The sequence below is a fragment of the Rattus norvegicus genome, chromosome 5 (genome assembly GCF_021556685.1).
Source record: "Rattus norvegicus strain SHRSP/BbbUtx chromosome 5, alternate assembly SHRSP_T2T, whole genome shotgun sequence".
NCBI classification, from domain to species: domain Eukaryota; kingdom Metazoa; phylum Chordata; class Mammalia; order Rodentia; family Muridae; genus Rattus; species Rattus norvegicus.
In genome coordinates, this window is record NC_141538.1 from 148,026,473 (window position 1) to 148,138,130 (window position 111,658).

General features: G+C 45.3%; 3 protein-coding genes and 2 long non-coding RNA genes across 12 annotated transcripts in view; 1 reads left to right on the forward strand and 4 right to left on the reverse strand.

The window, feature by feature from the left end:
* Positions 1 to 6,190, reverse strand: part of Kpna6 (karyopherin subunit alpha 6) — a 33,057-nt gene extending 26,867 nt beyond the window's left edge. For 2 of the 3 annotated variants that reach the window (XR_015619890.1, NM_001443946.1), the window contains 1 exon segment: positions 6,116 to 6,190. Coding sequence is in view for 1 of the 3 variants with exons in the window: in NM_001443946.1 (NP_001430875.1) it covers positions 6,116 to 6,119 (4 nt within the window). In the remaining 2 variants the exon portion in view is untranslated. 3 annotated transcript variants of the gene reach the window in all.
* Positions 6,191 to 9,419: 3,229 nt separating this feature from the next.
* Positions 9,420 to 31,704, reverse strand: Tmem39b (transmembrane protein 39b). Of its 4 annotated transcripts, none has more exons than XM_087549997.1 (10): positions 31,595 to 31,704; positions 28,191 to 28,317; positions 27,524 to 27,743; positions 27,047 to 27,129; positions 26,845 to 26,928; positions 26,379 to 26,533; positions 20,915 to 21,251; positions 18,415 to 18,602; positions 11,432 to 11,552; positions 9,420 to 9,875 (listed from the first exon to the last, which is right to left on the reverse strand). In XM_087549997.1, the coding sequence occupies exons 4-10, from the start codon at positions 27,050 to 27,052 to the stop codon at positions 9,633 to 9,635; spliced, it is 1,134 nt and encodes a 377-aa protein (XP_087406123.1). In that variant the 5' UTR covers positions 27,053 to 27,129; positions 27,524 to 27,743; positions 28,191 to 28,317; positions 31,595 to 31,704; the 3' UTR covers positions 9,420 to 9,632.
* A 6,140-nt stretch (positions 31,705 to 37,844) lies between these two features.
* Positions 37,845 to 75,191, reverse strand: Khdrbs1 (KH RNA binding domain containing, signal transduction associated 1). Of its 3 annotated transcripts, XR_015687478.1 has the most exons (13): positions 74,672 to 75,191; positions 62,870 to 62,994; positions 60,774 to 60,890; positions 58,144 to 58,290; positions 56,605 to 56,738; positions 54,851 to 55,052; positions 54,391 to 54,458; positions 53,172 to 53,230; positions 49,757 to 49,947; positions 47,701 to 47,760; positions 47,130 to 47,189; positions 45,944 to 46,019; positions 37,845 to 38,727 (listed from the first exon to the last, which is right to left on the reverse strand). XR_015687478.1 is itself a non-coding variant. In NM_130405.2 (9 exon segments), coding segments are annotated over 9 exon segments (1,332 nt in total). In that variant the 5' UTR covers positions 75,054 to 75,131; the 3' UTR covers positions 48,628 to 49,849.
* Positions 67,627 to 75,143, forward strand: LOC148006062 (uncharacterized). The gene is made up of 2 exons (XR_015621152.1): positions 67,627 to 68,590; positions 72,963 to 75,143. It is a non-coding gene; the product is annotated as an uncharacterized LOC148006062 (long non-coding RNA).
* Positions 75,192 to 81,489: 6,298 nt separating the features above from the next.
* LOC148006063 (uncharacterized) lies at positions 81,490 to 86,930 on the reverse strand. The gene is made up of 3 exons (XR_015621153.1): positions 86,802 to 86,930; positions 82,575 to 82,724; positions 81,490 to 81,721 (listed from the first exon to the last, which is right to left on the reverse strand). It is a non-coding gene; the product is annotated as an uncharacterized LOC148006063 (long non-coding RNA).
* Between the last annotated feature and the right edge of the window lie 24,728 nt (positions 86,931 to 111,658).

Consider the following 111,658-nt stretch of genomic DNA (forward strand, 5'->3'; position numbering starts at 1 on the left):
AAAAATAAAAATAGTACGAAAAAAAATAATGCATTAAAGAAAAGGCGCACGGTATGGGACACTTAGTCTGGCTGGAGTGCAGTGCTAAGTCACTTCAGGAGAATTAATAGTCAGCAGTGTACCAAAGTGTGAAGGCCTCCCTCCTCAGGCAACCAACACTGCACCTAAACTCACGACTTTTCTTTCCCGGGGCTGCAGAGCTTGTTGGGTGGCTCGAGCACTCACTGCTCTTGTGGAAGACCCATGTCTATCTATTCCCTGGACCTGCACATACTTGGCGGCTCACGAATGCCTGTAACCCAGTTCCAGGGGACCTGATGCACTTCTCTGCTCTCACAGGCACATGCCCACACAGAAACATATCTACGTACACATAAGAAAAAGTATTTATTTTTTTTAAGAATTCTTCATTTCAGGGGTTGGGGATTTAGCTCAGCGGTAGAGCACTTGCCTAGCGAGCGCAAGGCCCTGGGTTCGGTCCCCAGCTCCGAAAAAAAAAAAAAGAAAAAAAAAAAAAAGAATTCTTCATTTCATATATATATGAGTACACTGTGGCTGTCTTCAGACACACCAGAAGAGGGCCTCAGATCCCATTACAGATGGTTGTGAGCCACCATGTGGGTGCTGGGATTTGAACTCAGGACCTCTGGAAGAGCAGTCAGTGCTCTTAACCACTGAGCCATCGCTTCAGCCCAGAAAAATAATTTAAAAAAACATTTCTTTTATTTTCATGTGCATGAATATTTTGCCTATGTAAGGGAACTATATGTATGCCAGGTGCCCTCAGAGGTCAGAAGGCGTTGGATCCCCTGGAACTGAAGTTATAAATGGCTGTGAGCTGCCATGTGGGTGCTGGAAATTGAATGTGGGTCCTGTGCAGAAACAAGTGATCTAAACCAGAGCCACCTCTTCAGACTGAAAATAAATTAAAAAAAAAAAAAAATCAATGACCTTTTCCTTCATTTTCACGTTTAAACTTTGAAAATCTTAACAACTTTTTGACTGTTTTATACAGTATACAACTGTATAAAAGTGTCTTCTTTCTTTCTAACCTCACTTTTTGTTTTTGCGATATGGTCTCACTGCATAAATCCAAGCCAGCTTTGAACTCCTGACAATCCTTCCTCAGCCTTTCAGTACTGGGACTGTGAAAACCAACCATATAGCACCATGGCCCACTTCATTTTCTTAAACAAACAAAACAAAACCTCTAAATTTTTTTTTATTTTTATGTGTCTGTACCTATATGTACATGTATGTGGGTGATTACGGATGCCTACAGATGTAATGCAGTTATAGGCTATTGTGAGCTGCTTGATGTGGATGCTGGGAACTGAACTTGGATCCTGTACAATAAATGCTCTTAACTCCTGAGCCTTCTCTTTAGCCCCAAAAATGTTTTTGTTTTTCAGCCAAGTATGATGGAGCGTGCCTGTAATTCTAGCATAGGGGAAGCTGAGGTAGAAAGTTCCAGGCCAGGGTTAAGGTCCTGTTTCAAAAAAGCCCAAGATACCTAAGGAAAAAAGAAAAGAAAAAGACAGAAACAAAAAGGAAAGAAAAGGTCTATTTTCTCATCTTTTTCAGCTGGAGAGACAACTCAGTGCTTAGAGCATTTGCACAGGAGGCAGTTCAGTTCCCAACAACTACCTCATCTCCAGCTCCAGAGCATCTGACACCTTCCTCTGGCCTCCACAGACAGCAAGCACACATGGTACACAGCCATGTATACAGGCACTCCCATATAAACATAACATGAATAAACCTGGGCTGGAGAGATGGCTCAGTGGTTAAGAGCACTGTCTGCTCTTCCAGAGGTCCTGAGTTCAATTCCCGGCAACCACATGGTGGCTCACAACCATCTGTAATGAGATCTGATGCCCTCTTCTGGTGTGTCTGCAGACAGCTACAGTGTACTTATATATAATAAATAAATAAATCTTTTTTAAAAAATGAACAAACCTTCTAGTTGTTGTAGAGATGGCTTAGTGGTTTAGAAATAACTTGAGAAGGTTTGCTTCTAAATACATACATGGCTGCTCAGAACGACCAATAACTTCAGGTCTAGGAGAGGAGCTGGTGTCCCCTTCTGGCCTCTGCTGTCATTGGTCACACCCACTGCACACACATGTACACACAGGCAAAGCATTCATTTTTTTAAAAAAAGGATTTTTGTTTATTTCTTTCTTTTTCAAGACAGGGTTTCTCTTTGTAGTCTTGGTGATTCTGAATGAAACTTACTGTGTAGACCAGGAGGTCCTGGAACTCAGAGATCCACCTGCTTCTGCCTCTGAGTACTGGTATTAAAAGTGTCAGACACCCTAGGTCTGCAGTTACAGAAAATTGTGAATCAAACCCCAGTTAAAGAGCAGCTGGTGGTCTTAATGCTGAGCCATATCTCTAGTCCAATATATATTCTATGTTCTCAAGGAGGTGCATGCATGGTGGTAAGAAACAATTTGTGGCTTCCAGGGATTAAACTCAAGACATCAGGCTTGGCAGCAATCACCTTTGACCTCTGAGCCATTTCAGCCGCCCAGCTCAAACTTCTTTGAGACAGGGTCTTGTTATGATGCCCAGGCTCTTTCAACTACTGGGCTCAAAATGTCCCTGCTTCAGCTTTCTTAGTAGTTGGGACAAACGGAGCAAGCCAGCGTCCGGGGCTAATAATCTCAGGCTCTTAAAGAACTCACTAAGACTGACGAGAGGTTTTTCAGTTCTACGTTCTCTAGACAAGTAGAAGGCGTTAGCGTTACAACCATGTGGATTTTAATTATAACTGCAACGTGCTCTTCACACAAAAGCTGTGTAGTGCATGACTGTTCACAACCATTCTGACTTTGCCTGGGTTCAATACCCAGACTACTGAAAAACAAGAAGAAAACAAAAACCAAACCAACCATCTCCCCGCCAGAAAATAAACAAAACCCAGAAGGCATAGATGCAGAGCACAGTAGAGGAATTCCTATGCTTCAGTTTCTTCAACTAAAACATAGGGACCTGAGAACTAAATGAATTGATCTGTAAAGTGTCTGAAAGGCTGCGGACCACTTAGCACGCTCCATCTACGCATGCACCAGCTGTCAGTGATACGGCTTCCAGGTAAATGTCATTTCTACAACATTTAAAATACAAACTGGCAAACAATAATCTTCTTTTAAAAAGCCAGAAAGTAGGGGCTCAGTGGTTAAGAGCACTGGCTGCGGGGCTGGAGATTTAGCTCAGTGGTAGAGCGCTTACCTAGGAAGCGCAAGGCCCTGTGTTCGGTCCCCAGCTCCGAAAAAAAAGAACCAAAAAAAAAAAAAAAAAAAGAGCACTGGCTGCTCTTCCAGAGGTCCTGAGTTCAATTCCCAGCAACCACATGGTGGCTCACAACTGGATGGAATCCGATGCCCTTTTCTGACGTGTCTGAAGACAGTTACAGGGTACTCATATAACTAAAATAAAAAGAAAGCCAGGCAGTCAGCTCTAAAGAAAAGTTATTCCAGAAGCTCCAGAACCTTCAGGTCCTAGGTAGCCTAAAATCAACTATTGCCTAGGACAACAGAATCACAGCAAGGACTGGTTTGGAGTTTACACTAATCAAGCCTCTTTGGATTTGGGGAGAGAATGTCAAACGCCCAGTCAGTAAAATAGTGGAAATGGTGATAAAATAGCCAGCACCCACTAGAACTCATCAGGTTGGGGTCTTTGCTAGGGATGGGCAAGGACAGTTGCATTACCAACACAGGCAAACAGCATAAAGACAGGCCCTGGGAGGGTGCACATAGGAGACAGTGTGATACACCAGCCTCTGGGTGAAGGCTGGCTGTCTTATAACCAGTATCCAGGGGCCTGGATTGCTAGCCCTGCACTAGTTACCTATCTTCTCAAGGCATCAATTTACTGTGGCTAAAGGGAATACCAAGGACTGCATATTGTGATTAAATATATACTTATAGATCACTGAAGTTGAGCTGGAAGTCACCTCACTCTACATACTAAAAATTCCTTCTGGGACTTTAGTCAAGTCTCATTCTTTTTTTTTTTTTTTTCTTTTTCTTTTTTCTTTTTTTCGGAGCTGGGGACTGAACCCAGGGCCTTGCGCCTGCTAGGCAAGCACTCTACCACTGAGCTAAATCCCCAAGTCTCATTCTTGCACTGAAAAACTTTTACATTCTAACAGGAAAAAAAAAAAGGTAACTTTTTTTTTTTTTTTTGAGACAGGGCTTCTGTGTGTAGCCCTGGCTATCCTGGAGCTCTGTTTATAGACCAGGCTGGCCTGGAACTCAGATATCTGCCTGCCTCTGCCTCCTGAGTGCTAGGATTAAAGGTATGTGACACCACCCAACTAATACCTTAAATCTTTTTTTTTTTTTTTTTTTGGTTCTTTTTTTCGGAGCTGGGGACCGAACCCAGGGCCTTGCGCTTCCTAGGTAAGCGCTCTACCACTGAGCTAAATCCCCAGCCCCCTGATACCTTAAATCTTAAGAGGTTGATATGAAGTAAAATGTGGAAGGATCTCATTCGTGGCTAATGCTTACTAGCTATACTAGTTTCTTTGAGACTGTGACTCTATAAGAGTCTCACAGATTACTCCTTTCCCTCCAGGGCACCAGTTAAGCTAAGTCAATCTTATACTCTCTGGAAACTATAAGAGTGATAGAGAAAGAACTGCTGTACTGAAGGTGGGAAGAATGCTATGTTGTTTGCAGATCTCTTACCAGGTTACACATACTCCCTTCCTAGAGATGTGAAAGCTCAAACAGAGGAACATAGGGTTTCTGCTAGACATCTTCTCTATGCACAATTTTGTTTGAAAATTAAGTAACTGGATGAGAGGTAGGAAGTAGCCAGCCAGATTTGATTCTGAAATCACTGGCAGAGAAAGTAATTTATGTTCCCTCAAAATCAGAGATTTATACCAAACTCCAGAAATGCTTTATAACTCCAGAAACTCTTACAATAGGTGGAGGTCAGCAATTCACTCTGAACTTTTTTCAGTTTCATTCAGACTGAAGATTTCAAACTAGACCCACAACAAAACAAAACTTCACAACTTTATGCAGGGTTAAAACTGTCACCTCTTTCTTTTATCCCACCACTAGAGGGCCTGGCCATAAAAGGCACCAGTTAATTCCTAGGGCTCAGGAGTGATCACCCTGGTTTAATCACTGTGTGACCTTGGATAAGTTAGTTTACAACTCTAAGCCTCAGTTTCCCCATCTGTAAAACAGGAATAACAGCAGCACCTATCCCACTAGGTTGCAATTAGGCTAAACAAGACACGTTAAGCACTGACAACGATGCCTGCACGTACAGAGTAGCAAATTTAAAGTTTTTAACTTTACTGATGCCAGTAAATTATCAATGTTGGTTTTGTTTCTGAATTCGAAGACCACCACCATATTCTTTTGGGCAACGGCCTTCGTATCCTGAATCCTCTTTTAAAAAGATCAACAGGTCTCTCTTTTTTCTCCTAACCAGAATTGGCCCAGAAACCTTAAGTCTCTGACCTGTCTATGACAAGAAGTCTTGGCTTTGGTCTTTCCAACACTATGAGGGCTGTCACTGAGTCTAGCCGAACCACCCCATTTCTGCGCCGACTGGGGCATTTTCCTGGCCTTCAAAGGCCCAAGCTCTGCTAGACCCGGCCTGCCCTAGGTTACTGGTCCGGAGCTGGCCTGTCCTGCATCTCCTCCCCACAGGACTCTACCCTTTACGTAGGCAGGTAGGACTTCACCTCGTTCGGAAGCGCGTCGGCCAAATGCCCACGGAAGCAGGCTCTCGGCGGCGGCGTCCAGGCCTGCCGCCCGGAGCCCGGCCCCCAGTTCCACAGCAGGCACAGGTCGAGAGGGCAGGGCTCTGCTGTTTACCCCGGGAAGCGCGAGCTCCGACCCAAGGCCACCACGTGGGGAGACCCGAGGCGCTAGCTGTCCGGAACCAGCCCCGGAGACTGCTCCCCGTGCGGCCCTACGCCGGCCCTAAACTGGCCTGAGGGGCACTCCCGATCAGATTTCTCCTCCCATACCTATCTGGATGCTTCAGACATCTGCTTCAGACTAGAGACAGGCCCTCGCCAGACCCCGCTCCCCAACACCTCAGCCCGAACACCCATCGGCTGAGCCGCCTCACTCACCCATCGCGGCTCCGCTCGCTCAGACTTGGCGGCGGCCGCAGCGGTAGCTTCAGCGGCAGCTTCGGCAGACAATATGGCGGACCTGCAGGACGGCGGCCTGACGGGGACAAACGTTTCAAACCGTGCTAAACGCGTTCTTAACCCTCACGCCCCCTTCCCTCCAAGAGATGATAGGATAGGCATGGTTTAAAGAGAACGCATCCACTAAAGATGGCAATTCGGGACGGAATAGGCAGACAAGGCTGGAGGGAGACTAGAAGGGATATGTACTGAACAAAGTGTACCAAGCTCTCAACTGTTTCTCTTTATTTCTTCTTTATTTATTTTTTCTGAGGCCCTCTTTCCCAAAAATTCTTTATAATTAAGCCTGTATAGACCCTTAACTAAAAAAAGAATTATTTAGAGCGAGGAAGTGATTCGTTCAAGGCTGTAGAGATAAGGAAAATAAGTGAAGGTTATTCTTGTTTTTGTTCATTTGAGACAAGATCTTAACTATGTATCTGTGGCTGGCCTGGACCTCTAGAAATCAGGCAGACTTCAAACTCACAGAGATTCACTCATCTGCCTCTCAAGCGCTGGGATAAAAGGCTCCCAAACCTGTTGTTTGTTTACAGGGGCAGGGTTTCAGCTATCCCAAACTTGAACTCTAGATTCTCCTGCTGAGATTACAGGTGTGCGCTATCACACCAAGCAGAGTTTGTAATGATTCTCCAGCAAAAGGGTGTGTCAGGGTAGGGGCAGAGTATGATAACCTTTTAACAGTTTTATATTGCTGAACAGTATGACTACAACCTTCCAGTGTCTGAATTATAGCTATTGAATACACAAACAAACAAATAACAGGTTAGTGATTTGGACCTTTTTCAGTGATGAGGACCTTGAAGCATGTGCCTTTTGAATCAAGGAATTTGGGGCTGATGCTTATTATAGCTCCTTCCTCCCCCCGACCCCCGTGATAGTACTCCAGTCTTCCATATCAATACACAGAGCTGAGGTTCTTTCCAGTCTTGCCAACTCCACCCAAATGTCTGGCCGATAAAGGAAAGCAACTCAGAAGTCAAATTCTATGACTTGAGGAAAAGGAATACTGTTTAAATTCCTCAGCTATCACAGTAATCTACCTCCTTATCTCACAGGCCCAATTGTTCTGCCCCACCTGCCTTTAAAACCACAGATGGTAAGGACCGGAGGCTCAGCAGGTAAAGGTGCTTGGAGCACTTTTGGATCCGTGGAATCTCTGGTGTCCAGAGATTTCCAGCTTCTGAAATTGCATGCTACCTAACCCGATATATAGATGTTCTCTCTCTCTCTCTCTCTCTCTCACACACACACACACACACACACACACTTAAAAAATAAAATAGTGTTTGGGTTGGGTTAGGGGTTTAGCTCAGTGGTAGAGTACTTGCCTAGTAAACACAGGCCCTGGAAATAGAAAAAAAAACATGAAAAAAACCAATACAAAAAGATAAAAAACAAAACAGAAAGGTAACTAAGTACATTGTGTCCCTCTTAGCAATTTCCCACTGGCTGCTCCTAGGAATCCGCAAACTTTTCAGTCTTTCCCACACACTGGTAGTTGGGCCACTCAGCGACAGGAAATTCAGACTTCAACCCTGCCTGAGGAACCCTTTCCTAAGCAGACCATCTTCTCTGTATCTGCATAAGTAATTCCCTCTCCTCAGAATGAATGCAGTTCCGTCCCTTGTCTTGTTTGACCATGTGGTAAGCCTTTCTTTCAAAATCCAGTTCAATTATTAGCTCTACTGAGAACTGTCTTCCCTGACAGGGTCTTCATCCTGCTCCGTGGGTTTTGTTTTGGTTTTGAGACAGGGTTTCTCTGTGTGGCCCTGGCTGTGTGTTCTTTAGCATTTCCCACTGGTTTGGTTCCAAGGTGTGTTCTTATCTTCCCATCATCTAAGAGAAGGAAGAGAGAGATCTTCCCCATCTTTGTTACCCCAATGTGCTGCACAGTACCTGCTTAACAGAGACACCAAACGGTCAAGCCTGCAGCCCATCCTCGCCAACTCATCTCCATAGCGGGAGCAGAAAGGCTCAGGTGTGTACGCCTTCTCCTCAGAACGCTCTAACGATGCTTGGAAGAGCCAGCTGACCCTTTCCACGACTCTTTTTTCCCCTCTTCTAGGACACAGCCTGCCTGTAATCACATCTCCCCTCCATCCAGCCCTCCAGAGACCTTCCATTTTCTTCACTGTTATGTGTTGGAACCACATTCTGCTAGCTGGCTCCTGACGCACTGGAGTCAAGCATCCCTTTGATACTTCATTTTCACTGAGGTGGCTTTCTTCCTTTTGATCCCAGCAAACATAACGATCACCTCAGAAGCACTGAGAGCTCCAACGGGCTCCTCATGGGGCTGCCTCTTTTTTTTTTTTTTTTTTTTCAAGAAATACAAATTTAAAAATTACCTTTTGGGGGCTGGAGAGCTGGCTCAGCGATTCAGAGCACCTGCTGCTCTTTCAGAGAACCAGGGTTTGTTTCCCAACAGATGGGAATCGCAAACCACCTGCAATCCCAGCAGGTTCAATACACTCTTCTAACCCCCAAGGGCACCAGACACACACACGGAACATATACATATGTAGGCAAAGCACTCATATACATAAAATAATAAATCTGAAGGTATGTAAAAGTTACATTTATTTAATGTGTGTGTGTGTGTTGAGAGAGGCTAAAGGACAACTTAGAGGAGTCAGTTCTCCCCTTCCATCATATTCCCAGGGTTGGTACAAAGCGCCTTGACCCTCTGACCCATCTTTCTAGCATTCCCTCCCCAGTGCAGCAGTGACTACATGCTGGGAGAATCAAGTCATATCTAGGACAATAGTGTCACCACCTTTCGGAGGATTTTTTTTTTATTTTTATTCTTTTATTTTTATTTATTTATTTATTTTTCTTTTCCTTTTTTCGGAGCTGGGGACCGAACCCAGGGCCTTGCGCTTCCTAGGCAAGCGCTCTACCACTGAGCTAAATCCCCAACCCGAGGATTTTTTTTTTAATGCTGGCTCTGCCACCATGCTACCATGAGCAATCAGTAGAGTTCGGACTTTCAGTTCACCTGTGGGAGAGAACACAACAGCACACATCTTCTCAGCCGGCAAGAGCTGAGGTAGAACACACAGCAGCATCTGTCCACAACCTGCATTCAGTTAGCAGCAGCCACCATGGCCTCTGGGGTCTCCCAGCCACTGGAGCAGGGGAGTCACAGAAGCCACTGACTCACACGCCCATACTTCTGACTGACAGGCAGGAATAAGAGAAAGAATCACAGGACACAGGCTTGTTCAGAGTATAAAAATAAGACATTTTTCTTATCACATCAATTATCAAAGAAAGAAACAGTACGTAACAAAAATACAAAGCTCTGGTGGGTTAATTTTTTTGTTTGTTTTTTGTTTTGTTTTTTGCACCCCTCCCCCCAATCCCAAGAGCCCTTGGCCAGGAAGCCCCTGGGTGATGCCCGGATGTTGTCTCCTCTGGAGGATCACCCTGGGACTCAGGAGAACCGGTGGTCCAGGTCCCTCTGGGGGCTGGCTGAGTAAGAGTAGGCTTTGCCCAATACCAGGCGGTCCCGGAGCAGCTTGAAGAAGGCATAGTAGTTGCTGAAGAGAATGAGGGCCAGGGAGATGGTCTGGTGCCACTTCTCGGAGGACATTAAGGAGTATAGCTGGTAGACAATGACAGCGCCCTCTAGCAGCAAAAGGATGTTGAGGATCCTCAGAGGGTTGCTGAAAAAGAACTACCCAAGAGAGGGTAGGCAGAGGCCAGAGGACATGCTCCAGAAACCTGTTCTCTTAGATGAAGAGGTCTTGAAATACAGTGAAGAGGACAAGCTCTTGGGGCCCCGTGTGTATGTGAGTGGGGGAAGACATCTGTCTTTGCTACACCGCTGTACTCACAAGGATGAGCACACCTTTGCCTCCTGAATGCTGGGATTAAAATCACGCACCACCAAACACAACCCAGTGTTTTTTTAAAAATGTCAGAGTATTGTTGGGCCTGAACAAATCTTTTGCTTTTCTTTCCTTTTTTTTTTTTTTTTTTTTTTTTTTTTTGATGCTAGGGATTGAACCTAGGTGTTCTCTGTGCAGCAGACTTTAGCTCAGCAAATCTTCCATCAGCAACATGGAAAGCCATTTATTTACTTCTAGTTGCCAGGCATCAAAAGCATGGAGAGATTATATTCTATAGCCTGGGTACCCAGTGCCTCCTCCCTCCTCTGAGGTATCCCTTCCTCCACTGGAAGCCTAGGGGACAGGGCAACACTTCAGTCTTGTAAGGTGTTTCTAAGGAAAACAGGATGCAGAACTTTTTTCTCCCGCTGGCAGTGGCAATGAACACCTTTAATCCCAGCACTTGGGAAACAGGCAGGTGGATCCCTGTGAGTTCAAGGCCAGCCTGGTATACAGAGTGAGTTCTAGGATAGCCAGAGCTATACTGAGAAACTCCGTCTTGAAAAACAAAAAAAGGGAAAAAGAAAACACTGTTTCTGCTAAGTTCAGGAGCACTCCATGTCTAGGGATCAGTTCACAAGAAAAGCAACTTCAGCTTAAGAACTGTTTACAGGGTGGGGAAGAGGCGACAGGAGTGGAGCGAACGACCAGGATGCTGGCCTCAGGCCTGTGCTAAAAGGCTGTGAGTGCTGTGAGTATGGGAGCAAATCTCGTCACTTGCTGAGAAATGAAGATAACTGCCCTGGTAACAGCTCCCAGACTGTGGCCCTAAGTACCCCGCTCCACACAGACCACAGCTTCAGTGGAGGCTACTAGGAAGTAAGAGAATTTGAGCTCCTCAGAGTAGTGCCATGAGGTCTCTGTTCCAAAAGGGGACTGGAGGCCAGCAGCCTTGTGATTCAGAGCAACCCCTTCCCCTGTGCTGACTTGGGCCATCTGCAGGAGCTCCCAAGTTTCTCAATATGGCACCTTTGAATAAGTTAAAAATGCATGGCACCCAGCACTGAATCATGCCTACTTCTACTGCTAAGATCTGTGTGTCTGTGTGTCTGTCTGTGTCTCCGAGTGCTAGGTTTAATGGTGTGAGCCATCAGAACCTTCAGAACCCATTTTCTTATTGTAAGATCACCTCTCCCTCTATCCCGTACTCTGGAAGATCTGCGACCAGAGGGAGCTGCAGCTATGCTCATCCGTGCGGACATCCTTGGGCTGCACGTGTGCACCGTCTTCCTGAGTTCTGGCAGTGTAGTGAAAACAGCTATAATTGTCCTCGCGGCTAAGGCCACCCACTTCCTGCCTTGGCGATCAGGCCCCGCCCTCCTGCCCAGAACAGAACACTCACGTGGAAGCGGAAGTGGGAGACGTCAGAGGGGATGGCCACGTTGTAGTGGCCCAGCGCTTTGTAGACATTCTTGCTGTGCTTCACCAGCACACCCTGTGGCCACATGCACTCTTCCGTCCACCTGGAAGCACAGTCCAAGAGGACATTTGTCCCCAGCCCACCCATCAAGACCCGTACTAACGCACTGGGCGCAGGGCAGTCACTGGCTTTACTTCTATTTCCAGTACGTGGACACTGCAACTCCTTTTCTGGGTCTCAGCTGCCTCCTCTATAAAATAGGGTAACAATCACAAGCAATTCGCTGCCTGGGACACCTACAGGTGAGGGACTATGAAGAAAAACCTTTTCCCTGCCTATGTGCCTCACTTGTAATTCCTATGGGTTCACCATGCCGCTCCCTAGGTGAACCAGGGCTGACTGTGCTGATGAATGCTGAGATGCACAGAAGCCTATGCCGTATCTTTGTGCAGTCTGACATGGCCTCTTGAGATCCTATAGGGCACCCCTTGACCTCCACTGCACTGCTCATATCCCTGCATGAGACACACCCTCCAAACAGATCTTCCTGATGTCTTATACCCTGGCAGACTTTCTTTCTTTTTTTTTTTTTTTTTGAAGATGGGGACCCTATAGTGCCTAAAGCTATTTTTTTTTTAAAGATTTATTTATTTATTTTATGTGAGTACACTGTAGCTGTCTTCACCAGAAGAGAGAATTGGATTCATTATAGATGGTTGTGAGTCACCATGTGGTTGCTGGGATTTGAACTCAGGACCTCTGGAAGAGCAGTCGGTGCTCTAACCGCTGAGCCATCTCTCCAGCCCTGGCAGACTCTTTCTTACCACTCATTACCACTCAAAACCTAAGAACCTCCAGAAGACCTTTCTCAAATTCTTTAAAGAACTGAGCATTTTTTTTTTTTTTTTGTCCCCTGAAGCTCTTGCCACTTACTGGTCTACATTCCCCAGTGTTTACCACTTGTTTGGTCCTTATCTGTATCCATCCCTTGAGGAACCAGTGGACATTATCTACTTCCTGCCTGTGCCCTCAGAGTAGGCCACAAAGCCTGGCATTGAGAATGAAGCCAGGAGGGGGAGGCGCATGCCTTTAACTGTCACACTTGGGAGGAAGGGGCAGGTGGAGCTCTGAGTTTGAGGCCTGCCTGGTCTATAATAGTGAGTTTCAAGACAGCCAGGATTACCCTGTCTTGGAACAATAAGAACAAAGTGAGGGAGGGGCAAATAAGCAGAGTTTCCTTCCAAAGCCCAGTGAGATTCCAGGGTCCTCAAGGTCTTTACTGGTTCATTCACTTAAAAACATACAAACCACAGGATAACCTTCACAGATATAAGAGCGAATGAAAGAAGCTGGGCACATGAGTGTCTATTTATGATTTCATTTATATCAAGTTCTAGAAAAGGAAAAACTAAGCTATGGTGAAATAAAGAATGTGTGTGTGTGGTGGTGGTGGTGGTGGGGGGGCTGGAGAGATGGCTCAGCGGTTAAGAGCACCTGACTGCTCTTCCAGAGGTCCTGAGTTCAATCCCAGCAGCCACATGGTGGCTCACAACCATCTGTAAAGAGATCCGATGCCCTCTTCTGATGTATCTGAAGACAGCTACAGTATACTTATATATAATAAATGAATAAATCTTTAAAAAAAAAAAGAATGTATGTGTGTGTGTGTGTGTGTGTGTGTGTGTGTGTGTGTGTGTGTGTTAGTGCATGCATGTGTCTGGAGAGTGGCTGATGGAGGCTGACCTAGCTGGGCAGAAGGAGGGCGAGGCTAGCAGGAGCTGCCAGCTGCCTGTGAGAGCCCTGAGTCAGTAGATGGGGCTGCATAGCAACCACAGCTGAGGAGAGAAGTGGGGGTGTGCAGAAAGCCAAAATCTGTATCGGGGAGTGATCCCCAGCTGAGGCCCTCAGAACCTGTAATGTTTGCTCAGAACGGGCAATCCCTAAAGGACAAAGTTTAGAAGTGTAAAGTACTGAGGTAAATATAAGTTGGGAAGGGGTAAAAGAGAAATAGGTAGAAATATTTTGTAAGCGTGCACAGACACTGAAGAAAGGAGAGAAACCGAGTATAAACAGTCATAGAAATATTAAGGGCTGGAGAGAGGTCCTGAGTTCAAATCCCAGCAACCACATGGTGGCTCACGACCATCTGTAATGAGACCTGATGCCCTCTTCTGGTGTGCCTGAAGACAGTACAGTGTACTCATCATATATAAAATATATAAATCTAAAAAAAAAGGAAAACACCATGGCAGAGGGCATTGGGCCCCTGTATAGTTTTGTTTAATTATCAGCATGGAAACAACTGTAATAGATTCGGAAATGGTTATAGTTTTTCTAAGTAGAGTAGACTCAGATAAGGACAGGACTGAGAGATGGAATGCTAAATTGCAAACAACACAACAAAACTTAGAGAAACTTTTAAATCAGAATTCTACCATTTATACAGGTGCTAATAAACTAGGAATGGCAGGATATAAGTCAGGAGATAGAAGTAATTCAAAGCCTATATGCTTCAGTTTTAAATCAGAACTATAGGGATTAGAGAGATGGCTCAGTGGTTAAGAGCACTGACTGCTCTTTCAGAGGATTCAGTTCCGAGGACCCAGGTTCACTTCCGAGCACCCACATGACAGTTCACACCTCTCTGTAACTCCAAGACCCGAGACCCTCACACAGACATAATACATGTAGACAAAACACCAATGCACATTAAAAAAAAAAAATCAGAGCTTTTTTCTATTCTCATGTGTTAATACAGAAATGTCCCTACAATGTCACCTTCTAAAGTTTGTTTAAAGGGAAAAAGACCAGACACCAGTGAGGATAAAGCAGGTAGCCTCATATGGTCCGGCCTCACAGACTGCTTCAGGCAGGACTACAGTTAAGCCCTGCATTTCTGTAGCCTCAAGTGACCCCACAGATCCTGGACAGCCAGCTGTCCCAGGCCTTGGCAATTTTCAAATTTTCCTAGGGTCCCCAAAAGATGCCTTTAGCAGGAAGCAATTTAAAGAACACAACACCCTCATCACAAGAGGGGGGTGGGTGGCTTTGGTCCTTCCATGGGTTATGGATGTTTGATGTCATTTTGGGGGGTTGGCTGCAAGTTGTTATAGGAAGCTGCTTGCTTGGTATTTCCTGTTTCCTTGGGCAACATTTATCCTTCTCATGTCTCTGATGGAGTTGAGGAATAGACAGTTAATAGTTTTACAGTTTTGTTGTTAAAGATTAAAGACATAAAAGCTTAAGTTATTTAGGATCTAAGAAGATGTTTTGAGGTTGGTAAATGCAAGTTATAAAGGTTAGAGGGTATGAAAGCTTAAGTGGTGAAGGGAGAGTGATTCTCTGGACTCACCAAGAGAAGCTAGATAGTGAAACACTGTCTGTAAGGTTGTTAGATACAAATGGACTAGACACTGCAAATGTCCATCTCACCGGAGAGGTCCCATGATTAGTCTTATTGAGTATAGTTTATTGGTGTTAGAGATGAAGCTATTTCTTGAACTAGAAGGGGGAGATGTTGGGGTGACCTTCCTCAGTTCTATTAAGGTGTGTTTCTGTATTTCAGTTTTTAATTCTGTACTAGCAGAGAGCAAGGCATAGCAGGAATTGTATTGTTTTCTATTTTGTTTTTTTTTTTCTTTTTTTTCGGAGCTGGGGACCGAACCCAGGGCCTTGCGCTTGCTAGGCAAGCGCTCTACCACTGAGTTAAATCCCCAACCCCCGATTTTGTATTTTTTATTTTGTGTTTTCTATCTGGTAAATGTTTGTCCTTCCTCATCTGCCTAGATGTAATCTAAGAGATGCACCAGCTGTTGTCTCAATGCCGATTGCTTATAATAAAAAGCTGATGGCACAGCGACACAGAGGATGCAAGCAGAGGGGAGAATCAAAAGTGGATGGGAGTGAGGGGTGGGGGTTGTACTGGAGAGATGGCCCAGTGGTTAAGAGCACAGGCTGGGGGTTGGGGATTTAGCTCAGTGGTAGAGCGCTTACCTAGGAAGCGCAAGGCCCTGGGTTCGGTCCCCAGCTCCGAAAAAAAGAACCAAAAAAAAAAAAAAAAAGCACAGGCTGATTTTCCAGAGGTCCTGAGTTTAATCCCCAGCAATCACATGGTGGCTCACAACCATCTGTAATGGGATCTGATGTCCTCTTCTGGTATGCATGGACAGCATACACACACACACAGACACAGACACAGACACAGACACGCGCGTGCGCGCACACACACGCACACACACACACACACACACACACACACACACACAAGTGGACACATAAGGGAACATACATGGACTGGACCAGAGCGGATCAGGGAGGTAAAGAACTAACCCCATGGTGGGTCACAGGCTAGTCTGGTTAAATTTAAACGGTAGCTGGAAGACTGACTCAGCAAAAGGCCTGAGCTTTAAACTGTATTTGGAGTCTCCATGTCACTATTTATCTTCTGGCAGAAAGCCCAGTGATAGAACTGGGCATGGTGAATGCGCATCCCTTTAATCTCAGCCCTTGGGAGGTAGAGGCAGGCAGATCTCTGAATTTGAGGTCAACTTATCTACAGAAAGGGTTCTAGGAAAACTAGGGCTATACAGAGGAACCCTGTCTTAAAAAACCAAACACTGAAAAAAAACAATAAACCACAAAACCCTAAAGAATTATAAAATTTGTAGTTTGTATAGTATATTTTACTTTATGTAAATTTTACCTAAAAAAAAAAAAAAGAAAGACAGGGCTAGAGAAATGGCTCGGCACTTAAGAACACTGTTGCTTTTTGCACAGGGCCTGGGTTCAATTCCCAGCACCTATGAGGTGGCTCACAACCATCTGTAACTCCAGTTCTAGCCTCTCTTGACCTCTGTGGTCACCAGGCATGCAATCAAAACACTCAGAACCATAAAATAAGCCAATTTAAACAACTTTTTTTTTGGTTCTTTTTTTTTTTTTTTTTTCGGAGCTGGGGACCGAACCCAGGGCCTTGCGCTTCCTAGGCAAGCGCTCTAACCACTGAGCTAAATCCCCAACCTCCAATTTAAACAACTTAAAAGGGGCTGGAGAGGGGTTGGGGATTTAGCTCAGTGGTAGAGCGCTTGCCTAGCAAACGAAAGGCCCTGGGTTCGGTCCCCAGCTCCGGAAAAAAGAAAAAGAAAAAGAAAAGGGGCTGGAGAGATGGCTCAGTGGTTAAGAGCACTGGCTGCTCTTCCAGAGGTCCTGAGTTCAAATCCCAGCAACCACATAGTGACACACGACCATCTGTAATGAGATCTGATGCCCTCTTCTGGTGTGTCTGAAGATAGCTACAGTGTACTTCTATAAATAAAATAAATAAATCTTAAAAAAATTTAAAAAAAATAAAACAAAACAATTAAAAAACAATGTCCACAAAACCCAGCCAGGCACTCTGATGGAAGACGTGAGAGAGCTGAGTGCTACAGGGGCAAGCGCCATGGTTTCCAGAGGCTGTTAGTCCTGGGAGGAGCAGCAGGAGACAAAGCGACAGAAGGTAGCTAGGGAAGAAAATGTCGTGTGGCGGGCATTGAATGGAAAGGTCTGTTACCGCGGAGGGCACCTGGCTCTTCCGGGTGGTCAGGAAATTAGAGAGGCTAGAAAGAACATTCCAGTGCATTGTGGAGGAAGGCCAGAGGTGGAAGTGCATAAGGCATATGAGAACCCAGAGACTCACTCTGGCTAGAGGCAATGTGTTAGGGTGCATGGCCCCCAATCAGTCTGGACGCTCGGCAAAAGGCCGTGATCTTAGTCAAGGGCCTGAGTGAGGTAAAGACAGGCGGCATCCCTTCTTTTTGTATGTGTGTTTGTGAGGCAGGATTTCTCTGTGTAGCCATGGCTATCTTGGAACTCACTCTGTAGACCAGGCTGGCCTTGAACTCAGAGACCCACCTTCCTCGGCCTCCCACGTTGGGATTAAAGGTGTGTCCTACCTCATCCAGCTAAATTCTATCTTTGTATTCTCCCCCCATCCCAGGGCCGGAGGCTGAGCAGAGCCAATCCAGTCAGGTCAGTTGTTTCTCCCTAAATCTCCCCAAGAGCGTGGGAAGGACCGGGATTGACAGTAGCATCAACCCATGGGCTCAGAGGGCTGCACTCTAGTTGGCCTCCCTCTACAAGGCTCTCTGCCAGAAAGGCCTCCTCTTGGCTGGCTTCTGACTCAGATATGATGAGAACTTTCAATGAGGGATAATTGGCATAATCAGGAAAAGGATTCTGCTGAAGAGTTGGACAAGTGTTAGGCACTGACCAGCAAAGAATGAGGAGGCTAAAGGAGGCTCAGCCCAGCACCTCAGGGCTCCTGTGCAGGGGAGGTGTGAACTTCTGCTCTGGCCACAGTGTTAGCCTGTAGCTAGGCCTTCTGCCTCACTCGTCTGAACTTTTACGTGGCTATCTTCTTTGATCACTATGAGAACCTGTTAAAGAGTTTACATCTGTAGCTCTACCTCCCTGGACAGGGTCTACCATGAGCCAACAGAGAACCACTCTTGCTCTGACTGAGGTCTTGAGAGGCATACACTGGAAGGTTCTTTCTACTGTTTCAGGTCCTCTATAGTTTATAGGTCAAAGAGCAAGTCCTGGTGCCTGACACAGCCCCAGGCTGAGCAGAATGGCTCCTGAAGGCGTGGGAAATGTAAAGGTTGAGGAACTCTGTGAGCACCTGACCGGACTGAGCGATGACTGCATGTATAAACAGTCAGTCAGTCAGACAGTGGACGACAGAGAGCTAACGAGTCGGGAGCATCGCTGGGCACAATCACCGGACCCTCTCCCACAGCTGGTACCCAGGCAAGCTCCCCAAGGACAAGCACAGGTCTACCTAGAGCTCCAGCATACACACTAGACATGTGTCCGACTGTGCGGGACAAGTTTGCTGGCCAACTGAATGAGGTAAGGAGCAAGAGGGCAAGTGACGCCATACCCTGCCCAGGGTTGGTTAGGCAGAGCAGGGTTGGGGAACTCACGGGTGTTGCAGCACATTGGAGCACAGAGCTGGGTCCACCTTCTGCCAGCAGCCCAGGTGAGCAGCGGCCTTGTGCAGCAGGTCACAGTAGCTGGCAGGAAGTAGGTGCTGCATGAGGATCACCGAGGTACTGATGGACACCAGCAGGAAGAGCTCACAGGACCAGCGCTTGTCATAATAATGTGTATTCTGGGGAGAGCAGGAAGTGGGTCAGACTCAGGACAGCCACCATGGCCTACTCCCACTCCCCTCCTTGATTCTACCTAGAAGCTGGGATTGTTCTGTGAGGATTTCAAGACCACCTGAAACCGACAATTGCACACGGCAAAGTACAGCTTGGACTTGTGCCCTCCGGTCAATTTCCTACGGTGGAATCTGCTCTACTGTCTGCTATTCCAGGCCAGAGCATGTGTGAGCAGACAGAGGAGTGGCTCAGTCCTGTGTCTGCTGCACATTAACCATGAACTATGTGACTTCTGGCAAATCATTTAACTTGTCTGTCCTTTCCTTTCCGCATCAGTTAGATGAGGGTGAGAGGAACCACACACAACCTAAGCATAAAGACATCTGAATACATATCAAAGCTCTCTGCACAGAGTCCTCTCAACATCCATTTTTTTTTTAAATTATTTTTGTGGGGCTTGAGATGTGGCTCAAGGGTTAAGAGCACTGGTGGTTGCTCTTCCAGAGGCCCTGGGTTCAAGTCTCAGCACTGATATGGTGACCTACACCTAACTATAAATTTAGCTCTGAGGAATCTAATACCCTTTTCTAGCCTCCCAGGGCACTAGGCACAGATATGGTGCACAGACCAATAAATGTAGCCAAAAACACCCACATTAAACAAAAAACATTTTATGTGATGTGAATGAGTGTTTTGCCTACATGTATGTCTGTGTACCATGTGCACACAGTGCCTACAGAGACCAGAAGACATGGGCCCCTTGGAACTAGAGTGATGGACAGTTAGTTGTGAGTTGCCGTGTGGGTGCTAGAAACTGGGCCTCTGAAAAAGCAGCCAGTGCTCTTAACTACTGAGCCATCTCTCCAGCCTCTAACCCCCATCTTTAAAGTTTATCCTGGGGCCAGAGATGGTTCAGGCAGTAAAGGCACCTGCTTCCAGACCTGACAACATGACTTCAAGCTCCAGGACCCAAACTGTGGAAGGGGCAAAGCATCTCCCACAAGGGGTCCACTGATTTCCACATACACACCACAGCATATACATGCCTACCTACGCGCGCGTGCGCACACGCACACACACGCATCCACACACAGGGTGGGGGTTGGGGGGGGAGCTGGCAGACAGACAGACAGGGAGACAGACAGAGTAGTGTATCCCGGAGCAAGGTTTCAAGTTTATTGCAGCTAAAGAAAGTTAAAGGAGTGAATAGTTTCAAGGTCTCTCAGATGCAATGACTTCTGGCTTCTTTCTTTCAAGATTTCTTTCACATATGAATATTCTGCCTGCATGTGTGTATATATGTATATGTATGTGTATGTGTGTGTTTGTGTACCACATGCAGCAGTATCTACAGAGGCCAGAAGAGGGCGGCAGAACCTCTGGAAGTTCCACACCATGTGGGTGCTGGGACCCTGCTTTACTCCAGGAACAACCAATGCTCTTAACTCTGAGCCATCTCTCCTGCCCCAGTTACTGGTTTCTTTATTTAGTGGCAAAATAGGACACTCCTGGACCTGTGCCAAAGTAGCCCCTGACATACAGAGTCACCTCCTTGGATAGGTCACTGGTCCTCTGTATTCCCGATCTCCAGAGATCGCCAGGAGAACTCCTATCCCAACGGGCACATGAAGCGGCGGAGATGATGCAGATGGGAGAGTGCTTCATGCACAAGCACGAGGACCTGAGCTCTGCTGCTCAGAGCATGCGGAACAGAGCGGGGTGGGGGTGCAGCACTGGGAAGGCAGACAGGGAGATCTGGGTCTGTCCAAGTCAGCAAGATCAGGACTCAGTGACAGAAGTAAGGTGGAGAGCAGCTGAGGAAGACACTCAATGACAATCTCTGGCTTCCATATTTATGTACACACACAGACACATAGAATCACACACACACTCACACACACACAGACACACACTCACAGACACACACATACATACAAACAGACACACACACAGACACACATATGCACACACAGACACACACAGACACATAGGATCACACACAGACTCACAAATATACTTGGAGACACACTCATACACACATACACACTCACAGACACATTCACACACACTCACAGACACACAGATAAACACACATACACAGATACACATACATATACACATATACACAGACACACACATACACACACTCACAGACACACACACACACACACACACACACACACACACACACGCACACCTAGAAAACAAAGAAATAACAGTAATAAAGAACCAAAACCCCAGGAAAGTTACTTATACAAGCAGAAGGGCTGGAGGACAGGGGGAGCAGCCAGACGCTTGGCTGGCGTTGACTATGTACCTTCACAAACCAAACAGGTACAAAGGCCACATAATAGGCACTCAGCATGGAGCTGACAAGGACTTCCTTCATGCGCCAGTTGAAGTCCATTTTGAGGAACTCCACTTCATTGCGAATGAGGCTGGGTGACAAGCAGCAGGCGTGGGTGGGCATGGCCTCTGGGCCATAGAGCTGTCGTGTGTGCTGCTTCCAAGTCTCCCGCAGGGTCAGGAAGTAGTCCCGACTCCTTGCCAGGCCGCTGACTGCCTCTCGGGGTCCCATGGAAGCCACGTGGCTGAAGAGGTTCGTCTTGCGAAGATCATAGTTCAGCTGCAGGAACGGAATGTACATCCCAAACCTGCTGTGGAAAGCAGAGGTGAGAGGCCAGGCCTGTCCTTGGGTCAGAATCCGACCCCCAGCCCAGGGGGCGGGGGACAAGTATGATTTCCTTTCTGGGCTTCGACCCTCCCTTCCCACCCTTCTGTCCTTTCACCTCTCCATCCAAGTCAATGGTTCAAAACCCGTCTTAGTATCGAGAGCATGCTGGAACTGAGGATGGATACAGTAGGAAGCAAGAGGTAAGGTCTTTCCTGCATGCTGACGACTAACAATCACCATGGCAACCCACACTCATCCGGCACAGTCTATAGTCCAGGCCAAGTCTTCTACAGGCAACCTCCTCTTTCTTAGAGCATAGCAGGTGCTATGGCTTTACCCTTTTCTCAAGGAAGCTGTAGGTCGGAGCAGTGTAGTTCATTCTCAAGGGCTACACAATTAGTCACAGAAGAAACAGAGCCTAGGTTTAGACTTACAGCTGTCTGGGACCAAATAAATTAAGAAAAGCAGAAAAAAAACACAACAAAACACAAAACACCTCCAATCAATTAAAAGCAGAAGATGGGAGCAGGCATGGTGGTGCTCACTTTTAACCCCAGGATATGGAAGGCAGGGCAGGCAGGTCTCTGAGTTCGAGGCCGGCCTGGTCTCCATAGTGAGTCCCAGGACAGCCAGGACTACACAGAGAGCGCCTGTCTCAGCAAACAAACAAGCAAACAAAAGTTGAAGGCAGACACGGCAGCATGTGCCAGTGACTTCAAAACCTGGAAGGCCGAGGCAGGACGATCAGGGGTTCGAGGCCATCCAGAGCCATATATTGAGACCTTGTCTCAAACCAAGTATAACACAATGCCACAAAAACAAATCTAGGTTGTATAACTGGGTGCATATGTAGGACAGTGTTTTTTACCTCACAGGGGAGCGCATGTAAAACAAATACTTCTTCTGTGTCTGTATGTGCCAGGTGCTGAAATAGATCCTTGCACAGTATACACATGTCCCCTATGCAGCGCCCAAGTAGGCTTAGGAGGACTTAGTCAAGGGAGTGTGTGGCTAGAACTCTGAGGACAAGCTAAAAGGGTCCCATAGCCTGAGAGAATGTAGCAATCTGCACATGTAAGTGGCACGGGCTAACATTGCTTTGGAGACAGGGTCTTACTATGTAACCAGGCTTGTCTTCATCCTTAACTTGCTATGTGGACCAGGCGGTTCTCGAAGATCTTCCTGCCTCTGCCTCCTAAGTGCTTCGATTACAGGCATGTGCTACTGGGCACAGGAATGATGCTACATTCCTGACGGTGTGCACTCAATACATAAGCCTATAACGATTGTTGGCTGTGTCTGCACTGAACATGTGCAGTTTTCCCGTTGGCAAGTGTCTCTAGACCATAGTTAGCAGCTTAGTTGAGGTAACAACTTTTTACATAGCATTGACACTGTATTAGGTATTAAAGGTCTCTACGTAATGTGGTACACAGGGAAATATACCTAACTGCTTATCATTGTTACCTCATCATACATATAGGATCTTAGATTGTGGCACCTGTAGGATGTCCTGGACATAATCCTTCAGAGATGACAGACAAGATATCAAAAAAGTGGGTCGGTTGGAGAGATGGCTCAGTGGTTAGGAGCACTGACTGCTCTTCCAGAGGTCCTGAGTTCAATTCCCAGCAACCACATGGTGGCTCACAACCATCTGTAATGGGTTCTGATGCCCTCTGAAGATAGTTACAGTGTACTCATATACATAAAAAATAAATAATTCTTAAAAAAAAAAAACAGTGGGTCAAAGCCAGAGGCGTGGCTAAGTGAGTAAAGGTACTTGCCACCAAGCCTGACAACGTGAGTTTGAATCCTAGAACTCATACATAATTAAATAAAACTTTAAAAAAAAGTAGAAAAGAAATCTAAATCACCAAGAAGGAAAACTGTAAAAGCTCAGTGGTACACAGGTCTTGACCGAGTTGGAAAGCAGAGACGATGAGTGGAGGAGCCACAGACTACAGCCGAGCCTTCCAGCAGCAAAGGTTACACAGGGCATTGATGTTTTAAAGTAGCCACACTGAGAGAAAACGGTTTGAATATTCCATTTTTTTCTATTCCAGTGCACAGAAAACACAGTTGTTTTGGCACCTGAGGGCTTAGGTTTCTGTCTAAGGAGAAGTCTGTCTGTCAGTCTGTCTGTCTTTTGCTTAAAGGCCGTCTCCAGAATCTCCTATGTATTTTTTTTTCCTTTCTTTTTTCCGGAGCTGGAGACCGAACCCAGGGCCTTGCGCTCGCTAGGCAAGCGCCCTACCGCTGAGCCAAGTCCCCGACCCCCACGCCAACCCCTCCTATGTATTTTATACTCAGAGCACAACACACTTCAGAGGAGCCCAACTCGAGGCTCTTTAACCAGGGTAGCTGGTGGCTACTCAACTGTATGGCATACGATTATATTAATGGGATGGCGCCCTGCAGCCAGCGGCTTATCTTCCCACAGTGACCCCAGGGAGAATCTGGCTTGAAACACAAGAAGCAAGACTGAAGCAGATTAAAGAAGGATGGTAAAAACTCTACAAGTCAGATCTTTTTCCCCACTCACTTCTTCCAGCCCAGTGCTCCAGACTGTGAGGTCCAGCTGAACGCAGCCTGAGAACTGAAGCCTGACGAGTGCCGCCTGATGGTAGACCATAGCTTTTTTGGCCTATGGAAGCACAACCTGAAAACCAGCACCTACCTCACTGCTCAGTAGTGACCGGGCACTGCCAGGCACTGATGGCTCACGCCTTTAACGCCCGCACTCAGGAGGCAGAGGCAGGTGGATCTCCGAGTTCAAGGCCAACCCCAGAATAGCCAGGGCTATGCAGAGAAACTCTGGGGCAGGTGGGATGTGTGTGTATGCGTGTGTGCGTGCGTGCGTGCGTGCGTGTGTTTATGTGTGTGCATGTGCGTGCACATGAGTATTTTTGCCTGTATAAAAGGCTTAAGGGGTAGGAAGAGGGCAACAGAGCCCTTGGGATTGGAGTTAAGACAGTTCTGAGCTGCCATGTGGAACTAGAAACTAAACCCTCATCCTCTGCAAAGAGCAGTAAGTGTTCCTAACCACTGAGCCATCACCCCAGACCTCAAGAGAGAAGTTTTCTATATACTAGCCTGGACTTGAATCTGACAGGCAGCCAAGACTGAGCTTGAAGCTGTCCCTCCAGCCTCCATCTCACGAGGCTCCTCAGTGCTGAAGTGCAGGTTTTTGCCATCAGGCCCAGAGCCTCCTGCATGCTGGGCAAACACTCTATCTCTTCTGGATTTTAATCACATGACTGATACTCCTTGTAAAAACATTCAACTCTGTAAAAGCTATTTTGTTGTCTTCCTTAGTTGTGGAACTGACAGTGAAGCCTAAGAGTGTGTGCATCTCACACAAGCCCACTGCACCTGAGGGACGTCCCCAGCCCTGCTGATTCGCTTTGGCTTGGGTTTTTTGGGACAGAATTATATGTAGCTTACGCTGGCTCCAACTCACTGTGGAGCTGAGGGTGACCTTGAACTCTTGATGCTCTTCCGTCCACCTCCTGAGTGCTAGCGTTACTAGTGTGTGCCGCCATGACCATCACTACACTTTTTGAATAATATACTCATATTATACTGCACGTTCATATAACATACTGGGATTTTCCTTTTTTAAAAAAAAAAAGGTTTAGGGATTGGGGATTTGGCTCAGTGGTAGAGCGCTTGCCTAGGAAGCGCAAGGCCCTGGGTTCCGTCCCCAGCTCCGGAAAAAAAAAGAAAAGAAAAGAAAAAAAAAGGTTTATTTTATGTCTGTGAGTACACTGTCGTTATCTTCAGACACACCAGAAGAGGGCATCAGATCCCATTACAGATGGTTGTGAGCCACCATGTGGTTGCTGGGAATTGAACTCGGGACCTCTGGAAGAGCAGTCAGTGCTCTTAACCTCTGAGCCATCTCTCCAATCCCCCAGGATTTTCTATAAATAACCATAGTTGAGATATTTTTCATGGCAATAGATATGAGAATAGCCTCATACTGTGCTATATATAAGTTTGTTGTAGTTGTTGTTGATTTTGGGTGTTTTGGAGATAGGATTTCTCTGTGTAGCCTTGGCTATCCTGGAACTTGCTCTGTAGACCAGGCTGCCCTCAAACTCAAGAGATCCACCTGCCTCTGCCTCCCAAATGCTGGGATTAAAGGTCTGCAGGCCACCCACCACCCAGCTAGTAGTTTTTAAACTCAGAAAAACCCTACTTATAAAGCAAGCATGAGGGGTTGGGGATTTAGCTCAGTGGCAAGGCCCTGGGTTCAGTCCCCAGCTCCGAGAAAAGAAAAAAAAAAAAAAAAAAAGAAAGAAAACAAAGCAAGCAAGCAAGCATGAGAGCCCAAAACCAGCTTTTAGTCCTGCAGGGTAGGGAAGCAGGGGCCCAGCTCTGAAGCTTTCCAAGAGCCAGAACTGGTCCATCCTGAAGAAATTGGGGAACCAAAAGGACAGGGTTGGGAAGTAACTGTTAATATGCAGGCAGCCAGGGGAGGAGCCTGCTTGATTCTGGACCAGAAAGGGGCCGTTCTGAGCTCTCCGTCTTACATAGTTGGGTCTCTGGTGAGGCAGGTTTGCAAGCTAACCAGACAGGGAGACAAGCGCATATGCAGACATGTATACACACAGGTGTGCCTCACAAACACACACACACAAATACACACTCACGCTCATAGAGACATGTACACAAAGAAGTGAAAAGCCTCCAAGAGATTCCATAAACACTGAGGGGAAAGGGACAGAAGGAGGAAGGGGAGGAGAGGAGAGAACAGGAAATCAAACAAACAAACAAACAACAAAAACAGAAAGAAAAAAAAAAAGAGAGAGGCAAAGCAAGCCCATGCATTCCCACTTGCAAATGTCTCCCTGGGTATCCAGTCAGATCTGAATGTTATCCCATCCTTCCAGCAGTAGAGATGGAATAGCTTATACCACTTCAATTTCCTCTACAAAAAAGGCCTAATCATCCTGATCTCAGGAGATACCCTCAGACATCGTGAGAAGTTAGTGCTGCTGCCTGTCTGCCTGTGAGTCGTCCAGACACAGAGGCCTGATAACCCAGCCATACAGTGGTAAGAATCACGTGTCAGGTGTGGGGGTGAGGTGAGGGTACTCACGGATAGCAGAGGAACAGGAGGTTCAGGAAGGAGTAGGTCCTGAAGAGGTGGATGAGGGACCGGCACAGACTCCAGCCTGTGGCCGTGAGAACGGTGAAGCGGGTGAGGAACAGCAGGATGGACCGGAAGAGGGAGACCTTCCCCCTCTGCGAAGCCTGGGTTGGAGTAAGATACGACAGGATGGGGCCTTGGATGGAGGCCACAGGAACTGGGCCCAAACCCCACCAAACACGGCCTAAAATCCCACCCAGGGAAGGGTGCACAACAGTCTGGCAAGAGCTGGGAAGGTCCATCTTTCTGATGTCCAGTGGATTGGGAAAGAAAATGGGACACCAGAAATGTTTGTGAAATGAGTCCACAAGGAGCTCAGAGGAAATGCCTTAGGGCTAAGGGCTAAGTGTGTCTCTTTGGCTTCCCGGGGAAAGGGGAATCCCAAAGCCCCTGGCCAGCCTCTAGACCCAGTCACCTCCTTCACGATGGACCCAATGAAGCGACGGCCCAGAACAATGGTGGTCACCATCAGCAGGTTGAAGTCGATCAGGTGGAAGTTCTGTCAGGGGGCAGAGGCCTGGGGTCACACGGGCCCCTTCTTTATACATAGGCTTTTCTTGTACCCACTATCTCCCCCTGCCCAGTCCTTTCCACAGAGACTGTCCCCATTCTCTGACCTTCATTGGCCTCCAGCTGACTCAGGCCAGGAAATTACCTAGAGGAGTAGAACAGGACCCAGAGAAGGGAAGTGGGACAGTCCCTGGGGATAAGAGAGTGGTGTGTGAGCACTCTTGCTCTGACACCATGTCCCTGTCCCTGAACCTTCTCCTCTGTCCACCCCTGAAACACTCATACATTTCCATGACTCATCTCTCAGACAAGACTTAGGATCCATCCTGTCAGAATCAACTCTGCTGCCTCTACCATGCCCAGTGTAGGCCTAAGCTCGCTGGAAATAGTTAAGAGCCGTCAGTTTCCTGTTTCCTCTACATCCGTTATGCCCAATATGGAGCTGGGTATACAGTGGGTATACAGTGGTATTTGATAAGCTATGCCACACGCGTGCACACACACGCATGCACACACACACACACACACACACACACACGCATGCACACACACACACACACAGCAGACACTGGCTGAGCACCTACCAGGGAGGTGTGGGAGGGTGGGTGTGAGGGTGGATACCACCAGACTGTCTTATAGATGTTGATGTAGTGCACGAACAGGGCTATGAGCTGACAGAAGAAGAGCTGGAGCTCAAACAGAATGCTGGCCTGGACTGGCAGCTCGGGGATCTTGCAGTGCTGCAGAGGCACGACGGTCTGGGCGGCCAAGGGAGGGCTGGAGAGGCCCGTCCCAGAAGTGGTCCTGGAGATGAAAAGCGGTAACATCAGGAGCTAACCTGAGAGCCTGGCCAGGAAAAGCTTCTGGAGCACACCACAGTGCATTGCATCAGAAAAGCAACTCAAAAGGATGAAGTCTTCCTCATCTTGCCTGGTGCACAGAAGGGGCCGAAGAGAAGAGCCTTCCTCTCCTGATGTTACCCAGCTCTTCCCTTACTTGCCAGGAGGGAACTAGAAGGCTTGCTTTACAAATACGGAAGAGGAGGGCCGGAAGCACATGGCAACCTGCCATCATGAGATCGGGAGTAGAACCCCAACTGGAACAAGGGCTGTGGTTTCTCCTATAGACTCTCATGGCTTCTCTCCAAGTGACCAATCTCAGAGCTCACTCTGGTCCCCTCCAGCCCCACCAGGCATGTAAGGGACATGATCCACGCTACCACAAGAAGGGTGAGACACAGAGGTGGCTTACCTGCTTCGAGAACGGACACTGCTCACGGATGCACTAGAAGAGTGGCCTCCACCGGAGGCCCCTGACGATCCTGGTTCACAGAGTGGGTTTCGATAGTAAGATGTCCTGTTGGGACCTCTTCGTCCTCCTGTAGGCCATATATCAAGGATGACAGCAGTGCTCTCTTGGTTAACTGGTATTTCCTTTTCTTTCTTCCTTCCTTCTTCTGTTTGTGTTTTGAGACAGGGTCTCTTTACATAAGCCTGGCTGTCCTGGAACTTGCTATGTTGGCAAGGCTAGCCTTGAGCTCATGGACTTCATTTTCTTATTTAAATCTCCCGGGAGCCTATGAAGCAGCTCCTGCCTGCTTCTTTGTCCCCTGCTATTCTCTGCCTGGGTCCCACCCTACTCAGTGCTCCAGGTATCCATGGCCCCTCTCTTTCCAGCAAGCACATGTGTCTTGTGTGCACTACTGTACACATGTATGTGGAGTTGGGCTCCAGGGACCGATCTCAGGTCGGCAGGTCTGCACAATTCTCTCTAGCTTGTCCTTGTTCCTGTCACTTTCAAACAGGACCTCTCATTGGTCTGGGACTTGCCAACCAATTAGGTTAGGCTGGCTGGCTAGTGAGCCCCAGGGATCCCCAGATCTCGGTCTCCACAGTGCTGGGATTACACTTAGGTTACCACATCCGCCTTTTTTACATAGGTTCTGAGGATCAAAGTCAGGTTCTCACGCTGGTGAGTGGCAAGCACACTCAGAACTAAGGTATCTTTCCAACACTTTCTTTTAGGTTTATTTATTTTATGTATGAGAATACACCATTGCTGTCTTCACACACATTAGAGAGGACAAGAGATCCCACTACAGATGGCTGTGAGCCACCATGTAGTTGCTGGGAATTGAACTCAGGACCTCTGGAAGAGCAGCCAGTTCTCTTAACCGCTGAGCCATCAATCTAGCCTCCCAATCCTTCTTTTTTAGGTTTTTGAGACAAGAGTTTCTCTGTGTAACCCTAGCTCATCTGAATTTCACTCTGTAGACCAGGCTGGCCTCCTACTCAGAGATCTGCCTGCCTCTGCCTCCCAAGTGCTAAGACTGAAGGTGTGAGGGAACACACATACACCCCTCCCCTGGCACAGTCAACTTCTTTTTCCTTTGTGCTCCAGTTTACCAACGCAGGGGTTCTTTGTAAATTCAGAGCTCGACATTTCACTAATGGCTTGCCTCAGTGTGCTGGGACTGATTACAGGTGCCACACCTGCCCAGCCAGCTTCCAGACAGGTGAGGAACTCAACTCTGGCCCTCAGGACTTCAAGCGCTTCATTCCCTGGGCCTTTTCCCAGCCCCCTTACTGCCATTTTAGAAGGAGTTGCCCCCCCCCCCCATTCTATTCTTTCCACATTTCATTCTCTGAAATTCTTTTTTTTTCTTTTCTTTTTCTTTTTTCTTGGAGCTGGGGACCAAACCCAGGGCCTTGCATTTGCTAGGCAAGCGCTCTACCACTGAGCTAAATCCCCAACCCCCTGAAATTATCTTTTTAAAAAACAATCTTGGGTGGAGAGATGGCTCAGTGGTTAAGAGCACCCGACTACTCTTCCAGAGGTCCTGAGTTCAATTCCCAGCAACCACATGGTGGCTCACAGCCATCTGTAATGAGATCTGATGCCCTCTTCTGGTGTGTCTGAAGATAGCTACAGTGTACTTATATATAATAAATGAATAAATCTTAAAAAAAAAAACAAAAACAAAAACAATCTTTAAGGCTCTCTTGCCCTTTTGCTCTAGCTCTCCTCTCACTCCTTCCCCTGCCTCTCTCCATGTGCTTATAGCCACCTTCTACTTCTCTACTCCTTTTCTCTGCCTTCCTCTGTCTCTACTACACTCTTAGCTCCCCTCCCCATGCTCTGAATAAACTCTATTTTACACTCATAAAAGAATTTTTTTAATTCATTTTGTGCATGAACGTTTTGCATGTGTGCACGTATGTATGCCCAATGCATGCAGAAGCCAGAAGAGGGCTTCAGGTCCCTGGGGCTAGAGCTAGGGATGGGTGTGAGTCACAATGTGGCTGCTAGGCTTTGAAGCTAGGCCCTCTACAGAAATAAAAACACTCAACAGTTGAGCAATCTCTCCAGAACCTCTGAAATTACCTTATACCCTAACACGTTTGCTGGCTCACCCTCTAAAATGGAAGGTCAGTAAATTCACTTTTTTAAGCGACTCTCTATGTAAGCACAGGGTAGCCTCAAACTCACAATTCACCTGCCTCAGTCTCCCAAATGCTAGGATGGATGACAGGTATGTGCTACCAGTGTTATTTTCACTGCTTTCCCCTTATTCCAGTTCACGGGAGCAGTGAGGTAAGATTTTCAGACCCCGAGTTCTGAGCTGCTCTGCTCTGGTATTTGCTGGACTTCATCTGGATTTGAGTCTCCAGAAGCTTGCAATCTGGCCAGGTTTGAGATGAGTTTTTCCTCCAGGGCTCTGAGATCTAACTCAATGACCTACGGCCTGAGCTCAACGTCAGGATGGCCTTGGAAAGAGTCCCGTGGTTGTGAATCCGAAATCTAAGATTTTACAAAACTATATCCTTAAGTTTAGTAGTCTAGTCTACGATCCCAGGCAGGCAGCATCCTGCACATAGCTCCCAAACCCTGAATCGAAGTTATAACTTATTAAACTTCCTCACAGCAAAACAGTAGCCTCCATTCATAAACATTGTGCACAAGCTTTCCTATCTCTGAAGGTTTTCTGACAGCTCTTCAAAATATGCATGTTCAAAGAGCTGACTTCAAGCCCCCAGACCGGAAGCTTTGTTCACGCATTGTTATCTTTGGTTTGGAAACATCCCCCACCCAACACACACCCCCTCAGCCCAGGAACTCTGCCCACACCCACTATCTTTTAGAAGCTCTGCACCCACTTAAAGCCCCTAGCCCAGAAACCCCGCCCACACACAACTGTCAACCCAAAGACCCCGCCCACAAGTCAGGCAAAGCTCACTAAGACTATATAAGCTTGGATCAGAATGGACTCCCTTGGTGGGCTAGGTATCCCTCCGGTCCCACCGCTTTCAGTGCAAACTCCTATAGTCCAGAAGATTGGCTCCCCCACCGGCGACCACAAGCCTAAAACCGCACCCTTAGCTCACAAACCCTTCCACCAGGGTGCCCGGCTCCCATTTCCAGCTAGGAGAATTGTGTGCCCCAAAGAAAGCCCGAGCCCCTCGGGGCCCTTTCCCTTTTGGAAACTCCGCCTACCACGCAGCGACCCGCCCCCTCAGGACCGGAGAGGCGGGGTCCCGTCTGAGCCGCGTCCCTTCCCCTCCCCCTCCCCGCGACTCCGGTCCGCGTGGGGCGGCAGTTAGCAGCCAGGTTCCCCCATCCCGCGACCCCGGAGGAGCCCAGCTAGCTCTGCTCACCCATCTCCTTCCCCCGGCGCTCTCCGCTCGCCGCCGCAGCTCCTGCGGGCAATATGTCGGAGGCGACGGCGGCCGAGAGAGGACTAACCGCCGCAGCCCGACCGGGTATCAGCCGCACGCTCCCTCCGGCTGCTCAATTTGCATGCTAGGCGGGCTAGGAGTCGGGAGCGCGCTTCTTAAAGGGGCCGTTTGGACAAAAGCTGTGCTAGCGCTCTTTGTCTTGGCTTTCCCGACGCCTTTCCTGCAGCTGCTGCTTAAGAGATTCTGAAGGGGGGCGAACCCACCTCTTGTGTTTCTTCACCCTGTTCTGGATGAAGGAGGACACCAGAGCGGCCTTCTGCCTCTAGTGAAATCATGTTCTTGTGCAACACAGTCACCTCATACTCAGCGCGTCCCAAACCGGGCTTTCAGTGCTCTCTGGTTTTATTGTACTTTGGCCCACCCGAGTCAAAATCTAGGAGTCACTAACCTTTTCCTCCAAAACTCTATATCCAATCTTTGACCTAATCTTGATGACCTAAGCTCTATGCATTTCTCATCTTTATTCCGCTGTTCATTTTACTGCTGCGACCTTAGATTAGTGCCTGCGCCTGCCATTTTCAAATTCTGAAATATTCTTGGGTATTAATAATCACCTATTAGGGTTCTTTATTAACATTGTAGAACTTGGTGTGTGGGGAAGGAGGAGGAGGGATGCACATAGTACTGGACATGGGAGGGCAACCTGTAGGAGTACGGATTCTTCTTCCATGTAGGATGTCGGGCTCGTATACAAGAACCTTTACTTGCTGAGCCATCTCAGCAGCCCTTTGAGCTCGGTTTTTGAGTCAGGGCCTCTGGTAGTCCCGGTTGTCCTTGAATTTGCTACGGACTAGAGGATGGCCTTGAATTTCTGACCCTGCTTCAGAGTGTCAGAATTACTCCCATGACAGATTTATGCAAGGATGGAAATAAAACCTAATGCAAGCACAAATTATCTTGTAGGCATGGAAGATTAAATGAGACAATCCTTGTAGTACCTGTTTTAATCAGTGTAAGCCATCATTGTGTTTGGCAAGCACGTAAGAGAGGGAGCAAATAGCTACTGTTACTGTTGGTGTAATTTCCTCCCTTACAAGACTGATAAGTAATTTATGGGGGGAGGAGAGGGGTTAAAATTAGGGCCAAACGCAAGCTAGGCAAGTGTCCTACCACTCAGCTATGTTCCCAGCCTCATAAGCAATCTTTATATCAACTAGACAAAGGTTAGACAAAGGTTTCTCTGGGTATCCCTGACTGTCCTGGAACTCACTTTGTAGACCAGGCTGACCTCGAGTTGAGACCCATCTGCCTCTACCTCCTAAGTGCTAGGATCAAGGCAAGCACCACGACCATGATACCCAGCTCCTCATAAGCAATTTTAGTCCTCTTGTGACTTCATTGATTATCATGTTTGGCACACATTAATCAAATGAATTACAAAATACTAATAAATTTCTACAGAGCCTAAATTATAAGGGCAGACAGACATAATAATTGGTAAATTCTGTAAAATATTAGAAGAGAATGTTGGGGCTGAAGAGACGGCTCAGTGGTTAAGAACACTGGGGTTGGGGATTTAGCTCAGTGGTAGAGCACTTGCCTAGCAAGCGCAAGGCCCTGGGTTCGGTCCCCAGCTCTGAAAAAAAAGAAAAAAGAAAAAAAAAAAACAAAAACAAAAACAAAAAACACTGACTGTTCTTCCAGAGGTCCTGAGTTCAATTCCCAGCAACCACATGGTGGCTCACAACCCTGATGTGTGTGAAGACAGCTAAAGTGTACTCATCACATAAAATAATTTAAAAAAAAATGTTGGATGAGTAGTAAAACAGGGAAGGGTGTCCAGACGCCTTTAAGTAGGATGGGGAAGGCAGGCAGGCTTTACTGAAATGACTTAGAGGAAGTATCTGGGGAGAGTGAAGATTCTAGACGGGACAGTAAGGGCACTCGGCCTGACGTGTTGAAGGAGGGGGATGGAAGTGGGTAGCAGTGCGTTTGCAGATCTGTAGCTCCAGCATCCCAGTGTGTTGATACAATCCAGGCTCACCTATCATGTGGGAAAGACAGTTGCATCCACCTATCTGATTGGTCTGTAGGCAAGCATGTAGGCATTTTCTTGATTAATGATTGATGTGAGAGGGCTCAGCCCACTGTGGGTGATGCCACCTCTCAGCAGGCGGTCCCGGGATGTACAAGAAAACAAGCTGAGGAAGCCATTGGGAAACAAACGAATTGTTGCTTCCTATAGCCTCTGCTTTAGTTCCTGACTGACTCTAGGTTTTGCGGACTTCTCTTCATGATGGACCAGAACTATAAAATGAAAGGAACCTTCTCTTTACCATGCTTCTTTTGGCCCTGGTGTTTATCACAGCTATAAAAACCTAACTAGGATACAGGAGATCCTGTCTCTAGTCTCAGAAGGCACTAGCTTTCTGTGCATATATTCACACACACACACACCCACTCCTTAACTAAGGAGAGGGGCCAGAGAGATGGCTCAATACTTAGCACAACTTAGCTGAATCTAGAGGACCCAAACTCCCAATACCCATATATAGCAGCTGCCAACTGTCTATACAGCCAGTTTCCGGGTCTAATGCTCTCTTCTGGTATCTGTGAGCACCATACACACACCAAAAGCCGGGTCATTCCGAGGAATGTGTGTGTGTTTAACACCTAACCCTATTTTTAGTTACTGCTATATCCTGGCATTTGCTACACCTTAATGAAGAAACAGAAGGATGTATTGAACTATACCAAATTTAGAGGTAGGCAGAGCATAGTATGAAAACTTCCTAGGAGGGGTCAGATCTGATATTAGAGTAGTAGTTCAGGGATTTTGTTCAATGGTCCAGTGTCTGTCATAAGCCCGAGATTAATCTCTAGCATGATCTTTTGTTTGCTAAGTGTGCTTGTACCATATGGGGATGAAAACATCTCTTGAATTAGGTAACTGCCTGTTAAGTTTGTAGGGAAATCTATGAATCTGCAATGTAGAATATGCAAACCTCGTACATAGTGAAGTCCCAGAAGTATTTACTGAATCGACTTGGCATACGCACAACTCAGTGTAAGACAGCAAGGGCACCCATGGGTCCAACCCCCTTCTATGACTACTTGCTCTATATCCATTACTTCCAAAAGAAAGCCAATTCTCCCTTGGGAAATTTCTCTTCCTCAGTCCATTTGTGGTTGAATCTTCTTGCAGTTCCAGTGGGCAAATGATTGGCAAGTCAAGATATTCTAACAGTCCTGCTACTCCAGACTAGTGGCTAGTTTGAGCTGAAGGGATAGAGAAATTAGTGATTGAATGCAGGTGAAATATTTTCATAGTATATAGGCTACAATGATCAAGAAAGTAATCTTGAGATCTACTTGTGATGACTGATGAAAGCAAAGGCTTTAAAGAAATGTCACCTGAGCCACCCCAGCTGATATATTTCTCCCAGACACTTCAGATCTGATCTTTCTAAAAAAGAATTAATCCATGAATATACAGTAGCTGTCTTCAGACACACCAGAAGAGGGCACCAGGTCTCATTACACATGATTGTGAGCCACCATGTGGTTGCTGGGAATTGAATTCAGTACCTTGGAAGAGCACTCAGTGTTCTTCACCACTGAGCCATCTATTCCCCCAGATCTGATTCTTAATACAAGAGCCTTCCAAGGTGTCCATATTTAATCTCTTGGACAATTTTCATTCCTTGTCTGATTTGCCCTTCCATACATCAGCTCTCATACCTATGCTTTGTCAAACTCTTCACATTTTTATATTCTACAGATAATAAAGCACTAAGTCACTGGGAAACTTTGAGATTGGGTTTAGTCTGTAGTCTTGGCTGGCCTCCAAACTCGGAAATCTACTCTGCCTCTGCTGGGATTAAAAGCTTCTGCCACAATGCCCAGCCTGAATGTTGAGTCAAAATAAGCAAAGGCTTCATATTGTTTTGATAGTTCTGTAGTCTGAAGGGAAAGTAGAAAGCACAAAGGTTCAAGGTAGGCTCTGTTCCAGAAGAGTCTAGTAGGCTTGAGCATAGCTGAGATTAGCTTTGTCAACCTGACACACAACCTGGAATAACTGGGGAAGAATTTCAGTGAGCTATTTTCCAGATCAGGTTGGCCTATACTATCTTAATTATGTCAACAGAGGGAAGACTCATCCATTCATGCCCTGAGGTTTAGGTCCTATACTGAAGAGAAAATGAGTGTAAGCTCCCTTCCTGTCTGCTCTTGACTGTGGATGTGACTAGCAGTTTTAAGTTACTGCTGTTTTGATTTTCCTATGGTCTGCAATCAGAACTGTGAGATAAAATAAACTCTCCCCCCAATCTGCTTTTGTTGGGGCATTTTATATTAATGGAAAATAAAACCAAGACAATAATTGAGGTTAGAAAGATTGGTAAGATCATTTGTAGTCTAAATGCTGCCAGAAATTTGCTTCCAGGTCTTCAAGCCCCTAGGATCTGAAAATTAGAATTATTTCCTATTCCTTATTCTGAGGACTGATGGAGAGTAGATAGCAGACATAGTATATGAGAATTTGGATGGCTGCCATTAGGAGTTGGAGAGTTGCCTCACTTTGTTTCTCCCAATGGTCTTAGATCTTACTTCCTTACCATCACCCCGCTAGAGGGAGCCACAAACAAAGGAGTTCTGAAGCAAAAGTCAGTGCCTGGAGCCAAACTAAAGAGAGGTGGAGAGTCCTGCATAAGATACACGACCAAACAGGTGTATGGTCTAAACTCGATGTGTATATATGTATGTTTTTGTATCTTAGGCCCCAACACCCGTGAACTGCACCTCCTTTATTTTTTTTTTTCGGAGCTGGGGACCGAACCCAGGGCCTTGCACTTGCTAGGCAAGCACTCTACCACTGAGCTAAATCCCCAACCCCTGCACTCCCTTTCTAAATTACTAGGCAGGCCCAACTGGAATCCCCTGTGCTATCCAGATAGTCTAGCTAGTCCTGAGAACCTAAGAACCTTAGAAAATGGCATCTGGAACAGCCATACTGGTACACACCTTTGATTCTAGCACTTGAGAGGTAGAGGCAGTTTCTGTGAAGGAGATCCAGGCAGGGAATAAGAGCTGGAGCCTGAAGCAGGATTCAAGGCCAGCCTGAACTACAGTGGGACACACACACCCCTTTATAAAGGAAAGAAGAGAGAAAATGTCATCACGTGGAGCAGTATCCATGTGGCATTAGGATTCCAGCTCATTTATCAGAGGACGGTCAGGTAGTGTATGTCTGCAGTTCTAGCATTCAGGAAGCAGGGGCAAGTAACTAGAGGCTGTGTCTTCCAAAAGAAGCAACAGGGTCTATTTTCTCTAATCAGGATTTACTAGTAAAACACAGCATCACAATATAGAATACTTTTTACCTTCTTTATTTTTCACTTACCTGCAGCAAGACAGATTCCTCCAACCCCAAGAGATGTTAAAACAAAGGCCCAGAAAAATTCAACTTACCTAAGATCATTCAGCACCAGGACCAGAGATAGGCCTGGAAGCAACTTAACAGCTGAAGAACTCAAGGAAAGGCATGCAGGCAGAGCCACCACAGCCTTCCGAGCTTAGTCCTCCTGGCTGGTGGCCAGCCTCATACCCACCCTTCTATAGCCAGTCCTGCCTCCACACTCCCATTCGTCCCCTGAGAGTCCATCACCCTGGCAACAGCTAGAGAAAGGCCCTTTTTAAATATTTATGTCTCAGAGCAGTCTAGAGGCTTGGGGAAAGCTGATGTCATCCTTCTCAGCTTGCAGGTGACTGACAAGCAAGGCAGCTGGGTGGGTAGGCTAACACCCAAGTCAGACTTCTCAAGATAAAGATCCCTAGGGGGCTAAGCAGTAATGGAGGTGGACACTGTGACAGAACTTCTAAAAATAAGCCTGAAGGAAGGAACTTGAATGTTGGGCAGTATTCTGTCCAGCCCGTTTTTCAGATTTAAAGTGTTTCTCAGATTCCCGTTCGGTCGGGAGAAATTATTATTAAACATGCCTTGATAAACACACAAGGAATGAACTGAATTTTAAATTGAGATGTTTGATTTCAATTCTGGGCTGTCCTGTAAAATTCTGTGACTCTCAAGAAGCTATCTTGTACCTGGAGTTTATAGATAACTGACCTACCTCTGAAGAGAAAAACTGAGGATGTAACCTTGGCCCAGTGCAACTAGTAATGGGATCTTGGCTCTCCCCCAGAGCTAATTGAAGCTATTAGAGTAGAACCATTTGCTGTTCATCACGTGACCAAACCTTTATTGAACTCTTCATGCAGAAGCAGATACTTGGGAATAGTACAGAGGTGACGCAGAGCAGCCCCACTCTTCAAGAACACGTGGACGAGTGCTAACAACAAAGAGGAGCACAGGCCCGGAGTTTAAAATGTCTTACCCTAAGTAGACGATTCTCAACTTCCCTTCATGTATTACAGAGAGGGTAACTATCTTTTCTGGGAGCCCTCTGGCCAAGGGCTCCTAGAGTAAAGCTTCCAATAAAAGTGTGGCAGTGGGGCATAGACAGTAGTAGGTTCCAGCACATTCTATGGATGCTAAGTGGAAACAAGACTGGGAATAGCCCAGGAGTGGAGTGTGTTCTGACCTGGAGAGCCACGCCAGGTGTTTAGACCCTGGTCTTTGGCTTTTCATGACCAGCTTCTCTGTGTAGACCTGGCTGTCCTAGAACTTGCTCAGGTTGGCTTTGAACTCCAGGATCCATCAGTCTCTGCCTCCTAAGAGCCGAGATTTAATGGTGTGTGCCACCATGCTTGTTGCCTTTCAATTCTTTAAAGGCTATTTATTTACTTTCTTATATTTATTCATTTATTGAATGAACCCAGATCCTCTACACGTGCAAGTGAAGTGTTCACGGAGTTAAAACCCCAGCCCCTCCAATGTCTTGAGTAGTTAGAACTGTTAGCAATGAGTTCCCTGAAGCACTGAGGACTCCATATGGGCCTAAAGATCCTGGCTGGCTTTCTGTGGGAAACTCAGATCAAGAGGTAGGGTGAAACACAACTGTTGAGCTCCTCTCCTGGGTTTCTATGTCCCAGGAAGTGCCCCAGGCCAGCCTCTATACAGCAGGTAGCTCCTGGTATCCAGGCTCCTTTGACAGCTGCAAAGACACAAAGTGGAAAATTAAGGAACTTGAAGCTCATGGGGACCTCTCAGCCTTCATCTGGTCAGGTTTTTTTTTTTTTTTTTTTTTTTTTTTTTTTTTTTTTTTTTTTTTGTTCTTTTTTTCGGAGCTGGGGACTGAACCCAGGGCCTTGCGCTTCCTAGGTAAGCGCTCTATCACTGAGCTAAATCCCCAACCCCATCTGGTCAGGTTTTATACCTTAGAACCTTCCCTGTCTGTAGCTAAACTCCTTGCTGCATTCAGCAGGAAGGTTCCTAGTACACAGATGAGCAGGAGATATAAGCTCAGAGCTTCCTGAGTGAGCTCTTGGCGGTGAGATTCTATCTCAAACCCTATGTGGCTCTCCCATCCATGAATGACTGAGCAGAGGGATCTGAGGTCTTACTTGGTTTTCAGGTGCAGCTGGTATCAGCTACTTTGTGGGATGCTTCCCACCCTTTAGCTCACCCACCTCTTCTCTTTTTTTTTTCCCCCCCACCCCCTCACCCACCTCTTCTCATTTTTACTAGATAAGAGAGAAAGAGGCAGAGGAAAGAGAGATCTCTGAATCGCGTTCTTTGCTTCTTTGAACACGACCAAGAAATGGCAACCAACCCTCCTGAACAACCACCAACCCCACCTCTCTGGGCCCTGGCATTTATATGCCCTCTGAAAAGTTCCCAGAATTCCAAATGGTACACAATCACAGAAACTGTGGCTGGCAAAATGGCACCTCTGCTAGAGCACAAATCAAATCATAGTCAGCTGCCATGGACAGTGTGAAGCAGCGTCATACACGCCCACCCCCCACCCCCACACACACACACTTGAGATTAAAGGAGTAACACATTCTTACATTTGTGTTTTTAAAGAAACCAAAATCCCAGAATTGTCACAACATTCAGGTTTTTGTTAATTTAACTTTATTTTACGTACATTGATGCTGTGTCTACATTGATATCTGTGTGAAGGTATGGAATCCCCTGGATCTGTACTTACAGACAGCTGTAAGGGGCCAGGTGAATGCCAGGAACTGAATCTGAATCCTCTGGAAGAGCAGCCAGTGCTCTTAACTGCTGAGACTCAGCCCCTTGCTGTTTTCAGACCAGAGTCTTACTATAGCCCATCTGGGAACACACTATGTAGACCAAGCTTGGCCTTGAACTCACGAGGTCTGTCTGTCTCTACCTTCAAAGTGCATGCTCCGCCACACCCCAACATTTCCAGCTTTCAAAACGCAATGCTTTGGTTATCCCAAACCAAAAAGACTAAGTTTAAAAAGGAGTAAGAAAGTTCCGTCTCTAAAGTTCAAGGGTCCACCTCATCTGAGCTTATAAAGGAGTCCAGCCCTGCCCCCAAAGCCCGGGGTTATCCATAGAGGATACATCTTATCCTGAGACACTGGGCTGGGGCCTGAAATGTAAAAACCCACACCAGTGATTCTACTTTTGAAATGATCTTTAAAATTATGTATGCACGCGACTGTGTATCTGCTCCTGAATGAAGCAGCAGGTACTTCAGGATGCCAGAGGCATTGGATCCCCTAGACCTGAGAGACATGAGTGCCAGGAACCAAGGCTGAGCCAAATGGCCCAGCTTCTTCTAAAGGACACTGCCTACTACACCTACCATCATTTCAGCCCAGGTCTCACTACACTGAAGCTTTGTTAGAGACCAAATGCACAGATTTTCCTACCTCAGAGGCTTGTTCTAACAACCATGTCCAGCTTCAGCCTATAATCTTAATATAGCCCTCTTCTCCCACATCTAGTCACTAAATTACGTTCTAGGAGCTGTTGAATACCTAGTTCTCTACATGCTCACTTTTTATATGTGTATGTGCACTTTTCTGTGCCAGGGTACAAGCAGACCAAAAGGGCAGCAAATCCTGGAACTCAGGTGACAACTTGTTGTGAGTTGCCAATCTGGGTGCTGGGAACCAAACTCTGTCCTCTGAAAAAGTAGCAATCACTCTTAATTCTGTTAAACACTGAGCAGTCTTTCCAGCTCTACTGTTCATTTCCAATCATATCCCTCTATCACAGGCTGGGGGATGCATGCCACTGTGGAATCAATCTTAGGGTTTCAGGCGTGCGATAGACAAATGTCCCACCTTGTTCCAAGAGACCATGTTACCTCATGATACCTGAGCAGAGGCTAGACTGGCTGGCTAGCAACTCTCAAGGATATGAGTTTAAAACCAGCACACTCTAGGAAACGAATTCCAGGACAGCTAGGACTACACAGTGAGAGACTCTTCACAAATAAAAATAAAATAGGTTGGAGGAGCAAGATAGCTCAGAACTTGCTGCTTAACAAGAGCCCACATAACGGTGGACTCTGACCTCCACATGCATGCAGTAACATGTCTACCTATATACACACAGTATAGGGACTAGACCTGGAGTGTTACTGAGTTAGATCCCTGTCCAGCTAGCTCACTTTTGGTCTGGACTAACAAGGCTTCCAAACAGGTTATCCATGTATTAACAAGTTTTAACATCAGAAACATGAGTAGGGGTGAGGCTCAGTTGTACAGGGTTTGCATAACATGCCCAAGACCCTAGGAACAGTGTGACTTGTGCCTGTCTCTCCTTGATCTGCCTCACACTACTGTCTGCTCAGTTCAGTGTTACATATCCTTTCTCCAAACCATCTCCCAAGCCCCCGGGGCTCAAGCCAGTCTTCCTTTAGGAGGCAGCTGCCCTTTTTTGTGAAACTTTCAACAGACTTGTTTTCCTTTTGAAACTTATTACAATATGAATTACTAACTCAGACACATTGAAGAAAGCATGAAAGAACTCCGGAGTGGGAAGAATTCCAAGGGAGGATAGCTCACAATGGAAGTGACGTGGGTTAATGAGTTTTCTGAGCAGTATCTACTTCTCAAAATAGACTGTGAGCTCCATGAAGGGAGGAACCCAATCCCAGGTGACCAACACACAGTAGGTGCTCTAATTTGTAACAATCTACATATTTTTTAAAAAAATTAAAAAGACTATACCAATTTCTAGGAAGAAGCTTATTAAAATCCTTTGAGGGGCTAGAGATGTGGCTGTTGACAGAGCACTTTCATAACACATACAAAGCCTTAGTTTCAAAGAGGTGAAGACAGGAGGACCAAAACCTTAGAGTCAGCATCACTACACCACAAGTTCAAGGCCAGCCTATGCTGTATAAGACTGTTTTAAAAAACTAAAGAGGTCTTACCAGAGTCCAGTGTATTTCCTTCTCTTTCCTCACACACCCTACCTACCCAGCACCACTGAGCACTTCCTCAAAGTGGGCTGCTTCCCTCATTCTTCAAAGAGCTGGGCGACAGAGAATGCTCAGCTTACATCTAAACTGCTGGAGTAGACCATCCTAGAAAACGTGTCTGTATCTAACCCCAAACTTGTCCACCTCAAGCGTCACATAAATCATAGTATCAGGGAAGAGATGGGGATACCGTGATATATAAAGGCTGACAAAGGGGCAGCCAACAGATATCTTAACACAGTATTAAATCTAAACTAATTTCTGGTTATATTTACTGACTCATTGTTGCCAAATGGCCTGTGGCTCACTGCCCAGAAACACCTCAAATGATCTGATTTTTCCAGAGACCCACAACTTGCACAGGGCCTCCTCCAATCTAGGTGGGTCGCCTGTGTCACATTGGAGAACTCTACGAAGCCCAAGGCAATCCCTGCAGCACAGGCTGGCAAAGGCAAGGATAGATGCCATATCCATGGTCACGGAAAGCCAGACCTGGGCTGGAGAGGCGGTACAGTCGTCAAGAGCACCGCCTGCTTTAGAGAGCCAGGGTTTGATTGCCAACACTCGCATGGTAGAGCACAACCGTCTTGTTTACTCCAGCCTTACCAGTCCCAAGATGCTCAACACCCTCTTCTCGCCTCCACAGACACCAGACCATCACATATGGTTCACAAATCTATCTGCACTCAAAACACCCAAATACAGAAAACAAGCCTTCTAGATAGATAGATAGATAGATAGATAAGAAGAAAGAAGGAAGGAAGGAAGGAAGGAAGGAAGGAAGGAAAGAAGGAAGGAAGGAAGGAAAGAAAGAAAGAAAGAAAGAAAGAAAGAAAGAAAGAAAGAGAAAGAAAGAAAGAAAGAAAGACAGACAGACCGACCCACCCAGTCATGGTAGCACATGCTTTTAAACCCAGCACTTGGGAAGCAGAGGCAGGCGAATCTTGTCAAGTTTGAGGCCAGGCAGTGATATAGTCACAACCCTATCACAACAAACAACCCAGAAATTTTGGAGAAAACTTTGTTTAAAACAGGTTTCTTCGTGCTGTCTAAGCTGACCTTTAGCTAGCTATATAATGAAGGCTACCCTTGGAGTGCTAGGATTACAGGTGCACCACCATGCATGGCTGTTTATTTAGCGTCCACGTATATGCTCTTCCTACCTATTAAGTCCAAGTCCCTGCTAGACACAAGTCTGTCTGTAAGCTAGTACAGGCCGGCCTCTCATCTCCTGCTTCTGTCTGCTGAGTGCTAGGGATTATAGCTGTGAGAAAACGCAGCCTTTCTTCTGTAGGAGATGCAGTTAGCAGAGTACTAGAAAAATGTGTACTTGGCCAGCCCAGGGTATGGAAAATTGCTAACTGGACCCACCTGGTCCAGGAGGCAGTGCTTACACCATAGAAATTCTCTGCTGAAGGACCTAGAAAAAACCAGTCCTCCTCCTCTAGGTCTGAAGACAAGAGAAGGGTAATTAGGCAGTGTAATGTACTTCCTCCCCTCCCCCCAGCAGCTGCTGTCCCACACAGCTGTTTCCAGCCTATCTAGTCCATGTTATTAAATATTCATCAGATGTGTGCTAACTCTAAGCATGCAATGACTATTAATCTGGAATCCAAGAGTGCATGTGAGTCTACAGAGGCTGTAAATTCCTAAGAATTCAAATCTTTTAACTACAGAAATCTAGAAGCAAAGTCAGAAGCATGAATTCTAAACACCATAGGTGGGAGCACCTTTCAGTAAATTTATCTTGTGGCTAACCAAACAAATTACAAGAATCCAGAAGGCAACAGTTAAGTATGAGTCTGAGACTCAAGCCTGGATTTTAGCTCTGCAATACTGTGATCCTCTAAATCATTGCACATTAGAAGAATGCTCAATTAGCATAGTGTGGGGAGCTATAAACCAGCAATATCCTAGCTTCACATGGGAAACTGTGAGAGTTAAATGGGATGCTGGTATGGTATGCCCAGGAAAAAGCATATAACTGAGAATTTAAGATGGACAAATTGGCCAGGCACAGTGGCACATGCCTTTAATGCACTCTGGAGCCAGAAGCAGGTGGATCTCTTTTGAGTTCAAGGCCAGCCTGGTCACAGTGAGTTCCAGGACAGCCAAAGCTACATAGAGACCATGTCCTTTGGGGAGGGGGGAGAATCCCTTGAGAGTTTCTCTTAGATAAAACTCCAGAGTTTTAGAGGTAAGTGCCAGATGTGGGAAGCACACACCTGTTAAAGTACAGCACAGGAGACAAGGGGCAGGCAATTCTCTATAAATGGGGCTAGCCTGGTCTACTTAATAAGTTTAATGTCAAAGCTAAATGGTAAGACCCAAATTAAGTTCAAATAATAAAAAAGAGATGGTCACCTCAACCAACAGTTGAGCTTTGGATGGAAGTGCGGATGAAGATCAGAAGTTCAAGGTCACCCAGAGAAACATTGAGAATAGTTTGGGCTTCGTAAAGCATAGGTTACTAAGAGACACACAAGGGGAAATGCAAACTTCCCATCCTTACAACACAGCCCACATCAATGTATGAGAGCAACGATTCTCCTTCCTGTAATACAGGAGGCAGGCAGCAAGAAGTACAGATGTGAGGAGAGGATCTACCCAACCCTTCATTCTCCAGCACAGAAGTGGTACCACTTTAAGACCCATTCTTTCCCCTACTTTGCTAGCACAATTGTCAAACAGGCATGGCTCTAAAAACTCTGTCCTACACCCTAAAATTTTTCTTAAATTTCAACATTTTGAAACCAGCACTAAGTTATTCTTATATTACAGCTACATATTATCACTATGCCCAATTTATGTGGTGCTAAGAACCAAAGGTTTCGTGTACATAGTCAAGCTCTCTGTAACTGAGTGACACCCCTACCCCATTCAGTTACAACAATGCTGCAATGTATGCGACAATCAGCAAAGTGGAGACTTGAACAAGTAACTCACCTAGAGTTCTAGGTGTAAACTTGCTTTGAGGGGCTGGAGAGCTCACCTTTGCTACATTAACAACTTTGTGACTTTGGCTGCCACTAATATTTTCTGGTGCTAAGGTTCTGTCATATATACAAATGAAGACGCTGGCAATACCTCGGTGGGTAAAGGTAGACGTCTGCAGGCAAGCATGGTGACTTGAGCTCAATCCCATGAACCCAGGGGTGGGAGAACCAACTGCACAAAGTTGCTCAAAGGCCTCCACATAACACAGTAATGACCAAGGCCTCACCACATGAATGCTACATCTGATGTAAGAGGAACGACTCTGCTATGACAGCGGGCTTTTGTTTTATTTTTCCCTGAGACAGGGTTTCTGGGTAGCTCAGCTGTCCTGGAACTTGCTCTGTAAAATAGCCTGGCCTTGTTGTATTATATTTTGCCAAATTAAAGCCTTATTTATGTTTAAAAAAAAAAAATAGCCTGGCCTTGAACTCAGAGATCCTCCTGCCTCTGCCTCCCAAGTACTGCTACTACCATCCAGCTTACAATCTTTACTGTACATCTGTACATAAACAGCCTCTGAGAGAATACTGAGTATGATTATGGTCTTAAAGAAGCAGTTGTTCCAGAGAATGGATGCTTGACCTGGAGAAGTGTTGGTATGTTATACTCTCGACTTGCTATAGAAGCAACAGAAATTATCTTACCATTCCCACTACCAGTTGTAAATGTAAGCAGACACAGTAGGCATTCAATTTGAGTTCTCTTCTTCCTTAGCCTACCTTTGTTCTTGGGACAAAGCCTTGTGGGCTACAGAACGCCAAAACCTGTAAGCCAAGCATTTATTACTATGCCAATCTCCTACCAACTCCATTTGCTAGGCTCAGATCTATGCTCCACTCCCATAGGAGAGAAGCCCAAGTTTTAATAGGCTGTTGCTCTTTTTCAGTGAGAAAACGGTGACTTGGCTTTATTGGTGGCAACCACAATAGCCTAGCATCTGACGCATCTTCATTCTTACCTGGAACACTGGGTAGCAACTGAGAGACAACGCCTTCTTCTTTGACTTACTACTTCACTCTCACCGTCTGCCTTTCCTAGTTACAGAAACAAATTGTTTTGGAACAAAAGACAGCTCTAGGTTTATCGGGCTCCAAGTCCATTCCCCTGCCCCTCCCAGCTCCACCTTTAAAGACAGTGTCTCATACAGCAAAGGCTGGCTTCAACTTGCTTTGTGGCTAAGGATTACTCTGAACTTCTGCTCCTGCCTCCTCTTCCTGAGTGGGAATCCCAGGTGTGCGTAAACCATGCTTAGTGTGTTCTTTTTTCTTTCTTTTTTCTTTTTTTCGGAGCTGGGGGACCGAACCCAGGGCCTTGCGCTTGCTAGGCAAGTGCTCTACCGCTGAGCTAAATCCCCAACCCCTCAGCAATCAACTCTTAACTTATGAAGTTGCATGACCTCACTGCATCTGTAAGTTACAGTAATTACACAGTTGTCCTTTTCTGTCTGATCTAAAATTCCCTTTCCTAATAACACTAATTCAACCCTACCCCCCTTTTGTGTTTAGACAACATCCCAGTCTACAGTCCAAGCTGGTCTTGAACTGGTGGCATTTCCAAATGCCTTAGACTCTGGAGAGCTGAGGTGACATTCTGAGCAACTACGCCAGATTGAATTTCAGTTTTGAGGAATTAGTTCTTTCTTACACAAGAGTATTATTAAAGTGAGGGCTTTAAGCTGACTCAAGATAATTCTGTCTGGTATTTCTTCTATGAAACTTGAGTGTTCAATAGAATAAAGCCAAACACAGGCAAAAGTTTACCTTTCTAGTAATCCTGACTAGGAAGTGACTCAAAGACCCCAGCCTGCTCCACTCTCCTGTATCCACTATGGTTCCCAAACCAGATTTTCTAGTCTGTGAAACCTATGCTTTCCTAAAATCCAGTAAAGGCCCTTTTATTTCCATTAGGCATACTGTGGCTTGCAAAAAATACACTCCAAATGAAACCCTGCGTCGGGATTTTTTGCAGAATAAGGTACAATTCAAGAGATGTAAGTTGACACTGGCTAGTCTTAACTACTTTTGCAAACTGACACAGAAGTGTGATTAAATATGGTAAACTGGGTTTAGGAAAGACTAAACTGTTAACCACCTCTCAGCACTACTACCTTGCCATGACACACAATGAAAACCACCTTCACATACCTGACATGGGTCTCCAATACCCAGTCTATTCCAGGAAAAGCCTCAGGAATTTTCAGTCACCTGAAAAATCGAGAAATAAGGAATGAACGTTTGGAAAAAGCTCTAAAAGACGTACAAAATCAGATAGAGATCCTGCATGCATTTTATACATTACAGGAAAGAAACATGCAACTTTTCAGGAAATTCAAACAACATTGCACTGTGAATATAAATAAGGAGTCTTGGGGGCTCATCCTTGTACATTTTAAAAGTAGCTGAGCAGAGAGCTTTACTTGGGGGTGCAGCAGGTCTTCTCATCTACAGGCATTGAAATTTTACAATGTGTCATTTAAGATGTCAGACTTGGTGCCCAGGTTACATTACAGTTCACTTGTGATGGGCAGGATTATTAAGAGTTATGGATAATTTATGCGGCAGCATATGGTCTTTCTTTTTACAGCTATTTTTATTAAACAAGTTTTGCAAAAATTTTAACATTAAAATTAACAACTAAAGAATTGTTTATGCAAGTTGCTGTCACAGGTTATATAAAAGAGAAATATGTGCTATTAAAATCAGACATTTAGGTTACCTTTGGTTTTTTGCGATGCATGTTAGCTTTACACATCCTGATTCTCTTGCGATAATTTTCCTTTAAAAAGGGGGGTATAGAGTGATCTCTTTTCATCAAAACAAGACATAATGCCCTGAAAGCTGACTTCAAACCACGGTGGAAAATTCAGTTATTTACACTTTATCACAATCTATAAATACAGTTTTTGTTGGTGTTGTTTTAAAAAGAAAAGAAAAATGCCCATCATGCACTGCTACAGGCAGCTTGGCACTTCACACAAGAGGATTTTTCACCCCCGAGCAGTTTAGGTGGCTCTTAGGGAAAGAATGAGGTCCCTGGGAATTGAGTGATTTTTTTTCCACAGGGACAAGCAATCCCACTGTTGAGTCTCCTGGGAGGGAGTTCAGGACCAGTCTGTTATCACGCCAGCTCTTTCCCCAGACCAGCTCGATTGTTACTGCATCTCTAAGATTGAAGGGTAACCCTCAAGGGCACCCAGGTTTTGCTGAACAGTGGTGTCTGAACACAGGTGAAATCAAGGTCTGAGCACAGATTTAGTGTCATTCTTTAAAGGCCACCTCGGGGCTCTACAGAAGCAGGAAGCCAGGGCGGCTGACACTTGGAGTACCTATGCCCTCACATGAAAACCAATCTGTGTAAAGTTGGGTTTTTCTCTCTAAAGATTAGAATTTTTTGATAGGAATGGATAAAACTGCTTTCAACAACTTCCAGGGGGTGAAAAAGCTTTGGTTCTTTTTAAACTAAAACTTAACAACTCATAAACTTTTTTTTTGGTAACCTTAAAAATAAAATCCCCACCACCACTTTTAAAAATGTCTCCAAACTTTTAACAAGCCCATTAACTTTAGAGTTAATTTAAGTTTAATGTGAAAGAGAAAACTATTTTATTGTCCACCCCCAAAAATAACAATTCATCACATTTACTTTGATTAAAAAAGGACTAAACTTTATTGACAAACTTGCTGCAGACATTTTGACATAGGTTAAGCTACCTATTTAGGCAGACTTACACATGTAGCATTTAATCTTCCAAAAACAAAATGGGAGGACGGTACAAATCCATTAGGACTTTAACTTATGTACAAAGTGGACTTTGATTCTCTTCTCATTCAGCTGCAGTGTCCCTTTTTATGTCATGCTAGTGTTGAGACATACTTAACTACCGTGGCAACAGTGCGAAACTGACAATGGTCAACTTAATGAACAGCGTCAGCTTTCGGCCCCAGTGTCCAAGTGAGTTTTTCATGGAGTGCAGAATCTCAGATGGACAAAATACTCTTGACATTTTAAATACTGAAAATTTGATTATTAGTACTATTATTGAAAAGACTGTGGCTAAAAAGAACTGTCAGACTCCATTTAGGCGGCCAGCTTCCCTCCCCAGCAACCTATTCAACCCCCCCCCCCCCACTAAGTATCTCTCAACACTGTATGTCTGGGGCTAGATTTCAAAACCCACAGAATGAAAAAGTCATTTTACAAACCTAATTTTGTTGTTGTTTTAAGTCAATTAACGTTAAAAATTGCATCAACTATTTAATTCATGAGGATCTTTCATATTAAAATTTAACCTTAAGATTCAACCGCCATGTGCTTTTAAAGGAAATGTTTTTAGAGACATCTGAGCTCACTTTTACATGGTGGCACCTACTGCCGTTAACATTGTGATTTTACAGCTTAAGCAGCCCTGAATTTTGAAATGTAGCCTAGTTTGGGATTCTGCAACTATGACTTTACGGGGTGCCTCAAATCAAAGCTAAGAAAACGTTGACAAGCCTTTACTTCAGAACCTTTAAGCAAGCAATGCCACTTTTGAAACTAACATGTTTGTGGTTTTTTTTAACTCAACTTTTTTTTATTATAAAAGGTACACTGTTTATATTTAAACAACAAAGAAAAAAAGCATCTACACACTTAAAAAATTAATTCGATATTCCTAAATCTATTTTAACTCATTTTAAAATACTACATACAGAAGCCAGAATGCAGAGTTAAGAATGGAGGAAGGTGGGGAAAAGAAAGGGACCACAAAGAAAAACACTTAGACAATTACTTGTCTGTTGTGGGTAAAGCAACAGGAATCCTGGGATACAAGAAATCAGTAACAAGTTTGCTCATAACTGATATTTTCCCCTCCTGTTTGTTTTTAATAACGTCCATATGGGTGCTCTCTGTATGCTCCCTTCACTGGCCTAGCTGGAGGAGCCTTCAGTGATGGCCTGGTCCCATTCCAGTCATCTTGTCCTGTGGGAAAAGCAAAATGGTTTACAGTATGTTACCCACAATACTGTTTTCTCTCTAGTATCATGACATACCCAAGCGTTCCTTGCTCTCCTCTTTACTTGTCCCTCCCCGAGCAGCAGGGGTAATCTCCCACCATTGTGAGTACCAGAGAATTCAAATAGCTAGCTCTACATTACTGTGCTGTTCGTTCCCTTGAGCAGCAACGTTCTCAATAAACCAACACGATTGGCATGCAGTCCCCAAACCTGGGTAAACGAAATACACTGCTCGAAGCAGTGAAGGAGTCAGTGAGTCTGCAGTAACTATTCCTGTGCCCAAAGTCATCTGGTAATCAGCCTCAGTGAAGATGGCAAGTCATATGCAAGGTTTCACTTAGCAGGTAGCCACCCACCGTCACTGCAAGAGCAAGTCAGGTTCTACTATGGAAAAATATGTTCTGCTTCTCCAGAAGCAAACAAAGGCCTCATTAAATGAGACCATCCACCACTTGGTACCCAAACCCTAGAGGATGAATGGCTACTCAAAAGCTGCATTATAAAACCCTTGAGAATCGTAGCTCCTTTCTCATGCAGACAGCCCTGACAGGCCACCAAAGCCTGAGATAATGATCACTTAGTTCTACCGCTGACCACCTCTTAGCAAGGTAAACTGCTTAAGCTTACTCTCCCCACTAATTCTCTCATCTTCACATACTAATTCATGCCTCCCTGTAAATACTGACTATGACTAACACAGGTCTTCCTTTTCTCTATGGACAGAAAGTTACATAGCATTTGTGGTCTGACTATGCTTGGTGCATAGCAAGTGGCACTTTTAGGAGGTGTGGCCTTATTAGAGGAGATGGTGCCTTGTTAGAGGAAATGTGTTGCTGTGGAGGCAGGGCTTTGAGGTCTCATATATATGCTCAAGTCTGGTCAGTGGAATCAGAGCCCCATCCTGTTGCCTGTGGATCACAGTGGAGAACTCTCGGCTGCTCCAACACAATGTCTGCCTGCACACTGCCATGCTTCCTACCATAATGGACCAAACCTGTGGAACTGTAAGCCAGGCCCAACTAAATGTAGTCCTTTGGGGCTGGAGGGATGGCTCAGTGGTTAAAAGCACTGACTGCTCTTCTGAAGGTCCTGAGTTCAATTCCCAGCAACCACATGGTAGCTCACAACCATCTGTAAAGGGATCTGATGCCCTCTTCTGGTGTGTCTGAAGACAGTGACAATGTACTCACATATATAAAGTAAATGTTTTTTTTTTCCCGGAGCTGGGGACCAAACCGCTTCCTGAGCTAAATCCCCAACCCCAAGTAAATGGTTTTTTAAAAAAATGTAGTCCTTTATAAGATGATATTTCTTCACAGCAATGAAACCCTAACTAAGACAGAATTCTACTTATGCTCCTAAGTACAATACACAAGGCCCACCTATTTTTGCAAGATGTTCCTGGATATCAAAGTTTATTTTTCTAATTCTCTTTAGAAAGGCAGATACCAGAAGATACTGGTAATAGCAACAGCAAACCAAGACCACAAGGATAATAGCCTGCTCTCCATTTTGAGACATGAGCTCACTGTGCACTGCATCTTGGATAGACTTGAACTCAGTACAGCTTAACCTGGTTCCAAACTCACAGTCTTACTACGTTAGTCTCAAGTGCCTAGGATTCAGTCTGAATCTCCCCCAGCCCCAAAACCAGGATCTCCTGAAGCTCATGCTGCTTTCACATCTGATATAGAGTGGACAATGGCCTCTACTGCCCAACTGCTAAGATTATAGTCATGTGCCTCCATGCTGGATTTCATGTTCTTTAGTTCAGTCTTTCCCCAGCCAAACAGAAATGCAGTTTTGCCAAATACATACAGAAACTCTTGTATTGTGCCTTACTAGGGGGGAAATACGGAGCTTCTCAACAGTGATACATGAGTGGAGCACTGTGATGTTACTATGGCAACAGTACAGTTCTATTTACCTAAAACTGGAAAAAATTGTGTGTGTGTGGAGCTAACTGGCTATACTGCCAATGGGTTAAACTTATGTTTCTTATGTGATGATTCTATGGATACCTTTTCTAACTCCTTCTGTAGAGCATCTTAAGAGGAACTGTTAGCAGCTAAGCCCCTTGGTAGGGAACTCCTCAAAGGTGCAGAAGACTCTGCGTAAAAAGACTGCTCTCAAGGCTGGAGAGATGGCTCAGCAGGTTAAGAGCACTGACTACTCCAGAGTTCAAATCCCAGAAACCACATGGTGGCTCACAACCATCTGTAACAGGATCTAATGCCCTCTTCTGCTGTGTCTGAAGATAGCTACAATGTATTCATATACATAAAACAAATATAAAGAAAAAAGACTGCTTTCTCTGAATTACAATGCTATATGACATTACTCTCAGAGACCTGTTAACAAAGAGCCATATTTAGCTCTAAGGGTTCTTGAGCAATGTGTTTTCAAGCAAACCTCAGAGAAGGTTACCTTCCAAACCTAACTGCTTTATGGGATTAGTAACTGAGCTGAGGACTAAGGATACAGCCCAGACGATAGAGAACTTGTCTACTAGACAGAAGTCCTGAGTTCACCTCTAGGTACCACGTAAAACCAGACATAGTAGAAAGTGCTGTAATGCTAAAACCAGAAAAATCAAGATCACCATCAGCTCTATAATGCAAACCAGCCTGAAATATCTGAGAAAAGGGAACTTGAATTATTTCCCAACTTAGAGGGAGCTTGGTGCTTCTAGTCATGTGATTTAGCCCCACCCCTGAGAACTTCTGATTTGATTCTAACAGGTACTATTTTCCCCTACTTGTCGGTTCTACTAAGCTGCTTTCAAAGCTGGCGTTTGCTTTGCAATGGTATTATTTTCAGAGAGTTCCTTTTTTTTTTTTTTTTTTTTAATGCAGGAAAGGGAGAATAGAGCTAAACAAATAAGATCTTACTATCTACCGACATAGCCAAGGTATAATAGCAAAAGGTCCACAACCAGCTGAGTTAGGTGTGCATTACCTAACAGAACAGTCAGCAGAACATGGGAAGTGCACAAGTCCAGCTAAGCAAGACTTGATAGAACAAACCATAGGAACTCCAAAGGCAGAACTCCAAAGTGACATCTAACATGTCAGCAGTCTTCTGATGGTATCATCTGAGGTAAGTGAGTGCCTCACTCCAAGAATCCATCAAGCAATGTTTACAGACACTTAATTGCACATTTACCCCACCACAGAAATAAAAACCTACCATAGGCTTCATAAGAATCTTGAAGCTCCCCATGTCCATAGTCATAATACTCTGACTCCCTGAAAAGACAAAAACACAATAGTAAAGGTTTTCATGTTACCATTCTTTTAATAGTCCACATCTCAGACAGTTTATTATCTATAAAATAGGGGGAAATTATACGTTCTGTTCCATTTCTAATCACCCCAACAGTTACAACACGTATAAACCATATATTTACCAAAAAGCCTAATTAAATATAGCAAGGAGAAAAAAACAATGTAGAAAACCACAATCTGCATTGAGATTCTTAAACTATAATCATCATGTATGTAAAATTCATACAGCTCATCAGTTTTGCCCCCATAACAAATATCTGAGATTCTTTTCCAAGCAATCATAGGTAAGACATATATATACATGAAAAATCAAAGCTGTATTTTAAGAGAAACCAAACAAACAACAACAACAACCCAGGTTAAGCTTCTAGCTTGTTCTTAGAATCATAGGCATCTCCAGTGTGGATGGGCTAAAGTGACTTGATTTGTTTGTCATGAGACAAAGCCTCCTGTATCCCAAGCTGTTCTTGAACTCTTGATCCCATGCTAAGATGACATGCAGGACAGCACTCTACCAACTGCATACTTCTTTCTTCCAAACCCGAGTGACATTTTTTGTTTGTTTGTTTTCCGGAGCTGAGGACCAAACCCAGGGTCTTGTGCTTGCTAGGCAAGCGCTCTACCACTGAGCTAAATCCCCAACCCCTGAGTGACGTTTCTTTTTTTTGTTTGTTTTGTTTCGTTTTGAATTTATTAGTACATTGTTGCTCTCAGATCTCATTACAGATGGTCGTGAGCCACCATGTGGTTGCTGGGAATTGAACTTAGAACCTCTGGAAGAACAGTCAGTGTTCTTAACCACTGAGCCATCTCTCCAGCCCCTGAGTGAAGCTTCTTAACAAACAATTATTTAATGGTATTTTTCTCTTCCATTCTATATAGCTCAGGAAATGTTCATCAATTAGTTTAAGAGCCTAAATTAGCATAAAATTCAGTTATCCAAATTCTCAGAGCCACAAATATGCCATCAAGTCATCAAAAGTGGAGGAAATACCTTTAAAACATTAGATTACACTATTCCTTAGGGTAGTGTTTGCCCAAATCTTTAGTCTCTCCAACTCTACCCACCATCCATCTCTACAGACACTGCGCAGACATGACTTCTTGCCTGACTCACTCACCCTTGACTCTGGCTGTAATAGCCTTCATAGCCTTCGTAGCTCTGTTCTGCATATGAATCATCATATCCCTGGAACGATAAAGTAGAAGGTCAGAACTGCATAAAGAGAATCACAGCCCATAGGGGATCATGGGCATTTGAATGAACAGGCTACGGAAAATCCTCAAAAATACTAATACCAACTGCAGAACAGAAAGACAAAACTCAAAAGGTTTTAGTATTACAATCTTAGTAAAATTCTGTATGTTAAACCACAACTTACTTATTTAACTTATACAGACAAAGTAATAATGCCTAAAATAGAAGAAAAATCGTCTCATACTTCAAAATTCAACTGAACAAGAACACAGATTCCAAATCTTAAAGAACTGTCTTCTATCTACACACAAGGGTAAGACCCTTATTACTTATCTGGCAACCTAGGTATGGAAGAAACAATACATTGTTCAAAACATTCTTACATAATCTTCGTATGTTTCTGGTGCAGGTGTTGGAGGCAAAGGTATTCTCTGAATACCAGCTGTCCGAGCTCTCGGTGTTGGAGCACCCCTCACAGTAGGTGGGGGTGGCACCCCTCGAGTCACAGTGGCACCTCTGGTGATGGAGCCTCTTACTGGGGTTCCACGAACCAAAGCCCCTCTAGGTGGCCCAACACCACGTCCTCTACAAATAGAAAATTTACATTAATTTGAGATTTTAATAATTAGGCCACATTCATATTAAGAACTGTTCATAAATTCTAGAAGTAGGATGATTTTTACATTTCGATTACTTACTCATTTAAGACAAGTCCTCCTATGTAGCTCTGGAACTCCACCTGCTACTGTCTCTACTAGGTATTAGGACTAAAGTTGTGTGTTACCACACTGAGCTAACCTTAACACCCCCCATCCCCCACATGACCCCCAAGACATTTCTGTGTGGAACTCACTCTGTAGACCAACAAAGATCTTCCTGCCTCTGTCTTCTTAGGGCTAGGATTAAAGGCATTTACCACCACTGCCGCTTAACTTTAATTTTTTCCAGTATATACGCACACATAGTTATTATTTTATAATTGTCATCCAATGTGTATGGATATCTTGCATGCACACATGGTACGCTTTGTGCCCACAAAGGCCAGAAGAAGGTGTCAACAAGAGTGTGCTGGGTCCTCTGGAACCTGAATTATAGATGACTGTGAACCACCATGTGGGAGCTGGGAATTAAACTGAGATCTCTGGAAGAGGAGCCAGTGATCTTAATGACTCTCTAGGTCCTAATTTTAATTTCTTAAAGGAAGGCTCTGCTGCCACACTTGGTAAGTCAGAGCCTGTATCCCTTGCTTGTCCTTTGGTTTTTACTTTTCCTTCCCTTTTCTGACAGGGTTTCACATAACCCAGTCTGGTCTTGAATTCAGCATGTAACTGAGGACAGCCTTGTACTTCAGCCTTCACTTCCTAAGTGTTGGGATTATAACTGTGTGTCATCATCCCCTGGAGTTTGCACAGTGCTAGGATCAAACCCAGAGATTTATGCATGCTAAGCAAACCCTCTACCAACTGTGGCCCTTCTCTAACCCTAAAACAGACGTTAAAGCACAGAATAGCATACATATAGGGAACTAGACTTCAAGATTCTCTGGGCTCAATCACGATCATAGCACCTCAGGCAAGTCTCGACTGTCTGAATATTACATAAATATTAACCACGAAAGGTAAAATTCTGGAATCATATATAGTCAGGCATGATGGCTCATGACTTTCATCACAGCACTTGGGAGACAAAAGTGGATCTCTTTTTGAGTTTCAGATGGGCCTGGTCTATCTAACAGGTTCCAGGGCCACATAGTGATTAATATTCTTTAAAAAAAAAAAAAAAAGGCAACTGGGGATGAATGAGACGGCCTAGTGGGTAAACACACCAGCTGATTAAGACTGACATTGAGTTCAATCCCCAAGACCAAAATATAGGATTCCTAACACACTGTCCTTTAACTAACACATCCACACTAATACACTTACACCCTCACACCCACCACCACCACCAAGCTCACAAATGGATGGATGGATATATGGATTTTTTTTTTTTAAATGCTAGGACTATCCAAAATTAAAAACCCTGAAGTTTCAGTAGGACTGCAATACCCGACTGCTAAGATTCCATACCTGATGTACTATATAAACCCTCTGACTCCTCCTGGGGTTAGTCAGATTTTCTTTTTAACTATTTTTACCTGGGAACAGGTGGAGGAGGAGGGGCAGCTCCTCGTCCTCTCACAGACACCCCACGACCACGAGAGGGTTCAGGAACTCCATTCAAGTAGGACAATTCTAGAAACTGCTCCTGGCAGATATCATCCATCATGTCCTGGGAATTAAAGACAGCAAAGAGCACCTGTAACATCTGCTCCTCCTCCTACTCTTTCTTTTTTTTTTTTTTTTTCCGGAGCTGGGGACCAAACCCAGGGCTTTGTGCTTGCTAGGCAAGCACTCTACCACTGAGCTAAATCCCCAACCCCTGCTCCTCCTCCTAAGACTCACAAGGCCCACCAGGTCTGACACTGGAGATGGTAGCACACATCTTTGATCCCAGCACTCCTGGATACAGACACAAGCAGATCTCTGATATATAGGCCAGCCTAGTCTACAATTTTGTTTTAGAACAGCACGAGCTACCCAGTGAGATGAAACCCCATCTCAAAATACCACTCCCAAAAAGAGTAGCCTTGAAAGGCTAGATGAAGTCTCAAGTCAAAATTCTTTGATGTCGAATTACACTGTCAGTTCTTTGAAGAAAGACTTGACAGCAGACCCTCACTAATGAAGTTCTTCAGAAGGTGCTTCCTTCCTAGCTCTCCCTTGACCACTCCTATCTTTATACACAAACTTTCTCAAGACAAGCCAAACCACCTAGAACTCGTCACCTACACTAGAGTCCAGTCTCCAGAGACTTCATTATGTATTTGGAAAAACTCCAAAATCTGAGGGGAGGGGGGATTCCCAAACACTAAAGGAGAGTTCACACAATTGACACTTAACCTGTTCTATAACCAGGTGACTCTTAGGAATCTACACCGTTTTCTAAGCATGGTGGAACACATCACTAATCACAGCACTTGGGAGGCAGAGGCAGGCAGACCTCTGTAAGCTGGAGACCAGCCTGGTCTACACAGTGAGCTCTAGGCCAGGCAGAGATGTACAATGAGACCCTATCTCAAACAAAACAAAAACCAACAACCACAAAAACCAGAGAAAATTAAATGCCATCAATAGTCATGCCTGTACCATACAGCTCTTCTGAACCAGACTCTGAGTAAGAAATCTCCACCGGAAGCTCCCTTCATTGCCTCAGTAGAAATTAGCTCATTAGCACTGGGTGCTCTAAGTTTCCGGCTGTTAACTCTAGACTGAAAAGTCTAGCACACATGCTCCTTAACTGAGGACCTACCCTTAGGTCGTTTTCCTAATACCATCTCCTGGTTCCACAGTAGTACCAGAAGAATGAATTAAATGAAGACCTTATTAAATCTGTTAACCAAATTGTTAACACATCAAGGACCCAAGAGACTGACAACAGATAGTAGCACATATTAATGAAGCCACATTAGACATGGAGGCCTTGGAGTACAATGCTTTGAGAATGAGAAATGAGTAGTGGGAGAAGCTTGGCAAAGTAAACAGAAGCACAGACCCTGGTCAAGAACCACAGCCTCTCCAACATTACAATCTTACTTTCTCCCTGCTTAGAGGATAGAGAATATGTATTTCCTTACTGGTACTAGAAATTTCTTGACTTCTTCCATAGCATGGGCCATAAGAGCATAAGCTTCACATGGGGGTCCAAAGACTTCAATGAAGACATGCAGATCCATATTTAAATGGGCATATTTGGGGTCTCCACCCTTGCGCAACTCTTCCTCCTATGGGAACAAGCAAAGAAATATCAACTCATATACAGACTAAACAAATACAGTATCTTCACATGTAAGTCAAAGAGAATAGCTTAAAAAACAAAACAAAACCCTTAAGCAAGTCCTAGAACTGATACTACCTGTTAAAACTGTAACTGATGTAGTGATTTAAATATGCTTGGCCAATGGGTACTATTAAGAGGTGTGGCCTTTTTGGGATAGGTATGACTCCCCCCCATTTTTTTTTTTTTTTGGTTCTTTTTTTTGGAGCTGGGGACCGAACCCAGGGCCTTGCGCTTCCTAGGCAAGCGCTCTACTACTGAGCTAAATCCCCAACCCGCCCCCATTTTTATTAAATTGGGTATTTCTTATTCACATTTCAAATGTTATTCACTTTCCTGGTTTCCTGTCCATCATCCCCCTAATCCCTCCCACTCCCCTTCGATAAGGGTGTTCCCCTCCCCATCCATTCCCCCTTACTGCACCACCCCCACACACAATCCCCTACACTGGGGGGGTCTAACCTTGGCAGAACCAAGGGCTTCCCCTTCCACTGGTGCCCCAACAAGGTTATTCACTGCTACCTATGCAGTTGGAGCCCAGGGTCAGTCCTAGGGATAACCTTCTAAGAGGAAGTATGTCACTGTGTAGGTGGGCTTTGAGGGTTTCTAGTGCTCAAGCTCCTCCCAGTGTAGAACAGAGTCTCCTAAGATGTAGAACTCTCAGCTCCATCTCCAGCACCACGTCTGCCTACACACGGCCATGCTTCCCAAGATGATAATGGACTGCACCTCTGAAACTGTAAGCCAGCCCCAATTAAATGTTTTCTTTTATGAGTTGCCTTAGTCATGGTGTCTCTTCACAGGAATAAAATCCTAACTAAGCTACTTGGTTGCCTGTTTCCTTAAACCACTGAAGTGTTCCCTGCAGTAAATTAAAACTTAATTTTAGAATCCACTCAGGTTAACAGTTGTTTGCTCAGTATTTAGTGTATGAATGCACGTATGCACTCATGGCCAAGCACTAGTCTTTAAATTCATTAGTACTCTTTATCACCACTGGCCTTGCTAAAGTGTTTACTGTCCAGGAGTTCCAAGGAAGGGACAAAGTCAGGACAGACAAGAAAATCTTTTAGAAATCTCATTAACAAAAATAACACACTTCAGACTCGTTCTATGTATCCAGTGTGAAAGGTAAAGGACAAAAGAAAAAGATGAGGAAAATAAGACCTATCAATTAAACTACCTAAAAGTTAGGCCCTCAAAAATATTTTTCTAGGGGTTGGGGATTTAGCTCAGTGGTAAGGCACTAGCCTAGCAAGCGCAAGGCCCTGGGTTCAGTCCCCAGCTCAAAAAAAAAAAAAGGAAAAAATATTTTTCTAGATTTATCAGTTAAGTCTTATCTAAGGGTAAACTATTACATGTGCTAAAAGTTTCTTGTCAATTGATTGCACACTGGGTAGAGTGCTGTGGAATGGAAAATAAAAAATAAAAACCCTTAAATAGGTTTTCTTTGTCAGGATAAGTCATGTTTAACTTTGGAATCTATCATTTTAGTAGGTCTTACATTCCTGTTGGCTAGATTTCAAATGATCTAACCCCAAACTCACCAGCATTGAACACGTATTCCCTGTCACTGGGAAAAAAGGTGCACTACTCACATTTTAATGTCTTCCATTGGGGCTGGAGAGATGGCTCAGTGGTTAGGAGCACTGACTGCTCTTCCAGAGGTCCTGAGTTCAATTCCCAGCAACCACATGGTGGCTCACAACCATTTGTAATGGAACCCGATGCCCTCTTCTGGTGTGTGTCTGAGGACAGCTACAGTGTACTCATATATAATAAATAAATAAACCTTAATGTCTTCCATATGGTTAAGTTTACTAAGTTCTCATTTCAAATTTCAAGAGGCAGTCTTACCAACGCCAACAATGCTACTTAATTATACCATAATATCATAATGCAGTCAAAAGAAAAAAACAAAAAAACAAAACAGAAACAAAAATGCTGGAGAGACAGATAGCTTAATGGTAAATAGCACTGAGTTCAATTCCCAGAACCCTCATGATGGCTTCTGTCTATAACTGTAGCCCTGTGGGATCTGATGCTCTCTTCTGGTGTGTAGATGTAAATGCACACAAAACAACCATATACATAAAATAAACACATTAAAAGGGGGAAGGGAACCATTAGGACATATCCTAGGCTCTTTCCAACAGTGCCAGTGAGTACTAACATGCAATGAAAGCTTGCATCAGTCATTGTATGCTGTGGGGGTGGGGCACAGTGGTGCATGTCTTTAACCCTAGCACATGGGAGGCAGAGGCAGGCAGATCTTTGATACCAGCCTGGTCTTTACAGCAAGTTCCAGGCCAGCCTGGATACACAGTGGGACACTGTATCTCAACAGCTCCCAAATAAACCTCCCAATGTTTGCTTGCATAGCATCCGTATCAGGCACTGGACAACTAGAAGGCATTCATTTGAACGTACCTTGGCTTTGTCTCTCATCGAACCCTTCCCCAAGACAGAGATCTTTGCACCAGTCTCTTCCTGGAGTCTTTTGATTGTATTTCCTTGTGGTCCAAGAATCTTCCCCACAAAATTGAACTGTCAGAAAATTAAAAAATAGAATTCTAATACACATGCCTCTATAAAAATGTAAATATATGTAACATGCCATTTGATCTTCAACAACCCTATAAAGAATCTTTTTATGTATGAGATCCCAATTTTACTCAAGATATAGTATACCTAGTATTTAATAATTAGTGATTAGCTTTAATTATATAACTAGAAGTGATAGTTCCTATCCCTGAGTTTAGATTTCCTGATAAAGTCTTGTACTCTTTCCACAACTTACTGCAACTATTAATACTGTTACATAAACATATAACATGCATAAACTCTTTTTATTAGTGATCATACTCAGGCTTCCTACTTCTGATTCAGCAGAACAAATATACCTACCTCATGGTAGCATGTATGGTAAACTAAAATCTAGCTACTTTCCTTTAAAAAGAAAGAAGATAAACATTTTTAAAAAATTTACATTTATGGGGTTGGGGATTTAGCTCAGTGGTAGAGCGCTTGCCTAGCAAGCGCAAGGCCCTGGGTTCTGTCCCCAGCTCCGGAAAAAAAAAAAAAAGAAAAAGAAAAAAAAAATTTACATTTATTTACAAGAGGGTGTGGAGTGCACCAGAATGGAGCACCAATCAGGTAAGCCACACAGGTGGTCAGGATGTTGGTTCTTTCCTACCATATGGGTTCTGGAAATCAAATTTAGGTCTTCAGGTGTGGTGACAAGAACTTTTACCCATTGAGCCATTTTTTTTTTTTTTTTTTTGGTGGTTCTTTTTTTCGGAGTTGGGGACCGAACCCAGGGCCTTGCGCTTCCTAGGCAAGCGCTCTACCACTGAGCTAAATCCCCAACCCCGAGCCATTTTTCAAAACCAAAAGAATCTACTTTTTTACTTGGGTTTTTTGGGTTTTTTTTTGGTTTGGTTTTTGAAGGCAGAGTTTCTCTGTGTACCAGAGGCTGTCCTGGAACTCATTCTGTAGACCAGATTGGCCTTGAACAGAGTTCTGCCTGCCTTGTGCCACCATTGTCTGGCAGCAGCCGCTTCTTTAAAAAAGCTAGTTCTTGGGGGCTGGAGAGATGGCTCAGCGGTTAAGAGCACCCAACTGCTCTTTCAGAGGTCATGAGTTCAATTCCCAGCAACCACATGATGGCTCACAACCATCTGTAAAGAGATCCGATGCCCTCTTCTGGTGTATCTGAAGACAGCTACAGTGTACTTATATATAATAAATAAATAAATCTTTAAAAAAAGCTAGTTCTTAGGAGACTGGAGATGGCTCAGGGGTTAAGAACACTTGCTGCTCTACAAGAAGAACCAGGTTAGGCTCTTGGCAACTACATGGTAGTTTATAACCATCTGTGCTTCCAATTCCAATGCATCCCATACCCTCTTCTGCCTTCCTCAGAAACTAATCACACATGTTACATGGACATACATGCAAACTATTCATATGCATTAAATAAAAATAAAATTAACTTCATTTGATTTGAGGATATGTTATATTTTATTTGATTTAAATTCTGAGTCACAGGCAGAAAAATGGCTCATGGCTATTATCTGTTGCTTTTTCAAAAGATTTGGATTCTGTTCCCAGCACCCACAGAGCAACTCACAACCACCTGTAACCCTAGTTCCAGGGACATCTAATATACTCTTCTGGCTTCCTTTAGCACAAGGCATGTACATGGTGCACATACAATACACATGCAGGCACTTATACATAAGATAAATTCTAGCTCAATCTTTTGATAAAGGGATCCAGATTTTTACTTGAGGCCTAGAGCCTGAACAAAACATAAGAAAAAAATTATTCTTGATTACTAAAGTATCTATTCCCTTCACTATAATTACGTTATAAGTTATGGACTTTGCTATTTGAACTCCCAGAAACAGGTACCTCAAGCACCAGGAAGCTTTACAGGTGGATGCATGGCCATCCCATCCCATCACAGCCAACAGCATATCAGCCTACAACATCAACTCAGAAGTGAGCCCCCTTCCCATTACCTTTGGATACTGCTTGACAGGGATCAGTACCCGCTCTTTCAGCTTCATGTTCTTATGAGAAAATAAGTCCAAATAATTCTCCTCGTCATCTTTTTTTGACTCTCCCTTCTGAATCTTCTCAATTTCTGAATAAGAGAAACAGAACTTAATTTCTGTACTTATAAAGTCATCTGGCAAGACTGCTTAAAGCATTATTGTGAAGTGCTGTGGAAAAACCAAACAGTTCAGACAAAATGTGCTAATTTTAGATAGACTGGATGAGGCTCCCAAAGCTGTAGGAAGTTCACTATGGGACCTGAATCCTGTTTCCCACTCTCACCAGAAGTGTCTACACCACTCGTTTACATGTTTCTTGCCTTACGAGAACATGTACTGGCCAAGCATTGGTGGTGCACACCTTTGTTCCCAGAACTTAGGAAGCAAAGGCAGGCAAATCTCCCGGCCAACCTGGTTTACAGAGCAGGTTTTAGGACATCCAGGGCTACAGAGAAACCCTGTCGACAGGAGAAAAAACAAAACAAAATTTAAAAAAAAGTATATATGTATGCATTTATATAAATTAATGCAGTAAAGTAGGAAAAATTTTTAAAAATTAGGATAAATCAAAATCTTTAACAAGAAAAAAAAATACAAAGAGGACTAAGAGATGCCTCAGACATTAGGAAGCCACACTGCTCTTCCAGAAATCTTGAGATCAGTTCAGTACTCATGGCAGAGTGACTTTCAACCTTCACTATGGCTGCTCCAGGATCCAAAACAGTCTTCTGGACTCTATGGGCATGGGCAAGCACAAAAATTGAAACTAAAATAAAACAAAAAAAAATTTATTTATAAAGGCTGAGCTGGGTACAGTAGCTATTTCCAACTAATTGATCACAACTAATTCAACTGTCTCTCCATTCCCATTGTTTCACCAGGCCAGATGAAAGATGTTTCTCAATAAAAAACGAGAATTACTGTTTAAGTATGATAACAGACATACATTACCATTTCACTATGGCAAGTGGTTTAATCTAGTCCTTAAGAGTATGAAAGAGTTCTTGCTCTATCACACATTAGTTGTGATCAACTTAGAAAATTATTTAACTTCTGCATATTTGTTTTCACAAATGTTAGCAAAATTAACCTATAAAGAATGAGGTGTCTGACTGTGGTCCCAGCACTCAGGAACCAATCAGGAGGATCACAAAGTTTGAGGATAGCCTGAGATAAATGGGACCTTTTCTAAAATAAATAACAAAACCAAAACCCAACCACCTAAAAAGACAAAGTAACATATATTCAAGATCAAAGTTTATTTCTTGGTATGTGGGTAATACATAATACATAATTACTATCTATACCAAAACAAGAAAATACAACACGGTAATTACAAAAAATAACAGAGAAGGCTGGAGTGATTGATAGCTCTGTGGTTAAGAGCACTTGCCACTCTTGTAGAGGACCCACAAGATTCTTTCTCAGCACCCACATGGCAGTTCACAACAATCTATTACTCCAGTTTAAGGAGAATCTAATGCCCTCTTCTGCCCTCTCCAGCTAAATAAACACAAGCAGACAAACACACATTCATATATTTAAAGGAAAACTCTCTTCTGAAGTCTGACACAATAATGCTATATACAGCATATACAATAACAAGCCCAGAGATAAGGCTCCCCCCTTAAAACCATCATAACCACCAAGGCCACAGACACAATCATCAGAACCAATATACTCTGAATTTGCAGTTTCAAAGGTGGATGGAACTCTTGATCATCCTGCTTACATCTCTCTTAAGTACAGGGCTCGTCTGTATTTAACTTCTGAGATGTAGTTAAGGCCCTTAAGTTTTTAACTGGATTGCAAAACTGATGGTAGGAAGGTTTGTTTACATAAATGTAGGGCCTCCCTATGTCAAAGAATTACTCTTTAGTACAACTGGGGAGATGTCTCAGTCATCTGCATTTGCTGCACAAAGATGACAATATGAATTCAATCCCAGCAGCAGCAGCAGCAGCAGCAGCAGCACTATGATAAGTGAGGTAGCACATGCTACCTATAATCCAGACTCTGCAGTTGTAGAGGCAGGGGGGATCCTTGGGCTTGCTGACCAGCAGTCTAAATCAGTGAGCTCCAGGTTGAGAGAAAGACTCTCTCTTGAACTCTTCCCCCCCCCCCCCCCCCCCCCGGAGCTGGGGAGCAAGCGCTCTACCACTGAGCTAAATCCCCAACCTCTTAAGACTCTCTCTTAAGAAATAAGGTACTGCCAGTTGTGGTGCTGAAGGAGGCAGAGGCAGGAGGATCACGAGTTGGAGGCCAGCCTGGGAAACACATTTGGGCTGGAGAGATGGCTCAATGGCTAAAGCACCGACTACTCTTCCAGAGGTCCTGAGTTCGATTGTAAGCAACCACATGGTGGCTCACAACCATCTGTAATGAGATCTGATGCCCTCTCCTGGTGTGTCTGAGGACAACAACAGTGTACTCATATAATAAATAAAGCTTAAAAAAAAAAGGTAACAAAATAAAATAAACAGAGTAGAGAAGAATTAAGAAAAACAACAGACACTGACCTTTACATACATGCAAAGGAGTCAGAACAGTTAAGAAAGCAAAAGTAGAAATAGAAACATGACAAGGGTCATCTTCAGGCAAGATGACAAGGGTCATCTTCAATATTTAGAAGTAGAACCGAACATTTATTCAATACCATAGCAAATATTACCTAATTTCCCCTTAAAAACAACTCACTATAGTTGCTAACTGGGAATTTAAAAATTGCAGAGGTTAATTACTTCTAGGTCACAAGCTGCTAAAGTACCAGAAAACAGACTAAACTAAGCTCGGGGCTGGAGACATGGCTCAATGGTTAAGAGCATTCACTGCTCTTGTATAGTACACTGGTTCAGTTCCCAGGACCCACTTGGCAGCTCACAGCCATCCTTAACTCCAGTTCCAGGGGACTCAGATGCTTCCTTTTGGCTTCCGTGAGCACCCAAATATACAATGTACATGTATACATGTAGACATTGTCATATACATAAAAAACAAATTAATAGTAACAAAACACTAGATATTTTCTAACTTCAAGTCTCACATCTGTCATATGGTCTCTTAGTGGAGGACAGAGGACACTTAAGCAATGAAATGCTAACTATTATGAAGTTTTACAAACTACAATTTATGCCTGGTGTGGGGGGCACAAACTCTTAATTCCTGTACTTGGGAAGCAAAGGCAAGCAGTCTATATTGTGAATTGTATACCAGCTAAGCATACAGTTTTTGTTCCCTTTAAAAGAAAATAATTTGAAAAGAAAGCTTCCCATGGATAGCCCTAACCAAATATGGTAACACGTGCACTCAAAAGGACTTCTGTGAGTTCAAAGCCAGCCTGAGCTACATCAAGAACTTGTTGAGAGAGAGAGAGAGAGAGAGAGAGAGAGAGAGAGAAAGAGAGAGAACTAACCGATCAACAACTAAAGACATTGTCTTACCCTCAGGCAAAAGCACTTTCTAAACAACATTTCTAAGACTGACTCCCTCAAATGATGTTTGCCCGGGCCTCTGAAGACCTTGGATGTCCCAAGAGCCAAAGCAAGAAAAGCTAAGGTATAAACAACTCAGAGATGTGACCCATCTGTTTGTCAGCATGGCAATTATAATCTCTCTTATTTATCTGGCATCTTTGATTTAGCAGTCTTGGATTATTAATTTTAACCAACACTATCCCCATTTAGTGGGCAAAGAAACCAGAATTCAGAAATGTTACAGAATTTGCCACCAAACTAACAGATCAATCGCACCAACTCATTGCTTTTAACATAGTGGAATTAAAAGCTTATGGCTTTTTTTTAACCTTTACTAATTTTCCTCCTTTCTGTCTCCCTGTAAACTACCAAAAATGAGAACCATTTATTGAATCTCAGAGCAAAGAATAGGGTTGTTGTTTGTTTAAGGGGGGGGGGGTCTCCCCTGGGTTCGGTCCCCAGCTCCGGAAAAAAAAGAAAAGAAAAAGAAGAAAAAAAAAAAAGGGGGCTGGGGATTTAGCTCAGTGGTAGAGCGCTTACCTAGGAAGCGCAAGGCCCTGGGTTCGGTCCCCAGCTCCGAAAAAAAAAAAAAAAAAAAGAACCAAAAAAAAAAAATAAATAAAAAAATAAAATAAAGCTCAACAGAGCTGTGGCAATGCCTGTCTTTGGTGGATCTGAATTCCAGGCCAGCCTAGTCTACAGAGCCAGTTTCAGGCCAACCTGATCTACAGAGCCAGCTTCAGGCCAGCCAGGCTACACAGAGAAATCTTGTCTTGAAAAACAAACAAACGAGCTAGAGAGACTGCTCAGCAGTTAAGAGCACTAGCTATTCTTCCAGAGGTCTTGAGTTCAATTCCCAGCAACCACATGGTGGCTCACAACCATCTGTAATGAGATCTTGATGCCCTCTTCTGGTGTGTCTGAAGACGGTGATAGTATAGTATACCCACATACATGAAATAAATAAATCTTTTAAAAAAAAAAAAAGAAAGAAAGAAAAGAAAAACAAAACTGGGGGCTGGGGATTTAGCTCAGTGGTAGAGCGCTTACCTAGGAAGCGCAAGGCCCTGGGTTTGGTCCCCAGCTCTGAAAAAAAGAACCAAAAAAAAAAAAAAAAAAAAAAAAAAAAAGAAAGAAAAAAAAAAGAAAGAAAGAAAAACAAAACTGAAAAAAAAAGGGAGAGAGAGCTGAGATTAGGGTTTAAAGGTAGAACTCTTCTTTTTTTTTTTTTTTTTTGGTTCTTTTTTTCGGAGCTGGGGGACCTGGGGGACCGAGCCCAGGGCCTTGCGCTTCCTAGGTAAGCGCTCTACCACTGAGCTAAATCCCCAGCCCCGGTAGAACTCTTCTTTAGCATTCATACAAAGGCACTGGGTTTAATCCTCAGTATCACCAAAACAAATTTTTTGTGTATATATGTAAAAATAACTGCAATGATTAAGAGACTACTATATACATTACTTAAATTTCTTAATATTTAAGAGCTAATTATAAAACAAAACAGTTAAGATTTTTTTCTTTTTGCTCAAGACAAGCTTAGCAAATCTGTTCCAAAGAATGAAATATGTCATCCTCTAGACCCCAGGTACACTTGGCTCATACTTTTAACCATAGCATCTCTTCTGCTGTTATTAATTTCTGGAATTCTACAATCAACAAAATAACTGCAATCCTTGAAGAGAAACGTCCTCATTCATTTGAAAAGGAAGCTTCCCATGGATAAGGCTAAACCAAATAAGGTAGGTGGCACATGCCTGTGATCATAGCACTTCAGAGGCCTCCTGTGAGAGAAACTTCCCTCATCGTGTATTATTTCCAGCCTCTACACCTTTTCTGTTAGTGTCATCTTTTGAAAAGCTAAGACAATGATCTTTGAGTAAAAGAACCCCACCCCAGGATTTTTACTTACCAAACTGTTTCAAGTACGAACACCTAGCAGCATATTATGTTCTTGACCTTTTCTTTGGGGAGGGGGTGAGGTCATGGACCCCCATCAAGAATTTGGGAAAAAGCTACAGGCTACCCCCTACCCCAAATATACAAAGTCACAACATGTTACAATATTGGCTAAGAACAGAGAAAATGGCCTTTAATCCCAGCACTCAGGAGGCAGAGTCAGACTGAGCTCTTGGGTTTGAGGGCAGTTTGGTCTACATGTTCTAGGACAGCCAGGGTTACACAGAGAAAACCTGTCATCAAAAACAAAAAAGAGGGGGTTGGGGATTTAGCTCAGTGGTAGAGCGCTTGCCTAGGAAGTGCAAGGCCCTGGGTTCAGTTCCCAGCTCCGAAAAAAAGAACCAAAAAAAAAAAAAAAAAAAAAAAAAAAAGAGGGCTGGAGAGATGGCTCAGCAGTTAAGAGCACTGACTGCTCTTCCAGAAATCCTGAGTTCAATTCCCAGCAACCACATGGTGGCTCACCACCATCTGTAATGAGACCTGATGCCCTCTTCTGGTGTGTCTGAAGAGAGTAGAGAGCTACAGTATACTCACATACATAAAATAAATAAATCTTAAAAACAAAACAAAACAACAAAAAACAAAACAAAACAAAAAACCACAACAACGAAGAAAATGTGGGTACTGGCTCTCCCAAAGCTGGAGTTTGGAATCCTTGCATAGAGGTTCAATTCTCATAGATAAAACCCTCCTATTATGGCCTATTTATCATGGCTTCCCAAATCCTTTCTTTAGGGAATGACTTTAAAAGGGAATTTTGTTTTTAAATTAATATAAAGAAAAATCTTTGTTTATGCATATTCTTTTTTTTTCAAAATGTTTTACCTTATGTGTATGGGTGTTTTGCAAGAGTGCACATATATGCACAGCCTGTTGACAGTGTCCGTCAGTAGAGAGTATCAGATTCCCTGAGACTGGATTACAAACAGCTATGAGCCACCATATGAATGCTTACACCATATGAGTCCTTTGGAAGAGTGCTTAATTGCCCAGATACCTCTCCAGCCACATTCTGCCTGTCTGTGTGTATATATACCTAATGCATGCCTGGTATTCAGAGAGACCAGAAGAAGGTATTAATCAGATCCTCTAGAACTACAGTTACAGGCAGTTAAGAGCTGAAATGTGGAATGCTGTGAACTAAACCGAAGCCCCATGTAAAAAGAGTAAGTGCTCTTAAATGCTGACCCATCTTTCATCCCCATGCTAACCTCGTTATAGGCTTAGTCATCACTTTCTTCCCTAATCACCAGTTACCTTCAATCTGTTGTCCATCCTCACTGTTTTGTTTTTTTCAAGAATGCGAGGGTCAATCAAGAGACTGAGAGCATTAAATCCACCATTTGAAGGCCAGCCCAAGCTAAATAGCACTATCACAGAGCATGGTAGCACACATGCCTTTTTTTCTTTTTTTTTTTTTTTAATTCTTTTTTTTCGGAGCTGGGGACCGAACCCAGGGCCTTGTGCTTGCTAGGCAAGTGCTCTACCACTGAGCTAAATCCCCAACCCCACACACATGCCTTTAATCCCAGTACTCAGAGGCAGAGATAAGAGTATCTCTGTGACCATGAGACCAAACTGGTTTACAGTTAGTTCTAGGCTAGCTAGGGCTCCACTGTGAGACACAGCCATGCTGGGCAAGCAGTTTACCACTGAACTATACACAGTTCCATTTTTCCATTTTCATTTTGAGACAAGGTCTCACTAAATTCCCAAGCTGGCCCTGTACTCTGCAGCTCTAGCACACCTTGAACTTGAAATTTGTTTGCCTTGGCCTCCTGAGCACCTGGGATTACAGGCCTGTACTAACAAGTCCAATTTTGTTGCTGAGCTTTAAAGAATTTGAATGTTCTGCTTTCAAATGAAATGTCAAACAGTTATCCAGTCATTGTGCCAACTACCAGCAATGTATGGAAACTCCTCCTAATGCATGGTCTCAGCCGTACTTCTTGGTCTTCAGTGTCTTCCTATCTGCTACTTTATATTCAACTTACCAAGACAAAAATCTCCCCTGAAATCCTTCCCTATGCTGAAGACAGCGTAGGCTCTTGTACATGTCAAACAAGCCTTCTAGAACAGAACTACATTCCAGGCCTTCAAAACAAAAAGCTAAATCTAGTTGGAGTCAGTTTACAAAATGCAAAAAACAGGCTAATGAAAAAGTCTTCTCTATAGCTTTAGTCTCCCTCCTCTCTGAGGATATGGCACACAAATCTGATTTGCATAAAGATCTTCTGATGACTTTTATTCTACTCAAAATGTTCACTATTTGAGTCATTTTCAATGTCTACTTTCCTATCTGTAAAGAACACTTAACAGACTAGCATTTTTATATAAATTTCCTGTCTCAAAAAGTCTAGCATGGCTATATCACTATATATATACAGTGATATATCTGTACTATATCACTGCAGCTGAACACCAATCTGGCCTACAGCAATGAATCTACGTTCAAACTCTACATTCCTTCTCAAAAATAAAATACGGGCTGGAGAGATGGCTCAGTGGTTAAGAACACCCAACTGTTCTTCCAGAGGTCATGAGTTCAATTCCCAGCAACCACATGGTGGCTCACAACCATCTGTAAAGAGATCCGATGCCCTCTTCTGGTGTATCTGAAGACAGCTACAGTGTACTTATATATAATAAAATAAATCTTTTAAAAAAAAAAAATAAAATAAAATAAAATACATACAGATAGCCCACACTCCTTAGAATTCTATATTTTCCCATCAAGGTAAGGCTTAACAGAGTGCAAAGCCACTCTGAGACGCACCTTCTAGGACAGAAAAAACAGTGGTGAGAAAGCAGACAGATCCCGTTACATGGTGGATCTACAGTCTAACCACGGAGATACTCAACAGATACGTAATTACAGCTGGACATGGTGGCTAATCCCCAACAAGACACAAAGGCAGGCACTTTGTGAGTTTAATGAGTTTCAGGACAGCCAGCACTACGTAGAGAGACCTTGCACATGCACACACAGTACATAGCACACCAGAAAATAATAAATACAAAATAAAACTGGGCAGTGTGGTGGTAACAGAAACCATGGTCTGCGTCTCATGCACTTTGTAGGGAATGGACAAGGATGCATAGAAAAGGCTGTGTTGGGCACCGCTCTCAGTATCTGAATCTCAGCTTCTTCATCCTCAGTTCCCTTACTAGCACTCCAGACTTCCCCATCCCCATACCTTTCTTATTCCAACCAAATGGGTTGTCTTTTTAAAATTCCATTTTTGGCAGGCAGTGTATAATGAGGGAGCAAGGAAGAACCTTTTAGCTATTGGAGGGAAAAAGGAGTTAAGTGTGTGAACCAAATGTAGATTGACTGTAAGTCCTGTTGATGTTGCTAATTTTGTTGTTTAGTCAACTATCATGTTTGCCTTTTATCTCCTCATCTGTACTGGTAATAGGATTGTCTTCTCAGCCATCCAGAGGCAGGTAGCTCTAAGTTTGAGGACAGCCTAGTCTACATAGTTAGACCCTAGCTCAAAAACAAACAAAAAACCAAAACAATAAAAAACAACAAAAATAAAAACTGGGGCCTGGAAGATGGCTCAGCAGTTAAGAGCACTGGCTGTTCTTCCAAAGGACCTGGGTTCAATTCCCAGCACCCAGATGGTAGCTCACAGTGGTCTATTAACTCCACACCCAGGGGATCTGAAAACCTCACAGTCAGACATACAGGCAAAATACCCATGCACATAGAAATTAATAAAGAAAAATTTAAAAATATAAATAAGGCAAAAGCAAAAAAGACCCAACTTTAAAAATTAAAGTGTTTTCTCTTAGTAACCACACTGAAGTTAAACCTGTGACTGCAGAGCTAAAAGAAACATTTAAAAACAATATTTAAGGGGCTGGGGATTTAGCTCAGTGGTAGAGCGCTTACCTAGGAAGCGCAAGGCCCTGGGTTCGGTCCCCAGCTCCGAAAAAAAGAACCAAAAAAAAAAAAAAAAAAAAAAAAAAAACAATATTTAAAAAAAAAAAAAAAACCCTGTTGAAAAAAGAATGATCACCTGCACTTGAAGTCAGAAAGGCCAAACTATGCCCTGTGTATATAGGAATTTATAAGCAGAAGAAAACGATGGTGACATTTTGTTTGGTGAGTACAGGTCAGAGGTAACTGGCTGATTTTACACACAACCTAGATCTCACACTCACCACTGCACAGATGACACTGCAGAGTTAGTTTCTCAGGACCAAGTAACTAGTTAACAGTCAGTTTCCAAAGTTAACATCTTCGACCTGATATAACTCTTTAGCAATTAACCTGACAGGTTATAAAGATTTGAGGAAATAAAAATAAGACTACCAAGTCAACCTTTCATAGTGATATTCTTCAGTCGGCAGGCACTTATCAAAGTCAATCAAACACAGGTGTTTGCTATTTGCAAGCCGGTATAAAAAAATATAAAAGATAATGGCCTGAAAATGTAGATAAGTTAGTAGAGTACTAAGCCTGATCCTAGGCACTGCACAAACTGAATGTGGTGGGGCACACCTCCCAAACCCTGGAGGAAAAGGACCACAAGTTCCGGGTCACAAAGGGCTATATATAAATGTAGATATATGTAAATACCCAGCCTCAGCTACTTGAGACCTGCCTCATTTAAAAAAAAAAGGGGGGGGGGTTAAAAATCCTTACAGTAACTAAGTTGTCAGAACAAAAGAACAAAAACATAAGAACCTGCGTGTTACAGAATGAAGGTCCTGAGCTGAAATGCAAACAATTGATGTTTCTATTTACTGACCACAAGTTTGGTTTACTGTGCTTCAAAGGTCCTCACTTATTTTTCCATTTGACTGGAAAGAAAAGCAGGTCTTTAAAGTCATTGTCCATCCACGACCTTTTTGCATTGTACAAACGGTAAAGCCCCTTCAACAACGCTGGGAGACAGAGAACAGATGAAGGAAAATGGTATTTTCCTTTTATTTCTTTTCGGATTTGTATTTTGAGTGCCTCTGTAGGACAAAAGAGAACATCAGTCCCCCAGTGCTGAAGTTACAGGTGTCTGAGAGCCACCTGATGTGGGCGCTGGGAACTGAACCCCTGTGGAAGAGCAGAAAGTGCTATTAACCGCTGATCCACCTCTCCATTAGATAATGGTATTTTCACAATGACCTGTCCACAGTACCATTCTGGCCAGAGTCTGTCAATCTCTCAGACGGTCTTTGATGAAATAACTTTATTCCTCGTGGATAGGGTCGAATATATATTTTGGAGTGGGTTGGGGTCTAAAAGCAGACGCTTTCTATTGGCTTGGACTGAGAGGTTAGACTCTCCATGGGGTGTCTTGGTCAAGTGTTACCAAGGTCCAGGACAGTTACCAGGTCAAGAGTGGGTTTCTGAATCCGCTCAACCTCTCCAGTTTTTGTCTGGTAACAAGGTTCCATCTGCCCCACAAAACTCCAACTATTCAATCAGTGAGACAGACTGTGATATCTAAAATTTAGATATCATAAAAAAATACTTACTAAAAACCATGTCTAACTACAAGTGAGGGTCCAATAGGCGGTTTGAATAAGAAAAATGTCTAAGTCGCTCAAGTCAAGAGAAGAGGGCTCACTAGTCTACAAGCAGAGAACAAAGGCTACCATTCTTAAACTATCTCTACTCAAGCAAGAACTAAAACAAAAAGACTAATTTCTCGTTCATCTCCCGCAAAAGAACCTGCCGTCCCTTACCTCCATCATTTCCCCATTTGCATAACTTCAAAAACACATTTTAAAATAAAGGAGAGAAAACCATCCGGGTCTGTAGCAATTCTTATTCGACAGGCCGAAACGGAAAACTTTGCTTGAGAAAACCTCAAGCTCCGGGATTCTCTGGTCGCCCCGACCTCTGATGAACTTAAACCCGAGTTCCCGCTAAATCCCGCAGCACCGCTCCGTAGAGGCGCCGCGCGGGACCGGCATTCCGGCAGTTTTTACCTTTACAACCCAGGTCAAGGCACTCTCCACCACCCGCGACCCCGCCTCCCCAAATTGTTTTCTCTTTGGGAAAGCTGGGAGAAGTAGGTTCATTTCTGGTAAGAGCTGGTCCTTGGCGCGCGGGGCAACTACTACCGGAGGAGAAGGGGGCGGGAGCACGGTACTATCCATCAACCTCTCCGCGCTCGGAGATCGCGAGTCCTCTTCGGGCCTCGACCGCGGTTCCGAAACCTCCCCTTATACCCTGATCCGGGGTGGGACTGAGGGTGCAGAATCTCTAAGGCTAGGTCGAGATGAGCACTCTCGATGCCTGGGCTCCGAGGGGGCGGGAGCAAGAACAAAGCGGCGGCCACCCACCGCCGGTACCGGGAGACCCCAAAGTACGCCAAGACCCGCTTACCTACGGACAGCAGCTGCATGGCGTGAGTGAAGGACGGGTCGAGCGAGTCCTTCTCAGCCATGAGTTCAGGCAGGTACTTATTCTCCGGCTCCATCTTGGCCGCGGCTGTGGCTGACGGGGGCAGTAGCGGGGTCGGCGCGGAACCCACCACAGTCGCGTCGGGACCCGGATTAGAGGGAGGCAGCAGCGGCGGCGGCTGCGTAGCGGGCGAGGCCCGAGCGCCTCCTCTGGGCCCACCTCCGCCTCCCCGGGACCGGTGAGGAAGCGGCGACGGCCGAGACGGGGTCAGACGCACCGAGGGGTGGGCACCTGACGGGTCCTTGGAGCAGCTGCGGCCCGAGGACCGGGTGAGGCGCGCGGCAGGGTCGTCCCGGCGCTGCATCAGGAATGATGTGTGGCGAGCGAGCGAGGAAGCGACGCGACGGCGCTGAGGCCCGAGCGGCGGTTGGCGGGGGTGGAAGAACGGGAGCGACAGCGACCGAAGCCGACCCGAGCGACCCAGCGAGAGAGCACCGGAAATGAGGCGGCGCGCGTGCGCAGGCGCCTACCGGCACCGCCCTTGAGTTTCTCCGCGGAGAACAAAGTCCCCAGTTGGGCCACGACGCCTGCGCCGACTGAAGACGTAGCCTCCCCACTCAGGCTCCGAGTTTATTGCGCCTGCGCAGACGCCGGCCGCCTTCGTTCGTTTCTTTTCCTTTTCCACGTGACCCGGCGCTAGCGGTACACGTGTCTCCCCTCCCCCTCCCTCGGGCGGAGTGCGCGGAGGGGGCGGGCGCCGTGGAATGTCTTTGTCTGCGCTCGGGCCCGCGGAGTGTGCGGCAGGAGACCTGTTATTCGTGGGCCACGCCTCCTTCAACGGCCGAGCCTGGGGAGGTCCCGGGGGAACGGTGCTGCTGTGTGGTTCGGGGGCCGCCTCTCCAGCAAGGAAATGAAAGGAACGCTTCTGGAGAGAGGGGAACGCGAGGATTAGAGCAAAGCGAGGCCGAAAGAGAGGGAAAGACTGCGCGAACGGGATGGGAAGATGGGGATGCTGGGAGAGGCTGACCCCGGGTGGGTGTGAGAAAGGGAAGCCAGGAATGGGAAATAGAAGACTAAATGCTATGTATTGCAGAACTGAAACTCAGAAGGGGTCAGTCAGAGACGCAAACAACGGAAAAAAAGGGCTCCCTCCATTCCCAAGTAGAGCATCCAGGAAGTCAGACACCAAGATTTCTATTAGAGCAGGTTCAAATTTGGTGAGAGAATTATTAAAAGATACATTTGGGGCCAGAACAACTGGCAATACTGTTTGTCACCTGTTTGGTTGGAGTCCCCAGCTCCCCTACCCCCAGTAAATTCCAATTTTCTCTCTCTCTCCCTCCAACCCCGCCCACTTAGAAAGCCTCAGAACAGAAAAAGGCGCCAAAAAACCCAGTCCCGAATTCTTGACTGTCCTAATCCACCTCATCTGAAGTCACCAGCTACCCAAATCTCTCCCTCTCCCTTGATGACCCCAGCCCAGCCTGTGGTAGACACATCATTTTTATTGCCTACACTCTTATTGAAAACTTACCAGCCATAGTCTGCCCCTGATTTATTCCGGTACTCTGAGGCTGGTGGTCTCGCCTGGGAGCCCATTCCCAAATAAACATGCCTTTTTTATTTTTTTAATTCGTCTTGAATTGACTTAGTTCATTGGGGGAAAAACTATCATCAACCTGAGTTCTATCCCCTGGCCCAAAATAGGAGAGAACCAATTCTCCCAAGTTTTGACCTCTACATGCACATAGTGGCCTTCACGTCTACCCCTACTAAGGGAATGAGGTGGTTATCCTTCATAGTGTTCTGAGGAGGGAGAGCCACAGAATTACCTCAAGTTTGAGACAAGTCTGGCCTACATACACAGCTCCAGGCCACCTAGGATATCGAAGGGACACCCTGTCCCCCAAAAGCAAACTAAGAAGCTTCTCAGGTCGCTGGCATACACACAGTCCTAGCACGGGTTAGACTGAAGCATTCTGTTGCCACCTTCCGTTTATTCTGTAAAACAGTGAGTACGGGCCCAGTCTTAGACCATGTTGGCTGTCTAGTTCTCAGAGCTCCTACTACTGGTATGAATGCTAGTCTTTCACTACGGATCCTATTGCCCTCTCTCAAAAAGACAAACGCGTTTTCTTCCCTTAACATTTTCACCGTAGAGTCCTGGCTGTCCCAGGACTCACTCTGAAACCCCAGGGTAGCTTTCAACTCACAGCAATTCAGTCTTAATCTTCAGAATGCTGGAACAACAGGACACAAATCACCATGAGACAGACACTACTGCTCTAATACCTCACAGTCTCCAGGGTATTCCCTTCATCCTGGGGTGATGTATGCAGATGGAGCCCAAATCTCTCCCATGAACAGTCTGAGGCAGAGACGTCAAGATGGCTAAGCTGCTTAGACTGTTGTCAGGCCTGATGATCTGAGTCAATCTCCAAGACCACATGCTGGGAGGAGAAAACTGACTCTCAAAAGCTGTCCCCTGATCTATGCGTGTGTGCCATGGAACAATACACACATGTGCACAGACAAAAAATTAAGATCTAAGCAAAACTTTAAAAAATATCTATTAACAGGGCTGGAGAGATGGCTCAGTGGTTAAGGGCACCGACTGCTCTTCCAGAGGACCTGAGTTCAATTCCCAGCAACCACATGGTGGCTCACAACCATCTGTAATGGGATCTGATGCCCTCTTCTGGTGTGTCTGAAGACAGCTACAGTGTACTCATAGATAATAAATAAATAAATAGATCTTTAAAAAAAATCTATTAACATAGTTTTTAAGATGTCAAGTGACTTAAAAGGTTGGTGGGGTTTTTTTTTTTGGTTTTTGTTTTTGTTTTTGTTTGTTTTTTTTTGTTTGTTTGTTTCTTTTTAGTTTGGATTCGTTTAGCTCTTGTTCAGGGTTCTTACTATGTATGTAGCCCTGGCTAGCCTGGAACTTTATTTGGAGACCAGACCAGCCTATCCCCCTCTGCCCCTCTCTGTCTCTCTCTCTCTGCCCCTCTGCCCCTCTCCCTCTGCCTCTGCCCCTAGAGTGCTAGGATATGCCACCACAGCCACCTGAAAAAGATCTCTAAAATGTAAATTTATAAATTTTATCTCTGTTTTAGTCACCTAACTACTTGTCTCTAACATTTGTGTTTGAACCACTCATTAAAGCTACCCAGAGAAAGCATTGAAAAAAGGCCATCCCCAAATATTTCGCCTTGATATATTGATTACCAATAGGCCATCAGGTTAAAGTTTTCTGAATTTCCCTAACCTGCCCAAAGACAGAGCTTTCAATAAGAACTCAATTGTCATCAGTTCTTTCCCCGGGAAGTTCTAACAGGAACTTTTACCACAGGAGGGGAGACTTCCCCACACAAAGATTTTTCTTTTTTTTTTTTTTTTTTTTTTTTTTTTTTGGTTCTTTTTTTCGGAGCTGGGGACAGAACCCAGGGCCTTGCGCTTCCTAGGTAAGCGCTCTACCACTGAGCTAAATCCCCAGCCCCACAAAGATTTATTACAAATTATCACACCCTTTTTTTCTGAACAGGGCTTCATTTGTCCCAGACTGGCCACTATGTAGCCAAAGATGATCTTGACTTCTTTTTTTTTTAAAGATGGATCTATTTATTTTATGTATGTGAGTACATTGTCCCTGCCTTCAGACAGTGTCTGTGTAGCTGTGTGTCTGTCTGTCTGTCTGCCTGTGTGAGTCGACACGTGTGCTGGTACCAATGAAACCAGAAGAGGACATCATCATTAGGACCCCTGGAGCTGGACTTACAGGAGATTGTGAGCTATCCAAAGTGCATACTAGAAAAAGGAATTCATCCTGTTTTGCTTTTTGAGACAATCTCACTTCAAAACCATCCTGGCCATGAACTTGCCTTCCTGCCTCTGTTTCTTGGGTGCTGGGATTATGAGCATGAGTCACCCCCTGACTTCTAGGGAACCCCGAATTCCTCTACCCGAATCATTTACTCTGAGGATCTCTCTTCACCCTCTAACCATCATAGTCACTCGTCTTCGGGTTTCTATTACTGTGAAGAGGCACTGTGACAGACTGTGGCAATGCTTATAAAAAAAAAAAAAAAACAAAACATTTAATTTGGGCTGGCCTATGGTTTAGAGGTTTAGTCCATTAACATCATAGCAGAAAGAGAGGGAACCACTGGACCTGGCTTGAGCATCTGAAACCTCAAAGCCCATCCCCAACAGGGCCACGCCTACTCCAACAAGCCACACCTAATAGTACCACTCCATGAGTCTATGAGGGCCATTCCTATCCAAACCACCATTACTACACCACCACAGTATAAGGGACCCTTATTCTTGTCTTGCTTGATGACTGGTCTAATTCCTTTTTATATTAGATCTTAGAGTTTCTTAGAGCCAAGCAAAACCTAAAAAGAAAACACCGTAGAATTGTACTGTGTGAAGACCCTAGTATATTTTGTTCTGCATGAACTTTATTTTTCTTTTTAAAAGATTTCAGCTTAGGTTTGTGATACACACCTTTAGTCTCAGGATTGCAGGGGCAGAGCCAGGCAGATATCTGAGTTTAAGGCCAACCTGATCTACATTGCCGAGTTCCAAGCCAGCCAAGTCTTCATGGACCCCATCTCAAAAATCATTTTATTGTGTGCCTGTGTGCATGTACATGTGTATGCACAGGACCTGTAGCGTCCAGAAGGGGGCCTCTGGTTCCTTGGGGCTAGGGTCACAGCATTTGTGAGCCACCCAATGTGGGTGCTAGGATCTGAACTTCTGTTCTCTGTGAGAGTGGCAAGTCCTCTTTAGCACTGAGCTGTCTCTCCAATCCCATGAATGTTTTCATGACACTGATGGACGACCTATGGCAAGTACCGTCTTCCATGACCAGTTGGTCCTTTCATGGAAGATTTGCCATTGAGCACGATGCTACTTCTTTTTTTTTTTTTTTTTTTTTTTTGGTTCTTTTTTTTTTTTTTTTTTTCGGAGCTGGGGACCGAACCCAGGGCCTTGCGCTTCCTAGGTAAGCGCTCTACCACTGAGCTAAATCCCCAGCCCCTACGATGCTACTTCTTAATGTTCTCACTAGTCAGGCTGTGGTTTTGGCTCTCTGAGGTCTCCTTGACCATCTAGCCAATAAATCCCCCGTAGGAAAGTGAAGCAAAGAGGGACTGGAAATACAGCTCAGCGGTAGAATGCTTGAATGTGTGAGGCCCTAGATGCTGTCCCTAGTACAGCAGAGAGAAAACTGGAGTTCACATCGTCTTGGTGCCATTTATTGTCTGTTTCTATATCCAGACAGGCATTTTCCTTATAAGACCCTGTAACATTCATGCTTACGTCTTGACTGCAATTTTTTTTTTTTTTTTTGGACAGGATCTCACTCTGTAGCCCTACCTGGCCTGCCTGGAACTTGCAATCTAGACCAGATTCCCAGATTGGTCTAGAGCATCAGATCCCATTACAGATGGTTGTGAGCCACCATGTGATTGCTGGGATTTGAACTCAGGACCTCTGGAAGAGCAGTCAGTGCTCTTAATCACTGAGCCATCTCTCCAGTCCTGAATTTTTTGTTTTTAAGCATGTGTGCATGTGTGTGTGTGTGTAGGTATGTGCACATAAATACAGTGCCCACAGAAGCTGGAAGACAGAGTAGGAGACCCTGGAACTAGACTTACGGAGTTTGTAAGATGCCCTATGTGAGTTCTGGGAATTGATCTTGAGTTTCTGCAGGAACAGAAGGTGGTTTGTTCTTGTTTTATTTTGTTTATTTGTTTGCTTTTCAAGACAGGAATTCTCTGTGTAGCCTTGGCTATCCTAGAATTCTCTGAAGACCAGGCTGGCCTTGAACTCATAGATCTGCCTGCCCCTGCCTCCCGAGTGCTGGGATTAAATCGTGTGCCACTGTCTCGAAGGCCTCTCCAGCCTCTAAAATCTACTTTTTTATTCTAATTCTGTGTATATATTTGGGGCACCTTTGGAACGTGTAAGACTCTTAATTGGCTTTTTTTTTAAAAGATTTATTTATTTATTTTGTAAATGAGTACACTGTAGCTGTCTTCAGACACACCAGAAGAGGGCGTCGGATCCCATTACAGATGGTTGTGAGCCACCATGTGGTTGCTGGGATTTGAACTCAGGACCTCTGGAAGAGCAGTCGGTGCTCTTAACCACTGAGCCATCTCTCCAGCCCCTTAATTGGCTTTTATTTGTGGTCCTAGACTCAGGCAACATCTTATTCCATAAAATAGAGTGAGTGTTCCCTTCTCGAAGAATGGATTCTGATAATTGTGATGAATAATGTAACATGACAAGCGCCAAAATGTGGGTGAAAATGAAGTGCTACTGGAGTTGAGAGCGGAAGGTGGGTTCTAATCAGGGGAGGGTAAGTTCCCGGAGGGAGGGTGTGGGAATAAGTGTGCAGGGATGAAATGTGAGACTCGCTGTCAGGGCTGGGAGTAATCCAATTTCAGAGCAGAGGAATAGGTAAGTAGGTTGAGAGAGCAAATTCCAGAGGAGGGGACAGGGAGAGGAGGATTTATAGGTCCCCTGCAATTCCCGTGCGCCTCCATCCATGAAAATCCTGCTTGGGTGGTGGAGTTTCAGCTGGCTGGCTTGTCCTTGCTCTGTAATGAGATGCCCAGATAGAGGAATCTTGAACTGAGGCTGATAACACTTTGATAAAGATGTGGCTGGGAAGGAGCTGAGAGGTGCTTTCTGTGGGTTTTCAAGACTGGCACCGCTCTTCATTGCATATCAGAACATCATGCAATACCCTTTATTTTACAGTTAAAGAACAACCAAGCGGCAGTCCAGGTTGACGCCATATCTTTATTCGTTTGACAGTAGAATTGGGAGCAGGGGGAGCGTGAGGTCTTTTTCCTAGTGAGAACACAGACTTAAACCTCTGAGCAGCTTAATTGTGGAGGCCGATGTTGTCCTAGGGGCGGGGCCGATGCGGGGTTTTCCTCAGCAGGGAAGCAGACTCCCTCCCCTGAAGCAAAGCAGTCTGGACTTCCACAGGTTCAGCCGAGGGTTAACCACCTCCTGAAAAGAAAAGAAAAGGCAAAGTAGTGCAAACCCAGCTGTGGTGGCTTGAATACTCTGTCCCCTACAGTCTCAGACATTTGAATGCATGGTCTCCAGTCGGTGCTGCTGTTTAGAGAGGCTTAGGTGGTGTGCCCCGTTTGAGGAAGTGTGTCACTGGAGGGGGGCTTTGAGAGTTTAAAGGACTCATTCAGTTTCTGGCTCACGGTCTGCCTTGTGCCTGGAATTCTCTGTGAATTCTCTCGGCTGTTCCTACCACCTCAGCACACTTCCTGACCATGATAGTAATAGACTCTTATCCCTCTGAAACCCAAAAGAACCGTTAAAAAACCCCTTCCTCCCCTAAGTTGCCTTGGCTATGATGTTTATCACAGCCACAGTACAATACCCAACGCTTACTCCTACACCCGTAGGGCCTAGTGAGGCTTTCAAGGTGCTTCCGGCTGCTACGGACCCGAGAGGCATGGCCTCAGGTCTCTATCCTTTTCACCGGTTTTTAACTACACCTTGTTTTGGAGGTGGGGAAATTCCAAAAAGCCAGGGTGTTTTGTTTCCTTTCTATCCTGTTCCCTCCCAGTGCAGCTCCTCAGAGCTGTTTACCTGCTGGGTGAATCTGCCTGCTATTTAACTTCCTTCTGCCCCCTCCTCTTTCATCAAACAGATACTAACAATACCCATCTGAGGGCTCCGGGGTTCAAAGAGTCAGTGTCAGTAAAGCACACAGCAGGGGGGTGGAGGGGATGGGGGGATGGGGTGGAGCCCGGGAATTAGGAGCTGTTTGACAGGTGATCATCAAAGCCATTGTTAGTGCTACTGTAAACATTTATCTAGTGCCTTTGCCCTGCAGACTTACCCTTTCTCTTGGGTTCCTAATGTGAGGGTGAGGCTTGCGGTGTTTGACCTCCGTGATCTTCCTGGTGGTGGGGGCATCTTTGTCTCCATACTTCCCCTTCATTTCAGCAAGGAGAGTTTCTCTTCCAAGCAAGGAGTTCCACTGTTCAGTCTGGAAATGAAATGCCTACTTGGTGCCAAATCCGTGGCATGAGACATGGCAAGGGACGTGGAAAGTGGGCATTGATTAAGAGAAGCCCTGTTGTCACAGAGGAGACAGCTTGTTAACCAAGCCAAGCATGGGCGCTCACATTGACTGACCTCAGCACTCTGGAGGCTGAGACAAGAGGACTGAAAATTTGAGGGCAGCTAAGTTTACAATAGTGAGTTGCAGGCTCACCTGAGCTACATAACAAGAAAGACTAAAACAGCAATAAAGGGTGGGGGATATAGGCCAGTAATCCAAAGCTTGCCCACCATGTTCAAGACCCTGGGTTCATTCTGAGCACTGTAGCAGGATGGGGCCCAGGGGCAGTCTTGATAAAAGTGTACAAAGAGCTGTGGGAATCAAAGGGAGAGGAGACCAACCTCTTGGAATCCAGACCCAGGAAGAGCAGCATAGGCACATATTTTACCTACCAGGGTGGACTCGCCTCCAGGTTCTCCCAGCATCCCTCAGTCCCTACCTGTTACAGGGCGTGGCTGCTGTGCCTGCCCTCTGCCTGAACGCTCTAGCTAGGGGCTGGGCTTTCCCTCCCCCAGAAGCTCCCCTCTATATAATCCAGGCACTTGGGTCTCTCTCTTTCCTTCCTTTCCTCCCTCTTTCTTCCCCCCTTCCCCTTTCCGTTCTTTTTCCCTCCCCTTCTCCTCACTCTGCTTCCCCTTCCCCTTCCTCTAATTTGACTTGAATTAATTCATTTCACTGTCTAGGAGCTAGGGAAGTGTTTGGGAAGTTGCCAGGTAGGGTGGGAGCAGGGTATGTCCCAGTTCTGCCCCCAGGAGAGCTTAGTCCCAACCCGGGTTCCCTTCCAGAGTTCTCAGCTTTGGAATTTAGAGCTCTAGCTCGGACTTCTGAGTTGCAAACCCAGAATCATGGGTGTTTCAGGAGCTCTTCAATCTCAGCATCCCCGGGAGGAAGCCACTTACAGTGACTGGTAGCACTCTTTCAGGGCACAAACAACAGCTTCACGGAGTTTTCACTGTGAAGTTTTTCCTGTTTCCAGGACTGCTTCTGCGTCTCACCTAGAGAGAGTGCTCAGCCAGCTAGACTGCAGGGGCTGCTCCGTGTCTGTCTCCCTCCAGTCCTCACGGAAGCCATCCTTGGTAAGGGGCAATGGGCAGAGGCGTTGGGATCAGAGAAGAGATCAAAGGCATGTGCCACTGTGCCCGGCCTCTCTTTTTCATGTATGTTAAAATATGGAACTTTGGGCTGGTTGTGGTGGCACATGCCTTTACCCAGTCCTCAGAAAACTGAGGCAGGCAGAGCTCTGTGATTTGGGAGGCCAGCCTGGTCTACATATTGAGTTCCAGGCCAGCGAAGATTACATAGTAAGGTTCAAATGAACTAACAGTCAAGCAAGCTAACTAGCTAATGGAACCATTAGTGGATGGTCTCATAATATAATAAAGCAGGGCTAGGGGGACGGCTGTTCCAGGGGAAGGAAGGACGTTCCCAGCACCCACATCAGGCAGTTCACAACCGGGATTTTATGTGCCCTTCCAACCTCAGCAGGCAACTACTCTTGTGTGGACATACAAGCACACATGGTCTTTAACCATGACAGTAATAAATTACATTAAACCAGCTTCTGCTTCCCACGTGCTGACGTCAAGGGCCTGAGCCACCTTGCCCAGCCCTGCCTCTGCACTCTTTTTTTTTTCCCCTTTTTTTTTTTTTTTTTTTTTTTTTGGAGCTGGGGACCGAACCCAGGGCCTTGTGCTTGCTAGGCAAGCGCTCTACCACTGAGCTAAATCCCCAACCCCCTGCCTCTGCACTCTTAAGTCCTCCTGTCCAAAAAAAAAAAAAAAAATCCTCCTGTCATTTACCCCGCAGTGTGGAAAATCCCACTCAGATTTCTCAGCCTCTGCTGCTGCTGCCTCTATCGGAGAACACATTATTTGGCCTCTAAATCTAAAAATTCCCACCCTTACACTTTGTTCACTATTCTCAGCCCAGAAATCGGCACACTAAATTCACAATGCAAGTCTGGGAGTTGGGCCTTTTAGCTCACACGTGTAATTCTAGCACTTCGGAGGCTAAGACGGGGTTGGACCTAAATTTAAATTCTAGGATAGCCTGGGCTGCAGAGTAGAAACCTGGCTTACAACAAAAGTTTCAGTCAGGGTTACTTTTACTGTAATGAAACCCCATGACCACAGCCAACTGGAGAAAGAAAAGGTTCATTTGGGTAACATATCCTGAATCACAGTCTGCTGAGGGAAACAAAGCAGGAACCTGGAGGCAGGAGCTGATGCAGAGGTCATGGAGGCTGCTGCTTACTGGTTTGCTTCCCCTGGCTTGCTCAGCCTGCCTTCTTATAGAACCCAGGACCACCAGCCCAGGGATGGCCCCTACTTACAATGAGCTGGGCCCTTCCCCACCAACTACTGATAAGTTATTTTTTCACTGGTAAAGTGAGCCAATTTGAGCCAGATTATAGTATATAAAGGCAGATTTATTGGGAAGTTGCTCTCAGATGAGTTCGCTGGTTCCCATCTAAGCCAAGAAGGTTGCCATGGGGAGGAAGACACAGGAGAGGGGGAAGAGAAAGATCCTGTCCTTGCTGGGAGAGAAAAAATGCAGAGAAGGGAGAGAAGAGAGAGGGAGGAGAGACTGGAAATGTCTGGATCATAGAGGAAAGAGCCAGTGGGGAAGGGGAGGCCTCAGGACTGGAAAGTTCAGGGTAGAGGGCAGGGTATGCCAGGTAGGGACTGAGGGATCCTGGGAAAGCATGAAGGCCAGTCCACCTTGGTATGTTAAATATTCACCACAGCTGTTTGACCCAGGTCTGAATACCAACAATTACTAATTAAGAAAATCTCTACGGGCTTGCCTGTCACCTGATCTCACAGGGTTTTGTTTTTCTTTTTTTTTTTTTTTTTTTTTCCGGAGCTGGGGACCGAACCCAGGGCCTTGTGCTTGCTAGGCAAGTGCTCTACCACTGAGCTAAATCCCCAACCCCAGGGTTTTGTTTTTCAACTGAAGTTTCCTCCTTTCAGATGACTTTAGGTTGTGACAAGTTGACATAAAAGTAATTAGGACAATACTCAAAATGCAAACCGGAATTTATATTTCAATCTCCCTTGTGTGTGTGTGTGTGTGTGTGTCTGTCTGTCTGTCTGTCTGTCTGTCTGTCTGTCACAGGTCAGACAGCATTGGATATCCTCCTCAATGGTTTTCCTGAACCTGGAGCTCTAAGACTGACTAGACTGGCTTTCCAGGGATCCTCCTGTCACTGCCTCCCAAGAGCTGGGGACTAGACATGTGTCCCTGTACTTGATATTTTATGTGAGTGGCAGGGATCTGAACTCAAATCCTCCTGCTCATTTGAGAAGCACTTTCCCAACAAACCATCTTCCCACTCTCTTTTTTTATATATATTTTATTTATTTATTATATATGAGTACACTGTAGCTGTCTTCAGACACACCAGAAGAGGGCATCGGATCCCATTACAAATGGTTGCGAGCCACCATGTGGTTGCTGGGATTTGAACTCAGGACCTCTAGAAGGGCAATTGGTGCTCTTAACCGCTGAGCCATCTCTCCAGCCCCATCTTCCCACTCTTTAGTTCTCTTTTATACACAGACATGTAGACATAGACACAGAGACACACACAGAGACACACACATATACACACATACCCACACAGACACACACACACACAGAGACACACACAGACACACTCAGACACACACACACAGCCACACACAGAGAGATACACATACACACACAGCCACATATAGACAAACACACAAACGCACACAGACACGCAGTGACATGTAGACATGGACACACATACCCACACAGACACACACATGCACACGCACAGACACACACACACACACACACACACATACAGACACACATGGCACACACACAGAGATGCAGACACACACACAGCCACACACAGACACACAGACACATACACATACAGACACACATGGCACACACACACACAGATGCAGACACAGACACAGACACATGCACATGCACGTACACACGCACACAGACACAGACACCGTTAACCTTTTCGGGAGCATTGCGTGTTTGATCTGGTCCTGCCTGCATGGCTGTCCCTGCCTGGCTTGCTTCCTTCCTGCTAGTAGCACCTCAGTTCCTGTGTTCAGCAACCCTGGCTTTTTCAGTTCCTTAATCAAGCCGGCCTCCTGCCTGCCTCCCACACGCTGCACGCTCAGCCCCAGACTCCCTCTCTGTTCCTTTCCCCACCCAGCTCAGCTCTGTCTGGGACTCTTTTCTATCCTCCCGACACATCCACAGCCTCTTCTCTGGGAGGGGGCAGCTCACAAGGGCAGGACAGCTTCGCTTACATTGTTCTGTGCAGAGTCCTCCCCTGTAGAAGCAAGCTCTCTACTGCAGACTTACACTTTCACCCACCGTGAGTTGTTTGTTTTGTTTTTTTTAATTCTTTGACACCTTCCTCCATACTAAATGCATTTTGATTATATGTACCCCATTATCCTCATCTCTCCTCCTAGTCCCTCTGAACCCCTTCTTCTCAGCAAAGTCTAGTAGTTTTTCTTGATGAGGAGGAAACACCTCACCAAACCTTTGGCCTGTAGATGGTAATGCAAACTCCCCAGGGAAGCACACATCAGCCTATGTCCTTAAGCGTTTGAATTAATGACCGCTGTGGTCTAGAGGGAGCATTCCAGCTGTGGGGTCAGAGAAGAGGCTGAGGACGGATGCAGGCTAAACGCAATGGCAGTTAGACGCTCCCAGGAAGAAAAAGGAGTTCATATTCAAGTTGAAGACACCCGGACACTGACTCTGGGTTCCCTTAGCCTGGGCTAAGTTAGCCAGTCTTAGGATCAAAGATAGGATTAGGGCTAGCTTCAGGAGATAGGGTCCATCTTCTGTCATCAGAACTTCTGTTTGAGGTCTGTGAGAAGAAAGGCAAAATAGGAAGTTGACTGATGCTTGGCTGATCGAAGAACCAACTGGAATTTCAATGAGATAATACCTTCTAGCCACCCACCCACCCCGGCCTTTCCATTATTCTTCACAAAGAGAAAGGGGAGGCTGTTGTGTTTTCTTCATAGGAAATAGACAATCAGGGGTGCTGGAGAGATGGCTCAGCAGGTAAGAGCACTGTCTGTTCTTCCAGAGGTCTTGAGTTCAAGTCCCAGCAACAACATGGTGGCTCACAACCATCTGTAATGAGATCTGATGCCCTCTTCTGGTGGGTCTGAAGACAGCTACAGTGTACTTATGTATAATAAATAAATCTTTAAAATAAATAAATAAATAAATATTTGGGCTGAAAGATGGCCCAGTGGTTAAGAGCACTGACTACTCTTTCAGAGGTCCTGAGATCAATTTCCAGCAACCACATGGTGGCCCACAACCATCTGTAATGAGATCTGATGCCCTCTTCTGGTGTGTCTGAAGACAGCAATAGTGAGTGTACTTTTATACATTAAATAAATAAATCTTAAAAAAAAAAGAAATGGACAATCTAGGAGTATCTTTTTGTTTGAGAGAGGGTCTCACTGTGTAGCCCTGGCTGGTCTGGAACTTTCTGGAACTTTCTTTTCACACCAGACTAGTCTTGAATTCACAGAGATCCATTTGTCTCTGCTTCCTACATACTTGGATTAAACACCATGCCTGGGTTATTTATTTATTTATTTATTTATTTATTTATTTTAAAAGATTTATGTGGGGTTGGGGATTTAGCTCAGTGGTTAGAGCGCTTGCCTAGCAAGTGCAAGGCCCTGGGTTCGGTCCCCAGCTCCGAAAAAAAAGAATTAAAAAAAAAAAGCAAAAAGATTTATGTATATTATTTATGTATACAGTGGTCCATCTGCATGTATGCTGCAGGCCAGAAGAGGGCATCAGACCCCATTACAAATGGTTGTGAGCCACCATGTGGTTGCTGGGATTTGAACTCAGGACCTCTGGAAAAGCAGACAGTGCTCTTAACCACTGAGCCATCTCTCCAGCCCTCATTTATTTATTTTGAAACTGAATCTCACACTGTAGGTAATGCTGGCCTGGATCCCTGATGGCTCAGTCTGTGAGTCCTGGCTGTTCCTCTAGAGGAACTAAGTTCAATTCCCAGCAGGGCACAAAAGAAAATCTGTAACTCCAGTTCCAGAGCCTTTGAAGCTTCCTTCTGGATTCTCTGAATTCCAGGCGTGAACATAGTATATAGATGCAAGTAAAACATACACGAGAGAGGGGGGAGGGGAGAGGGAGGGGAACAGGGAGAAGGAGGGAGAGAGAAAAACCACACAGAGAGAGGTAGGGGGGAAGAGAGAAATAGGGAAAAGAGGAAAATTTGTATTCTTCAAGCAACCGATGGCAATGGGGATACAGGTAAGAGAACTGACAGCTGTCAATCACTCGGTATGGTATATGCTAACGTGAGAGTAAGGACAAGAGCCTGGAAAGATGACCCAGCTCTTAGGAGCACTTGATGATTTTGCCAAGGACCCATAGCGAGTTCCCAGCTCCCATGTAATGGTTTACAATCACCCTCCAGTTCCAGGGGATCTGGCGCCCTCTTCTGGCTACTGCTGGCACTGCCTACATGTGGTGCTCAAACATACCTGCAGGCCATAAAAGAAGAAAAAGAGTCTTTTTTAAAAGGTGGTTTTGTCGGTCCCCAGCTTCCAAAAAAAAAAAAAAAAAAAAAAAAAGTGGTTTGGTGGCTGGAGAGCTGTCTTAGCGGTTAAGAGCACTGACTGCTCTTCCAAAGGTTCTGAGTTCAATTCCCGGGATCTGATGCCCTCTTCTGGTGTGTCTTAAGACAGCAACAATGTACTCACATACACAAAGAAATCTTTAAAAAAGGGGGGGCGGGGTTGGGGATTTAGCTCAGTGTAGCAAGCACAAGGCCCTGGGTTCAGTCCCCAGCTCCGAAAAAAAGAAAAGAAAAAAAAGGGGGGGGCGTAGGTTAAGGACAGGTATTATAACAATATAGAGGAGACTTGCCTAACCTAGTCTTCAGGATCCAGAAATGCTTCCTGGAGATGGATGAAGGATGGTCTTCAGAATCCAGAAATGCTTCAAGGGAAGGATGAAGAGACTCAGGAAGCCAGGCATGGTGGCACAGGCCTGTCAGTCATCCCAGTCCTTGGCGTGCCGAGGCGTACGGCCAGTGAGTTTGAGGCTCACCTGGATTGTAGGGGTTAAATTGCTAGCCTAAGCAACTTAGCAAGACCTTGTCTTGAAAACGTGGGGGCTGGTGAGATGGCTCAACTGGTGAAGGTACTGGCCTTCAAGCTGCAACCTGAGTTTGATCCTCAGAACCCACATGGTAGACGGAGAGAACTGACTCCCCAGAGTCATCTTCTGGTCTCCACGTGTGGCTGTTAGCACTCCTGTGCTCACCCAAATGCATAATAAGTAACACGTAATTTAAAGGTCGGGGGTGCTGGTGAGGTGACTCAGTTGGTATTGTTTCCTCTCCAAGGGTGAGGACCAGCTCAATCCCCAGCAGTCTCCCAAAAGCTTACCATAGTGTAGTTTTAGTACTGGGGAGGCAGGGCAAGGAGGATGGGGGTGGGGGGTTGGTATATAGTCACTCTGTGCAGATCGGTAAGCCTCAGGTTCACTGAAAGACCCTGTCTAAGGAGCTAAGGTGGAGGATGATGGAAGGAGATACTCAGTGCCTCTCTCTAGTGTCCACACCCACATGCACACACTGGGTTGCACGTCCACTCCCACACATTCCCACACTGGCCCATAAACACAGTACATATGGACTCACACAGTACATATGGACTCACACATATATATGGACACACACAGTACATATGGACACACACAGTACATATGGACACACACAGTACATATGGACACACACAGTATACATGGACACACACAGAACATATGGACACACATGTAAGGACACATACAGTACGTATGGACACACACGGTCACATACAAAATGGAAACCGAAAAAAAGACCTGGGTACTGGGTATTTGTGGACCGGTTCTAATGCTCTTTATGTTAATTTTTCTCCCATAATCACACGGGAATCTTGTCCAGACACTGAGGGTCCCTGCCCCCAGTAGGCTGTAATTGGTAAATAAAGTTACCAGTGGCCAGTGGCTGGGCAGGGATGGGCTTTATAATTTCCCAGGCAAGGGACCATGAGAAGAAGGAGGTTTTAGAATTGTCACAGCCGGGAAGCAGAAAGATCAGACCTGAGAACTGCAGGAGAGAAAGCATAGACTATGTAAGAATCAGGGTAGAATGGCCTCAGGGGTGTGAGATAGCAGAGATGGAATATAGATTTCGGAAAGTAATAATTCAAGAATATTGGTGGGGGGGTTGCTAGCAGCAGAAAGCTTTGAAAGTGCCCAGCCATTGAGCTGCTTAGGGCATATTAAAAATAAGACTCTGTGTGTGTGTGTGTGTGTGTGTGTGTGTGTGTCTGTGTCTGTGTGTCTGTGTATGTGTTTGTGTGTGTGTCTGTGTGTGTGTCTGTGTGTGTGTCTGTGTGTGTGTGTCTGTGTGTGTGTCTGTGTCTCTCTGTGTGTCTGTGTGTCTGTGTCTGTGTCTGTGTGTGTGTGTGTGTGGTGTGTGTGCCTGTGTGTGTGTGTGTGTGTGTGTGTGTGTGCGCGTGTGAACTGGGCGGGTGTAGTGGAGCAGCGCACGCTGCTGGGGAGTTTAGAGCGGATTAACTTATTACAGCTTCACCTGGGAGTGCACTCAGTGTGTGAGGCTAGGGGTTTCATTCTCAGTACTGAAGAGAATCGCTGCAAGAAACAAGAGACTAGGGGCTGGGGATTTAGCTCAGTGGTAGAGCGCTTACCTAGGAAGCGCAAGGCCCTGGGTTCGGTCCCCAGCTCCGAAAAAAAGAACCAAAAAAAAAAAAAAAAAAAAAAAAAAAGAAACAAGAGACTAGGGCTTAAAGGGAGGAGAGGAGCTGGCAACCGTGAGGACTCATGAGTAGCTCAGCGTGTCTGGATCCGAGGGATATCCCTTCTGTTTAAAACGAAATCCGTTTAAGTTGATTTTATTTTATTTTTATAAGCCTCTTGAGCGTGCATAGGAAAGGCATTCGAAGGTTTCTAGGCAGCTGGAGGATGGGTTCAGGGCCTGCCTAACTCTCAGCTGCTTCTCGCTAATCGCCTCAAGTCAGTCTTAATGATCATCCGTCCTCCTGGAACTCCGAGCCTGACACCAGACTCCTTGTGTAAAAAAGCAAAACATGCCGGTTGAACACCTCCATTATCCCCTAATACAATGAAGGCTGCGCGGGACAGGAAGTGAAGGTGTGAATGCTCTCGGTGTTGGAAACTGCCTGAGTCGCCACAGTGCCAGGGGGTGGTCTAGGAAAGCTTTTTTTTTTTTTTTTTGGTTCTTTTTTTCGGAGCTGGGGACCGAACCCAGGGCCTTGCGCTTCCTAGGTAAGTGCTCTACCACTGAGCTAAATCCCCAGCCCCTTAGGAAAGCTTTAAAAAGGTTTTTTTTCTCATGTGCTTGTACACGTGTATGCACACGCGCACACACACACACACACACACACACACACACACACACACTATGGCGTTTACCTATGCACATAGAGGTCAGAGGACAACATGCAAGACTTGGTTCTTCCGTCCTCGCATGTGGGTTCCAGGCATCGGACTCATTGTTATGCTTGGCAACCAAGCACCTTTACCTAAGGACCAATCTTGCCAGCCCTCCAGAATTTTGAAGGGACTTTCAAAAATAATTGGTTTGTCAAATGATGGGACTGGTTAGTCCAATTCTACCCCAATGGGCTGATTCCTTGCATTTACCCTGACCTCCAGGGACACGTGCTCACACAGATTATATCATGTTAGCACGACTTGTGTTGCTTGGGTTAGTGGCTCACGACCTTTACGAGTGGGCATTTTCTGTAGAAAAGCTCATTAGAACACTTGTGATTTTGAGGTACTCATCCCCTGACTCCCCATAAGGTGTTGAGCCTGTTCTACTGTCTGACCGGAAAACTAGATGATGCGCAAGCTAAGGGAGGAATAGGCCGAAGCCTCCTCTAGATCACCAACCTCTCAGCGTCCCTGGTTGATCGTCATGGTGTTTCCTTTTCACGAGGCCTGGACAGCCACCACCCATGTATAAAGTTAGTTCACTTCCCTGGATATAGCAGATAAGGCAGGGCCGTGGTCTCGACACCTGCCCTGAGCGGGTGCCAGCATATGGGCACACGGGTGTGGAGGATGGACATGGTCAAACCAAGTCTAGATTTACCACGCCCTCTTCCAGTACCACATGAAGCCGTTGAAGCTGAGTATTGTGGCTTTGAACTTGCTGTGGGTATCAGCAGCCCCTAGTGCCCTATGGGTATGGGCTAGAGTGTATTTGAGCCTGTTGTCATCTGACCACCCACTTTAGGCAGGATTTCCCTGAGGGCCTCCGTGGAGTCACATAAGTTTTACAACAATCTCAACTGGAGTCTACCAGCCTGGTACTCATTTCTGAGATACTTACTATAGGGTTGGTTTTGAGCAGGGTCTCACTGTGTAGCAATGTAGACCAGGCTAGCCTGGAAATCGTAAAAGATCTGCCTATCTCTGCCTCTCCTGTGCTGGGTTTAAAGTCACGTGCCACCACAGCTGGCTGGCTTTTGTAGATTTTTTAAAAGATTTATTTATTTATTATATGTATGTGACTACACTGTAGCTGTCTTCAGACACACCAGAAGAGGGCATCAGATCAGATGGTTGTGAGCCACCATGTGGTTGCTGGGAATTGAACTCATGACCTCTGGAAGAGCAGTCGGGTGCTCTTAACTGCTGAACCATCTCTCCAGCCCAGTATGCTTTTTTTTAATCCTGTGATTTCTTTATAGAAAAATTTCAATACCCTACAAAATATACTTATAATTCATAAAAGCTCAGGTCAACCTTAATGAGCTGATTAATTCAGAAACCATTGAATTACTATGCAAAAGCTCAAATCAAGGGGCTGGGGATTTAGCTCAGTGGTAGAGCGCTTACCTAGGAAGCGCAAGGCCCTGGGTTCGGTCCCCAGCTCCGAAAAAAAGAACAAAAAAAAAAAAAAAAAAAAGCTCAAATCAAGTCATTAAGCCTCCTTTCTTGGCTGGTGGTCATGGTGACCCATGCCTTATATTCCAGCACTCAGGAAGCAGCAACTGGTTCTAGGCTAGCCTGATCTACAGACAGAGTTTCAGGACAGTTTTGGCTGGTGGAGCTGGCGCCTGCCTTTAACCCAGCACTTAGGGGGCAGTGACAGGCAGATTTCTGTAAGTTCGAGGCCAGCCTCGTCTTCTGGGTGAGTTCCAGGACAGCTAGACCCACATAGTAAAACCCTGTCTTGGGGTTGGGGATTTAGCTCAGTGGTAGAGCGCTTGCCTAGGAAGCGCAAGGCCCTGGGTTCGGTCCCCAGCTCCAAAAAAAGAACCAAAAAAAAACCAAAACAAAACAAAACAAAACAAACAAACAAACAAAAAACCCTGTCTCAATGCTCTCCCAACCCCAGAGGCACCAGTCAACATGTCAGAACGCAAGGTTCCAGGGTGGAAATCGTCGTGATCTTTTTTACATTTGTACTTAATAATTCACCTGATTTTGGCTTTTCTGTTCAGCAGGTTTGCAGAGCCTGTTTCCCAGAGACTCAATGCTTCCTCCAGGGAAGACACACAGTAAATTGCTTCTTTCTGTTTTACAAGCTCAGGTGTCCCCCCTGGTTATCTCCTGATCCTCATGCTATTGAGTTGGTGGTAGAAAAGGAGTTTGCAATATTGGCTGGCCCGATTGGTCCTCGTCGTCCTGTGGAAATTAAATTGTAACGACTAAAGGGACAAAGGATATTTTGTTTCCAGTGGATCACCAGGGAGCCTCTGAGTATTCCCCTCCTAATAACTGTTGGGATAAAACTGTAGCAAAGCAATAAAGGGACCGCTAACAGCTTGAATCCTGTGCAAACGAAGGTCAGGTCATTCTAAACCAAGCAAAGAATCGCCCGTAGCAATGTGTTGGCAGTGGTAAAGGGAACATGGAAGAAGGCAGCAACGAGTTCTGCTTCAGCGTCCTCCTCCTTGCGTTGCCTAAGCCATATGAAGATGTGAAGTGGAAGTTAGATCTTACTGAGAGTTTGTGGATTACTTATTTGTGTGAGAGTTGGGTTCTGGGAGTACAAGAATTAAAGTTTAAAAATTGCCTGGAGTCCAAGCTATCTGTGAGATGTGTGTAGAGAGGCCACATGGTGTGCTAAGCACTCCCAGTCATGAAGGGCTGGGAAGGGAGTTTAGTCATTTCACAACTCGGGTTTACTGTATTCAGCCCTCCACCCAATGGCCACTCAGGGACATCTAAAATCTTAGAGAAACGGTTATTCTAAAGGGATCATTCTCTCTTTTAAAGAAGATTATTTTCATATTCAATCTCCACATAAGATCATTCCCAGTGTATGAGAAGAAGGTTTGTAGAGACCCCCACACACGTTTGAGGCTATTACCTCTGAGAGCAGGGAACGAAGGAACAACACTCATCGGGCTAGGTGTTTCTACAGTGTTTACGTTTCTTTTCCATGTCCAGTGTAAGGGCTGTGGTTAATCCCTGTGCGGTCACATTTGTAGATGAATGAGAAGTAACCCTATGGCTGACTTCAGAACGAGGAGAATGAATAGGGCTCCTTTCTTTCATGGGGTGGAGGAAAAGCATAGAGTGTGTCCTTTTTTCACCTTGTCAGACTTTTCACGCTTGTCCCCATAAAACTGTTGATGAAATCCTCCCAGAAAACAAACACAGCTTCATGTTACCATAATAAACATCAAGGCAGTGTCCGGCATTTACCATCCCTGTGGGAGAGTCAGGACATCCCTCAGACAGTCAGAGACGGCCCATGCATAAGTGCCTACAGGTTTGATCCATGAAAGAACAGGAAAGAAAAATGAGTATTTAGCCAAGGCTTGTGCCTGGGAGCTTCGGAACAGTGATGTCATCTATAAAAATGGAAGGTTGGGACGAGAGAGAGCTGTTTTAGAAGCAGATAGAATGAACTATAACAGTCTATGTAAATTACCGTTTGGCTATGCAAATGAGCGAGCCGGGCTGCAGGAAGAATGCCAGGGACTATAATAATCACCACCTTTTATTGAACACGGACTACATGCCAGGCGCCGGGTGGTGCAGTTTGCATATGTTATCATTTGATCTCGATGACACTATGGGGCCTTTAGGACCCCAGTTTTCCGTGTGAGGAAAAATGAGACTTGGAGAAGTCGTCAAGGCTGCACAACAGGTGAGAAAGTGACAGAGAGGAACGGAGCACACATGTGTTCATCTCCAAATCACCATGCTCCGTCATTCGGGGGAAGCGGGGGATATTGTCTCTGCTGTCAGGTATAAGTGAGCGGCCATGGCACACGTGCCGACAAGCATCAACCTCACAGGGCCATGGACTATTGATTCCTGCATTCTCTGCACCTTCCCAGGGAACTCAGCGGCAGTGGGTGCTGCCCTCTGGGATGGTTAGAGAAGGCCAGGGGGAGTTCTGAGCCAGGTTTTGGAGGATGGGTTTGGATAGGAGAAGAGATAGCTCGTGCGAAGGGAAGAGAACAGAAGATGACTGGAGATTGGGTGAGTATGGAATGGAGACTATGGGCGGAACTTCATGGGAAAAAGAAGCCACAGAGAAGGGTGTGGATGCCTCCTGTAAGACGGAAACGGGGTTTAAAGCAGATAACAGGGTAGGTGAAGGCTAATCTCCTGAATATTTAGTGTAGTCTTAGTGATATGTCTACCCATGTCCCTACCCCCACAGATAAATACATATATGTAATTTAGCAGGGCAGTAGAGGCAAGCGCCTTTAATCCCAGCACTTGGGAGACAGAGGCAGACCGATCTCTCTGAGTTCGAGGCTAGCCTGGTCTACACAGAGAGTGCCAGGACAGCCAAGGCTACATAGAGAAACCCTGTTTCAAAAAATAAAATTTCTTTAAAAAATTTGTTTAATGTACATTGATGTTTTGCCTGCATGTATGTCTGTGTGAGGGTGTTAGATTCCCTAGAACTGGAATTGCAGACCATTGCGAGCTGCCGTGTAGGCGATGAGAATTGAACTTGGGTCCTCTGGAAGAGCAGCCAGTGCTCTTAACTGTGGATCCATTTCTCCAGCTCCAAATTAGAGTTTATTAACAAGATGGAGAATGAGTGAGTGACGGTGAAAAGCACTTGATGTGAATGAAGCTCTGGCCTGTACACACGTATGTACAAGCACTCACACACATTTACACATGCACACACACACTCACACATACATATGCACACACACATACACACAGGAATGCACACATATACATACCCACATGTACCTCCCCACATGCACACATGCACACACACACACATGCACACACATACATATGCACACACACATACACACAGGAATGCACACATATACATACCTACATGCACCTCCCCACATGCACACATAAACACACATGCACATACCCCAGATGCCTGTATACATACACATGCACACATGTATCCATGTACATGCACACATGAGCAACCCTACACATAAGCCTACCTACAAGTGAACATGTATACACATGAAGTAAATAGATATAGGAAACTGAGGTTCAGAGAAGTCAACTTGAGACAGGATGGAAAGACAGGGGCATGGTGGGCATAAGACAGAGAGGAGAGGCTGGATAGATGGCACGGTGGCTGCTCTTGAGTTGAGTGTGGGTCCCAGCTCCTTCAGGGTGGCTCACAGTCTCCTGTAACCCTGGTTTCAGAAGGTCTAATTTCCTTCATCTGGCCTCCGTGAGCTCCTGTGTCCATGTGGTGGTACATGTACTCAACATAGGCTCACATACACTACATGTAAATTTTTTTTTTTTTGGTTCTTTTTTTCTGAGCTGGGGACCGAACCCAGGGCCTTGCGCTTCCTAGGTAAGCGCTCTACCACTGAGCTAAATCCCCAGCCCCGTAAATTTTAAAAATATAAGGTTTGGTTTTGTTTTTGAGACAGGGTTTCTTTCTTTAGCCCTGGCTGTCCTGGAACCCCACGTGGAACCTGCTCTATAGACTGGGCTAGCCTGGAACTTAGATTTGTCTGCCTCTGTCTTACAAGTGCTGAGATTAGGGATGTGTGTCTCTTTCTTTCTTTCTTTTTAAAGATTTATTTATTTTAATTATATGAGTACACTGTTGCTATCTTCAGACACCAGAAGAGGGCCGGCGTCAGATCCCATTACAGATGGTTGTGAGCCACCATGTGGTTGCTGGGATTTGAACTCAGGACCTCTGGAAGAGCAGTCAGTGCTCTTAACCACTGAGCCATCTCTCCAGCCCGTGTGCCACTTTCAACGAGAAAGTCAAAAAAAAAAAAAAAAAAAAAAAGAGGAGGAGTGTCCCTTATGCAGAAATCCAGCTGAAGCCTCTTACTGGCAGAGAAATAAGACTTTTAGCACAATTGATGATTTCCCAAGGCCTTTCTCCCTTCCCAGCTACAAACCTGCGATTTTCTAGGAATCTCCCCAGGAACCCCATTTACCAGGAAAGAACATGCAGTAAGCCCCGTGTGCAACTCAAGTGACTCACAGCTTTGCCTTATTAGATTATAATTCCATCCAAAACATCGCTGGAGCCACACAGTAATCTTCCTCATGAAAGGAGAGAGGAAAAGGGAAAGGCAATGTCTTGGCAACCTTTACCCCTACTTCTTTCTAAATTAATTCTTTTTTTTTTTTTTTTTTGGTTCTTTTTTTTTCGGAGCTGGGGACCGAACCCAGGGCCTTGCGCTTCCTAGGTAAGCGCTCTACCACTGAGCTAAATCCCCAGCCCCAAATTAATTCTTTTTTTTTTTAAGAGACTGTGGGGGACATTTTTTTAAGGTTTATTTATTTATTATATATAAGTACACTGTAGCAGTTTTCAAACACACCAGAAGAGGGCATCAGATCTCTTTACAGATGGTTGTGAGCCACCATGTGGTTGCTGGGAATTGAACTCAGGACCTCTGGAAGAGCAGTCAGTGCTCTTAACCACTGAGCCATCTCTCCAGCCCCAAATTAATTCTTTTTATATTGAGGCTATCACACATGCGTAGAATGGGTTTTAATCAAGTCCATCTCCCATTCGCTCCCCTCTAACTCCTCCCTTATCTTCCCATGGTTTCTTCCTCCCAACTTCATGGGCTTAGTTTTTACTCATGGAGTTCACTCAGTGCTTGACTGCGTGTATCCTGGCTGTCTTACATATCTACAGCATGTGTAGCCTCTCCAGGTCATGTTCCTGAAGGAAATACCCTTTCTCTCTTCAGGGTTTCTCTATATAGCCCTGGCTGCTGTGGAGCGCTCTCTCTCTCTTTCTCTTCTCTTCTCTTCTCTTCTCTTCTCTTCTCTTCTCTTCTCTTCTCTTCTCTTCTCTTCTCTTCTCTTCTCTTCTCTTCTCCTCTCTCTCTCTCTCTCTCTCTCTCTCTCTCTCTCTCTCTCTCTCTCTCAGGCTGGCCTTGAACTCATGAGATCTGCCTGCTTCTGCCTTCCAAGTGCTGGGATTAAAGGCATGGGCCGCCACCACCTGACTTTAAAAAAAAAAAAAAAAAAAAAAAGACAGCCCTGGCTGTTCTGGAACTCACTCTATTGACCAGGCTGCCCTCACATTCACAGAGATCTGCCTGACGCTGCCTCCTGAATTGATTAAAGGTGTGAGATAGTACATACGCCCAGCTGCCCTTGAGCCTTTTAATTCATGACCTTGCCTCAGTTACCCGAGTACCTTGTGATTTATTTTATGTATAGAAGTACACTGTAGCTGTTTTCAGACACACCAGAAGAGGGCGTCAGATCCCATTACAGATGGTCGTGAGACACCACGTGGTTGCTGGGAATTGAACTCATGACCTCTGGAAGAGCAGTCGGTGCTCTTAACCACTGAGCCATCGCTCCAGCTCCCTCCTGGGATATCTTTTTTTTTTTTTTTTGGTTCTTTTTTTCGGAGCTGGGGACTGAACCCAGGGCCTTGCGCTTCCTAGGTAAGCGCTCTACCACTAAGCTAAATCCCCAGCCCCCCCTCCTGGGATATCTTAAAGAAAATTTTGTATATGGGATCCGGGAGGTGACCAGCAAGTGTCCTGACGCTTTCTAAGTCATCAATCATTTAAATCAGTGTTAAAATTGCCCCGCGTGGGTGGTTCCCACTGGCTCGGATGTTGAGCTTCTGGTGGTAGGCTCTGTTACCCTCAGTACCGTTTAAATCGGCTCTATTGAATTACATAGCTTCCTCTTAACACAGTCCTGGCTTCGCCCCAGGGGTTAGAGACAGTGTGGTTTTTAACATAAAGGATGCTAAGAGTTCATCCACTCCCTTAATTGTCAGAGTGTCCAGGCAGAATTAGGGACATGTGGCTGGTCAGTGTCTCTCCCTGGTAGTTTCTACGGCGGGTATTACTTTTCTCCTCTGAACTCAGCAGGGAGAGGCTGGCTGAGTCAGTAGCTTCCTCCACCTGGCAGTCGGGGGTTGGGGGGCGGGGGAGGGACGGCTGTGCGACAGCTCCAGTTCTCTCCCAGCAGTCTTAGCTGTGGCTTGGGCAAGACCCAGTGAAGGCACGATCTTAGTGACAGCCGCCCGGGTAGCGAAGAGACTGGCACACAAAGTTCCCTGCGGGGTTCTGGACAGACACAAGAGAGTGAGCTTGCAAACAGTGCGCGATGGGTAGGGCAGAGCGAAAAGAAGGGGCGTGAGGCCAAATGCCTCTCTCTTCCTGGGTTGTTAGTCAGAGGGCCTCGGGGAAAATGTCAGCCATCCCGATCTGATATAATTTCAAACCCCCTGCTGGATAACTGAGCCATTTTCTGCGCGCACGGTCAGCGGCAGATTTTTTTCTCAAGGTGAAAGCAATTAGGGCTTCGTCCCTCCCCCCCCCCCCCCCCCCCCCCCGCTTCTCCAGCTGCTAGAAGAAAAGATGGGAGCAAAACAGTGTCTGCCTGCCAAGGTCAGCCAGGGTGCCTGGCGGCTGCAGTAATTGGTTGGCCACCTGCTCACACCTTCTCGCAGGTTGGTGGTGTCCCTCAGGGCTGAAGCAGCGAAGGGCAAGGGCAGCTGGTTTCCACTTGTCTCCAGAACAAGAAAAGGCAGCTTGCCCGCCCCGGGGCCAGGGGAATTAGCAGGAATGCTGGAGCCAGGCCTGGACGGCACACACAGGTAGTGCGCAGATGTTCTCTAGGCAGCAGAACACTCTAGAAAGTCAAGGGATTCACGCAGTTACTGTAGTACGCTTTGTCAGGAGGTCCTGGTCCCTGTGGTTTGACAGTTGAAGGGAGCAGGTGGGTGGGTGCAGAGGTGAGGAGAAGAGGCCGGCCATTGACAGAGCTGCAGAGACCCACAGAAGGAAGGTTGGGATGCTAAGGAAAACCTGATCTACCACAGAAGTGAAGACAGGCCAGGGCTGGAGAGATGGCTCAGCGGTTAAGAGCACTGGCTGCTCTTCCAGAGGTCCTGAGTTCAATTTCCAGCAACCACATGGTGGCTCACAACCATTTGTAATGGGATCTGATGCCCTCTTCTGGTATGTCTAAAAAAGAAGAAAGAAAGGAAGAAAGAAGACAGGCCACTGGGAGGGAAGCTCTATAAAAAGAGGATGAAGACCTCATAGTATCGCTTCTCGGCCTTTTGGCTAAGATCAAGTGTGAAGACCTCATAGTAGATGGTTATAAATGGATGGGAATAGGCTGGATGGGAAACAGACGCTCCAAATTGCTTCTGCCCTTTAGCATTGTTTTAGGTACTTTTCTACCATAATATCCAGATGGACATGTATCTCTGTCTGGCTTTTTGCTGATATATATATATATATATATATATATATATATATATATATATATATATATATATATATCATGCCAGGTGTCCACAAAGGACAGAAGAGGCAGAAGAGGGCATTAGATCTCTGGAACTAGAGTCACAGGCAGCTATAAACCACAATGTGGGTGCTGCAAATTGAACCTGGGTCCTTGATAAAAGCAACAACTGATTTTTTCTTTTCTTTTTTTTCTAAAAGATTTATTCTTTTTTTTTATTTTTTTGGTTCTTTTTTTCGGAGCTGGGGACCGAACCCAGGGCCTTGCGCTTCCTAGGTAAGCACTCTACCACTGAGCTAAATCCCCAGCCCCGATTTATTCGTTTTATTTATATGAGCACACTGTAGCTGTCTTCAGACACACCAGAAGAGGGCATCAGATTCCATTACAAGTGGTTGTGAGCCACCTTGTGGTTGCTGGGAATTGAACTCAGGACCTCTGGAAGAGCAGTCAGTGCTCTTAACTGCTGAGCCATCTCTTCAGCCCAAGTGCTCTTTGTCATTGGCCCCCATGATACCACATTTAAAAAGGAGAGTACGGGCTGGGGATTTAGCTCAGTGGTAGAGCGCTTACCTAGGAAGCGCAAGGCCCTGGGTTCGGTCCCCAGCTCCGAAAAAAAGAACCAAAAAAAATAAAAAATAAAAATAAAAATAAAAAGGAGAGTAGAGGTCTGGAGTTTCAATTCCCTGTACCTACTGGGTGTCCCACAGCTGTTTGTAAGTCCTGTCCTAGGGGGTGTGGTGCCCTTCTGGCTTCTATGGGTATTGAATGCTCACATATGGTACACAGGCATGCAGGCCGAACTCCCATACACATTAAAAATAAACATTACAGTTTAAAACAATCAAAAGGAGACCATACAACTGGGTATGGCGGCTCATGTCTTTAATCCCAGCACTCATGAGGCAGAGGCAGAAAACGCTGAGTTCAAGGCTAAGCTGGTCTACATAGTGAGTTCTAGGTCAGCCAGGGCTATAAAAGAAAAGAAAGGGGCTGGGGATTTAGCTCAGTGGTAGAGCGCTTATCTAGGAAGCGCAAGGCCCTGGGTTTGGTCCCCAGCTCCGGAAAAAAAAGAACCAAAAAAAAAAAGGAAAAGAAAACCAACATTTATGATAAAGAAATAAGCAAGGGATGGCACACGCCTGTCATCCCAGCCTTGGAGATGTGGAAGGAGGATCAGGAATTCAAAGACAGCCTGATATACATGTGATCCCGTCTCAAAACAACCTCTGTCTCTCTGTGTCTCTCTGCCTCTCTGTCCCCCCCCTTCTGTGCACGCATGTGAGAGTGTGTGTGCACACACGTGCATGGTCGAATGTCTTGTATTGCTCTCTACTGTCTGCCTTCTTGCCTTGAGACGGCATCTCTCATTGAGAATGGCAGGTTCACCTTTTAGCTAGGTTGGCTGGCCAGTGAGCCTTCTAGATCTTCTGGTCTCTGTCTCCCAGTGCTGGGGGGACACACACACACAGCCACATGTGGCTTTTTATGTGTTTGATAGGGATTCGCACTCAGGTGCTCCTGCTTGCAGAGCAAACCCTCTTGGCCAACCCAGTCATCCCCCCAGTCCCAACAGACACATATTGCTCAAAGAAGAGTGGTTCTGGAGTGTACTATGACAGGAAGGTGGCAGACTGGGAGGTCACTAGAAGCCTGTCTGCAGCCAACAGATGTTTTCAAAGGGATTATATAATGTACCTAGTCTCCTAGTTGCTCCCCTCCCCTCCCCTGACTTCATAATATAGCCAGTGCTTTCCTTATACACAGTGTCTGGGAACATTTCCTCCTTCTCTTGAAGGTGGTAAGACACAAGAAGTGATTTGTTTCTTTGTTTTAAGGTGAAACTTGAAGGATAAGGGAGATTAGCCAGACACAGGGGCCATTCTGTGTAGAAGGGAGCCTGGGAAGGCAGCAGCAACAGTTCCTCCCCCACCACCATCCACCACCACTGTACAGAGCCTCCAGCCTCCCCTCCAGTTTCAGCTCTCTCTGCCCCTCCCACTGCCAATTTCCCCCTCTCTAATTGGCAGGGTCTTGCAGCCCTCGGTCTTGCTCTAACCCCGGGGAGCTTCATTCTTTATGCCCAAGCAACTTAGTGTTTTCCTAAACAAAGAGCCATCTACCCAGAGAAAAAAAAAACGATGCCGCTCCCAGGACAGACAAAAGTAGCTGCAGGCAGTTGCGGTTTTAAATAGCAATTAGAAAAAAAAAATATCTGGTGTAATGCATAAAGCACCTGGCAGTTCATAAAGGGTGGTTGTTTGTCTCCCTGATTATTTTCCATGGGTTTCTGGTTGTGTTGGCTGCGGCAAAGATCCTGCCTCCCTCCTTGCATACCGCCTCCCTCCTGAGGAATCCTTGCTTCCCTCTAAACAGCCCATCCTTCACTAAGGCACTCAAGACAGTTACCTTGGACAGAGGTGGAAGGGTGGTGAAGAATTTGAGGCTAGCCTGAGTTCCCCAGTGAAACTTTGTTTCAAACAACCAAGGGCAAGGGGTGTGGCTCAGTGGTGGAGTACCAGGCTGAGGGGCCTCAGGATGTGCCTGTTTCTGTCCCCTAGTGCTTGGGGTTACAGGCATGTGCAGCCAGACAGACTCTGAGTTCAATCCCTAGCATTGCAAACAAACACAAGGTTTTATTTTGTGATGCGGGAGATCAAGCCTTGGGTCTCCCATATGCCCCATGCTCTCCCATTGACTCCCCCCCACCCCCGCACCTCCCGCCCTGGCTTCCACTTCTTGCTTGGCTGCTTTTAAAAAGATGAGGGAAAGCCAGGCATGGTAGCCCATGCCTTTAATCCCAGCATCTGAGAGGAAGAGGCAGGTGGTTCCCTGTGTGTTCGAGGCCAGCCTGGTCTACAGAGTGAGCTCCAGGAAAGCCAGGGTTACTCAGAGAAACCCTGTCTTGAGTAACAAAAAAACAGATTACAACTAAAAGATGGGGGACCGGAGAGACTGCCCAGCAGTTAAGAGCACTTGCTGCTCTTCAGAGGACTGGAAGTTGGTTCCTGAGGCCCCACAGTGGTTGGCTTGTGGTTGTGACTCCAGCTCCAGCGGGTCTGACACCCTCTTCTTGCCTCTGAGGGCACCCATGCCCATGTGTCAAAAAAGCACAGTAATGATGTATGTATTTATTGTCTTTGTATCTCCAGCGCTCTCAGCAAAGGCCTGGCCTAGAGCAGACACTGAGACGGTGTGGACTTGGGCTGTTCTGAGCTCATAGGTGGCTCGTAAGTGCTGTGGGTAAGCTTTTATCTGAGCCCCAAGGTGAATACCTCGGACAGCAGAGGGAAGATTAAAGGAAGCCTCTGGCCTTGAGTTTTTCATGATCAAGTTGGATCAAGGTATAGACTATAAAATACCTAGAGCCCTTAACTCTGCACCATCTTCGAGGGGAAGAAATGAGCCCTCACAGGTGCAGAATGGATACAGTAATATGCACTTGGCCCACGTGTGGAGGTCAATTTTGTGAAGTTGTTTCTCTCCTTCCACCTTTATGTTGGTCACACCAGGCTTGCCCTTCAAGTGAGGGCTCAGCTATGTTTTCATGATGGTGGTAATGATAAAACTCACAGTCTTCTGCATCCTAGGCAAGCACTGAGCCCCAGCTGTGTGTCAAATTCTTTATATTTTGAAACAGAAAGAAGGCATCGGTTGTGAGACACCATTCAGTGGCTGGGAATTGAACTTCGGGACCTCTGGAAGAGCAGTCAGTGCTCTTAACCATCTCTCCAGCCCAGAAAGCACAGATATTTTTCTTTCTTCTAAGACTTACTTATTATGTATAGTGTTCTACCTGCATATATGCCTGCATACCAGAAGAGGGCACCAGACCTCATTATAGACTGTTGTTGGGAAGTGAACTCAGGACCTCTGGAAGAGCAGCCAGTAATCTTTTTCTTTTTTTTTTTTTTTTTTTTTTTTTTTTTTTTGGTTCTTTTTTTTCGGAGCTGGGGACCGAACCCAGGGCCTTGCGTTTCCTAGGTAAGCGCTTTACCACTGAGCTAAATCCCCAGCCCCAGCAGCCAGTAATCTTAACCCCTGAGCCATCTCTCCAGCTACATTTTTTTTAAGATTTCTTTTTTTTCAAATTTATGTTTAATTACGTGCCTGTGTGTGCCTCTGTGTGCATGTGTGTGTGCGTGTGCATGCACTCAACTGTATGGGTGGGTGCATATGAGTATTGAACCATCTCTCTGGTCACACAAATCTTAAATGACCAACTAGGTAGACTTTCACACATATCAATAACTAGGTTGAAGTTTATACCTCCATAACTACCGCCTCGGTCAAGACACAGGACCTTTATAGCACTCTAGACGGTTTCCTTCATTCCTTCCAGACTTAACTCTTCCTGCTGTAGAGGGAATTATGCCAACAGTTAGTTATACCTGTGTGGTGGCTTGTATAGGTTTGGCTCCCATACATTTATGTGTTTCAATGCCTGGCCATAGGGAGTGGCAGTGGCACTACTAGGAGATGTGACCTTATTGGAGTAGGTATGGTTTTGATATATATATATATATACATATATATATATATTACATACATAATTATATATAATGCTATATATAAATATATAGTAAACATTCTATATATGTAAATTTTGATCGGGGTTGGGGATTTAGCTCAGTGGTAGAGCGCTTGCCTAGCAAGCTCAAGGCCCTGGGATCGGTCCCCAGCTCCGGAAAAAAGAAAAAAAATTTTTTGATCTGGTTTCATTTATTCAATGAAGACTCATTCATATAGTACTTAATTCTTTGGAAGGTGGTAGGTGGATGGGTGTGGGGGTTTCTAGTCTCTCAAATGCATATGTATGAGCAAAAGGAGCTTCCTTCTGCCACCTGAAGGCTCACTAATTAAATCTGTGGAAACAAACTGACTAATGACCAGGTGTACAGGCTATTGTGTGTATGAGAATATCATGGGGAAGGGAGAACTCAATAAGCTGCTGCGATTTAGAAACTTCTACTCACTTCACAGGAGAGGGACATGGACTCTATAGGTAAGGAAGAGTAAATTGTTCTTTTTAGGGGGGATAAATGACCTTCAAGGATGGACAGAGAGCGGGTGGGGACAGATTGGCTGGGCTAGAGTTATAGAATCTGTTCTTCCTTCTTTTTTTTAAAAAAAGAAAAAAGACTTTTTTTTTTCTCTTTTCTTTTTTTCGGAGCTGGGGACCGAACCCAGGGCCTAGCGCTTCCTAGGCAAGTGCTCTACCACTGAGCTAAATCCCCAACCCCTTATTTATTTATTATCTATAAGTACACTGTCGCTGTCTTCAGACACACCAGCAGAGGGCATCAGATCCCATTACAGATGGTTGTGAGCCACCATGTGGTTGTTGGGATTTGAACTCAGGACCTCTGGAAGAGCAGTCAGTGCTCTTAACCACTGAGCCATCTCTCCAGACCCTGTTCTTCCTTCCTATGGTCCAGTTCAATATTCCTGGTTTGGTGAGAAATCTAGGAAAGGAGTTCTGTGGTTGCGTGTTGTCAATACAAGCACAGGCATGACATAGCCTACCCAATCCTGTGAGGCCAAAACAGGGACAATCACCTCGCAGGTTAAGGCTTCTGTTTGCACTTACGACAATTAAGAATACCTTCCTGTTTGTCCTATGTTAAGCCCTTGCAAATTAAGGTTTCTTTTTGTAATAATTAAGAAGTGCCTGTTGTGGGCTGGAGAGATGACTCAGTGGTTAAGAGCACCCGACTGCTCTTCCAGAGGTCCTGAGTTCAAATCCCAACAACCACATGGTGGCTCACAACCATCTGTAAAGAGATCTGATGCCCTCGTCTGGTGTATCTGGAGACAGCTACAGTGCACTTATATATAATAAATGAATAAATCTTAAAAAAAAAAAAAGAAGTGCCTGTTGTCCTGTTCAGGTTACAGTTTCTGTTGGTAGTTAAAGAATGCGTTCCTATTTGTGCTGTGTTAAGTCCTTGCAAGTTCTTATTTGTAATTAAGAATAAATTTCTGGGGCTGGAGAGATGGCTCAGCGGTTAAGAGCACCCGACTGCTCTTCCAGAGGTCCTGAGTTCAATTCCCAGCATCAACATGGTGGCTCACGACTATCTGTAATGGAATCCGATGCCCTCTTCTGGTGTGTCTGAAGATAGCAAAAGTGGCTCACATATATGAAATAAGTAAATACATTTTTTTTTTTTGGTTCTTTTTTTCGGAGCTGGGGACCGAACCCAGGGCCTTGCGCTTCCTAGGTAAGCACTCTACCACTGAGCTAAATCCCCAGCCCCATAAATTTTTAAAAAAATGTTTTAAAAAATTAGGCTAGAGAGATGGCACTGGCTGTTCTTCCAGAGGTCCTGAGTTCAATTCCCAGCAACCACATGGTGGCTCACAACCATCTGTAATGAGATCCAATGCCTTCTTCTAGTGTATCTGAGGATAGTGACAGTGTACTCATATACATATAATAAATAAATATTTTTTTAAAAGAGAATAAATCCCTGCTGGGTGGTGGTGGTACACACCATTAATCCTAGCACTCCAGAAGCAGGTGGGTCTCTGTGAGTTCAAGGCCAGCCTGGTCTATGGTTTACATGGTGAGTTCCAGGACAGCCAGGACTAGACAGAGAAACTGTCTTGAAAAACCAGAAAATAAAGTTCCTTTTTCTTATCTGATGTAAACTGCAAAATACAACCACACTAAACTTGCAACCCCATTCACATGACTTTATTCTTCCCTTTCATTGTATCTAACAGTGTGTAACAGCTGACTCTCTTGCCCTTGTGGACACCTTACCTCTCCTATAAAAGGAACTTCAAGAGGCCAGCAGGGGCTGCTCTCTCAAATCCCAATTTAGGGTGACCAGGCAGTTAGTCAATTCCTAGAGACATGTAACATGTGTTTCTCCATAACCCCAGGTCTTTGAGAACCCAGCCTGGGAGGTAGACAGGTGACTCTAGAAAAATCCTTTCCGTGCTTGCGCCGTTCCCAGGGCCTCAGTTTGAGGCACAGATGGTATAGTTTGAAGCTCATTTCCGAGAACCAAGGAACACACGGCAATGGATGTTTGGTCTGCTCGCAGCTGTCGGCCGTTGTGAGTGGTGACTTGATGAGCATTGTCACACATAGCTTTTGGTAGACGTGGCCCTCGTTTCTCCTGGCTGCGTATTTGAGTGGAATTGTTCAATCTTCATGGGTGCTTAGTTTTAACTTTAGTTATATTGCAGGCCTTCCAAGGCGAATGTGAATGTGCTGATTTATAGTCCCATCTGTAGGGCCTGGGAATCCATCTCTTTACCTTCTAATTTCAATCCTTTACATTCCGCCTCCAGACTCCAGAGTGCTGGGAGGACAGGTGTGAGCCACCACAGCCAGCCCTGGGCATGCTGTGGAGGAGCTTACTTACCTTAAACCCTTTCACCCAGGACCACCTCTTCTCTTGTCAAGGACACTCCAAGTTCTCCACTGGTCATCTTTGTACTCATTGCCCTGAGAGCTCTGTCCAGAGACTATTCCTAAACGCCCCATCACACAACCCACTTCTCTCTCTTCTCTTTTTTTTTTTTTCGGATCTGGGGACCGAACCCAGGGCCTTGCGCTTGCTAGGCAAGCACTCTACCACTGAGCTAAATCCCCAACCCAGCTATTTTATTCTACAAAAACTCGTTGTTTGCTGTCCTCAGTCACACCAGAAGAGGGCATCAGATCCCACTACAGATGGTTGTGAGCCACCATGCGGTTGCTGGGATTTGAACTCAGGACCTCTGGAAGAGCAGTCAGTGCTCTTAACCACTGAGCCATCTCTCCAGGCCACCCTGTGGGTTTCAAGTGTAACTTTCAGTTTCTGATCATCTTCAGTTGAGCACAAGTTGTTAAAAGCGGATGAAGGGTTCCAACCGGAGAACCACCTCTTGCCAGCTGTAAGATATAGAACAAGAATACTCGGGGCTGGGGATTTAGCTCAGTGGTAGAGTGCTTACCTAGGAAGCGCAAGGCCCTGGGTTCGGTCCCCAGCTCCGGAAAAAAAAGAACCAAAAAAAAAAAAAAAAAAAAAAAAAGAATACTCACGGTTGTGAGAATTAAATGGTTGTGAGAATTAAATGCGCTGTTCATGTAAAAAGACTTGCTGGCACTGGGGTTAGGGTGGCTATCAGCTGGAACATTTAACCAAGCAGCAAGGACTTGGCCAGGTTTCCAGGTGGCTGAAGATAGCTTTGTTTGAAGTGAACATTGCAGCCACTTACTGAAAACTTCCAGTGGGTTTTCTGCATTTCATGTGTCACTGTGTTCTTAATCTCACACTGCCATCACTAATGGGATTCCTTCTCAAGTGTTTGGTATCACTCTGGGGGTCCAGAGCCACAATGGCTGCAAATGAGTTTTACCTACAAAAGGATGATGGCTGCGTTTGCTGTAAAACCCTGAGAGCATTGTGGACGAGGTACATGGTGCTTTATTTGTGTGGAGGAATTGGCCTCTCTGGGATGCCAGCACTGTGTAACCGCATCAGAGTCCATCCGGAATCCTTCCAGCCATTATAAGCTATGCTACTGTGGGCTGCACATGCTCCAGTCACAGCAAAACACTATAGGTCTAAGACAGAGGACCTGGGCTCCGTCAGACCTGGCTTTGGGTCCTATCTCTGCTTTTGATTGCTTGTGTGCACTTAAGTGAGGTGTTGTTTTGAAACTAATTTTCTCAGTCATAGAGACGGATAAGGGCGTGGCTCTCGGGATTACCTCAGGGCACTGTGTTTGTGTTTGAGTTTGGGGTGCCAATCACCGCATACCCTGTGCATTGACAGAGCACCTACTTCACAGAGCTCCTATGAGGACTGAGATGGCTCCTTTCCAGGAACTAGCTTAGATGGGCAGCAAATACTAGCTGCTATCGTGGTATTATTAGGTGTTTTGCATGCAGAAGCACATCTGTGTGAGAATGAGGAAGACCTTCAGGGGAGGTTCTAAGGGCTATCTAAGCTGGATTTGAGAGGTGAGGTGAGCTGGGGGAGCAGCACAGAGGAGACTTCCTTATGAGGCTCTGGGCTTAATCCCCAACACTGAAAAGGGAGGAAGGGAAGAGGGAAGAGGGAAGAAAAGGAAAGAAGAAAGGAAGGAAGGATATAGAGAAGTATGAGGGTCATTCTCTCTCTTTTTTTAAAAAGATTTATTTATTTTATATATGTGAATACCCTGTCATTGTCTTCAGACACACCAGAAGAGGGCATCAGATCTCATTACAGATGGTTGTAAGCCACCATGTGGTTACTGGGAATTGAACTCAGAACCTCTGGAAGAGCAGTCAGTGCTCTTAACCACTGAGCCATTTCTCCAGCCCAAGGGTCATTCTCTTCTTTTTTTTTTTTTTTTTTTTTTTTTCTTTTTTAACTTGAGTATTTCTTATATACATTTCGAGTGTTATTCCCTTTCCCGGTTTCCGAGCAAACATCCCCCTAATCCCTCCCCCTCCCCTTCTTTATGACTGTTCCCCTCCCCATCCTCCCCCCATTGCCGCCCTCCCCCCAACAATCTAGTTCACTGGGGGTTCAGTCTTAGCAGGACCCAGGGCTTCCCCTTACACTGGTGATCTTACTAGGATATTCATTGCTACCTATGAGGTCAGAGTCCAGGGTCAGTCCATGTATAGTCCTTAGGTAGTGGCTTAGTCCCTGGAAGCTCTGGTTGCTTGGCATTGTTGTACATATGGGGAAGGGTCATTCTCTTAAAGATGTCAGAATTCACTTTGGCAACAAGGAGGACAAATGTTTGGGGAGAAAAGAAGGGACAGGTATCTGTGTGACCAAATGAGACAGTTGGATGCAACTCAGCCCTGTCCTCAGGGCACCACTGGACCCCTGTCAGTAGCGGGGGAATCCCAAAAGCCTCTCCTGCGGAGAGAAAGGGAAGTTGTGAAGTTGCTGTCTGGTGGTGCTGGCGACTGGGACCACACTGGCCTGAGGACAGATTTCTGTGGGGGTCATGGAGCTGGCAAAGCCACAGCCTGAAGGTAGCACAGAGCTGTCTGGCCAAGGCAGGAGGAATGGCAGTCGCTGAGTCGGCCCAGCACCTGGCATTACTAGGTGAGTCACAATGAGGAGAAACATAGGAGTGAATAC

Coding starts and splice junctions, on each gene's coding strand:
- Tmem39b (XM_087549997.1), bottom strand. Junction 21,252..26,378: donor CTCCTGTTCCTCTGCTATCC/GTGAGTACCCTC, acceptor TTTCCACAGCAG/GTTTGGGATGTACATTCCGT. Junction 9,876..11,431: donor TCTCCCACTTCCGCTTCCAC/GTGAGTGTTCTG, acceptor TCTCTTGGGTAG/TTCTTTTTCAGCAACCCTCT.